The following is a 140284-nucleotide window of genomic DNA, read 5'->3' as shown; positions in this document are numbered from 1 at the left end:
GGGAGATGAGTTGTTTCTTTCATTTTAGCAATGCAGTGATAGTAAGGCAGATTTGGAAGGGCTTCACTACAAACTCCTGAACGCCACAGATACATTGCCCGGTGGCATGCCAAATCATGCCAGTTTCATGAATTTCATTTCTTTACGTGGGGGCCACGAGCAGGTTAAACAGCCTTGACCTTTGTTTTTACTGCAGACCTTTTGATTTGTCATTGCAGAAAAAATAGAGGTGGAAGTAATAACATTATCAATGATTCAGTTAGATGTAAGTGTCCCAGAAGGGCCATAATGACTTGCTCATGCAATGTGCCATGGAAAACCCACGCTAAATGTAACTGGGGCATTATTAATGATATTAATTACACCTGTGCCGCCCAATAACCAGTGAATTACAAGCATGAATGCCTTTGCCACCAGCACCTTTTACATAACAGTTCAAAAGGAAAACAGAGGACTGCTCAGAGTTATCGGGGTTGATGTTTTTTGGATAATATCTTTAATTTTCTTTAACAACAACAACAACAAAAAAAGCTGGGCAGCATGCTAGTGCAGCGGTTAGCACCACAAGAAGGTCAAATTCAGCCTGGGACCTTTCTCTAAGGAGTTCGTGTGTTTCCCCTGTGCATCTGTGGGTTCTCTCTGAGCACTCAGGGTTCCTCCCACAGTTCAAAGACATGCATGGGGTTAGGTTAACTGGTGATTCTAAATTGACTGTAAGCACAAGCAATGACAGACATGAAAAAGCAAACTCCTCTAAAATAAAACATGGAAAAATAAAACATGGAAAAAAAAAGAACACCGGTTCAAATACTGCATGGTTGAGATAAAGTCCAAGTTATTTACAAAGTCGAGAATGTTCCCAAACCTTTTTAAATATTTTTGTTTGGTTAATTTTATTCTGTTGTTTTGGTTCTAACAAAGCAAAGCTCTTATCTTTTTAGCACTCAGTAAACTGACAATGATTTGTTTTTGTTCATTTCTATTATGATTATTTCCTTTTGGAAACAAACCAAGTAAAAACAAATTAGCTGGATCTGAAATACTCTTCTCACATCACCTACTGTTTTCTAAAATATTTTAATGTCTCTCTACACTTCCAAACACAGTGAAACAGCATTACAGTGAATTGTATGTCTGGCATGTTTTTATCATATGATTTGACCTGGGAGGAGTTACATATGTTTAAAGGAGCCAGTAACAGTTTGTAAATCAGAGGTGTATATTCACCATGCCAGTCTGAACTCCATGCATGCTGATTTCCAATCCTATGCTGAGATTTAAGTTTCCACATATTTGTCTGACATTTTGTGAACTCCCTGATGAACAGGATGTCAGCACTGTGATATGATGCCCTTTTTAAAAAGTACTCCATCATCATTATTACGACAAATATATTTAGGGGGAGGTCTAATACATGAATTATGATGTTTTAATCACATTTTCAACCGAATTTTTTCAGAGAAAAAACAGATGGGAGGAGGAAGCTGCCTTGTGAAAGTATTGTCAATCATATCAAATAATACTAATAAGAATTTTTAAAGGGTTGAATGGTATGAAATGTAATCCAATTTTGATAGGATTGGTTGAATGTGTTGCTCAAATTCAAAATGGTGGTGAATGTCTGGAGTCAATGGTTAGACCACATATGTCAAATAAAAAATGCTTTTTCTACATTTCGATGTTAAAGAATTAGAGTAGAAGACGTTGCATGTAAAATAAGTTTAATTACTAAAAGGCCAAGCCTTCCACCAATTTATTTTTTAACTAAAATATGATATCATTTAATTGTAAATCCTGGTGCCTATTGAGAAACAAAGAAAGTAGACCGAATTCATATTTTTGGCAGCCGTAAAGGATGTGGATTTATTTATTTATTTATTTATTTATTTATTCTGTGAGAAGACACATAAGGGGGGGAAGTGATTTGATGAATCAATATAATATGTCGGGTTATCAACAGAGATGACGTAATGTGTATACTAATGGAGTATTCCTTTAGGGGGAGGTTGCTGTCGAACCTCGACAAATTACCATTTACATCAATTGTCAGGTGAGCCCCCAGTCTCCCCGCTCCACGATCATAGATGGTACAGTCCGCATGCAGTTCGGAGTTGTTGCTGAGGAGGTTCCACTGTTCCGCACATACTGTTAGATTGGCATGCATCCTACGCTTTGGTCCTGTGGTAGAAGGCTCCGCGGCTTTTGAAAATGTTACCGTCTTCTCAAAGGAGTTACTTCAGACAGCAGAGGAAGGTTGCATTATTCCTCCTTTTGTTCAGTATTACAGGTGAGTGCTGATTTTGTGTGTGTGGTGATTTTTGGGGGGTCCTACCAACGTTACAGAGAAGTTTTGTGAGGAGCCTGCGTGAGTGTCTCGCGCATCACGGATAAATTTCAGTCGGCAAAACTAGCTGCCGCCGCGTGCTTATTTGAAGCCGCAAGTCTAGCAAGTTTAGCCGGTGGCATTTAAAGCCCCAAACTTGGTTACAAGTTCACTCCGACGCCTCGGGAGTAGTAGCTAGCCAGCGCCACCACAGCGGATGCTGGTGCGAACCCGGGCTGCCATAGAAACAGTCCGGAGAAACCGCCGAGGAGCGCGAGCGGTGATAGTCAGTCAGATATACCGTCCGCTACACAGCCTACACTTAGGTCACTGCAGACTCAGTGGCAGCCATATTAGCTCCCGAAACAGTTTCTGTTAAAGTAACATGATGCAGTGAAGTATGTCACGCCAGCTGCTCGTGCAGAAATGTTGAGGAACTTCAAGTCGTGTCACCAGAGAGGACAATGCTAGCGCAGCACTCCCCCCGCCCCCCTCATCATCAGGTCGGGATGAGGGTCAGCCACCATGTGCCTGCAGAGGAGCCTGAGCTCATTATGGTTTAATCAGGGAGTGGGGAGTTTCCTGACTCCACCCTGAAGCACGCCAACTTTGTGCTAAGTGTTGACTCAAAAGCACGAATATGACAGTGTAGCTCTAACCCTGCCTCTAAACTGCTTTAATCAAGTATGATGCTAAAACTATCTGAACAAAATATACTTTTTTTTTTCCAGTTGAACATCTATAATTAAATCTTTGTCATGCCCAAGAATAATGATGAGCTGCAGCCAGGTATCCCGAGCTAGAGTGAATCAGAGCAAGCACTTTACTTCACTCAGCAATCTTTCCATATCTAAAGGGCCATGAGACTGACTAAACGCATCAACAAAGTAGATGTATACACTGCTTAGAGGGGGGAACAAAAAAGCAGGTACACATGCCACTGTAGGCTACCTGTGTGGACACACCAGCACCATATCCCTGTTTTGATAGCAGAGGGACTCTCTTGTAGTTTTGCAAGCAGACCAAAGAAAGCTCTGGTCTCCTACACTACACCAAAACACAGTGAAGCTCCATAACTCTCTAAAGACCTGACATGAGTTTACTGACTCACTCTAAGACTGCGGTACATTTCAATGAGAAGGTTGACCTTGTCTTTGTTGAATGCAAAATAGATGCATATACATTTATGGCTAATAATGTTTAGGCCTTAAAGGGAAATAAACATAAAATATGATGAATAAAAATAAAAAGTAACCAGACCTATCATAGATGTCATAACAACATGTGGAGCAGAAGTGTTAAGTACAAGTTCAGCAACAGGTCTGGTGCTATGTGTTTGAAAAAATACACCAAGAGTCATGTATGGAAATCAGGCTTTCTCTTGTAGTTTTGTAGAAAAATAATGTTTTTGTGACTGGAATATGGATTGGGCATATACTGATTTCAGTAAAACAGACTCTTTGCCTTTACTGTGGGCTAGTCACACCTCTGAAGGCACATTCCGAGGTAGGACCCCACAATCAAGATAATTTGTGCTTGAGCTTCAGATAATCGGGTTCAACAGCCAAAATCATCATGCCAACTATTCTGCAAAGCTTCCAGAACAAACAGGAGGCCTCAAACTTAGCTTAGCACCTCAGAGAGAGGCATGTGGGCATATCACAGAGTGGTCACATAAATTTTAAACTTGTAACAATGTGCTGTCATCAACATGTTGTGATTCTGAAACAGTTACTTTTATTGTGTGGGAACTGCGGCTGTAGCCATCAGTTGCAGCAATGCTCTGCACAGTTTTCACCATGACTAATGATGTGTCCCATTTGACTTGGATATCAGAGATGGGAGTGACACCACTCCAGAGTTGAACATGTTCCTGTAGTAAAAAGCAAGGGAAAACGGCAACATAGAGCCATTCATGCATCACTAGCCATACCCAGTGGGTTGATGCCATAAGGCAAATGCAGAAACCCGGGTTCAAAGTCAACCTTGAGATTATGTACTGCCCATCTTCTGCTGGGTGTTTCTTTCCTGCCTTCTCTTCACTGGCCTATCACAATAAAGGCTCAAAGCACAAAAAATGTATATCAAAAATAAAATTCTAACTGGAAATTCAGAAATTTTGACTTCAAATGGCACACACAATAGGTTTATCTGTGCTTTGTTTATTTATCTTTTATTTATTTTTTTTAGGGTGAGCAAAGTGCTTCTCATAATTATTAGGCAACTGCCATTATTATGTGTATGTGTTTGAATATGGTGTTTATGGCAGCATTTTCAAGTTTAATATTCAAGGTTTCAGTTTAATATGAAACATTCAATATTCATTCATTGTTTTATTTTCAATTGTGGTGTTGGATTTGTACAGGCAACATAAAAATGTAACTTTACAAGACATTCTCCAAACGTTCTCCTGGAGTTAAAAGAAAAACACTGCAACATGCACACAAAGATTAGCTCAGTGTTGAACTTGAATAGCTCCTGCTGATTCACCACTGATGGACAGCCATTTTAAGACGGAGTCATTTGAAGTAAGAAGTTGATGTGACTATGGGTTAAGATCAGCTTATTAAACAGGTGTTTAATGCACTCATGTCCCTCTCTACAAAACTGGATTTCCATCTTCAGTTCTATAACCATCACCTATTATATTGTGATTTCCACTTTTAACAAGACATGGTGTCCTGTACCAAGATATTGCTGCCACACATGTAATGCCCAATAAAGTGAGAATGAGTAGCAGAATGTCCCACGGGAGCAGTGTGTCCTTGATGCCAGGATATCTATAATCTGTTTTCTGCTCTGTGTCAATGAGAGACTGTGTTGAATTTGCAAAGCAAACTGAAAGTGTCTGAAGATTCTGCTCTTTCTGAGGATTTAAGGATTGCAAGATCAAAAAAAAAACACTTTCTTTTGGCTGTCTGAGAGCATCAAAAGGAGAGGGAAGGAATCGCTATTATGTGAAGATAGACTTCACATAAGATTTGATAGACTTTCTCTTCACTTTTTTTTTCTTTTTTTACTCCGAGTTGGAGAAAACGAGGGCACGCTTATGTAAGGTTGTCGTCATGTCACGAATAAAAATTTAATGCAGTCGCTATACCTCTCCATTACACATTCAGTGCAGGAAAAGTGCTGCTTTCTTCCTTCACTATGCCTTCACTCATGCAATTTAGTCAAGTCATTCAAAAGCTTGTACAACGAGCTTTCTTTTAACTCCAGGAAAAGGTTTGTTTACAGTGTGCTGTACTGTAGTTACAGTCTGGCATTTCACACAATGTATTAATCAATATTGATATTTATTTCTAAACCTTGTTGTGGTGACATGCATCTCGTGTCAAATTAAATGGCTTTCCCTTGTTTCGAAGATGCTCTGTTTGGGGGAACTTTCTAATTAATTTGAGCATCTGAACGAATAGCAAACATTTGCTGTGGGGTATTCTTTTATGTTCTGAACAGCTTTTCCTCCCTTGAGGAAGTTGTTAACTGTGTGTTAGGCGAAATAGGGCATACGCCTGTTTTAGAGTAGCTCGACTGCTGATGGTTGGTTTGCAGTCATCCTTATCCATCTTGTATTTGTAATTTTTTCTTATTTGCATAAACATGTGGTGCCTTCCATTTGTGAATAAGCTCAGTATGCTTGTAGAAAGGAATAGACATAGCTTACAGTCACGCTTTTAATAAATCATTTTACTCTCTCCAGAGTAGTGTAGCATTGTTTGACAGAAAACTGGCTTCAGATGGCAGCAAACCTCCATGTAATGAGCTTAATGGTAATGATTAAATCATAGTAATATTTGAAAGCAATATGAAAATGTTGTTAGTTTCTTAATACGAGTAGATAAATAATTCACAAATGTTTGAGCTTCGATGAGATAATGTCATTTTGTATCCGTCAGCCATAAAAGGCTGATGGGGTATTGTCGTCACCCAAGTTTGTGAATGCAATAACTCGAATGTGGCGACGTAGAATTTTCAAATTGATGCCATAGGTCTTTCTAATAAAAATCTCAGATGAGTTTAAACCTCAGTGACATCGATCTCAAGGTTAACGGTCAAGATTTCTGAAATTCTTGTGAATACATTAACTCAAGAACAAAGTCATGTAGGATTTTCAAATTGATACAGTAAGTGCATCTATTAAAGATCTTGGACAATTTTAAATCTCAGTGAAATCTTGTGGATGTGATAACTTGAGAAAAACGTAGAACTTTGAGACTGATAACATAGGAGACTGAGGGGTAGCGCTGGCAGTCACCAGTATTTTTCCATTATATTTATCCTGAGTATTGATGCACCAGTTCCAGCAGGTTTTCTTGGTCTATTACATACACAGACACACACACACACCATGCTGCCCTCTCACTGACTCTTGGTGCGATTCTTTTCAAGTGACTTGTTCCATTCTCTCCAGTCAACTAGCAGTATGTTAAACAGATGGCAAACAGAGTCTCTCCAAATGGTTTTGATTGATAAATAAAACAGAAGGAGCGCTGTTTGGAAAATTTTGGACTTTGAGGGAAATAAACACAGGGAGACAAACGAGCCGTTACACAAATGTTGCTACAGAGCAGTGCTCGCCAGAAGGTTTCAGAACCCATTATTTTAGCGCCTGAAGAACCAACACGTGGACCTGATTGCAACCGAGGGTCAGTGACATAGGCCCTAAATTATATCAGGATATTTCTGATGACAAGGAAAAGTGTAAGCAAATTCATTTTCCATTTTGTTTCCAAAGCGAAACTCTCATTGATGACACACTTCCTAGTTTAAAGTGTTCATAGCATATTAAAGTTCTTAAATTGCCTGTCAGTTCCCCTACTTTACATGTCATCCTGTTTCTCGAATATAGCTACATATCTATGTTTTCAGCCAAAAGTGCAAACAAAGAAACGCTAAGGGCACAACAATCTATACTGCAGTTTGTAAGGTAGATTATTCTATGTCATAATGACAAAGTCACATTATAAGCAACTTAACTTTGATTACAAGAGTCGTCTGTCATCTGGAAGTCCTAATGATTAACTTGTAATTAAATGAATCTTAAATTTTAGTGAAAACTAGAAAAACTGATAAATAAGTACAGTGTTGTTACACAACTCAAAGGGCTCCAGTGACGGTAACATTAGAAAACAGATATTTGCTTCTCATATTGTAGGGGTAGGAAAAATTCCTTGGGCTGTGCCAGTATTTGCGGACATGGCCTTTTTGAGGGAGATTGGTCAGAGACGGAGCTATTTTTTGGCAAAACAACAATAGAATATTTGAAGTCTGTTGCCAAGCAGCGCAGCAGGTTTTGATTTATGATGATGTCTTCCTGCTGGCAGCTTGTTGCAATTAGCGTAGTTGAAGGCATTGGCAGTCCTGCAGTGTTGTGTTTATTTATTTTTTATTTTTAAACCAGTAATTCCTCTTTTTTGTACAGGAATCCTGATGGTGCATTTCCTTCCCCTGTGTTTTATATGACTTCTCTCTTGCTTTTCCTCACGCTCAGCTTTCTCTTCTCTCATCGATGATGTCATCATGTTAGCATATCTCTTCCCTTCACCGTTTCCTTTTTTTTTCCTTTCCATTTCCTCCTTCTCTCCCTGCCCGGTCGCAGTCTGTTGTCTTCATATTTCTTTGACCTTCCACAACACTGAGCTCCTGCTTTCAAGACATGCCACATTTCTGACAAGCGCAGGTGACAGAGTGCATGGGTTAGTTATATTTGGACAAAACGCATACAGGCAGCCTGCTTTGAAGTCCTGAATTCAGGTCAGGAGGAGGAACACTGTAGAGACAAAACAAACTCATCAATGGGAACACTGAATCACACAGTAAACTGTATTATTTGTTGAAGATCCGAGTGTCTGCTGTGGTAGGATCAAGTTTGGATTCTAGTCTGATACCCACAGATGTCAGATAGTTCTGTATAGATATTAAATTGATTTTTTTTTTTAACTAGTAAAGCCAGAAGTAACACCAGAAATACCCTCTTCTCAATGGAGGTATGATAGTATTTTTGAATTCCCACATAGTTTGAGCACAATGGCTCTGGATTCTGTACTCATTTGTTTTTCCGTCTTTAGTTGCTTGAAGTTTCGCCAGTTAAGAATTCAAAAACAACACAAAAATAGTTATTAATAGCTAGTACCATTGGGTTCATCAAATAGCTGCACCTCTGACTGGCCAAAAAGGTTGGACTCCCAGGACACTTCAGCAGGTGTCCTTAAACCCTTGTTTACAAATTAACAAGGTGATTTGTATATCAGTGTTATTGTGTGTGTCTCTTTGGCAGGTGTGTGGTGCAGCCAGGTGGTGGTGCCTAAAAGAGTGAGTGCCGTGCTGGGGAAGAATGTGACATTAGAATGCAGGGTGGAGGTTGGCACAAACCTTACTCTTACTCAGAGTTCCTGGGAGCGCCGTCTGCCTTCAGGCTCTGTCACAGTGGCTGTGTACAACCCGGAGTTTGGCACCTCCATCCCTCCAGAATTCATCCATCGTTTGTATTTCCGCTCACCCTCCTCCCATGATGCCACCATCGTACTGGAAAACGTGGGCTTTGCTGATGTCGGGATCTATACCTGTAAGGTAGCCACATTTCCTCTGGGAAATACTCAAGCATCCACCACAGTCAGTGTACTTGGTAAGTGTGTGTCTTCATTTGATATACTTTTCTTGAGAAAACACTGGCTTTCCTTTAGGCGGTTTTTGGTAGAGATAAAATAATTAGATCAATTATTCAGTTTTTATGTTTCTGTCCAAATCTTTTTGGGAGGAAAGTTTGTTTTTTGATCTTTAATATTTATGCTCTTTTGTGTTCAAATGTTCAATGTAGGTAATGTGTCCTCCCTCGTGCGTGAACAAATGCTGTACTCTACAAAATGTGCCATCATGCATTGAATACACTGAAAAGGTCCAGAAAAAGACAGAAAAAACGAATTTAGTCAGCATCTACTCCTGATGCTTGCATAGAAAGCTTTTATGTGCAGGTTAAATCTTGTGTTTCTAGTTTTGTGTTGCATTTATAAAACAAATTGTCATGTCTTGTGATATTATTTAACAGAATAGTACTTTATGTATGTTTGCTGTTGCCATTATTATAGTGAAGTGAATAGAAGCCAACAAACGTAAAACAGAAATCCACAGGATCATCATAGATCGTCCTCCAATATATCACACATTGCAGAATTGCGGTCTTTTGAGAGTCATTTAATTAGTTACTCTGCGTTCTCAATGCCTAGAGTGTTCTTTGTTTTCACAGAACAGATCACAGGTCTAGCTGCTAACATTAACTTGGACAAAAAGGAATAAAATGCAATTAATTAAGCAGGAAAAATATCAGTGTACTGTAAACATTTGAAACTCAGTAAAGCAACCTCAAAGTCTTTACTGTTGTCTCTGTTGATTCTGTTTTCACTCTTGTTAATAACAGTGGAGCCGAAGGTTTACGTGTCTGCTGGTTCAACTGCACTGATTGATGGTGGCAATGAAACTGTGGTCGCTACTTGCATCGCTGAGCGAGCCAGACCACCTGCTGAAGTGTCCTGGGAGTCCAACCTTTTTGGCCAGTCAGAGGTGCAGCTATTTGATGAACCCAATGGTACTACCAACACACAAGTGCGTTACATCTGGCAGCCTACACGTCATGTTCAGGGCAACACACTCACTTGCGTGGTCCGCCACCCAGCTCTGCAGAATGACTTCAGGATCCCCTACCAGCTCAATGTGCAGTGTAAGTGCCTTGTGAGTGATTGGTGTGGGCTAACAAATTAAAAACTGAAAGAATAATAAATATGTGAAGAATGTGTTTAATAATTCTGTTCCTGCCAGAGTTAGTAAGTTAGTAAGAGAAGATTTTGTGCTGTAAGATTGCGATAATCATTAAACCAGTTACCCATTGCACTTGTGGTGTCACAGCTTCACTAAATTTAAAAAAAAAAAAAACACAAACTCCAAAAAGCTGATTATGTTTTAATATTCGTTGTCTAGAAAGTGTTCTCTTCCAGTCAAATCCCATAGATGCCACAGTAAATGTACTCAGCGTAGTACAGCTATTTCGCTACGTAACATGTGCTACCAACTTAGGAAAAGAGTAAAGTGACCACCTCCAAAGTCTTTGTTTGACAGATACTTTTTTTTTTCTTTGCTCTGATTTACTGCTTTGTGACATATGGTAACTATAAAGGATTTTCTGCTCATTCACTGAATGCAACAGTGGAAAAAATGTGGCAACAATTTTTGCATGTAACAAAATCTTTTACTTTGTAATAGTATATTTGTGTGAAACAAATGCATACCAGCAGAAGAGCCAGGGTGGTGCAGATGACTTCTCAGAAACCTTGTGAGCACCTTAATGAATATATTTGTGCAATGTCAACACAATATTTCAGTTACATTATTTTCATAATGAATGTGCAAATGAAAACGGTAAACCGGTAAAAATGGGGGGGACACTGTTTCATGGTTGCAGTTGTGTAGTGTTGATGGTTCTTTTAGGATTGTGAAAAACGTTGCAATATACAAGCACTCATGAATGTTTGCTTCTCTCTGCAGATTATGTTTATAGATTATCTAGCATCTTAGTGCATATTTGCAAGCTTATGTCTTTAGCCCATTACTGACCTCAGACTCTCTATAATGCTTCAGACAAACCAGGAAAATGGTTGTACTTGGAGCACTGTTCTCTAAGGCCATTTACTGTGTCTGGCCATTTTGTGGTCATGTCACATAATTGCTTTTCTCTCTCTTCAGTTGCTCCTGATATCTCCGTCGTTGGGTATGATGGAGACTGGTACGTAGGCCGGGAAAATGTTCAAATGACGTGCAAAGCCAACGCTAACCCGCCAGCTCATCACTTCAGATGGATCAGGTATGAGTATCCGTATGTCTGTGTGTAACGTTTACGGTTTGTCTGGGATTGAAATTGACCCAGCGGGCCAATTGCTGATCGAGCTAGGTTGTATTATACTCTGATATTTTAGTAAGAGAGCTTTACATTTGATATAAAATAAACAGTAAAATGAAGGTTTTCACATCCTTGAAATAATTTTCAAATGATAATTTATTATGCTTTCCTCATGAAATGTCCCAATCAATTGTGTGTCCCTCTGCGTGTCTTAAGGTTTCTGTCTCTTGTGTGTCACAGGTTGGACAGAGAGATGCCTGAAGGGGTGGAAATGATAAACAGCACTTTGCTTTTCCTGCGTCCCCTCCAGCGGAATGACTCTGGCGTTTACAGGTGTGAGGTTGCCAATGACATCAACCTCCGCAGTCGGGATGTGCGTATTCTCATACAAGGTGAGCAGAGTATACACACCGGAACAAAGCTGACTCCTAGTGCCTTCTCTTCCCTTAGGAAGCATTGTGCATGTTTGCACGTCATAGAGGGTATCGGTGCCTGTGTCGTTGTCCTTCAAACTGAAATGTGACACTATCACTCTCGCTCGTTCTGTACATACTGACAGTTTATCAAGTAATCACCCATGGTACACTGTGTTCATACTGATATTAATACATTTGGTCTTAATTGCATGCTTATTAGGCTTGATTAACATTACGCCTCCAGATGTTCAAAAGAGAGTTCCTGGGCCAAACAGCTGCAAATAATTTTGGCCTCTTCAGACCACAGTGCGCTGCCTCTGCTCTGTCCTGCTGGCTTGGCATCTGAGTGCGTCGTGTCTCTCTGTTGTGAATGATGAGCATGTTCCTTTGGTTTCACAAAATCTGTCTTGCCAGTGGAAGCTCTCTTTCTGAATGAAGTTCTGATTATGATGTGATTTCCTTTTTCATCACTCTCTCGCCTCCTTTCTGTGTTTCTTTTATTCCTGCATGTGTCATGCAGTGAGAGGCAAAAGCCTGCAGCCTCACTGTGAGATGATGTCCCAGATTCATAAAACATTAACTAGTTCTTTTCAACTCCTATTTATTATTTATCATTCATATTTCATTTTCCTTTGAGAGACCTGTACGGGTGTTCACAAGCTTATGCATGTTGGTGTACCCTCCATTGTGCATGCGTGCGTGTGTGTGTGTGTGTGTGTCGTGTTGTGGGTGTACTCATCAGTTCACTCTTCATGGAGTTGTACATTTCACATACTTGGAGACCACAGACCTCCGGGTTCATGTGTTTGCTCTTTCAGATGTGAATCTTTGCCTCACATCTGGCCTGGCACCAGGGTTAAAGTGGCAGAGCAATTTTGCAGCACCATTAAAGCTTTTAGACTCAGATTTTTTCCATTACTCTAGCTTCTTATAATTATAGCCTTTGGCTTGTCTGTTTGTGGATAAAAACCACTAATCCATTACATTTTAAGGTTGGTGTTCTATTCGTGGAATAGTGAAAGTTTATACTTGAAAAGTGGGGTCTTAAATGTATGTTCTTGATCATTTAAAACATATACCCAAAATAATCTGCTTATACCATTGATAACCCCTACAGACTGCAGAATTTTAAGGACATCACTGGTACTGTTTGGTGTTTCTTATCATGTAGTCAAGTCACTTGTTTCTCTCTGCATGTAGAAAATGTGCTGAGCTGCCATCAGCATGTGCAAATACTTTGAAGTTACAAATTGATTGAGGGGACAACAGGGACAAAGCCTGTTGTCATATTTTATTTTATTTTTTAGTTTAAATTAATACAGAAGTAGCTGAAAACATGACCTGATTCTTTTAGACAGTTTCTAAAGACTTTGATTTATGATAGAGATAAATCCATAAAAGTGTTTTCAATGGGTTTTTTAATTTAGCAAAAATACCCAAAGTTGTAGCCTATGAAAAACAAAGTGTTGAACACATGGCATGGCCTGATTTGCCCAAAGTAAAAGAATGCACATTAACTTAAAGATTTTAAGTAACAGTTTGAGCCATGTCAGGTCTGCTATCGCTGTCACCTGCTTTTTTCCTTTTTTGATCACAAGAGAATAGCTGTTATGTTGTGGTGTCTCGTTGAACTTTACAGAGATCTAGTGCTATGATTTTTGGGTACATACAAACTAACTCTTAGGTACAGTAAACTCAATCCCAATAAACTCCATTTCAAGTGGAATGGAGTATGTAAGCACAGCATACTACACCACATAGAAACACAGTGCAGTGTGGTGGTGACATTGCTGGACATCTGTGTGCATTCCTGTTTTTCTGCGGTCAAAGAAACAAAGCAAACTCAATCATGCAGAATTTACTCTACAATGCACTCATTTTTCAAATAAGCATTGTAAGAATGAGAATTCGGCTGTCCATGTTGGCAGAGAGTATGCTTTTATTGTTAAGAGCATCTGAAAAGACATTACTGAAAATCAGAGTATGCTTAACAATACACATAGTGAGGATATAGTGATTAGGACAGGTTTTTAGATCCAACTTTTCTCATTAATCCATCATCTAATAGGTGAGGCCATTGTTCTCTGTGATACAATTTTATATTTACTTACTAATCTGTAACAGTGGGAATATGCAAACCTGATTCTGCTATAGTTTTAGATGTTTTAGTCAACCTCTTCCTTCTTAGCAAAATGTAGTTGGCATTGACATTCTGCTTCTGTCTTTCACTCTTTATCCCCCCCTCACCCTCCTTCCTTCCATTAGATCCTCCCACCATGCCTTCCACCATTACCACTCCTGTCCTAACTGGCTTCTCCTCCACTTTTGTGGATGATAAGGGCCACGTCCTTCTGAGCTCCCCCACACTTGAAGCCCTTCCCGAAAGTAATCTTGGTTCCATAGTGGGTGGGGCCGTGGGAGGGGCCTTATTCCTCTTGCTGCTGCTGTCTCTGGTTGGTGTGTGTTACCTACGGAAGCAGCAGACCTTTCATGGGAACTACTACACCAAGCAGTACCTGGGCCCAAATGATCTCCAGAAAGCTCCCACTCAGCACGAACTCCATCCTACCAAAGCTGGCAGCAGATCTCAGCATCGGGACCATGATCGAGAGGAGTGGGGCGACCGCCAGCTGAAGCAGGAGCGGGACCGCCGCCACCATAGTGACTATAACGGAGAAGAGTATCCTGTTAATGGGTACACTAGGGCAATGAGGGAGAGCAGGCGCCACAGTCATCAACAGAATCACCATCATGAACACACACAGTATTCTAGTCCACAGCAGGCCAGATGTGTCAGATACCCTCATTCACCCAAACTACAGGGAAACGGCTCCCCCTACATGTCAGACGACTGCTACGATAGCGGGCCCGACGGTGATTATGTATCTCATAAAGATGGCTCAGTCATTTCACGCAGGGAGTGGTATGTTTGACAAGGTACCTAGTTCTGCAGGAACGAAAAAATGCAACATGAGTTGGAAAGTTTTGTTTATCAAATTAGGGGAAAACACATTATTTTCTTCTGTATGCACACATACAGTGTGTTTTGTAGTTAACATGTTTTTTTTGTTTGTTTTTTTGTTTTTTTTCTTTTCAAGCGTCCTGGATGACACTTGAGATGTAATGTATACATTTCTGTTTTGAGTGTGGGCAGCCTGTGGACGGTGCGTGTGCGGACTAACAAAAGAGCCGATGTATGTGTTGTCTCAGCCTTACAACATGGACTGCTACAGCTGATTGAGTATAACTAATGTGTTACTGAGCAGAAGCCCCGGTGGCTTTAAGATCACGCACGATTGTCTGAGAGAAGAGTTTTTTTTCACAAACTCTGCCTTTTGTGTTCATGTTGCTTGTACTCATTTGTTTAAATGAACTCTGGCCTCTTAGTGCAATTAGATGATGTCATGTAGTTATTGCAGGTAAATCCATAAAATTCAGATGGTCATTTTTCTTCAGTAAGACACAGCTGAGCCGCCGTACATCAGTTTATTTAAAACAGGATTTGTCTTCCTGAGAAATCTGAATTCCATTTTGACTAATTACCTAAACACACTCTTGGTCATAAGATTTATTGAACTGCTGTTTTTGCAGGATTTTGTAATGGATTGCTGAGTCATCAGACCTTTTTTGTTTTGTACTAAAATCTTAGGTAAATCGCAATGGAAGAACTGAGCTTGAGGAGTTGACCAGTAAGGTTTTGGCACATTTTGTGTAAACCTTGTGAGCGTTTCTCCTGCTTGTCCTCAGCTCGTCTTTTATCCCAGTGATGAGAGAGCAGGCAGGAGGGCTACATGAATGGGGCACAGTCTGCTGTGCCAGCACACTGGGTTTGTCATATCGGTCAAGCCTTGAAGCCTGGAAAAATATTTCTCTAGTTTATCATTTTTATTAGAACTTATGTAAGCTGCTGGTTTTTGGGAAGAGTTTCAGGTTAAACATTCCCTTTAGTTAACCACATTATCCTGTTGTCTATCGGATGATAATGGATCTCTTTGAGAAGTTTAAGCCTGGCACTAAACCAGGACTCTTGGAATTTCAAGAGCGCCATCAGCAGGGGCATTGTTTAAAGAGGCTACTGTATGGGAGCCACCGTAAGCTGGCCTCTTAGTATTTTGTAGCACAGAGAAACCATGCAGCCAGTACACACTACCACACTCAACCACGTTGGACTGTTTGTCTACTGTGAGTAATCTATAGAAACAAGACATGACTGTGTCACAGATCTGTGACATGTATTGTTTGGAGTGTGCGGCCGCATGCTCAGATATTCACCATTTCATTTACGATTTAAACATTTGGTACTCAAAAAAATTTTTTTTTAAAAGTGTTATGTAGTTTTTGTAATGGCTGTGTTGTCACTTTCACCTGTGATTATCAGCACTTTTGACTAAACTCCACAGCACAGGAGTTGGAGACAATATTTTGTTGCCATCATCATTAAATCTTTAACACAGTTATCCTTTGAGTAGCTATTAAATGATAATGACACACCCTATGATTTTTCTTTTCCCCAAAAACATGTTTTATTCATTTAGAACCAGTCACCTTTTATTGCCAATCAGGACTCTCAAAAATCACATGCCATACCAAGAACTGTGATTAAACTGCGGAGAAAGCATTGTACGTGTTAGTGTCATTGGGCTCTGCAGCCCCAGTAGTTCAGGAATCAAACAAAGCTATAATGGATTTAAAGGTAAACTTAGGTTTTTGTAGAAACGTAAAAATTAGAGTATTTTGGCACATGTTCACCAGACTGCATGGAAGAGATCTGACTTTTCTTTCATATACACTAGATGTGAATACTTGCCAACTTTAGTAGTATGGTTACTTATACAGTATTTTCTGCCAGATGCCAAATCGTTGTTTAACTTGTGTATATATATGACGATGACAGTGTCTCACATTCGTATTACCGACTAGATAACAACTGATAATTAGCTTACTTAAATGACTAATGCATCACTGTTGTAAACGGGGGTTTTGTAGCCCGAAATAGGGGGGGGGGGGGAGGAAGATGCTTTAACATTAGAGTAACAGTTGTCAAAATCGAAGCTAGTTAGGTTATAATGAACCTTCACAAATTCTGTCAGGGTGTGAATTTTGTGCAGTGGATCGGCTGCAGTTGTCGTCATGAGATTTGATAATGCGCCACTGTAACTATCAGTCTGAGACTCTGGCCCCTGACTGTGTTTCATGTTGTTTTTGAATGCTGTACAGTAGAAGTAATTTATAGACTGAAGGTGCACATTTCTATGACTTCCTGAAGGTTGAATCATGTTCACACTTCTGAAAACTGAGCATGTTTTCTTTTCGCGAAAGGTTTTAATTTGCACTAATTTCCTTGGTAGAAAGTAGTTGAAATGAAAAAGCATTTATAGGGGGGGTCTGCACAGCTAGGTTGTAATTGAGAATGTGAGTCTTTGTAAATTGGATGACTCTTTAATGGAGGTGTCACGGAAATGTACAGTTGGTCATTTGTTAGCCCTGTAGCCTCATTTTGACTGAATAATTACATGTATTGGTCCGCTGCTGACACCTATTCAGTCTGCCCTTCTGGTCACTTTCACATAAATGCAGAAACTAACAGGAAGCACGGTAGCCTAAACCCTTGTTGTGTTTGCTCCTATGCACTAAAACGGAAATTCCTCTGATCGATAGACTTTTTTTGCTTGGCTCGTCAGTTTGAAGCCCTGCACTTGGATTAATGAAGTACAGTTTTACTGTGACATTTTGTATAGAGATCAGTCATCAATATCCTTACCTTGAGAAATGCCCTTCACTTTCTGTTGAGAAATACACACCTAGTGCCTTAGATATCTAGCAGAAATGTGTTTATCGTTTACCTGCGTATGTAATGACCTGATGTGTCACCTCTGGGTTTTGATTTTCATTGCATTCTGTATTTTAGGAGGAATTCGTAGTGCCAAATTCACTCTTTCTGCCCTTTTGTGGCAGTGAAACGCAGTATGTTTCCGAACCTAAAGGCATTAAGAAACAAAAAAAAAAACAAAGCTTGAATACATCTGGATGTAAAATGACTTGCATCCTCTGTACTGTTCTGTCAGGGGTTTTGGTTTCTGTATAGCCACTGTTTTTTTTTTTTTTGTTTTTTTTATTCAGAGAAATGTATAATTACCTTCAGTCTCAAATTGTCAATGAAAAGCACCTTGCAGTCATGTTGTTTGGTTTGGTTTTTCAGGGGGTTTTTCTTTTTTTTGTGGGTTGTTTTTTGTATATACAGAAAATGTACATTTCTTGAACGAGGGAAAATATTTATGTCATCAAAAGCAGTCAAACATTATTTTGTCAATCTCTTTGAGATACTTTAGTTCAATAAAGCACCTTAGCACCTGTGAATTCTTTTTCTTTCTTTTATTCTCTGGAGGTTTTTGAGCTTCCTATTACTCAGACTGCTCAGTCTCAGCCTCTTTGTTCATCTATAAATGACATCATCTCTAGCGCCGTAACGCGTAATGCTGCATAACCTCCCCCCCCCTACACACACACACATACCTCAAATCCAGTATGCATATGTGGGACACCACAAATGATGTAATTCCCTTTTTTTTTTTTTTTTTCCTTCCCCTCCTTCACTTCAACTGATCCTCATTACACTTTAATAACAAAGATTTCTTTCGGATGTTACCCTATTACGTTTGCCATCTGGTTAAATACTGATCAGTTGATCTCCAGTGGTATTCCTGTGGTCGGGGGAGACCCAGCACCTCATGTGCTCGAGGTTCCCTCATTAATAGTCCTAGTTTGCTTTGTTTCAGGACAGAAAGGCCCTGCGCTCCCCTGCAGCACCTCTCCTTTGTAAATCCACCACCTTCCCACCCCCATGTCTTTCTCCCACTGTCTACCAGCTGGTAAAATTAAACGCTGAGTGTTTCTGACTGGCCCAAAGTCCCTGCTCTCCAGCCCGTTGACTGTCCCCATGGCAACAAGCTCATCTGGAGCTGCTGATGGAGGCTGTCGTCCTACGAGCTCTACCTGGCCACACAAAGTAGGGGCCTGCATGGAGCTCAGAGCTGGGCTGTGCTGTTGTGACAGCTCGTGCAGACAGACTGAAAATGGCCCATTACTCCCTGCAGCACTACACAGAGCTCTTCTGGCTTATAAGGACATATACAAGTGTGACTCAGTGTTGCGCTGGCACTCTAGGTCCTCAAGACGTACTTGCCATAAAAGTCTTCATCAGCTGACCTGTCTTGTCTCTTACAGATCTTATCATGGTCACAGCAGTTTCTCATCCTGACCTTGAAACAGGGCAGTGTGAAAACGCATGGGGAAGCAGCTCGGTGGCAGTAATGATGTCACCCCCCAATGCTTGAATTTGTTTGAGACACTCGTGCAGAAGATCAGCGGATTCGCTGCCTGCGACACAACAGTTTCCAAGGATACTTTTCACAAGACACAAAGGAGTGAGCGAACGTCTCAGGCAGCGCAGAGGGATGCAGCTCTGACAACTGTGAGTGAGGGGAGAGACTTTGATATTAACTCCCCAGCAGAGGTGGCATCACATTGTAACTATCACAAAAACTCAAAATATTGAAATGCTGCTCTAACCTCCCCCCCCCCCCCCCAATCGTTATTACACCAGCATCTGCTTCCCAGGGGGGTCTGTTGTCTAGGCAATAGTGTGACCCCTGAGCCTTAAGTATCGGTGGGAAGGGGGGCGGTGTTTGGCCAACTCGCTCTGTCTTACTTCTGTTTTGGCCAGAAAGGGTCCGTCTGAAACTGACCTCACTGATCAGCATGTGCTTCTGCTGGATTCACAGCAGCATTGTTTGTGTGATGAAGTGCTGAAGCGGGAGAGACTCGAGAAGGGACGGTAAAAAGCCGGATCCCAGTGTGGGGCAGTTGATCCACCACTAACACCAGTAATCCGAGGCCCACCACCCCTCCCCAGAATACATGGTATTTAAAACAATGAGGAGAAAATGTCAGGGCGGAACATGCAGGATTGTTTCTGAGTACAATTTGTCTCGATATTTCTTAGCTAGAAGCATGCACGAAACACTACCTCCGTTAATGAACTCCTACAGCTGCTCCATGCGTTGTGGCTTTAAAGCAGCCACCCTGTGCAGGTCCCCTGAAAATGTCTGTCACAAGGCATTAAAGCAGCCGGCTTGATGAACTACATTTTTAAAGGCGTTTTGATCAACTCAAGAGGCTCTTGACATAGTTCAGCAGCCATCAAAGGTAATCGAATGGTTATTAACCGTTAGAGGACGGCAGGAATGGAGGAGGCGGAAGAAGTGACTTTCGGGGGTGAGCTCAGAAATCCCAGCTTGTTCAATATGCATCATAATTGAACTGTTATTTAGATTTCTCATCTCAGCACATTGATTTTTTTTTTCTTCCCCTCTCAAGAGCTAAATCAAGGGGAATTGACCATTATGCTTATGCCTCCTCTGTCACCTTTTGTCCTTCAGTTCCTTTAGTGTCCTACATTTGGTTTTATACATTACTGCTGATTTGCCAAAGCTTGCTGTTTTGCGAGTTTAATGCATCCTAATCACGATTAATCCTTAATCCCCTCTGTGGACAGCATGGAGCATATGTTCTAACAAAGCTAATTCAACACTTTGATAATACTGTTACACACTGAGGTAAAGCAACGGATGGATTCAGTGTTTTAACCCTGACAGTGAATTTTTAGTGAGTAACAGAGTTTTTAAATGGCATTTTTATACCTCAGTTAAATTGCAAAAGCCCTTTCATGAATACCAATAATACAGGGCTGTCCAGTACAGACTCGGACACAGTAAAAGGCTACTGGGAGCAAAGTATCAGCACTTTTTTTTCATGGCCAGTAGTGTTTGTTATTTTCTTTTTTCTTTTGAAAAGAGAAACTGTCTTTGTAGCTGCTGGGAAATATACAGATGAGAAAACCATTATTAGTTTCCCTATGAAAACTAAACTAAAACGTATTTCCCAAGTGTTGCTAAACACCTAATTCCAACATGCCACTAACACGCATGGGTCCTGAGCATTCCCACCCCATTCTTCTTTGGTGAATCTCTCAACCTCCTCCAGATTTGATTGTCTAACGGCATGGACCTTGGTTTTCAGTTCACCCCACAGATTTTCAATTTAAGTCAGGGCTTTGTGCAGGCCAATCAGTACCATTTATTTTGGTCCTCTGGAGGTAGTTCTTCACCAGGAGTGACATGTTTTAGGCCACTGTGTTAGAAGACAAACTAATTAGCCAGATCCAGTTTTGCTGCTGACTGCTTGAGGTTTTCTTTTGAAATTGTCACACATCCATGTTTATTTAATCTTTCCACATCTTTCCAAAATCTTTCCACCTTGATGAGATTCCCAATTCCCGGCGCACTGACATGTCCCCCACAGTGTAATACTCCCACCACCGTGTTTAACTGTGGGAACGGCGATCTTTGAGTTGTACCCTTCTCCTCCTCTATTCATGTTTCAACTGACCAAAGATCATGCTTCCAGTATGCATAATCTTTCTCCAAGTAGTCCTTTAGCATACTTCAGTCTGGACTGAACAATAAAGGGTTAAAACCCTCAGTTTTAACTTGATTTTACAAAGTAAAATCAGATCATTGCACAGCTGTGGTTTGTGCAATGGCTCAATAAAAAGCTCAGTTTTGGGGAGCTTGTTATTGTGTGCAAATCTAAAAGTAGTAAAGGAGTGTGTCACAGATTTATGAAATGTATTTGTTTAACAAGACAAGTTGTAAGAAGTGCAATAATGCATTATGGTGGGCTTAACTGTTCCCATACTAGCCTACTAGCTTAATATTCAGCATGTAGAAATGACAGTGGTACCCATGTTAAAAATTCAAGGATGCTTGTTTCAGTTTGGAAGTGAATAAATAAAGAAATAAGCATATAATGAATACAAATTTGCAAGGCAGAGTTGGGAATCACAAAATTTCAACTTTCCGACTCAGATTTCAGAGTAAGTTGTCACCAACAGCCCAAACCTAACATATCTGAATTACTGAAATGACAAACAGCAAACAGCCATATTTAAAAGGCAGAAAGCATCAAAAGTTGTTATTTCAGTCTTTACTTCAAAGACAACTTCAACCTTCACAGCTGTTGAGATGGCTGGTAGTGTTTTAAACAAGAATTTGCTGGGTGGCTAAATAAAGGCTAATCAGGTAGGCTTCTCCAAACATTTTGCATGCGCGTGACTTAGAGCTCAATCAAATATAGTGAAGTAAAAACAAACAAAAAGGGGTGCCGACCTGCAAAGTGTAGGTCGGAGGGGTTTTGTTTTGTTTTGATTTCCTTTTTGAGCAGTGACATTTTTCTCCTGACTCTTTTTCTTTTTCTACAACTGTTTGATAATTGAGTTGATGCATGTGACAACCAATCACAGCTGAGCAGTCCTCTGGCTGACCCAATGTAGCACCAACCAAAGTGACAGCAGCAGTTTGGACTCTCATACTGTAGAGAAGTAGTGCTTCTAATTATAGTCAGATCTTTAATGTGGGCAGAATATTATCTCCATAAGATAAGTAAAATAAACTGGAACAACTTAGTTTACTCTCCTTACCTCTAGGTCTAAACTGCTGTTGCTCTACTCTAATTGTCTTTATGGGTTAAATGTTGTAAATTGGGACTATGAATGAGAATCTTTGAATCGACGCCTGACTGTGTGTACACTTTGATTCATTCACTGCCAGGATGTTAGTGGTCTGTCATCGTTGTGTTGTTGGTGGTATCCTGGACTGTTCTCTGTCCTCTCTGTCTCAGACCAGTCTCAAGCAGAGAGGTCAAACTCCATCACCGTGGCAGGAGCTGTGATGGGCGCAGTCCTCGCTCTCTTCCTCATCGTGGTCTTCATCATTGTGATCCACACCGCTCACAAAGCCCAACCACCGGCCTTCACAGACAAAGTGTAAGTGGACCGAATTACTCATGTCGCATGCAGAACATGCTCAGCTGGTTAATTAATTGCATGATACAGTGTGAGGTGATGGGAGCCCACCGGTGGGTTCAGGGAGTAGCTCCTTCCTGCTGTGGAGAATGCTGCAGCGGTGCGCGCCCTGGAGCAGGGAGTCTGCGGGACAAGGTTGAGGGGTGGCGGATAATTGCTGTCTTGGCAGCAAGCCCTTGTCCTATTTTGTACAGTGCACCAGCACTCATGTTAATGTTAGAGCAAAGAAGAATAACTCTGAGGTTAAATTATTTACAGGAGGAGCTGGGTCACCCTCTGCCAGAGTCCCATGACCAACATTAAAATCTTTGTGTGTGTGCCTTCTTTGTTTTTTATACTCTAAGAAAACAGATCTGAGCAGCATCTTATACATGTTTTTTGCAGACAGAGATGAAGCCTGGGAGGTTTTGATTAACACTATTTTTGACTTTGAAGTTCATGTAGCATCTCAAAAGGTATGTTTAATGTGTCCAGCAGTGCTCACAAGCCTAATACCCCTTATATAAGAAACATTGTCGTGTACCTGTGGAGCATATCTGCAAGGTTGCATGCAGGCTGATCCTCTCATCCATCCCTGTTAGTGTATGATTCAGCATGAACACTCCACTCCAAGTATTTCTCAAGTTAGGCAGCTATAAGGGCTAAACGCAGTCCTGCAGTCTCTTTAATACTAGTGGTTTTATAGCCACTGCAAATATGTCAGTGACACACGGAAAAAGTGGCAGTAATTCAACAGGTTTGACCAGCCCACAACCCCCCACTCTCCTACCTCCGCTCCCCCCCCCCCCCCCCCCCCTCCTGACACTATGACACCCCCCTTCTCCAACCCCTCTCTCAACAGCAGGACATCCTCCCCCCTCCTTCCAATCATCTCCCAGTATCACAGTGGATCAGGTCAGGAGGCAACTGAGGAAGCTTCGCCCCAGGAAGGCAGCAGGCCCAGACAAGGTGTGTCCGAGGATGCTAAAGGCGTGTGCTGCTGAACTTGGAGAGCCGCTACAACAAGTCTTCAATCTCAGTCTGTGACTGGGGAGAGTGCCCGTCCTATGGAAGACATCCTGCATCGACCCGGGCCCCAAAAGGAACCGGCCCAATGAGCTGAATGACTTCCGACCGGTGGCACTGACGTCACATCTTATGAAGACTCTAGAGCGGCTCTTCCTCAACCTCCTCCGACCACAGGTACAACATCCCAGGACCCACTACAGTTCACATACAAGGCGGATGTCGGAGTGGAGGATGCCATCCTGTACCTCCTACATAGAGCCCACTCACACCTGGACAAGGGAAAAGGCGCGGTCAGGATCCTGTTTCTTGACTTTTCCAGTGCCTTTAATACCATCCGGCTCTGTATGCTCCATGAAAAACTGAACAGGATGGAGGTGGACCCCTGCCTGGTCGCTTGAATCTCTGACTACCTCACTGACAGACCACAGTACGTCAGGCTGAAGGACATCACGTTTGACACTGTGGTCAGCAGCACAGGAGCACCACAGGGAACTGTGCTGTCCCCTCTTCTCTTCACCCTGTACACCTCTGACTTCTGCTACAACTCTGAATTATGCCACATTCAGAAGTTTGCAGATGACACAGCCATCATGGGGTGTATCTGGGATGATCAGGAAGAGGAGTACAGAAGTCTGGTGAGGAACTTCGTCACATGGAGTCACACAAACCACCTGCAACTCAACACCTCAAAGACCAAGGAACTGGTTGTGGACTTCGGGAGGTCCAGAGAAGGTCCACTGCCGGTTCAGATAGAGGGGGAGGAGGTGGAGGTGGTCAACAAGTACCTCGGGCTGTGGGTGGACAACAAACTGGACTGGTCATGCAACACAGAGCACCTGTATAAAAAAGCCCAAAGCCGACTGTACTTCGTCAGGAGGCTGAGGTCTTTTAACATCTGCAGGAAGCTCCTGAGGATATTTTACCAGTCAGTGGTTGCTGGAGTACTTTTCTATGCTGTGGTGTGCTGGGGGAGCAGCACAGCAAAGAAGGACTCATCCAGGCTGGAAAAACTGATCAGGAAGGCTGGCTCTGTGGTCGGCATGAAGCTGGACACTCTGGTGACAGTGGTAGAGAAAAGGACACTAAAAAAACTGCTGGACATTATGGACAATGCTGGGCGTCCTCTGCACACGGCCATAAACAACCAGAGGAGTCTGTTCAGTGACAGGTTGCTTCTCCCAAAGACAAGAACCAACAGACTTAAAAACCTCCTTTGTCCCACACGCCATCAGACTGTTTAACTCCTCTCTGGAGGGGAGAGGGAGGGGAAACAGGAGGACAAAGGAGGGAACAACTAAGCTGTAGTGCCTCTTCAGTTCACTGTGCAATGCTTTTTATTAATAGTCAACGGTGCAATAGACTTCAATACTTGAAATGTGCAATTCCCTTGTATTCTTATTCCTATTTATTCTATTTATCCCTTTCGTATATTTTATTTATATATGTCTCTGTATTTATAGATGTGTATATATATAATATTCTGCTCACGTTCTGTAACTTCTGTCGGTGCTGTGCTTTTGGAAACCGAATTTCCCAGAGGAACCCACCCGAGGGATTAATGAAGTTTTATCTTATCTTATCTTAATTACCAGGACACAAGTATGTGTTCTGTCATCGTCCTAAATAAGAACACTCAGTCATTTGTTCCCTCAATCCAATTTTATTCTCCCATGTAAACATTTACATCCTAATTTCAGCGACTGCGTCGTCAGAAGAAATCTAGTGTACATGCTCCCAACTGCGCCTCAAAGGTGCGGCTTGAATAACGAACAACCCATCAGCCTCTGGGTGCAGGTTCAATGTATGTAGCCCGTGTGTCAGGCTGGTCAATGCCACGACAAACTTAGCATCTTAAGTGTGACCGTGGCTGGAAGTCCCAGTGGAACAAGGCGTGGGTAGGGGGAGGAGGAGGCTTCATCACCTCCTTCATCACACGCAGACGTGAGAGTAAGACGGCGGGTCAATGAGAAGCTCTGACTGTAATCGGTCACTTCGAATCCCAAATATGAAAGAGAGACTCGGCATTAAGTGACACACAGTGTTAGAAAATCGATGCCTGTCATGACGCTGTGTTGTGAATGGCTGAGGTTTGTTCTTAGGCTTCAGTTTAGCAGGCAGGGGGATTTCAGCCAGCGAGGGAGCGAGTCTGACTTCAGCGTCTTGCAGGGGTTTAGAGGAACAGCTGTCAGAAAATGTTCTAATTTACTCGTCCGCGTGGAAGTCCGTCACTTTCATACACCTGCTGTCATGTACACTGAGCCATCTTCATTTAATCATCTGTAATAATGGATTCCAGGGCTTCGAGGAATACCCTGTCTAGGACTATTAAACTGCAGGACTTGCAAGATGCATTTAAAAATAAAAAGAGAGGCAAAATTTCATCAAGTTTCAGACATGCAGTATCTGTACGGTGGCCCTCAGGTGCAAATAATAAAAACTATTTGACGAAACACACAAGACAAACACAACCACAGCAAAAGGCGAAAAAGTGCATCATCATTTTGTGATTTTTGTTTGTTTGTTTTTGTTGTTGTTGTTGTTTTCTGCCATGTTTTCTGAAATCTTATGCCTTTGTGTTGTTGTGTTTTGCACCTCAGGGCCTCTGTAGGCTCCGATGTTTTCCACAGAGCGTCTGTTTTTCATCGTCTCCGCCTAAAAAAATTCTCACATCTTTAAAGCTCTGCACATCAAGTTGATTTTGCTGCCTCTTCTGTTGTGAATCCATCTCAAAGTTTATCGCAGGATACCATAAACAACATCAATATGCCTCAGAAGGAACTCGTTATAGTGGCTGCCCTTCAAATTTGATCCAGTAAATTGATTTTGTACCGATTTTATCTATCGCTGATCGTTTTATTCTGTTTCTTTGCGAGTACAGTGTTTTTCCACTCTGAAATTTGTCTCCATTGACATTTCTTCTTCCCCTTTTTCTTCCTCTGAAGGATTGACCTTCCTCCGACACACAAGCCGCCTCCTCCCTACTCTGAGAGAGCACCGGCTGTTCCTCTGGGAGTCCACGCATCACAAGTGGCCTGGCTGTGTCAGGTAAAACCCCACTTTCTTTTTACAACCAGCTGAAAGTCACGTATGTGAATCATGACAGCTCTACACCACAATTATTAACACTGAATGAAGCGCACTGAGTCACAACAAGCAGCAGTAACAACGAGCTAACTCATGTCATAATCTGTTTATATTAAGCAGGAGGCTCTTTGGCTTTATTAATTTAATATGTTGGAGAGTTTAATTTTTTATTTCCCTGTCCTTTTTTGGAGTCTCACACATTATAGAGGCCTAAAGGGTGACGATGATAGAAGATGATTTAGGTGATGATTTGGGGTTTTTTGCTTTTAATATACAGACTCGCAGGGCAGAGCACAGGCACGCGGTCACGGAGAGGCAGCACCCACCCACAGCAAGGCGGGGAGCCCAAAGCCCCACCCATCAGCGCTCCCGTCTGGAGTGGGTGTGTCATCAGAGTGGGACAGACCAGGTGTACATCAACCACCGTGAACACTACGTGTGAGGAACAGTTCCAATCGCAGTCCACCAATCACCCGGCAGTCACTCTGCCTGAGCAGCAGCGAGCTTATAGGCTTCACCTGATTCACAGAGCCATCAGTCCACAGAAGGAAGCGGTTGGTAGTGTATGAGGAAAGTGTCTCTCTATATGCAGGCTTTTTTTTCTCCTTAAAACATAAATCCTTTCTGCTGTACGCTGGCTGTCACCCGTAGACTGTACAAAGAAGGTGGACATTGTCATGTTAGCTCCTTTAAACCAAATCTCACAGTTGCAGGCAGATCTGAATATAAAGCTGAGGGACACTGCAAGCTCATACAGTAGAAACCTGTCAGTCACAAAGTAGGCTCACATTAAAGCGTTTATTTTTCATACAAATGGGGACTAAAATTTACACAAACAACGTTATTTAGTATCATCATAGATTGAAAAGTAGAGCCTAAAAACTCATCAGATAAGTGTTCACTGAGGGCTCAGCAGCTGCTTTCCCATAGACTTTTATGAAACCGGATTTCTTTTGAAATCACAGGCTTTCTTGCTGGCTGTTAAAAAGCATTTTTAACCCTGGCGTCCACATATGTGGACATCACATTTTGGGTTATTTAGACCAAAATACTACATTTTGCTTTACAAGGGCCTGATATCCACTTACGAGGACATTATACTGCTACTGTTCGATCGAAATTTTAAAGGAATATCCTCATATGTGGCTCTCATTTTTCTTAGAAACAAAAATAAGGCACTCCTAAAGACACTCCTCCAACGCAAAAGCTACATCCATCTTTCATATACAGTCTATGGTGACACACTCTTGTCTATACAGTAAATATGTAGCTATAGCCAGCAATCTGTTAGCTTAGCTTAGCACAAAATTAGAGATACTAGGGGGAAAAGGGCATTTCACAAAAGGTCCAACTATTCATTTAATTACCTTTTGTTATAAGTTCTCAGTGTGTATTACTTAGGGTACCGAAGTGCTTTAGAAGAACTAACTGCATCAGTTTATATGCCTATACATGAGTAAAAGTGGTTAGAGACTAGATTAATGTCAGAGTTAGCCTGCAAAAATAAAGTTTTCTTTTTTTTCTTTGTTGGAGAGCATAAATCCATATTCTCAGTCACATCACCAGACCAAACTGTGAGGTCCAGTGAGACTAAATATTCTAGCTGGCAACACAGACATAAAGGGATTAAAGTACTTCTATCGCAGCCCTGTGATGTGCGGTTGTAATGTTATGATGCTGTTCTTTTTTTAGGAACAAAACATGTAGATTTGTAATCCTGTGGAGACTTAACCTACCACAAATCAGGGAAACGACAATATGCAACAGTACAGATTACTGTTTTTTGGTTTCATGTGCACTGAAGAAAGATGCTTGCATTGTTTTTGTTAAACTAAAATAGATTACATAGTTCATAATCCTGTAGGATATACAGTGTCTGATTATTATTGTGAGGAGCCAGAGAAAGAATATTTTTAAAGTGCCATTATAACATTTGGCAGGGGGGAGGGGATTCCCTGCTGATACGTGTATGCTGTAGTGCTCACATTCCTCCACTGTGACTAGATGGTTTTGAGCTATTTTTTTTGACTGGCGTATGTATTAAAAGTGCATATTGTTGCCAAGTGTGTTCTCAGTTGGAAACATATCAAAACCACTTGAAAAGCTATAGGAATAGAAGAAAGAGTCTACTGAATTGCTGTGTGAAGACAGAACGCTCCAGATGAGGGTGTTCAGTGACCTTTTTAAAGTAAACACTCTGAGAGATGGAAGCTCTGAGTCACGACACGGGGAAACAAGAGAAGAAGTCCTTGAAGATTTGAAAAAGAGTTTGTAGTGACGAAAAGAGTTTGGTTTTATTTATTTTTTTTAAGGGAAATAAAAATCATCTCAAGGTCACAGTCACATTGCAATTACTGTGACGCCCACATCAAAGAGAAAAGCTCTTATTATTACCGTGAGTCAATGATGTGGTGTTTGTGCTGTGGAAAGCCAGAGCTCACGTTGTAATGACACCACAGTGAGGGTGGAGATGTTTGAAAGAAATCAGTGATTTGTTTAGATCAGTCCTCGTGTTACGGGCTCCTGCGAAGACTTTCCTAGGGTAACACCTAGTGGACAAATGGGTCAGCGCAACCCCCGATAGAGCGTGTGCATCACTGAATACATAATGCGACCCTTGGCTGCTCCTTGTCAGAGAGAATTAAAACTTGGGTGGCTGCAGTCTTACTGTCAAGCCTGTTTACACAGTGGAAAACTGCTAACCCTTTGGCACAGACGTCGTTTTCACAGCACAAAACTACAAGCGATGGAATAAATGATGCATTAATTCCATTTAGATGTTTCTCTATCAGAGTCCTGGTGCTGTGATTGCTCCCGCCGTCATGTCTCACTGAGTGTTGTTACATTCTTTATAACACCAGCTGAAATATACACTATGAAAGAAGTTAGCTTAGGCAGTGGAGGAAAATTGATTAATTAAACACTACTGTGCAAAAGTGAAGAGTCACCCCTCCTTTCTTTATGTTTTGCTTCCTAGGAGCCAGACTTTCTTTTCATTTAAAAGTGATATTTAACAATGGATCTGATTTCAGAAGTTTTTCTCTGCTTCAGCTGATCCATCTGCTGTTCACTGAAGTCTCATCAGAAATGGTCTCAGTGGGGTGGGGTGTGGGGGGAGGCTGTCAAAAAGCCATTCTTAAGGAAGGGAAACAAGGAGAAAATGCTGACATATGGACTAAAAATCAGCTGCAACAGGTCTCTTGGACTGATCGATACTGAATAAAGTTTGTTTTACCAAATATTGACTTTCACGTTCAATGGAATTGTACAAACTGTTTTTGCCTTATATACTGTATTTTCATGTATACTTACTTAAACAAATAAACGAGGGGTTGAGCTCAAGAGTTTTGCATGGTACTGTTTGTGAAGGCACAGAGGAAACTCGTCTTTATTTGTAGTAAACAAGATTTTATTTGGGAGCAAAATTACAATAGAACATCACAATAAAAAAAAATCCATTACAAATACAGAGTAGACCTAAAACATGGGCTAGCAGATGATGCCTGACTTTAGGCAGCTGTTATTTAAGACCATGTGTTTATACTGATGATTGTTATTACAGTGACTAAGAGAAAAAAGTCTGCTAATTTCACACGCAAAGTGCGCAGTACCACTGATACTACACTAATTCTGATATTGCACTAATGCATCATTTATGCAATCAACAGTTTTTGTTTAGAATATCCACGTTTTACTGTTCTCTGTATACTGCAGAGGTGGGTAAATATGGTTGAAGATTAGAAAAAATACTCTTTCTAAAAATAAGACTTTTGAAAATAAATCGACAGAATATTGTTGGTAAATAAAAGCATAACTATCCAACATGAGTTTTACACGCTCATTAAGACACATTAGTATGAGCAGCAGCTTCTTTTTTATGGTCTAAAACACGGAGCGTTAGAGGCTTAAACGACACTGCTGACTACTGGCTCAGGCTTGGCTGCTGGTTGCTACAATAACGAAAGAGTTCACCCAAACTCTTCTTTCCCATTCGCCCACATGTCATGTTGTTTTCTGTGCTCATGTTTGTACAAAGTCACCTAATTTCTATGTTTACAGCATGTGGTAGCAACTACTTCTAGATAAGTGGTAAAAGTGTAAAAAGCATGTTTTATACTTCACAAACTGTAATGCTGTGGGGATATATTCATTATTTTGGGGGGAAAGAATGAAATTAAAGTCCACTATTTTGCCATCAGTGCTGATAATTCCATGAAATTCCTGAAACTGCACCAAATTTGACTATAACTGATTTAATGGCTTCCTCAAATGTTCCCTGAAAGCAGTTTAAGCATCTGGTTCCTGCAGTTATGGACATGTGATAATTGATTAGCTAGTTAGTGATGGCTTAGCAAGTCGTAACTCAAAACAATGGAAGATTAGTGAATACAGCCATAATACTAAATTACTCTACACAGCGCTGTACTCATATTTATATGCACAGCGAATCACAGAAGGACAGAAGGACAATAAAGCAAGGAATGCTTTACCATTTGATTGACAAGTCATTAGCCAGGGAGAGTGTGGTGTCACCCAGTTACACAACGAAAACCGTCCCACACTCATGTCGTGTGGTTTAAAAAAACATGGCAATTTTTTTTTAAAAACATTGGGTGATTTCATGGTTGCTATGTCTATCTTTTGTATACAGTCTAAGATGTTATCTAGAAAGTGCCTTTTTGTGTTTTGATCAATCAAAATGAACTGCATTTACTACAAGAGTCAATATTCCTCCCACTTGTTAAGAGTTGTACTTTTTTTATTAGCAAACTGCTTTCCCCACAAATATGAGGTCACTGTTTGTTTCTAATTAAAAGTGATTAGCACTAAGATTAAAGGAGAACACTCTCATTATTTCTCATGTAAGTCTTTTAAAGGTTGTGGGGCTGGCTGCTTACCAAGCTTTTTCCTCGACTTAGCAAGTGCAGCACTATTAATGCTGATTAATAGCAGGCGATGTTCATGTCTTTTTATTCTATGAAGCTAACAATGAATGATGCTTCATAATAAAGGCAGCAATAATGCTGCAGGGCTTCATTATAAATACTTCCACAGTTTGACAGGAACACAGCGGACTAGTTATGTAAAAATACACTTGTTATTAAAGAAAAAAAAAAGCTGTGATGTTCTGTGCCATCCATAGCCCACTCGAAGAGTATGACTGTGTGAACTGGTTCTATTAGACGCTGCCCACAGAGAGCATCACAGTAACTAAAATTCCCCTCCTCATACACCTCCTCATCCTCTCCCTCCTTCAGTGAATGGCAGCTTTGTTTAAGCTGTCAGGATCAATTATATCTTGCTCCCATAAACAAACATCATGGTGGAGAAGTGGAAACGAGCAGCCCCTCCAGCCGCCCCCCAGAGGATGTGCCCTTCCAGTCTTTCCCCAAATCCCAAATGCTGGGTGTTTTCAATACGTGACCAACACAGTTACTTTGACTTGGCTTTCTGTTTGGGCACATTCACAGCTGAAATTGCAGGTTTTGGTGCAGGGGCTGGAGGGGGCCTCACCGAATCGTACACACTGGAGAACCTACAACAAAACGGGGGCATCACAATGAAGAAAATACCAGCACCGAAGAAAAAGCCACAATTTTGCTAGCATGACATGACCAAGAACAGAAAACAATATCACATAAATGGGTAGCTCACTTACAGGCTTTTGACTCTCTTTAGAAAAGCTCTGACGGCTCTAGCAATCCTTCTTATCCGCACCTGTCACCAAAATATCACAAAGGTCAGTGCAAACCAGCAATTTCTGCATCTTACATAGAATTACATGCGATTTTTACTAAGATATGTTTCTGTTTTGTTTGGTTTTAACTATTAATCAACTTTGCTGAATCATTTTCATTGAAATTTTTTTTAACATAAAATAAACTCACCTGCTGCTTTTTGTACAGCAAAGGAAGGGAGAAAACAGCGATCACAGCTGGACAGACAAATTATTCATGTAAATGACTGGACTGCTACTTTTAGAGCACTCTAGCTGAGCACTCTAAACACTTTCTACTACCAGCCACATTCATCCATTCACACACACATTTAGGCTCCACTTTCAATCTTTGTTTTTGAGAGCTTTGTCTAACATTCACACACACACACTTCAGTAGATGCATCAGAGGCAGCTCAGGGCTCAGTATCATGCTCAAGCATGCTTTAATATGCAGTGTTGAGGAGCCAAGGATCCATCTACCAACCTTCCAATCAGTAGATGACCCACTCTACCTCCTGGGCTTTATGTCACTTTAGCATTGCACAAAAATAATCTAATTGGTTCTAATGAAAACATTCTTCTACTTAAATAATTGGTGCAAACCAGTCATCTGAGGCGACTGATGGAGGCATGACTTCAAAAGGAACTTGAGGTTTGCAGTAAAAGTTATTCCTTAAATCTTAACCGTCATGTGCAAAGTGCTTTTTTCTGCCTAAACCCAGTCACACTTTAACTACTGAGATGATAGATCACTCATGAGTCTTACAAAGAGGAAGATACATTTGAAGGTGCTGGGAGCTTAATATATGTAGGTGGAGGAAAGAGACATGGAGGAAATTAGATACGTGTGTTAGCACAAAGCATAAGTATACAGCGGGTGCAACTTACCACTTATTACCAGGGTCAGTCCATTAGTTTGGATGCCAACATAGGTCAGCAGATACAGAAGCACAACAAACTGAGAGAAAGAGCACAGAAAAAGATTACTGAACAGTTTAATAGTTTAGTTTATTAACTGTAATTTGATTTGTGAATGATGCTGCTTTAATAAATGTCTCGCTGAGATTTAAAGCTGCTGAATGTAGTCTTGATCCCATGAGAAAATGAACACTGCATGGTGGCTCTGTTTAATTTTTAGCTGCTTTTAAGCAATATAGCCTGGATTAAAACAGTACAGCTGCTCAGAGCCCCACACGAGCGTGTGTGGTGTGTAGCTGCCACCAGGTGGCACCAAAGTCTAAAAGTATTTTAATCTTGGCTTTGTGACATCTATACTATTGCTTTACCATCACACTCATACCTTAATAGAGTCAAATATGTTTTCAATGAAAATGAGCCGTTTGATTTCTGTGACAGCAAATGCGATCAGCAGCACCGTCTCCTCCACCAGCATCACCGTCTCCTTATTTGTCAGAGAGCTGTCGTAATCCAGACATGACCTAAGCACAGGATAACACATTTGTGAGAAAGTTCAACATGCTTCCAGAAAGCAGAGGAGCAGCATATTTAGCTGGAAAAGAAAAACCTGTGTGTGAACACTGATGGACTCACTGAAAGGGGTGAACCCCGGGGTTCCAGCGCAGGAGCTCCAGGAGCTTATAATAAAAACGGAGGGGGAAGGTGATGCACATGACACCCAGAAAGACGTTGGAGACCACAGTCACGGCACTAAGCTGGAACAAGCTGGCCAGACCGATTACCAGCCCTGTAAACACCACACCAGTCCTCCACATGTGGCGCCAGTACACCAGATCCACAACTGCAAAGCAATTAAGCACAAGACATCATCTTAAATGAGTGATGCACAGAGAGCGCGGTATATCTGAGTGAATATGCAACTGAAATGGGAAGTTGTTAAGCTTAAATTAGATACAGGCTAATGTTTCTTATACTTCATGACCTGACTGTGAAGCAGGGTTACCAAGAGTGGTAACATGACAGAAGGGTGTAGAGAAGTCGATAAAACTGGAGTGGAGATAAAACTAGCAACGAGGCAGTAAGTAGTTCAAAATGAGGAAAGTACTGAAAACCCAGGAAAAGAACTTATCTATCTCTACTTATTTTAATCCCACAGAGGTCAGTTATGTTGTTGATAATTTTACTTCTTCACTGTGTAGGACTCTGGATATTGTAGCTCCTCTGAAAAAGACCTCCTACTATAACTCTCAAATCAAATATGCACCTTAAAGCAGATAACTCCAAAGCTGGAGAGTAAATAGGATCTCAGTAATTTAGAAGATTGTCATTTAGTCTGGAGAAATACTGCTGCTTTGTAAAAAAAAAAAAAAAAAAAAAAAGCCCTTCGTAAAGCTAGAAAACCTTACTGTTCATCACTGATTGAAGAACGTAAGAACAGCCCTAGGTTTCTCTTCATTAGTGTAGCCTGACTGACAAAAAGTCAGAGCACTGTTAAGCTAACCATTCCTTTAACATTAACATTAACATTATTTGAAGAATGTCAGTCAGGTTTCAGAGCTCATCACAGCACAGAAACAGCTTTAGTGAAGGTTACAAATGATCTTCTTATGGCCTCTGACAGTGGACTCATCTCTGTGCTTGTCCTGCTAGACCTTAGTGCAGCATTCGATACTGTCGACCATAATATCCTATTAGAGTGATTAGAACATGCTGTAGGTATTACAGGTACTGCACTGCAGTTGTTTGTATCATATCTATCTATTAGACTCCAATTTGTGCATGTAAGTGGAGAGTCCTCTTCACACACTAAGGTCAATTATGGTGTTCCACAGGGTTCAGTGCTAGGACCAATTCTGTTTACATTATACATGCTTCCCCTAGGCAGCATCATTAGAAGACATAGCATACATTTTCACTGCTATGCAGATGACACCCAGCTCTATCTGTCCATGAAGCCAGATAACACACACCAATTACTTAAACTGCAGGAATGTCTTAAAGACATAAAGACCTGGATGGCCGCTAACTTTCTGCTTCTTAATTCAGATAAAACTGAGGTTATTGTACTCGGCCCAGAAAATCTTATACATATGGTATCTAACCAGATTCTTACTCTGGATGGCATTACCTTGGCCTCCAGTAACGCTGTGAGGAACCTTGGAGTCATTTTTGACCAACACATGTCCTTCAATGCATATATTAAACAAATATGTAAGACTGCGTTCTTCCATTTGTGCAACATCTCTAAAATTAGAAATATCCTGTCTCAGAGTGATGCTGAAAAACTAGTTCATGCATTTATTACTTCCAGGCTGGACTACTGTAATTCATTATTATCAGGATGTCCAAAAAACTCACTGAAAAGCCTCCAGCTAATCCAAAATGCTGCAGCAAGAGTCCTGACAGGGACTAGAAAGAGAGAGCATATTTCTCCTGTTTTGGCTTCCCTTCATTGGCTTCCTGTTAAATCCAGAATTGAATTCAAAATCCTGCTCCTCACATACAAGGTCTTAAATAATCAGGCCCCATCTTATCTTAAGGACCTTGTAGTACCATATCACCCTATTAGAGCACTTCGCTCTCACACTGCAGGCCTACTTGTTGTTCCTAGAGTATTTAAAAGTAGAATGGGAGGGAGAGCCTTCAGTTTTCAGGCCCCTCTTCTGTGGAACCAGCTTCCAGTTTGGATTCGGGAGACAGACACTATCTCTATTTTCAAGATTAGGCTTAAAACTTTCCTTTTTGCTAAAGCATATAGTTAGGGCTGGACCAGGTGACCCTGGATCCTCCCTTAGTTATGCTGCAATAGACGTAGGCTGCCGGGGGATTCCCATGATGCATTGAGTTTTTCCTTTCCAGTCACCTTTCTCACTCACTATGTGTTAATAGACCTCTCTGCATTGAATCATATCTGTTGTTAACCTCTGTCTCTCTTCCACAGCATGTCTTTTATCCTGTCTTCCTTCTCTCACCCCAACCGGTCGCAGCAGATGGCCGCCCCTCCCTGAGCCTGGTTCTGCCGGAGGTTTCTTCCTGTTAAAAGGGAGTTTTTCCTTCCCACTATCGCCAAAGTGCTTGCTCATAGGGGGTCATATGATTGTTGGGTTTCTCTCTGTATCTATTATTGTATGATCTACTGTACAATATAAAGCGCCTTGAGGCGACTGTTGTTGCGATTTGGCGCTATATAAATAAAATTGAAATGAAATAAAAATGAAATACAAGATCTTGAATAATCAGGCCGTATCACCCCATTAGCTCTCAGACTGTGTGCTTACTTGTGGTTCCTACAGTATTTAGAAGTAGACGGAGAGACAGACGCCATCTCCACTTTTAAGATTGGGCTTAAAACTTTCCTTTTTGCTAAAGCACATAGTCAGTGCTGGATCAGTTGAACCTGAATCCTCCCGTAGTTATGCTGCAGTAGGTGTAGTCTGCTGGCGGATTCCCATGATGCATTGAGTATTTCTCCTTCAATCACAATTCTTACTCTCTTTTTGTTTATACATCTCTCTGCATTTAATCATTACTTATTGTTAATCTCTGGCTCTCTTCCACAGCGTGTGTTTTGTCCTGTCTTCCTCCAGTCGCAGCAGATCGCTGCCCCTCCCTGAGCCTGGTTCTGCTGGAGGTTTCTTCTTGTTAAAAGGGAGTTTTTTGCTTCCCACTGTTGTCAAAGCGCTTGCTCACCGGGGCTATATGATTGTTGGGGTTTTCCCTGTTTTCTTGGTATTACTGCAGGGTTACATTAGGGTTACCTTACAATATAAAGCGCCCTGAGGCTGTTGTTGTGATTTGGTGCCGTGTAAATAAAAATTAATTCATTCGGTTTTGAAAACATATGAGGTATACAAAAGATGCCATGTGCTACTTTTGCTAGTACAGTGAATGTTTTAAACTAAAGTTAAACAGATGCTATGAGTTGCTGTATCATATTCTCCCTTTTCTCTCTGATAAGTCCCACTGTGGATATTTGAACTGTTTTGAGCCATAAATAGAGACTGAGACTTTTTCACATGGTCTCATAAAAGTCATCTAAAATTCTCTCTACCACAACGACCACAGCCAGCGGGTGTTTGAAAAATGGACACATTGTTATTTAAAGTGTGGATAAGAAAGAGAAAAGGGTAACGAAGACAAATGACAAAACAATTTTACAGAAAATGAAGGACACCCTCACCTCGTTTCATGCCATGCCATGCTCCTTTATTAAAGGAGAAAATCTTTCTGAATGAATGCTGTTTTTAATGGGATCTGTACATGTCTGAAAGTAAATCATAAATCCTTAGATTAGACACTAGATCCTTACCCACCAACATTACACGAGCATCCTAACTGCAGCACAAATTTAAGATCATTTTATGATTAAAACAGATTATTTAAAAGCAGCAGAGTATTGCTGGTTTTCATAGTTGGGTTTCCTGAGAATTATAAAAGTAGATGTATTCTTATTCATTTATAAAAACAGAAACATTAATGCTGTCACACCAGTGAAGTCACTTCAAAGCTGGGCACAAGTACGCCCTCTCATTCTTATCCGAATAACTGGAGTTATGTGTTATCAGAAGTAAAACAGCCCTGACAAGACAGCATTTCTTATCTCCTATAACAATTTAAGCCTTTACAAATAAAACAAACTACATTCAGTCAGCAGTGGGCTCTCATTTAGCTCAATCCCATTCAGCCCATCTGTCGACCAAATGAAAGACACACTGGATTCAGTGTTTAACTTGCCATCCTGCCTGCATTCACACCTGCACAGCAGAGGGAAAGTAAATAAATTCCCTTCTTCTCCACCTGACATCTGCACTCTGACCCCGTCTGCTCTCCTTCACTTTACTTAAAGCTGTCAATATTGATTTCCTTACGTTTGGTGGCCATTTCAGCGGCGGTCCTGCTTGCTCTCCTCTCTTTCTTGTGCTTCCACCGTTGGCTTGCACTCCAGGCTTTTTTTGGCCACCCCAGCTCCGTCAGCAATATAAGGCCCGGCTGGCCTAATTTTATCCTGTATTGGATTCACACACACTCAAATTGGGAACTTGAGACTTGAGCATGTACATGCCCCACAGCTTGTAGAGGCTAATGCTTCCTCAACCAGTTGGTGGCTGATTTGCACACAGAGGCCTTTCCATGCACGACAGACCATGACAGTTTTTTTTAACGTAAAATGATCATCAATCCAAACTGATAAGAAAACAACTAATGTTAGCAGGAAGCTAATGCCAAAAGCTGCGTGCTACAGCACTGACATCAAGCTGAATACATACAGTCACTGCAGTCACTTGCCACGTTTTACAGATAAGCAAGAAAGATGAGTTTCTCTATAGATTTATTATTCACTCTGCACAAATATCCCTCATGACACCTTCTGTGTGTCAGACCAAAACACGGAGCCAAACTCGCCTCGCCATCTGTATATTTAACACTTTCACTCACACCTTTAAAGCTCTAAAGATAACATAAGAACAACCTTATAAAAGAGGAAATCCATGTTAGAAAAGCACAGGCTCAGATGTATACTATAAAAGGGAGCTGTACTAACATTTGTATTTTAAAAAGCCATGATGTGTTTGCTGTACGGTATTTAGTACGAATTAAGGGTGTTATATAACTGTTATTCAACAACTGATATATTGCTAATTAATAGTGTCTAATACACATATGAAAATAAAAGTATGTACTTTTTTTTGTATGCTCCTCTACATTTATGGTTGTAGAGGGCTATACTGACGTGTCCTATCCTAGCACTGTGGCTTCATATCAAAAGGATTCTTGCTGGACCCTTCTGAGTTGCATTAGGATGTTCTTCCTGTGCTTGTATGGCTCTCGACAGTTACTCTAGAGAGCCATGTAAGCAGAATAAGGGCATGTATGTTAGATTAACTGGTGATTCTACACTGATCATACATTCAATTCAGATTTATTTATATAATATAACTCCAAACCACAACAGCAGTCACCTCAAGGTGCTTTATACTGTAAAGTAAAGACCCAACAGCATCAAAGCGAAAACCCTAATGATCCGACGATCCCCTATGAGTGCAAGCACAATGGCAATGTTGTTCATGAAAACGAGATCTCTGCAGTGAAAATCTGACATTAGCGTGAAAAAAAGGATGGAGAGATAAAAACTGTTGATCAAGCCGAGGAACATCTAACACATCTATTCTGCCTCCTCTTGGCAGGTGGTGACAAAACAAACTAAGATGTTTATTTTTATGGCGTGTATCACTTTGACAAGTGGTTTTTACACCATCATGACTTATTAGGTGTTAAAAAAAAAATCCTCCCTTCTTGTCTGATTGCAGCTTTACTAATATCTGTACCCAAGTCAGAGTAATGTGGAGAATTACACAGTGGTGATGTCACTGATGTTCACTGCACAGATGTAAGCTGTTGTTTGGGGAACGGGGCCAAACAAAAACAGCTGTAAGTCCTGTTATGGTGATTAATCATGAAAATAAAAATTGCAGTTTAAATGGCGAAGACACGCATATTTCTGCCTCTGTGATTATAAAACGCAGGAATTTTAAAAGTTTAAACAGTTTCAGTTTCTAAATAACATCAGAAAAAATAAGTAATAAAATAAACATTTCATTACTGAGCAGATATTGCAAAAAAATACAGTCTATCTCCCGCCTAAAGAATGAACGCAGCTTTGATTTCAGGAAAAAACACCTGTGGTTTGAAGTGTATGTACTATTATTGTGTTTAATAAACAAAAAGATAAGGACAATGTACGATCAGTTTAACAGGATCAACCTCCAACCTCTGTGTGTCTTCTTCAAACCATCTCACACTTTGTGCTGCGTGTCCGACAGTACTGTAATCCACAAGCCTATAATCCCGACCGATCAAAGGTTGAGATTAGGAAAGATGTGGGAGGGGCAGAGAGCTGCAGACAGGAGGATGGTGAGTGAGAGTGAGCGCAAACATGACAGTGGCAAAGCAAGCCAGGCAATGATTGGTGCGCACAAATAGCCAGCCAATCACAGCACGGGCAGGGAAAATAACAAGGCAAGGGAGAAGCTGGTGAAAGAGGGAAGAGCTATGAAAAAGCGAGGGAGAAGGTGAAATCTCAGCAGCACAGAGAAGAGGCCAAACAAGCAGGAGCGGAAGGATGATCGGAGGTGAAAGCGCTGATCAGTGAGGTCTCCAGAGAGGGAGAGGAGAAGAAAGAGATGAGCAGCAAGAGGGGGGTAAGCAGCCAGCACACACAACATCCATCAGCTCAGGCAGCCATGCTCTGAGCCCTGGAGCAGCAGGGCTACGCAGACACTGCACAGGCCCCACATCAGGCCTATAGCTCAGCCCTCCATCCCGGCCAGCAACACCGGGGCAGGGACAAGACAAGATTCCCTTCACAACACCTGTGCATAAAAGCCATGAGGACAGCCAGGAAGGGCAGTGTAGAGATGCCTGCGTTTGTGCGCCAGCTGGTGAAAGAAACAGAAAAGAGGGTCAGCTCTTTCTTCAAAGGGGGCCGTGGAGGAACAGCAGAAGGAGAGCAGCAAGGGGAGGGGGAGAAGGAGGAGGTCATCCCCAGCCCCTACCTAGACCGGCCAGTCCTGGACAAGCTCACAGAGGAGGGCTGCGCCCGCTGGGGCCTCACCTATGCCCTAGGAAGTATGCAGGGCTGGAGGGCCAACATGGAGGACTTCCACAACTGTGTGCCACAGCTGGGTGGAGAGCTAGCTGACTGGAGCTTCTTTGCAGTGTTCGATGGCCATGCAGGCAGCACGGTGGCTCAGTACTGCTCCCAACACCTTCTGGGTCACATCCTGGCTACGGGTGAGAGATCTGTTCAGTGACACCTGACAGTGTGTGTGTGTGTGTGTGTGTGTGTGTGTGTGGGTGTGTGTGTGGGTGTTATCTTATAAGGATATTATTTTATGAGATATTCAGAATTTTAAACAGGCTGGTGATTTTCCTTTGTTATTAGTCATCAATATGATGACTGCTATAGCTGCTGGGTTCAGAAAATACTGTTTGTGCTCACAGATGGAATAGGACCAGAAGATGACCCGCCAAAAGTGAAAGGGGCCATCGAAGAGGGCTTCCTCCAGACAGACAAGCACCTGCACTCTGTGGCCCGTCGAGAGGGCTGGGAGAGGGGCGGCACCACTGTGGTGGCCACTCTCATTTCGCCATATTACATCTACTTTGCCAACTGCGGTGACTCAAGGGCCATGCTGTGCCGGTCTGGGCAGGTCTGCTTCTCCACTGAGGACCACAAACCTTACAGCCCTCTGGAGAAAGAACGTATTGAGAGCGCTGGTGGCTCCGTGTCCCTCCAACGGATCAACGGCTCCTTGGCAGTGTCACGCGCTCTGGGAGACTTCGGCTACAAGGGGGCAGAGAACCGGACCCCGAGCCAGCAGATGGTTTCACCTGAGCCAGAAGTGTGTGTGGTGGAGCGCTCGCCGGCAGATGAATTCCTGGTGCTCGCCTGTGATGGCGTGTGGGACACCATCAGCAACGAGGAGCTGTGCGCCTTCATCCACAACCGGCTGCGTGTCTGCACCGACCTGAGGGACGTCTGCACTCAGGTCATTGACCTCTGCCTCTATAAGGTCAGCACTGTTACACATACTTACTGCATGCACTTGTGTTGCTGTTCAGTAGTCTGAATAACAAATCCTTTCAACTGATTAAAAACACAATTTCAGTTTCAAGCTGAGTTACATAATTTTTAATCAGCTTTGAATTTTATGGCTTCTAATCAAGTAAAGTAATCTACTACAAGACTGACTGTGTTTTTAAACAAAGACATAATGGACTGGATATTCATTTTGATATAAGGTAATGGGCTCTGCTTCCTCTTTTAAAGATAACCCTTTAAAAGTTCTGAGGTTGTAAAGGGTGCAGAGTCACACGTGGAAATATTTTCCTACTACATAAATTTTCATCTCTGCAACTAAAAACTTATCTTGAGGTAAAACTGTTTTAAATCAAAAATAAGCACGAAGTCACCATTAAAGTTTGGCCCATGTTGGTCCTGAGAACCCACTGAGTTTTAGGAAAAAACACGAGATAAAACAGAAGCAGACTAAGTGAACTTCCTCACTAATTCTATAGCACATGCAGCATATTTGTGAAAGGTGCTCCAAAGTCAATAAACACATCCATATATGGAAGCTTAGAATATAAAAGTTTTTTTTTAAATCCATAGATAAGTAATGTTCTTCTTAGAGTGTGCTAATGTAAGCTCTCAGGGTCACTTTCTCATGGAGCTGAGGGGAGCTGCAGAGTGAGATGACAACTGAGGCCCGAGCAGAGGCACATACAAGACGTGCGCCTTTTGTTAAATGTCTTGTTTTCTTCTTAGTTTAAAATGTCATGCCAGTCCTGTGTGGTTAAATGTGGCTTTTCCTGATCCTTTTCAGCAAGTTCTGCCATACGTATCAATCCATTTACAGCCTACAATTTAAAATGAACAGGATCTTTGGCTGAAATGGCAAAAGTTAAAAATTTAAAAAGCAAGACTGACCTCAGCTTAAGCTTTGGTTTAGTCTCACTGAGACTGCCGCTGCTGTTCATGGTACAACAGACTATCAGACAGCCTTAAAATAGACTGCAGGGGTGTCGGAACAGGTTACATCGCATTATTCAGGGTTCCCATGAGGCCTAATTACCGACACTCTCGCTCAGAGATTTTACAGAATGTTACAGGAATGTAACGAAAGAAAGTAGATATTGGATTAAAATTACTTGGCAGATTACAAGCACAGAAACACATTAAGATAAACTTGAGCCACATGTGCACTCTGTTGGGTCCTCATATCACGCTTATGTAACAGTGCTTCAGCTTGGATGTGCACAATGACCTCAAAATGTCATGCCTTCTTCCGCACTCCATTTCCATTTTGCAGCTCCCCTGAGTCTGTGTGACATTGGAGTGCAAACGCTGATGTGAAAAAAAAAAAAAGATCTATTTGTAAAACTGCTCAAGTGGGATGTTTCGTGAGTTGACATTTGTAAGGTCAGCCATCATTACTCACCTCTGCTGATGCCGTTTTGTTCCACAGGGCAGCTTGGACAACATCAGCATCATCTTGCTGTGCTTCCCTGGAGCCCCCCAGCTGTCAACAGAGGCATTACACCAGGAGGCTGAGCTGGAGGACCTGCTAGAGTCCAAGGTGGCAGGTGTGTGGGTAAAGATGCTTTGCAAAGGACAGTGACAACCTTCATATTAGCAACCTGGAGTCTGTTTTTGCCATGGTGTAATGTTTCAATTCTCTTTGGTGTTTCAATGGTTTGCAAAAAAAAAAGTTTGAACGATTTGTTAATCAATGTTGTTTTTCCAAGATAATTATTTAAATGATTTCTGACATCACGTGTCTTGGGTAAAAAACAAAAGCAAAACACCAAATCTGTGATTCTTGCCATGAACCTATTTACTTGTGAACACGGGCACTATCATTTATTCTGAGTAAGTCCCACATTTACCCTAGTGTGGTAAATACTCATTAGAAATCCTGATGTGTATTGATCCACAGCTGAAAATAGTCCTAAAAACTCTGCTCTTTACAGACTTTTGCCTAAATCTAAAGTGTCCAGTGTATATTAGAAAGAAACTCTCTAAAAATGCATCTTTCTTTTTAATCAGAGATTTATGATGAGCTGTGTGTCAGAGGGGAAGAGCCTGAGCTGCTGTCCGTCCTCACAGTTCTTGCATCCACTGTCATCCCTGGATTACCACCAGGTGGAGGCATACAGAGCAAGTAAGACACAAATGAGCATCTATGTGCATTTGTGCATGTAAACCACGTTCTGCTGGATGCAATAGTGATTACATTGTGTTACTTCTGTGTGTTACAGGAGGAACTGCATTATCTCTGCTTACTATCAACAACGTGATGCGCACAAGCCCATGATACCAAATGTGAGTGACAGTTACAATTAGGTCCATACGTTTTTGGACAATGAGACTTTTTTTTTGATAGTTTTTCCTCTCTGCACCAACGCAGTGGATTTTAAATCAAACAGTAGAGATATGATTGTAATGTTTCTTCAGCTTTAATTAAAGAGGCTTTACAACAGGATTTACAATAATGTGCAAACCACTGGTTACAGTCAAAAACAAGAATGCAGGATTAGACTTTGCCCAAAAAACACGGTTCTGTAAAAAAAAGAAATGTGTTATGGCATGGGCCTGTAAGGCTGCCAGTGGAACTGGGTTATTAGTGTTTATTGATGATGTGACTGCTGATAGAAGCAGCGGGATGAACTGTGAGAGTACAAAGCTGTACTCTCAGCTCAGGTTCAGCCAAATGCTGCAAATCTGATCAGGCAGCACTTCACAGTGCAAAAAGATAAGGACCTAAAGCATTGTGCAAAGGCAACCCAAGAGTTTCCTAAAGCACAGAAAAGGAATATTTTTCAATGGCCAATTCAGTCAACTGATCTCACTGGGACAGAGCATGCTTTTACTAAAGTGACTGAAGACAATAGTGATGGCAGAAAGACCCACAGTCAAGCTGCAAGTGAAGGCAACTGCAGTAAAGGTTTGGAAGAGCATCTCAAGGGAGGAAAGAGCATTTATTGGTGTCAGGGGCCTCTCTGTCTACAACCAAGCAAAGGATTTTTACCTGAGTCATAAAAACAATCCTCATATGCACATTTATGGTAAAACCATGTCTGCACAGTCAATGCAAACTTTTTTGATAAACCCCTTGAATTAAAGCTGAAAGGCTGCACTGTAATTATATCTTGATTGGTTGATGTAAATATCCACTGTCATGATGTAGAAAGGCAAAAAAACAACTAATGGACCTAACAATACAAGTAAAAAGACATTGTTATTACACAGTGAGCTCACTCTTTGTTACTTTATCTGTCTGTCTGTTCAGGGTCTGGGAGGCTCTTGAGAAGGCCAAGGGATTTAGATTTTGTCTCCAAAGTTCCTCAAAGGAAAGGGACTGTAATAAATGTGAATATTAAACCTGTTTTTTTTTTTCATGTGTGCAGTTTCACAACAAGACAATGGTGTTTGTTAGCAGCACCATCTTGTCATGACAAAAAAAATGCAAAAACAGATCTAGTAAAGCCTGATACTTTATATTTATACAAGAAAGATATTTTGTAAAAATGACTCAGAGACACTGACCCAGCAACCAAACCTCAACCTCAATAAACAGAAAGTGCAGATGACAAATTGAACTGAATAACAACCAACTGTGGCATAGTTCGTTTTCATTGGATAAAATAAGAAAGATTAGTACATGCAGGGTTGCATTTTGAAAATTATGATTTAAGACTGTACATATGTGTGTGTGTGCATGTGTGTGTGCGTATTAAAGAATGAACAGGTTTACCTTTCCTCTTCAGGAAACATTGTCACCATTAAATAAAACCTAGCATGCAGCTAACATGTGTCCATTTGTTGTGACAGGAAATGCTAGTAGTTCATGAGACAGCTCGTGGGGATGCGCACAATCTTTTTCCCTCGTTGCTGTGAGTGAAAGGCAAATAAACTCATTAGATATCTGACTACTCACAATTCATGTCACGGGATCTAAAAACGTTTTTGACAAAGTGTTTTACATTTTCAAAAACAAGAACAAAATATGTCAAATTTGAAATACCTTACAAATGGAACTAAAAGTCTCCCCCCTAAAATGCATCCCGCTGTGATTACTGTCTAAATTTACATGAATGCGTTCAGCATGTACACAATTTGCAATTCTTTCTAAACATATATTATTTCTAAACACATTCAAAGGTAAAGTTTACATGAAATGGGATTTTCTCCATGAACTGATGCCTTATTCCCCTTTTTTACAGCTGACAAAACAAACAGCACCAGAGCGGGTCAGTTTCTGGATGAGTTATTTTACTGCTTACTGCATTGTAACATTACGTCAGCGAGTCATTTTCTGTGTTACATTAAGGAAATTACATTAAGTGTCACTATTGTTTTAAATCTAAATAAAGAATATTTGTCTGATGACTTGCTGTGCTCGTTTCTTAAATAATTCATTTTGAACACAGTGAAGACAAAGTATGAGCGGCGACTGCCGAAAATGGGTGATTATGATTTCTATGGAAGTTTTTAACCTCACACTCATCATCTACTCACAAAAACCCTCCTTATAAATGAATGAATTACAAACGGCTTTTGTTGCATAGTAAAGGATTTCATCTAGTTACCTAAATCTTTCTCTCTGCTCTGCTGACGTGATCCTGTGACTATCTGCAAAGCCCTCGTTGACATAAGGACGTCCTCTAAGAGTCATGTTTCATTAGATCTCAATTGAAAACCCTGGATCTCTTTCATGATTACTCTGAATTTCAATGACGTCCAATTGAAAAATGTCTTTCTTGGTGCTTCTGAGCTCCTGCAGTTTGTTTGAGAAGCTCTGTTTAAATACAAATCATATTTGAACTGTTTTATATATGCAGCTAGTTATCTAAGAGGAGATATTTTGGTTTCTACGTTCACTAACCACCTTATGTACAACGTTGTCTTCTGAGGAGCTCAGGGAGGGGGACATGTGCAGTGTCCTTAAATCAGCAGTCCTCTTTAAGTGCTCCTTCAAAGCTTCTCTCATCTGATTGCGTTTCTGTGAGTCAGTCACTTCAGGACATCAAACCCCTCTTCAAATGATGCTGAAGTCTTTAACACATATTTGTCCTTTAACTTCCTCTTTCACCTCACCAAACAGCGTATGAACAATTATTTGCTGTCTACGGTCTGCTTTTCAGAATATTCTATTCTTGGATATTTTTTAATACAGAACAAATTACTCATAATAAAAAAACAATCCTAAGGAAATGTAAGGCTTAAATATAGAGAACCCAAAGAACAATTGAGGTGTTGTTATGATGCTATCTATCCACACTGGTTTCCTGTAAGCGATTATTCATAATCCCCAGTGCTCCCACACCACCAGAGAAACCATTCTGATGGCTGTAGCTCTGCCGCGGGCCCTGGTGAGCTGTTTCACTCAGCTGTTTCTGCAGCAGTGCCAGAGACACCTTGTTGGACACCATGAACTCATTCACTGAGATCATCTCCCCTGACAAACGACGCCCCACTTGTACTTCAGCCAACGCGCCCGCATCCGTCTCGCTGTCGCACACAGTCTCAACCGAGCCGTCTGTGTAGCGGTGGTGGGATGAGATGGGCTGCACGGCGTTGCGTTTGATGCGTTTTGGCCTAAAGTGTGCCAGTTGACGCAGTTGACGCCTCTGTTTGTGATTTTTGTTGTGGAGACAGGGGCAGCAGAGCCACCAGCAGCCAGGGGTGGAGCAGGAACAGAGCTGATGCTTCCCTGAGCAGACCAGCTTTCCCAGGATCCAGTTGAGAGTCTGCTTGATGACGATAGAAATGACGTTGAAAAGTGAGTAGATGCAACAAACCCCCATTAAGATGAAAAGGCAGTTTCCAAACCGGTAGGCCTCCTGAGATTCGTACTGCTGCCTCTGGCTGCTCACCAGGTCCCCGAAGCCAATGGTGCTGAAGGCCACGAAGCAAAAGTACAGAGAGTCCACGTAGCTCCAGTTCTCCATGGAGCTGTACAGAGTGGAGGCACTGCAAGCAATCACAACAGATGCTATCCCTAAGATCAGCATCACGTAATAGACGGATGGCTTCCATCCTTCCAGACTGTCCTCTTCACCAGATGACTCCTCCCTGCTCGACACCACCCCAACTCCAGCACACCTCAGCCGACGCTCATGACACCAGCGCATGATGTAAGCTAACATGGTGATGATCCTCTCCAGGAAGAGGTTAAAAAAGAGGATAGTGGCAGCACAGCCAATGAGACCATAGAAGATTAGGAATATTTTTCCTGCTATGGTTGCTGGTGTGGTCATGCCAAAACCTTAGAGAGAAAACACAAAATACAAGGTTAAATAAATGATCACAGCCGTGAGCAACATTCCAAAACTGAAGAAAAATCTGGAAAAAAAGTTAAGTGGAGACTTACCAATAGTGGAGACCACTGTGCCCACAAAGTAGAAAGCTCCAGAAAAGTCCCAGCGTGGCCTTAATGCGTCCACCCTGATGCCAGCTCCGTTTGCCTCCTCATACTGCCTCAGCAGAGTGTGCAGGGCGCCCAGGTTGACCCTGTATCTCCTGGTGAAGTTGTCCAGCTGCTGTTTCCACAGGAGGCGTGCGCGGAGCTCAAATGGGTGTTCCAAGGCTGAGAAGATGGCAGCTCCGCACAATAAGTAGAGCAGGATGAGTCCGGCCAGCAGGCAAAAACGAGCATTGTCCTCTTTCATGGGCGCTCTGGGGCAGCAGCAGCAGCTACCTGCAGCCCTCCTCTTAGCCATGAGCACAGCAGCAGCAGCAGCGGCACAGAGACACCACTGATACAACATGCACCGCCTCTGCCGGCGCTGCCAAGTCACAGACTCACCGTGCGTGTTACATGCATCAACAGGCACAAATATACATGCACTAGCAGAATGAAACTTCTGGTTTAAACACGCATGCATACATTTGGCTCTAACATCTCACAGGCAAGCTTTCTGAAGAAGTTTTTGAGGACAGGTTGATCGTTTTGTTGAAAAAATTTCACATCAGACGAAATATCTGTAATAAAATGAGCAAAAAAATAACAATGCAGATGCAGATTAGTCAGATGCGGTTGCAAAATCTTAAGTTTAATAGGTTCCTTTAACATGACAAATTGTCAGAAAACACTTCTTGTAAGTAGCAGTTTATGTCTTATAATCCACATAACATAAAATACTGAATGTTTAAAGTAAATAAAAACCACAGTACCTGGTCTCGCTGGCAGCACCGTTCACTTAAGCGCTGCAGATCTGCGTGTGCTCATTCCATGGATGTTCTGAACAATGACCAGCCAAAGGAAGCCTCTTGATTTTGTATCTGTGTGTGTGTGTGTGTGTGTGTGTGTGTGTGTGTGTGTGTGTGTGTGTGTGTGTGTGTGTGTGTGTGTGTGTGTGTGTGTGTGTGTGTGCAGAGACACTGTCTGATGTTTCATCTGTCAAACACTCACATCATCATCCCTCTTCTCACCGCCTCCTCCTCCGAGCACACCCTGATTGGTGCAGTCAACTCTTCATTTGTAAAAGTGCTTTTTTTTCTTTTCTGTCATCAAACACCAGTTTAACATTAAAAAAAACCTCACGTTTGCGTCAAATAACTGATCGTGTGGTCATTTCCTTTCATCAAAGCATGGGACAAGAATTTCTTCTGATAAAGTAAAACTAACATTAACCTCTTAAGCCCCAAGCCTAACTGATCTCCGGCCTTTTGCCCCTGCATCAGGGGGCGTTGGGGCTTAAGAGGTTAAAAAAAACATTGTAGTAACAGGATTAGAAGCTTGCAAGTTCTGCTGAATTAATCAAAGTGGGCAAATTTTAGTTTCCCCTGCTTTCTTGTTGCCAGTGCTCAGGTGCCATTTCCACACCCACTTAGAGTGCTTTTTTGTTATCGCTGCAGACTGTGTGGGAGGATTTGTTGAGCATGGCTATCGGTTCCTCTGTCTGTTCGTTCCTTTAATCTTGTCTGGTGCTGCAGGTAAGGGCATGGGGTTCCCCGCGCCTGCCGACTAATGGCTGAATGTCAGCAGCAGGCAGGTGTGGAAAACAGACAGTCCATCTGCCTTGTCACGCAGAAAAGCAGCAAAGCAGCAAACCAACAATTTCTCTTGATGCTGGTGTTTCAAACGATAAAAAGCAAGATTTAAGGCAATCAGCTTTCACAAGCAAACAAGACGTAAAAGATCACATTTGTGGAAACTTGATCATTTTTTATTGATGTGAAATACTTAAAAGTGCATAAAATACTAACTACTTGCTTAGCTTTAAAAAGATAGAAGTGAAAAACGAAACATAGTGCTGACAACAATGCAACAAATAATCATCTACAGAAACAGTGACCATGCTAACACAGTGATTTTCAGCTGGGGTAAGGTTGACTGTGTTCTCTCTTGGCTTTTCTTGTCTCTGTCCTCTCTCCTCCTGCCTTGTTGAAGTAGATTTCCAATTCCTAAACTATAATAAACCTCCTCTGGTCTCTGTCCATCGGGACAGCAGGCCTGCTAGAGAGGCTATCATTGAGGATGCACAGATGTATCTTTTGCATTAGTATTTTTACCTGAAACATATAGAAGGAACACTGTATACAGCTGAAATTTACAAACTGTGGAGGGCAGATGGGGTCTTCAATCAGCTAGTCTTTTGTATGCACACATTCATTCGGGTATTTTAGATGATTTATTATGTGATCAAACATTCTGACCTTCACTGTCTGTGTGTGTTTTACTCTTGTTGTGATTATGACTAATTAATGTAACTGTTACTTATAATATGTATGTAACTTTGTAATTTTAACATGTTGTCGCCTCTTGGCCAGGACTCCCTTGAAAAAGAGGTTTTTAATCTCAATGGGACTTTTCCTGGTTAAATAAAGGTTAATAATAATAATAATTCTTTTTTTTTTTTAAAGTCTAACACTGTTGTACCTCATAAATCAGATCTGAAAATGCAGCTGGTTAAATTCATGACGCGATCGTGACACACACATCAAACTGAGGATGTCTCATCTTTCTAACTGCTTGTTGTGTTGACTCCTCTCTCTTCATGTCGCTACCTCAGCAGAGTGAAGCTGACCCCCCACCCACTTGAAACGTAAAGGCAAATAGGCGGAGCGGTTAGTGCTACGTTTGTGCAGATTTGTGCAGGTAAAATTAGCGTTTGTGCTGCTACGGTTTCCGAGATATTAAACTTTATTTTATAGGTCATTCAAAGGTCACCATCCCCCCAGACTGCTCCAAAACGGGCCAAAATGGTCTACTTTTTTAGTGCTACGTTTGTGCTGGTTTGTGCAGGTAAAATTAGCGTTTGTGCTGCTTCTGTTTTAAAGATATTAATGAAAATGTAAAGGTCAACCAGCCCCCCCACATTACCCAAATCCAACAAAAGTGGTATCAAACGTTTGTGCTACGTTTGTGCTGGTTTGTGCTGCAAAGATTTTCGTTTGTGCTGCTATCATTTTAAAGATATTAATAACAATTTCTAGAGGTCATCAGAGGTCAACCAGCCCCCCCACATTAATTAAATCAAACAAAATGGGTGTCAATCAACTGTGCTACGTTTGTGCTGGTTTGTGCTGCTAAAATTTTCGTTTGTGCTGCTTCTGTTTTAAAGATATTAATGAAAATGTAAAGGTCAAAAGGTCAACCAGCCCCCCCACATTACCCAAATCCAACAAAAGTGGTATCAAACGTTTGTGCTACGTTTGTGCTGGTTTGTGCTGCAGAAATTTTTGTTTGTGCCGTTATTATTTTAAAGATATTAACAAAAATTTCTAGAGGTCAACCAGCCCCCCCATATTAATGGAATCAAACAAAATGGATGTCAAACGTTTGTGCTGTTTGTGCTGCAAAAATGTTTGTTTGTGCTGCTAACATTTTAAAATGTTTAATAAAATAACGTCTTGATGCGTGCTTAATCATCCAGGTAAGTAAATCCCAAAAGGTTGATTCTGTTCATCTGGACATTTTCAGTTGGAGAAACGTTTCGTCACTCATCCAAGTGACTTCTTCAGTCTCAGCTGACTGCAGGTTTCCCCAACCTTATAAACACCCGTGAGTGAAGTTGCCCCCCCCTACCTTCTTCAAATCGAACAAAATTGATGTCAAACATTTGTCCTGCAAATTATTTTGTTTGTGCAGGTTATGTTTCCCTAATTTTATAAACAGTACATGTACAGTGAGAGAGAGATGTTACATCTGTCTTCACTTGCATCCCAGTCATAGAAGCGTTGGAGGTCGTTCATAAGAGATTACAGGATCATCCCAACCTCAGCAACAGGACCACTCTCAGCACTGATCAGTTGTGTTTGCTTTTGGAACTGTCTTAATTCCACCTATTTTGCATAAGGGTCAGTACAGGCAGAAATCTAGGTGTGCCATGGGTTCCCACAGGCCCCTGGTCAAAGTCACCAAACCAGTTCGTAAGCAGGTACAGGTGTGGCCAGAAGGGTCCTCAGAGGCACTGCTTTTCCACCACAGGCCGCCACACACGACAACACCACAGACTTTCAGGAATATACAGAAACTGTCACTGCCTACATCCCAAAATGCATCGATGATGTCACAGAGACCAGGACTATCACTGTCTGGGCCAATCAGAAACCATGGCTCACAGGTCAGGTTTAAATGCTCCTAAAGTTGAAAAATGCAAGCCTTCAGAGCCGGGAATTAGGTGAGTCTAAGAACAGCAAGGGCAAACCTGTCACGTGGCATCAGCTACAGCAAAGCTTCAGCGACAGCAGAGATACTTGGAGGCAGTGGCAAGGAATACAAACCATCACAGACTACAAGCCCACTCTACAGACCGTGGTGACACAATCCCCAGACAGTGTGTGGAGATCCCTCCACCATCATTACTGAACCCAAGAAGTCATCTATCTCCTGCTTTAAGGACTACCGTCCTGTCAAACTCACCTCCATCATTATTAAGTTAAGTGCTTTGAACGGTTAGTCATGCATCAAATCAAATTATTGCTTTCCCCCAACCTGGATCCATTTCAGTTCGCATACCGGTCAAAACGCTCAACCGATGATGGAATTTCAACTGCCCCTCACTCAGCCCTCACACATCTGAACACTAGAGACTCATATGTCAGAGTGCTGTTCATAGACTTCAGTTCAGCATTCAACACCATCATTCCCCAGCAACTCATTCACAAACTGGATCTGCTGGGGATCAGCACCTTGCTGTATAACGGGCTGCTAGATTTCTTGACAGGAAGACAGCAGACAGTACGGGTCAACAGCAACACCTCCAGCCCAAGAACACGGAATACGGGGGCTCCCCAAGGATGTGTGTTGAGCTCCCTTCTCTTCACTCTGCTGACCCACGACGAGATCTACTACAGGGGTGAAGTTAACCATCTGCCAGAGTGGTACAGCAACAACAACCTGTCCCTGAATGTGGAGAAGACCAACAGTGACTCTACTTCCTCTGCAAACTGAGAAGCACAAGAGATTCAACCCCCATTATGAGCACCTTTTACAGAGGCACAGTTGAGAGTATCCTCACCAGCTGCATCACTGTGTGGTATGACTCCTGCATTGGGTTCTGCAGGAAAAAATGACAACGGGTAGTGAGAGCAGCCGAGAGCATTGTGGGGACCTCTCTTGCCTCCCTCCCCAGGAGATCTACTGCACCTGCCTCATCTGGAAGGTCGTCTCCATTACAGGTGACTCCACTCATCCCTTCAACAGCGTCTTCAGTTTGCTGCCATCAGGAAGGATACTGAAGAGCCTCCGGGGCAGAACCAGCAGACTGAGAGACAGCTTCGTCCATCGGGCTGTCAGGATGCTGACCATCTCTGGATCGAGAAGGGGGGCCCAAGGGTACATCTTTCGCCATCCTACAATGCTGTGATTGTAGCCATTCCCCACTTTCTGTGAATGGTACTCATGGCCATTGATCAATAGGCTTTGATTAGTTGTCATTGATCAATGGTCATAAGAATTTGCATACTAACAATCATGGAATTAACCCCCCGGCACATTGTTCATTCAGTGGCGCTAGTTTCCTTCACTATGCAAATGTACTGTTTATATGGTTGGGGAAACCTACAGTCAGCTGAGACTGAAGAAGTCACTTGGATGAGTGACGAAACGTTTCTCCAACTGAAAATGTCCAGATGAACAGAATCAACCTTTTGGGATTTACTTACCTGGATGATTAAGCACGCATCAAGACGTTATTTTATTAAACATTTTAAAATGTTAGCAGCACAAACAAACATTTTTGCAGCACAAACCAGCACAAACGTTTGACATCCATTTTGTTTGATTCCATTAATATGGGGGGGCTGGTTGACCTCTAGAAATTTTTGTTAATATCTTTAAAATAATAACGGCACAAACAAAAATTTCTGCAGCACAAACCAGCACAAACGTAGCACAAACGTTTGATACCACTTTTGTTGGATTTGGGTAATGTGGGGGGGCTGGTTGACCTTTACATTTTCATTAATATCTTTAAAACAGAAGCAGCACAAACGCTAATTTTACCTGCACAAACCAGCACAAACGTAGCACTAAAAAAGTAGACCATTTTGGCCCGTTTTGGAGCAGTCTGGGGGGATGGTGACCTTTGAATGACCTATAAAATAAAGTTTAATATCTCGGAAACCGTAGCAGCACAAACGCTAATTTTACCTGCACAAATCTGCACAAACGTAGCACTAACCGCTCCGCCTATTTGCCTTTACGTTTCAAGTGGGTGGGGGGTCAGCTTCACTCTGCTCTCTACCTCTCCTCCTCCACTCTTACCACTAATGGGAGGGACTAAGATGCCAGGGGAGGAGTCTAGGAGAGGAATCAAAGACGTCCAACTGCCAGCAGGATTTAATGTTACAGTAATGTAATGCGCAAGTTTGGCTGGCACTGGCACACCATCCAGATTTACTTTACAGGTTTACACACAACCAAGTCAGTAGTACAGTGGGAACATTTTCCAGCATGTAGCCAATCAAAAGAAATAAATGTCAATAAAAATATTGAACTTTAAAAAAAAAGTGCAAAAAATGCAGCTAAAGCTATCTTGCTGGATCTTAAGGGCCATCCTTCTCTGTACTGACCATAACTGTCAATCTTAATCTGTTATCCGGAGTTAATGAAACAGTCGCACATAATGTCACTAAGGGCTTAGTGTGAATTTGTCAAAACCTTAAATTGCTGATATCAGTATGAGATAAGCTATAATGGTTAATATGAAGCATTATTCATTCCATTAATGCTTCATATTAACCATTATTACCATCCATCTATTTGCTTCTGCTTCTCCAGTTCAAGGTCACATGGGTGCTGAAACCTAACCCAGCTGTTACTGTACGAGAGGCAGGATACACTCTGGACAGGTCACCAATCTGTCACACCATCATTACCAAATAAACAATTAAATTAAATTAATGGGATAAATATTTTGAAAATTTAACAAACAGTTAATAACTGATGTATAAAACATTATATTAGTGGCTATTATAATGTTACAACTGATGTTTCTGAATCTTTGTAAATGCTCATTATCAACTATTAATAATGACAATATCAAAGCAGAAAGAATATATCCACTTTTCATATACTTTGTACCATTTTAGTGATACAATGTCACTTTTAAACTGATCAACCCAGAGGGGATGTCCATATTTTTAGCTTGTAATTGGTAGAGGCATGTGTTTCCTGAAATAGTGAGCAGGTCAGCTCAAGACAGAAATGTCAGACATCTCTGGCTGAGGCTGGAGAAAACTGCATTTGTGTTTGGCTCTGCAGTGCAGGTGGGGATAATGTGTAATGCTGGATTTACACTGCATGCCATTATGAAGCTGAGGCCATCATCAAACTATTAACAAAATATGGTATGTGCAGCAAACAGTAGTGACTTATTTAGTGTAGCATAGTGTTTACACTACTTTAAATTTCCATTCATGTAAACTCATTCTGCCTGACCACTTGCTGATGTTTCATCTAAGTCATAACAAGTTCCCAAAAGTTCTCTGAGTTTAGTTCTTCTTGGAAGGACTAAACATCTTCAGCCATCCTTTAGTACGCATACAATCCACGCCACACTGCGCTGATCCCAGTGTGTGTGTTTTATGTCCTTTCAGACAGACAGCGAGCACCTCACACTTCAGACTCAATCACTCAACTTATGGGTGAACACTGTCTCCATGGTAACAGTTCCTCACCCAGATTGAGTGAAGGCAAGCAGAGGTCAGGTTGTCCAAACGTTTAGGGGGAGGCACTTGTTTCTGACAACTAATATTAACCACTTAACCAACCAGTGGAAAGTAAACACACACTTGAGACAATGTCAACACGGTTGTTTTCCTTTCTTGAAACACTGAGGTGACAAAATGATGTATTAATTTAAAAAAAAAAAAACTGGTAGCAGCTTCAGAAACACGAGGAGATCCTTGGTACTGTCTGATCATTGCACAATATAAATATAGTCTAGCAGCACTGTTTGGAATTACTTATCTAGATAAGAGAAACATGTCACACAAGAACTAAAACTTTTCAGTAAAACATTAATTTTATTCTACTAATAAGTGATTTTACTATTATACTAATAATAATACTACATCATTCTAATACAATATATTATAGAATTATATTATCATAATGTAGACAAGAAACAGTTTTTTGCTTGTTTTTTCAGCATGACAATGATCCCAAACATGCTAACAATCCAGCAAAAGCATACCTGGATAGAAAAACACACAATGCACACAACACGCAATGCAGTATCAGTCATGGATTGGCCTCCCCAGAGACCAAACCTCAGAATTACTGAAACATTGTGGGAATCTTGTTGCACCTATTTCCCATTTTCCAGCAAAATATGAAGAAATGAGGGCTCATATTTTTTCACATTACTTTATATTGTATTGGATGCTTTTAGCAAATTTTAATAAAGCTAATATTATCATTACTCGTTATTATTACTGTTACATTGTCGCCGTTACACTGCTGCATCGTTACTTGATTAGCCTATCTGACATTTTCGTGCACCGTGAACATTCACCGTATTCCATTTCGTGTGGTTGTAAGAGCAATGTCTAATCGGTACCTGTGGAGGGCGCCCACACGCCTGCGAGGCATCGAGCCTTCATCTAATCGAGACAGAGGAAGAGGCGGCAGCGGCAGAGGCAGAGAGAGATAAAGAAGAAGAATTTAACGGTTCCCGGTTGTTGAACCGCTCCGGTCTCCACGGTGCCCTGCGGCTTATGAACAGTTTGGGGCTTGGGGTGACGGTCATTTAGTCGACTAGCAGTTATAGTCACTTCAATTAGATAGGTCACCACCATGTTTTTACTAAAGGTAGCAATGTTTTGACAGCTTACCACCCTAAAGAGCATCACTGCACGCAGAGGTAACGTTCATTTGTTTGATTGCACATCTAATAACGCTGTGTGGTTGATGTACAGAGTTAGCGCTCTGTGAATCCACTAAAATAATACTTGTGTTAACTAACCATAGTGTCCGTGCTAGATAACCCTAGCTAGCGCTGGTCAGTTGACCAAAGATGTAACTCTCGCTAGCTGACGGAGAAGTCGGAGGAAATGTTGCACCGTAGTTTAGAACAATGCAATTATCTCTTCCAACGAAACCGTGCTTAAATTTAACGTTGTTTCACTCGAACTAAATCTTTTTTCCCCATGCGATGTGATAAAATGTTGCACATATCTTATTAGCAGTACCGGAGAAAGTGAAGTCGAGCGCGAAATCTTTCAGCGTTTTAACGCCACAAAAGAGACGCAGTTAATGACGTACTTTATTAAACAGTGGCTTAAGATCATCGTCAAATCCCTCAAGTCCCATGCTGTTTGACTGAAGCCAGCAATCAGAACTTTTACTGTAACAATGTTGACACCTTTTAAAATGAACTATGTCCGCTGCCGCCCCTTGCGGCTTACTTGTGTAATAACAGGCTGTGCGAGAGGAGCAGAAAAAACAAGAGAGAGAAATGGTTATTGAAGATATCTATTTGAAGATAAGAAATGCATATGTTGTGAATAATATTTTATGCTTTTAAAATTAGGTTCTTAAGGAGGGTATGCCTTGTTTCACTAACCTGTAAAAATATCAACCCTGTGCAATCAATAATGCTACAAGCACACATGTTTTTATACACACTAATATATTTATATTGTTTTATTTATTCGAAATTGTGTTATTAGTCTTTGTACATATGAAAACTATTTAATTAGATATATTGCTCACTTTCTACTGAATGGGACTGCGTACCTTTTTTATTTTTTGTTTAATGACAATAAAAATTCTGATTCTGGCTGTGATGCTGAAAAAAATCTTAATGTCACTGTAATAAGACCGAGAATTGCAAACATTCCCAAAATGTTGGGATATTTTTGTGAGATACATGGAATGATACAATATATTTTTCACAACACATCATTTAATTCCCATTTTATTGTTGAGTATGCATGTCTCCTTGCAGATTTTCCCTGTTATCCTTCGAACAATACAGTGTTGAGATTTATCAGTCGCTCAACATGATCTTAAAGGCTCTGCTGTGTGTGAAGAAGCGTGGGTCAGCTCAGATTACGATTATGCTTTATATTTTGGCTCAGGTGTCAGATGTACGCATACATCTGTCTCTGTTTTAACAGGAAAGGAGTTGGTTGATTCAGTTGCTTCTAATCGATTGGAATAATTTGTTTCTCCGATTTAGAGCCAGAGCAATGGAGGGAGGCTCTGAGCTGATGGAGGATATTGTATTTCGGGGGGTGGAGTTTTCCGTGAAGATGGAGGTGGACAAGGGTTTGCTCATTGTCGAAATTTCTGATTCAATGACAGCGGATCAGTGGACGGGGGAGTTTGATCCAGCATGTAAGTGGCGTATACATCTCAGTTTACATATCACTATAGCCAGTCATTCATGCTGTTTAACTTTAACTGCTTTTTCATTTATTTAGATATTGAAGACCTCACTCGCAAAACTGGAAACTTCAAGCAGTTTCCTATTTTCTGTAGCATGCTGGAATCTGCAGTGAGAAAGGTGTGTGTGTGGGGGGGGGGGGGATTAGAGGCAGAACGAATGTAAACACAGTTAATAGATGAATATAAGGAGACAGATTTCCCTGAGGCTGTGTGAGCCGAAGAAGAGACTCGGTTGTGTTCATTGTCTCCACTTAAGCGAAAAATGCCCAGTTATCCCAGGATGTCCTACTCCCTTTTTCCTTTTAATTAACGTGTAGTAGCAGGGGGGAAAAGAAGGAGCCTGGAGGAAATTAGGAGAGACAAACTGAATTTTTGGCACATTTTTAAGTCTGCTGCAACTAAATTGTCATGAAAGCAAGGTATACACGCACACTGTAAATGTTAAAGCAAGACAGAAAAACATGCTTTCTGATATATCTGAAGATGCATTATTAGAAAATTAGATCCATGATCATTAGAAGAGATGGCTGATATTTTTTTGCCATTAAATTGCTGTAAATTGGGGGGGTAAATATAAAATCAGGAGCCTACGATCATAAGACTGTTCCCTAAGGTGATAATGGCATGTTTTATTATTCTGATTGTTGAAAGAGATGCTTCTTTGCAGACGAGTGACTCTGTTACGCTTGACCTCCTGACCTATGCTGACCTGGAGCTACTGCGAAACAGAAAAGCAGGGGTGGTCAGTCGTCCTCGCAGCCATCAGCAGCCATCTGCTCTCACCGCCAAAAGATATCTCATTCTCATATACACAGTGGAGTTTGACAGGTTTGCTCACAGCTTTGCTGCTTTATGCCCTCTGCGTCTGTAGTAGAAGCTGTGCTGATGTTCTGATTTTCTGTCCATGTGTAGAATTCACTACCCTCTACCTCTGCCCTATGTGGGAAAGCCTGACCCAGCTGTCCTGCAGAAGGAAATCAGAGCGCTCAGGGCTGAGCTCAGTGCTCTCACCTCTCACGGAGTTAACAAATCTGCAGATCTAGAAATACAGCGGCTACGAGCAGAGTAGGTTTAATCTCTACCAGTGTTACCAATATTAGCAGATGCTGGAAGTTTTCTTCTTCTCTTTTTTAAATGTCTCCTGCTGTTTTCAAGGCTGGCTCTGGTTAAAGAGGAAAAGGAGAGCATGGCGAAGGTTCTGGAGCGACTGCAGTTGAGTGGAAATGATCCCACGTCTGGACGAGAGGACTGGAGAATGAGAGATGTGGTGAGGACGCTGGAGGAGCAACTTGTCAAGGAAAGGGCCAAAAGTCAGCGCTCGATGAGCAAGAGATGTCAGGAGCAGCAAGTGCTAGTGGAGCAGGTGATGCTTCTTTGTTTTTTTTTAACCTGTGTAACGCCCCCTTTTTAAAATAAATCAGTAGGTTTTAACTTTTTCCTTTTTCCATTCCAGTTAGAGGAGCTGAGAGCATCAGAGTGTGCTCTCCGTGTTCGTGTCAAGAGTCTCACCAATGAACTGGCGTTACTACGGAGAGGGTTAGACAATCTAAGCGTGTACTATATCTTTACTTTCTCTCTTTCATACATTCGCTTACACGCTTAAAATTTCAAAACCCAAATCAGTCACCCACTGAACACTCGTGCTGTTTTTCTTGTGTATGCAGCAGAGTGACTCCTGTGTCGGGTCGTATCAGCTCACGGGTAGATGGAGAAATTTATCGCTCACTTTCTCGGGAGAGAAGGTCTGGGTACGGGACAATCAGGGCTCGCTCGGGATCTAGAGAACGTACAGAGGATAGAGGACAGAGGTTGGTAGAAAGAGGAAGACGTGCAGACTCCTCGGGACCGCGTGCTCACATACCCAGGCCATCACCTTCCCCCACAGGTACTACCTCTGCTCCTGATGTTGTTTCTGTGAATGAATTCTCAGTAATTAATCGCACTGATAAAGATTTGTACTTGATAAGCACTTCTGTTTTTGCAGGGTCACGGGTTCCACGCTTTGATCCAACAGCATATATCCAGGACAGGCAGCGCAGACAGAAGGAGGCAGAAATCAAAAAGTTGGTTTCCTCACTTTGTGAGTATACGCCAGTACTCCGTGTAGTAGCTGCTCAAGCATGTTTTTCTGTGTCAGACAAAGGAAGGTGCGAAGGGACATGCTGGCATCACCCGTGCTCCCCGAGAGAGGCCGTTCACGTTCCAGAGAAGCCTATCCTCAGCTGACCCGGTCAGGCAGCAGAGGCAGGAGTTTATCTATGGAGCGGCGAGGGAGCAGGAACTCCTCTGAAAGCTCGTTAGTGGACATGGATGAAATGACCAAAACTCTGTACAGGTGATAGTACTTTGGATGGATTTGTGAAGGCCCTGTGGGTGTAGCTGGCTATTTTAATGTCTGGGTTGTTTTTTTGTTTTTTTTCTTTCATGTTTTCAGAGGAAGAAAACAGACTTACAATGGACCCAATGTGGTGAGTAATGACTTTCCTGTTATTTATTTGTTGTCCTCTCCTGTATGTATTTGAAAAGGGCTGATACCAGCCTTTTTTGGGTATGAAAGCAGTGTAGGTAGTAGATGTTAGTGGAATTAAATCACTGAGAGTTATAGTTTTTAATGGTTTTGTAGCCACTAAGTACAGAATATTACAGGCCTTAACATTTACAGTGCAATTTATCTGTCTCTAGTCCAGGGGAGGCCTTCTGTCCAGGAAGCCATTATGCAGCACACCAACACTCAGAGTCAAAGACAAAGGTAACTTGTACTTGTAACTTTTTTTTTTTTTTGTCCCCATCAGTTTACATGCATTTTTGGTTTTTTAAAGTCTAATTTGTCATTTGTTGTCCCAAACCCCAGAAAGCTCTGTAGATACAGGTACAGAGCTATCAGAGATTGATGCAAGGCTGCAGGCACTGCAGGAGTACATGAGAGACTTGGATACAGGACATTGACCTGCTGCACAGGATTGTCTGATTTCATCATCTGCATAAAACTGAGGAAGAAATCCTGATTTGGACCCGAGCTTCGGGTTTAGCAGAGTATGCACTAACATCAGAGACTAAAACTCCCTCTGGAAGCTCAGACTTCTGGAAACTACAGCCATCAATATGAAGGTCATTGGACTACCTTTTTGTGGACTAATTTCTTATGTTTTTATAAATTAACTTAAAATATGACTGTCTGTGTGTTGCCAGCTTTTCCCCCCCTTTTTTAAGCCCAAACAAACTGATACATGTGTGTAAAATTTGGCATTGCCTGGTAAATGTTGATCTTTCAAAGGCTTGTTTAATAGTGTGGGCAGAGTTGAGTCCTTTTATATTCAGTCCATGATGCAGAAAGGCATTTCGTCACTGGGTTTGCAGGTAGATCATTTATCTATCTATCAGCACGCCAACATCCATGTCTGATCCTTGCTTTCATCATCAGTTTAAAATGCAGAACATTTTTTTACGATTTCTCCGTTAATGAGTTGGTGTTAAAAAAGTGATCCATACATCTTTTGATACATTACAGAAATGTCCATGAGTATGAGTATACCAAAATGTTATAGTACATCCACACATTTAAACATGTAATGGGCTGTTGTTTCTACCACCCAGTGCTTGCTGGGATACCTTACAGCTCCTGTGCTCTGAATCAGTGGATGACATAAGTGATACATGGTGGTCAGTTTTCCACTTTTTTTTTTTTTTTTTTAATTATTATTATTATTATTATTTTACCTTGTCTTCCCACTTTGAAGTAAGGATTATCAGTGCATCTCAAGTATTTTGTTACCACTATACAGTCTAATTGTTCCACACAGTGCAATACAATACAGCCTTTTCTGCCCTTTAAATTCAGCATTATTTTGATGGTATCACAAACTGATTCCAAACTTGTTAGACATCTCTATAAGGGAACAATATTTACCATAAAAACAATGTTTTAATAGACTATGCTGATGGTGCATGTAACGTGTGTAAAAACTTGGCACATTTTTCATAAGAAAGTGCCAAATATTTTCTGAAACTGTTGTCTGCAGACTGTTACTAGAACTTTATCCATTGTTTTTATACCACCTAAAATATAATTTATAAGAAAGATATGCTGTGTGTAAGGAGTCTTTTTATAGTTTTATACATACTGCTTTCCTTTGGATTAGTGTTCGCTGACAAGAAGCTTGAGGGGTACCTTGAAGATCTTCCAGCACTGCAGCTGGTCTGCTTTCACTAATTAACAAGTCCTCTTCTCAGGCAAACCAGACAGTGTCTGAACAGCTGCCGTGTGCCTAGCAGGATACTCAGGAGGGGAAACATGAACACCTTATGTTGGTTTATGCCATGCAGAAATTTGGCACTCACTCACATCCACAATGTGTTGCAAGCGTCACCTTTTTTACACAAGAATGCAGACACAGATTAAAAAAAGATTAGTGTAAGCCATATATTTGTTTTGTTTTTTATGGCAGGTCAAACCTTTATGTGCCATACAAGTAGCTTCTTCTGTCTGTTTGATTTGGCAGATTTTTTTTTTTAAACATGGGACGCCCTGACACAACACCAAAGGGATTTGTGTCTCCTGGGACTGAACAGGGGATCTTTCACTTGTTAGCCAAATGTATAACCACTAGACTATGGACTATCTACTACTGTCAACAAATCTAGAACAATTTCCCTTGTGGGATCAAAAACATAGCCATCTGGTACAGCTTTATATGATTCAAAGTTCAATACTGGGCCTTGGTTCCATCATTTTACATTCATCTTTTGAAACAAACCCTTTAGCTCTTTTTCAGCTTACATTGTAAACAGAAGATTTGTATGTTTGACCCTAATAGGAACACTTATGTCATACATATTAAATAGTTGGGGAAAAAATCCTCTTGACACAAAACATTCAAAGTAGCCTGAAGCCTGGATTAGATGTACAAACACTGACCTCGTTATTTGAAAAGTCATATTTAATGATCAATACCATCAACATGTGACAGGAGATAAGGAAAATATAAAAGGTGCACTTTAAAGCATGAAAAAAGTAAGTGTCTACTTTATGACTTTAATTTAATATAGAAAAATATTAGAGTTAATCAACAGGTCAAGGATTAAGGCACATTCACCAGTTAGCTTTTGGTAGCAGCGAAACAGCCAAGCAACTGAACAACTACAACTACATACATGATAATGTTTCCTGTGAAAAGGCTGAAAAAGTGCTAAACCAAAGTGACACCGCTGGCCTGTTGTTTACGTTTAAACAACTTTGGAAGCTCAGTGCAAACTACTCTTGTAAAACATTCAATCTTCTGGAGGAAATAAGTAATAAAACAAAAATTACAACTTTCTCCTCCTACAAAGATAATTTTCTTGCTCAGGTCTGTCCAGGCTGCTTCACAGTCATCTGAGTCGCATCATTTCTTCGACTGTTCAGTATGCTTTGTATTCTGAATGTGAGCTAAGAAGGGGAATGATAGAAAAAAATGTATATTAGTACAATAGTACGTACACACAGGTGCACTCACAGGTCTACAAATTACTTACTGTTTGTTGCTGTCCAAGAGCGTCTCGATAAAAACCATATAAATGTTCCTGCTTCTTCAGATCGTATTGTCTCCAGACCTCAGCTTTGCTCTTTACCTCGGCCTCAGGCAGCTGGGCGTACTGCTGCCGCTGTAACAGAATATTTTGAACTCAACTTACATAAGTTTGCATTGTGAGTCGTCTGAATTTTGTTATCTGCCACTGCCTTGTGAAAACGCTGGTTTTAAGTTGATCCAGGATTAGCTGATCTTGTTAATGCAAATCCTATTTATTCAGTGACTCAAAGCCACAGAGTATGAACAGCCAAGATAAAATTATTGACCAGAGAACACAATCCACCATCAGAAACACTGTGGAGCTGGAGGACAAAGAAGTGTTTACTGACATTAATGACACAAAACAGTGCCAAAAACTGACCGACATTCATAAAAGGCCCAGCATGGCACTGAATGAATTTTTTTACAAGTACAGCTATGCAAAAGATTTTGCAAAATATGTTTCAATTTTAAAGTGAATTAAATACTTTTTAAAACTAACATAAATCAACATTTAAAGAACTTTATTTTCCTTAAAAAAATGCCCATCGCCACAGGATATGAGGGTCACTCACCATTAGAAACATGTATTCCTCAACAGTGTGAATCCTCATTTTCTGCAGTGCCGTGAAGGTCACTGAAACAGTTGTTCTGCTTTTGTTAAGCAGTTCCTGTAGAGACATTTTTACTTAATATATAATATAAAACACAAATGTTACTAAACAGTGAGGCGATAAAATGACATATTTATACCAATAGCTGCTCATTGGTTTTTAAATCCAAATCATCTTGGTGAGAGGTCTCTGGAACACTGGCTGGGTGTGACTGAGTAAAGACAGACAGTTTTACTCATATGCATATGATGTAAAAGGTGGGGATAATCAGTGCTTTGCAGTGAGCAGTCCTGTACCTCAGCTTCATACTCATCCCAAGCAGCTTTCCGTTCTGCCTCACTGAGCTCCTCGTCTTGTTTATGGTCCAGCAGGGATTCGTGCTCATGGTAAGTCACTATGTGGTCTTTGCAGTCTTCTAACAGCTGTGCCAGAACCGTATCCTGAGAAACATACAAGAAGTTATCTAGTGCTGCAAAATCTTAGTCAAACACCTGCGTGGTGTTTGACTAAGATTAAGACTGTAAGATTGAGACTGAAAATTAAGACTGTCGTTACCATTGGCAACACAGAAGCCGGTCTTTTGCTTTTCTTAGAGTTTGGATCGTTGAGCAGGTCTGGCTCGAATGTGTAAAGTTCAGTCAGCTCATGAAAGGTGAAGTGTCTCTCAATCTGCTGCTGATCTACTACTCGGAAGGACAGCGACTGCTTGGTCACCTGCCGATCGTAGATTTTCTCCTCCATGGTGCCCTGAAGATGACAACAATCACAATAACTAAATAAAAGAGTTGCAGCTGCAAGAATTAGTCCATATAAATTTTTGCATCGCTTTTCAGTTTACGTCTGATGTTGTTTTAATTTGAAAAGGACTATTTAGTGACCAATCTTAAACATTTCATCTGTTGATGTAACATGTGCAGAACATACAACAGTGGCACAGTAGAAAAGAAGCACATATGACTTTTAAACAGTGCCGTTTCTTCTAAACTACTAGAGAGGCCACAACTGACTTAAGGTCAAGACTTTGTGGAGCTCAATTTTCTAAATAAAAAAGCAAGCTTACCTGGGCCAAGAAGCGGTACACAAACACTTGTTTCAGCTGACCAAAGCGGTACACTCTGTAAATGCTCTGGATGTCATATGAGGGATTCCATGAGGCATCAAAGATGATCACCCTGTTAGCAGCCACCAGGTTGATGCCAAGTGAGCCAGCTTTTGTTGAGATGAGGAACAATCGGCCGCTAGAATAAAGATTATTCAAATTCAATCCGAACCTTCTGTTATATCAGTGTAGTTCATATAAAAGATATGACAGAGAGAGACATTCTTTACCGGACATTTACAGGATTGTTAAACTCATCTGCCCACTTCTTCCTCAGTGTGGCACTGGTGGAACCATCGAAGCGGTAATAATCAACATTTTTAACCCAGCTGCCCGCTGTTAAAATTTAAACACAAGGAGGAAAAAAAAGCATAAAAATATAAACAGGCATTTCCTCTTAACTCATTATTTTCCTCTCCCATTAATAGAATACTACCTTTGAATGCTGATGGGTCTCTGGCACGGTGAGAATCCGCAAGAAAATCCTCAATCAGGTGTAATGAGATCAGTGACTGACTGAACACAATCCTACAAACGCATTTATGACATTAGACGCTGGCAGATCACTTGTTTAAATCTGCTTCATATCAGAAAACAAACATACACTTTATCCTCCAGTTCTTCAGCCATTCTCAGGATCTCAAACAAGAGCACCATCTTCCCTGAGTGCTCCAGGATTTTGGCATCTCTTTCAGAGAGAAGATCCTTGTACCAGCGCTCATCGGGACTCGGAGGCTTCAAGCTGATGGGTGCGTTCTCTACTGCTAAAGACATAAAATGGGAAAAACTGTAGCACATTTCACAAGCTATATTTGTTGGAGTATTAGTGGCATGTGGAGCTTTTATACCTTCCACTGCACAGACAACTTTGACATCATCAATAATTGGTGTGCTGTTGTGAGTGTTATTCCCTTCTTGTCCTTCGTTCTCTTTCATTCCTTCACACCAGCTAAAAATGAAGAAATAAACATAACCATTGTAGCATATGTATGCATGCTCCACATCTCTTCCTGGACGAGTGGACTAACCTTGATGAAACTTTGCATAAACATTGCCTTAGGGTACTTTGACTACCAAAATCTATATGGCGTATACAAATATTCTATACAAACTCCACAATCACATTTATTAGTGACACTTCCAGAGTTTATACACTTCCTGTCTACACAACATCCATTTTTCAATCTAGATTTATGCATCATGTTTCCTTGGATAGCCAGTTGGTCTACAATCTGTATTTGTTCCACCACTGCTTGAGAATACATCTTAAAGGAAAGGTCTTTAGTATTCCCATAACCCACCAGAATTGTTTTAGGGGTGCTTTAGGCTTTAATGAATAACAAATGAAGAGGTCTTACCTCTCAGCCTCAGTCATAGGGGTCTCTGCATCCTTGGGCAGATCTGCTGCTTTACCTTTACTCTTCTTTGCAAAAGAAAAAGAAAAACATGTTATTTCAGACTAATGAGTAATCAACATGCAGTTACGGAGATCTTTCTACCTTTTTTAATTTGCTCAGGTAGCTGAGCTGAAGGCACCATGGATGAGTCCAAATTCGGCCAAGGACCTGAAAGTCCTTGAACAGGTTTGCTCCAGGCCTCATCTTTTTGCTGTTATGTAAGGAGCTTACACCTGGGAAAAAGCACAACCATCTATAAACTCTTCAAGTAAAAAAAAAGACATCTATTTTAGGTTTATTTTAGGGCACAATACAGATCCGCACCTGTGAAATGGTCAAGGTAGTATCGGTATAGATTATACTGAAGTGGGGAAACCCTCACTGCCAGCACGTACTCATACTTCGGAGGCAGAAACTGTCGAAGCTCCGAGTAATCTCTTCTCTAAGGAAAAGACAAACACAGTATTGTGAGCTGGAATATAAATGCAATGAAGAGAGCATTCAGATGTTCTATTATTTTTACCTGTATGCATCCGCCTAGCACTGAATGCAGTACATGTGCTCGCTTCTTCATGATTCGGACATCTTTCGGGGTGGAGTCAGCACACTGGCCGTTCTCTATGGGGTTGATGAAGCGGTTCCTGAATTCGCCCAGTGAGCCCAGAAGGTTCTTCTTGATGAAATTGACCATGCAGTGGTCTGGGAACAAAATATGTATTCGCAATAAGATTTCTAAACAAAACAACTAATAGATTAGGCTAAAAGCCTTTAAAAACTGAGCACATTGTGAAAAACAAATCAAAATTCAGAGTTTTTTTGGATGCAAATTTGTCACGTAACGTAAATAAACACTAAAAGTGTCCCAATTTTGCAGAAGATTTGTCCTTAAAAACACACTATGGAAAAAAGGAGTCAGCATCAAGCGATGATGAGCTGATCCTGATGTTTCTAAACACGAAAAGGAAGAAACAGAGATTCTGGGTGTGTTCAGTATTCAAGAGGAGGCAGTAGCAGGGAGAATTTCATGGTTTGGTATGACGACCGCTTTCAGGATGTTGGCGGAGTGGTCATTTGAGGAGGCAGAGAAATCATTTCAGAAATCATGCCAATATATTCAGTACCGTGGTACGTTTTTGAGCAAGTACACTTTTTGCCAAATGTAGTGGCCTGATTGGTCAGAAAAAAAGAGGGAAAAATCAAGCCTGATCTGAACTTTTGTAGTGCCAACACTATGTTATACTTTGACTTGAATCCACATAACGAAATGAAACAAATAAAATAAGTCAAAGCAGAAAATCAGTAGCTTGGCATCACCAGACAGATCTACAAAGGCAGGAAATTCTGGATGTTCTCATGTCTGTTGTCGATGTTCTGAAGCGAACAGAACTACAACCAGAATTTCAAAGGTGTGATATAGTACTGAGCAACAAAATAAATCAAACAAACCACAGCATTCAGGGATGTTAGCAGTAGGTCACACCTGCTGCATAATGAAAGAAGTGGCTGTGGAAGAGCAAACAGACACTTTGCAGCATAGCAAATTAAGAGCTCTCAAACTAGCTTTGTATCCTGGTCAGAAAAAAAGGTTAAAAGCATCGAAACCAAACTACACAACTGGCTTCTGAACACAAATAAAGGAAACAAAATTTGATGACTACAATTACTGCAAATCCTGTTTAAATGGGGACACTTGAGAGAGTAACTCCACCATCATGCACTTATTTAAACTAATTATAATCCCCATGTTTCTCTGTAATCACTTTAGGACTTCATGGCCACAGTTATGATGACCTAGTGCTGCAGACTTACACTCAACGAGGTTGTTCTGCAGTGGCGTGCCAGTCAGCACCACTCTTCTTTGAGTTTTGATGGCATTCATAGCTTTGGAGATATTAGAGCCATCATTACGCAGGATGTGCCCCTCGTCACAAACCACAAAGTCGGGACCTGAAAGGAAAAACAACATCAGATTCCATGAGCAAAGGCACGACACCTAAAATAGAAAGTCTTTTAATAGTAGCATGCCATAACAAAGTCACTGGACCTGGATCCACAAGTGTGCGATAAAACTCCTCCTTCCACTCGTCGTTGTTGATTTTACAGTCTAATGACAGGATGCGGTACATGTCATACCCCATTATCATCACACCTCCGTCTCTCTGCCACCTCTGCAGAGCTCTGAGTCGACCCAAGTTATGCTTCATTGTAGCCAGTTCTATCACCTGTGACCAATAAGGACATGTTGCTGACACCATATGAGGCAAACCAAAGATTTCTGGCCTTGTTTTTTTATATATATATAATTTTAACACTTTTAAATTTCTTTGGTTACCTTGACTTTATCTTCCCCCATGTTGTTTTGCCATTTCCTGAACTCACTGACCCAGTTGAGGATGGTATTAAGCGGACACACAACCAAAGCAGTTCTAAATTTCAGTTCTGTGGACAGCAACACTGTGTGGAGGAACGTCACCACCTGTCAAATGAGACAACTATGAATATGACACATCCAGAAGTGCTGTCCCCTTCTAATGGACAAGTTCATTTAAAACAGACTGAGATTAAGTGAAAAACTTCCCTGTAGTATGACTGATCACATCTTTCATTTCTGTTTTCCGAAATCAACGACTCTGCATTCACTAGGCTAAAGAAGAGAGGGACCATAAAGCCCACAGTGTGTCAACAGTACACAATTCATAAGTCAGCATTCGTGATGCTATAGGGGTGTAAAAGTGAACATAGAATGCATAAGTCACCATAATGCTGAACAAGACAGACAGGTTTTAGAGCAACATTTACTGGCATCCACTTGAAATCTTTTTCAGGGAAGTTCTTACTTATTTCAGTAAGATGACATCAAACCACATTCTACATCTATTACAAGATCATGACTGAAAGCAAAAAAGAGTCAGGCTGCTAAACTAGCCCGAAACAGTCCAGGCCTGTCACCCATTGACCCAACAGAACTGCTCAGAAAAATAGGAAACAGCAATTTGCTAAAAGAAAAGAAAAACATCTCACTGTCTCAAGGCATAAAATGAGCAGATATTTTTATATTTTCAATAAAACAAATACTCAATTTCAGCATTTGATATGTTCAGTAAATGAACCTAAATAAATGTTCAAATACATAAATAAAAATGCAATCTACTTTTCCTGACGTTTCACACAGTATCACAACTTTCTGAAAAGACCGGGCTGTATCAAAAATGAAAGCACAGACAGAAAATAATCTTTGGTTCAGGGAGTGCGATTTGTGATTCTGTGCAACTAGCATATCAAGGGTGGACATGTGTGTGTCTTTACCTGCAGAGTCTTTCCGAGGCCCATGCAGTGTGCCAGTACACAGCCTGATCCAGGAGAGGAGTTGGCCTTCTTCACAGACTCACAACAACTATCCCAAATAAACTGGACGCCTTGGGGAATGACATTGTGATTAGGTTTTTGGGGTGTTTTTAAATACATTTTAACAAGCTAAATACAATTAGCTCATATTAGACAAGTTTTAGGAGAGACGTGGATTTCAAACACAAAGTCTTAATGAACACAAAATTAAAAATGTATAATTAATCTAACTGCCCTAAGCATCAACATGATTGCAAAGCAAAACACAAAAGACAGAAACTAACCGTCCACCTGGTGAGGCTTCAATATTGTGACCAGGTTCCTGTGCACCTGAACGAGAGGCTTCTTGGTCTCCTCATCCTGATCCAGGATCAGCTTGGTTGTGACGGGACACGCCACTTGAGACAGCTCATCCTCTATGACAATGATCTGCAACACAAACAAATATGTCCTAAAAAGTTTCACTGCGTTGCATGTGCTGTGCTCGGTGTCCTTGATCTACAGGTACAAGGCATCTTATCAGCATTTCCTGCTCTAAACACTGATTTCTATTGCTATGGTGAAGTTTAGCGCAGTACCTCTCTCCTGTCTTCCATCTGTTGTTCCCTATTTGCCAAACGTTTGCATCTCTCCTCCTCCTCTCTCAGGGCTTCCTGAGTCTCAGCACGAAGGTTTTCATCTTCAATTATTCTGCGAATCCTTTTGCGTCCTTTCGGGGTGACTTTATTTTCGCGGGCCTCCTCAGGTGCATCCTCTTGATCGGTCTGTCCAGAGAACAATCCAACAGTCAGTATGTCAATCAGGCACGAGAGTTGTCTGTTGTTGTTTTTTGGACAAGGTTTATGGTATCACACATAAACAGGCCGAGATAAGAAGAATAACACATAAATTCATAAAGAGATAAAAGAGGATAATTCGATACCTTTTCACTGCTGGAGTCTGACAACAAAATGTAAGCCACTTGCGTTTTCTTTTCGTAACCATGAAGCTCATCATTCACCTTTGTGTTTGCTCTGGAGTTAAAAATAAGAAAGTATGTTTTCAAAAAAAGAAGGAAAAAAAAAAGAAATTGTGCCGATCAGGTTATCCAGTAAATCTAAAACTACTAAGCTGCTTGCTCAAATCTAACCTTTGCGTTCTTCTTTATATTATTTTCAGGTCTTTACAATTTGTGCATTGGCACGGTATAAATTTAACTGAATTGAACGCTGATTCTTATCAGTGGAAGTTGAAATAAACATACTTTTTGAGCTTGTCTTCACCAGCCTCGTCACCCGACTCGCTCAGCTCCTCACTCATCCCAGCATCTTCATCCAGCTCATCGCTGTCGGCCTCACTTTCACTGTCGGCTTCACAGAAAACAAGTTAGACGAGATACTCATCTCCTGTTCCATCTGATCACTGTCTAAGTTATTCTTACAGCTCTGATTTTCTTTCCTGGCTCCTCTTTTGCGCTCCCGTTTTCCATCTTTGCTCTTTGGTGCATCCTTGTTACTTGATGTTCCCTCATCTAAGATAAGTTTGTGACGGAGGAGGTGGTGCCTGGAGATGGGCCCATCAGAGTAGTAGTCAGATGAATCTTCGGTAAAGTCTTCCCCTGTATCAGAGACATATTCTATCATTATTATTATTTATGCTCTTTAACCACCCCAAGTGATATAACAGCCCTCTGCCACTGGGATAGCTTCGCAATTTTGTATTAATCTCATAACTGAGATACTGGTTAAATAAAATCTGGAAAATCTATTCATAAGGAAATGCACAAGATTAAAACTTGTAATACCAAGAAAAAAACTTACCATCTTCATCTGTTCCACTACCATCATTGCCTCGTTTGATCTCCTTGTCACTCAGTGAATCAGATTCATCCTCCTGTGTTTCTTCATCTGAAGAGATATCATCACCCGAGGAGTAGTTGGATTTAATTTGGGCCAATAGCAATTTCTTAGCGATTCTTTCAAAAGTAGAAGAGAAGGAAAAGGCACCTGAAGTTCATTTCATGATCAGTTTCATTGTCTTCAGCTGGATATTTTTACACATTACAACAAAATATGGTAATATTTGGGCTATATTACACAGAAATGATCATTTAAGTGCTCAGCTGCCAATATTCCAAAAGCTGGTGGCATTAAAAAGAAATCAGCTATATATGGTGAGTCGCTTCTAGTGGATCCGCATTATGTCTTTAAGTGATGAGCCCAGTTTGAAGCTCTTGTAGTTGCTTCACAGACCAATTAAAAAGAACTGCCACAACACTGAAAGACATATTCAAAACATTAGTATAGAAAGCAAAAGAAAAACGAGACAGAGGCATTTTTAAGAGTAAGAATTTATTACGACAAACAAGGATTCTTCACACACAAAAACAATAGTCTCAAACTCTCAATAGTTTGTTCGCCCTTGGGAAATCGCGAGTAACACTTTTCTTTCTTTTTCCCTCTTTTTTTTTTTCTTGCTCGAGTCTGACAGACATATGTTTGCAAAAATGACATTATGTTCATGTATTCCGCTCATCCTTTAAACTGTGACAGCTCTGATTTGAAGATCTACAATCTTTCGAGGCGACCAAAAGGCAATATAATCATGATTCTCCCAATTTTCTTGAAAAGGGGGACAAATTACACGTGGGACACAAAAACAGAAAATTACTGTACATAAAGATTTACTTAGAATGAAACATTAACTTTTTTTTCCCTACCCCAGGGGGTATCACATTTCAAAAATGGCTGAAGTATATTCAAACTGCAGTAAAATTCACGTAAAAAAAAAAAAAACATGTAAAAAGTTCATTGTTTTAATACCATGTGGTGTTTTGAAGAATATATACAATAAATAACCCCTTTAAACTCCATTTACGTGGACCCAACACTGCATGAGTCGTATCTGGCTCGGGTTTGTCTACTGCATCCTACTTCAGCCATTTCTCCCACAGGGTTGACCCTGTTTTCAAGTAGGCTATAATCCAGGTCAGTGGACATCAGATAAGCACCACTTTCACTGATACCAAATCCAACGTCCGGTGAGAACTTATTGTTAAAGTACACACAGTACAGAAATGTTAGACGACAGCAGCAGGAACAGATGAGAGTCTTGAATCTCATTTGATATGTTTCAAGTTAGAAGAAAGACGCAGCAGAAAGCGCAAAGACACTGAAATGAAAATGAACACAGCCACATGCTACGTTTTAGCCCAGTAACTACAAACAATGTAAACTTTACATTTCTGCTGACCATTTTCCCCATGATAAAGTTGCACTACAACTACACACAGACGTCATGTGATGCTATTCATGTTGATAGGAGGCTACAATATCCCAGATTTAAGTGACTGTCGCCTAACAGCACTGCATTCACTGCTGTGCTGTCAGAAAATCCGCCCTGAAAAAAACATGAGAAAACAAACAAGTCACATCAATAAAGACATAGTGTAAACTTGGTTGCTTGTTTTTTGCACTCTAACAACTGTTTCACAGCCCACTCTCATTTCAGATAAGGTAGAAATGATCACGATTATAATCACTGTTCTGAAATAAATGTTTTCATCTGCTTTACGTGAGTAAAAGCACAAGCTGGGTCTCCTGTTAAGCAGGATTTAACCGGCTGCAAGTTTCAGTCATTACGTTTAATGGTCAGCAGTAATGTATAGTCTGTGTATAGAAAGTGGGCCAAAACACTAGAAAAAGCATAGGTGTTTCTAAAGAACACTGCATAGCACGTACATCATTTGGGAGAAGAGTAGGCCAAATGAAGAAATTTAGATGCGAGGTGTTAAATTAGAGGGGAAAAAAGGAGATTAGGATTCATCTCTGATTGCACTTTACGGTAAATCTTAGCTACTTCAATGGTATTGCACAAATGCTGTGCTATTACTCTGGGCTTAGCCTCCAAGAGCAGTAATCAAATTTCACTCACTTCCATTGGAAAGGGTTGGTATCAGAAAGCTCGACAGAAAGATATTAACAGAGGTAAAGAGGTGGAAAATGAGTGTGAGACGTAAGATAATCTCAGTCAGAAAACAAAAGTAATACTCAAAGTATTCAACTTCTTCGAACTCAGCTTCTACTCCCTACCAATATGTAATAGTTTTCAGAGCTCAAGTGAACTGACTGGATTTCTAGCTTTTATTTGAGACTCCTGACAAACTGAAGCAAGTAATACCTGCATGTCGACACGCTTTGACTTAAGTCATTGGAATGAGCACACAGGAAAGCAAGTGAGTGTCAGGCTGACACAAAGCCTGCTCCAAAGTGCATTAGCTGTGACTGTGGGTGTCAGCGGTGCAGCAGGATTTCAACTTGTTTCCAGAGATGAAGTAAAAACTTGCTCAAAGACAATTGTTGGGAGTCTCCTAACTTTCAAAGAAGGCTGACTACATACCAGATTACAGAGGTATTTTATCAAATTAGATTGTACTAGATTATACATCGTGATGGCCGAGTGTAAACACCAGAGCCTTGAAGGTGCATCAAACAAACACTTAACTATCAAACATGTTAATGAAAAAAAAGCACATTACTTCTACTGCAGCTGGTGGTTAACTTACCACAACTTGCATAAAACCCAATAGCTGGTTTGGAAGGCTGGGTGCGTATCCTCAGCTCATGATACTGTTTTGAGGTGAGGGCTGTGGGAGACTTTGAGAACTGTTTTGAGAGCTGCTAAACTAACAAAAGTTTGCATTTTTTGTTTGTTGGACTGTGAGAGGAGCCATGTAACAAATCGTGAGACTTACAGACACTCACAATACCATAAAGGTAATTACACTTTGGCACTTCTTTCAAAGTGCAGCAATAAAGTAAACACTTTTATAATGCAACAACTCTGTGGTGTCAAATAAAAACCCATTTGTGTGTGACGTTCGGGTCCTGTGCTGTAGAAAAATTACAAAAAGGGACTGCACGCATCAAACTTTTGGGCCTAAAATTATTCAAAAGCTGAATAAATTGAATCTAAACACATGTACAGAGCCAGGTACATTGTCTCAGATCAGTTTATTCAAAAACCAATCTTTTTACCATCTAGCCCACAATTGAATGCTCACACCACAACTGTGACCATTAAAGCTAGGAGCAGGTATTCAAAAAAAAAAAAAAAAAAAGGTGAAGCATAAAATTTTTAAACATGTTTTGCAACTCTGCAAGCATCGCTCCCCATTTGTAATATAAAACAGAAAAAGGTTTTGATTAAATTATATTGTTTTTAAAGTCATAATATGTGCAGATAATGTTGCTGGCAGGTTTCAAACTTTATCCTTCACCTGGAAAATAACAACACTCCATTTACTTCAGTCAACAGTGCCACTCCATGTTGTTTTTGTGTAGTTTGTAAAAACACAGAATGAACAGTACATCGAAGCTCACTTTTATACTCACAATGAAACCACACCTGTACTCGTGGTGCTCAGGTTAAGCTGTACGCCAAAACAAGCTTCACTGTTCAAATGTATACTTTGACCTCCTTCATTCAAGTGGGTCTCTTAACATCAGCCAAGTGTCCCAGGGAGAATACGCAGGTATGATATAAGAAATAATACTAAAATGTCCTTGTATTTCTAAATGTAAAAAATAAAACAAAGACGAGCAGATTACGTTGCTTATCAATAACAAAAACCACGTCACGATTTTATCTCTAGAATGTGTATTTGATCGCTGGGGCCCTACTGCAGCTACGTTTGGGTCGTGTTTGAATTGGCTGTAACTGAGTCCTAATGACATGGGTGTTGCTAGACTTTGCGCAGACGTCAGGATTTGAAGTTGCAGCTTTTCTTCTACACCTAACTTGCTTTACAAACTCTACATCCGGGCTTTTTGAACCGTACCTATTTTCTGGATCATCGTCATCTTCTGCTGCCCATGAGGGCCCAGACTGCTCCTCATCTCCTATAAGAACAAACATCAGAAACATGAATTTCAAAATGAAATTAAGCTGCTACGTTTTGAAAACATATATATTGCCAGAAAAAGTGAATGCTGGATTGTGTGGACATTGAAAGAAAATATTCATATTTATTTTTGTCACAGTTCTTACTTCATGATTCATGACGAACCACTAATGACACAAAGTTCTGTTAAAACTTCTTGAGCCATCACTTATTTCTTTATATTTTGCTATGAAAATGGAAAATAGGTTAAACAATTTACTGAAACATGTAAACATACATGGTGACACAATATAAAAGCAAAACAAATGACCACTTTTATTCTTCAACACCATCTTCAGTAGTTGTGCAGGCTTCTTAAAGGACATTCAAACAAATCTTTGGATGTTGGCTGCCTTTTGTTCTTTTCTCTATCAATATAATCTCACACTGCTTCAACAATTTTGAAATCCTCTCTCTGGGGCGGCCAATCAATGACTGACAGTGTTCCACTGTGTGTTTTTCTATCCAGATATGCTTTTATTGCATTGGCAGCACCACTGTCTAAAATGCAGTTTCACACCATTAAGAGCTTCCACCATGTTTTTAAAAAGGGCCATTTCTCAAAGTTTCCCTTCCTTCTTGACAGTCACTGGTGCTTTTTCAGGTCTTTACTAGATTTTTTTTCATGCTTCCTAATCTCTTGACCCAGATACTGTTCATCTGCTGTAGATAGTTTATTTTAGGCCTGCCACTTCTTGTTCTGTCCTTACACTTGCCCTGTTTCCTCAAATTTTCTACTGACATGCTGGATGCCATGTTGAGATACATTGTTCTTGCTCAATAGCTCTTTGGGCATCACTTTGTTGGTGCGAAAATACTATTTTATGCCTGCCAAACTGTGTTAACTTTGGCATTTTTTGTGCAAAAGAAATGGGAACAAGCTGCTACTAACAAAGTGCCTAAAGATACAATTTAAAATTGGTTCTTTGCTAAGTTCTCTGTTATGTGACTGGTTAGTTGACTTTTTTAAGCTTAAATGATTCATAGATCAGTGGTAAGTAGCTCTGGTCAGGTACAAGGACTGGGCTAAAAATGAAAAAGTGCAAAGGCAGCCAATGACCTTCAATAAGCCTGAAGAATTATTGCAGTCTTACTTGTTGGAAGTAAAATATGAAGAATTAAGGGGTGGCTCAAGACTTTTGCACAATGGATCTAGACACCTGTAAAACTCACCTGACGATTGGTGGAATGCAGCTGCTCCTAATAAGGCCACATCTTCTGTGATTGGCTTCATCTTCTGATCACTTCCATCGCTCCCAGAGTCATCGTCATGTTCTTCTTCACTTGATGAGGTCGATGAATCCATTGCTTCCTGACGAGATTTAGTCTTAGCGTCCTCACCTTGTATCCTACTCCGCTTTCTAGCCACACCCTCCTCTCCTCTCTTGACAAGATGAGGCTTCCCTATTGACCTCAGCGTATTTAAGTGTTTTATTTTCTTTTGCGAGTCTTGCTCGTCGCTAGAGGAGTCCGTCCCACTTTCACCGCGAGCTTTGACTCTTCTGTTAGTTGAGTCGGCCTCAGGGGTGCGATCCAGTATCTTGCGTTTCCGCCTAATATTCTCTGGTGAGATTGGAGTGTTCTTATTAAGCCAGAAGAGACATTTTTTCGCCACTTTATTTGGCGACGCTTTACCACCATCTTCATCACTCTGGGGTTCATCAGAACTTTGTGTCATCGCTGCTCGCTCAAGCAGAGCAGCAGGGACTTCATCTGAATCAGAGTCGTCTCTTGTCCTGCTCAGACTCTGCTCTTCAGTTGTTTTAGCAGGCACCGTGTTGGGGGCCTCTTCAGTGTCAGAGTCGCTGTCACTGTCTCCTACTGAGAGAGATGTTTTGGTTTTCACATCACTTGGTCGGCGCAAAGGGGTTGTCTTCACCCGAGGAGAACGTCTATTGCCCTGTTCTTCTTCTAGATACAGAGATGCACTGGAGTTGTCATTGCTCATCTTGCTACCACTTGTTTCTTCATCTTCTGATACATGTTTTTCCTTTGACTTCTTATCTTTCTTTCCCTCCTCGGTTTTGGGGGGCGCAGATGACGGCTCCTGCTCCATAGCTACAGGTGTAAGTTGTACTACTAGTTTTTTAGTCATGTCAACGCCGCTTTCAGTAGATTTCAGGCCAATCTTTTGTGCTCTCTGTCTGGCTTTATGTGAACCTGAAACCATCTCCTTGCCCGGACAGTCTTGTAGACTCCCATCTGCAAAGCCCTTGGAGTCAGAGTCGTTATCTTCTAAATGTTCAGCTGCCAATTTCTGCAAGTCACTCAAGCACCTGTCATCAGGTATGTCTATCTCCATTTCTGCTTCTGTTACAAGTCCATCAAAGTGGTCACTAAGCAGTTTTTCCCAATTGCTCGATACATCCAAATCACTGAATTCTTCCTTAAGGCTATCCTCCAGTCCTGCTAGCGATTTTCTCAAGCCTTTAACTACTTCCAAAAATGACTTCAGGTACCTAGTGCGAACACCAGGTGTTGGTTTGTTTTGTGTCACACTATGAATGAAATTGACAAAAGTTTGGTTTAAGGTATTTGTTGAGTCCACTAAATGTTTGGCCTTTTTGGTAATGTCCTTGGAAACCTGCAGCATGCTGTAGTTGAACATCACATTTCCATCCATACCAGTGTGATCCCATTTATCCAGAGAAATGTTTTGAGGTGAGTGTGGTAAAATGTTGAAAATCTCAGATTTCCCCGGATCGACTCGATTCCTCTTGCGCTGCTGTTGCCACAAACGTTCCATGTTCTCAAGGACACTGTCACAAGCCATGACCAGGTCAAAAAGAGGTTCTGGGCTACACACATAGCAGTACCATTTGCTCTCCAAGATGCCCGACAGTTCCTTCCTTCCCAAATTTCTTAAAATGCACTTCTTACAGAAAGCATTGCTACAGAAATCGCAGCAGATCAAGTTGCCTCCTTCAGCACACCACCTGCACGAGGGGAAAAGAGAGATGATAAATGTGGCTGACAAAAGTGAGTTAATGGAAATGTTAATATTTCAGTTAAATGACTGAATGCTACTAAATCGTGCCTGCACTGCTCATCCATCCCGTCACAATCCTTGCTGATGTCATCACTTGAGTAATAGTTGTAGCAAGACTGTCAAAACAAAACATTTAATTAGAAACAGCTCTGAGCAATGTATTATAAACACTAACAAGGTGAAAAATATAATTCTGTTGATGATATCAATATACTTGAGGTCAGGTTTTTTTAATGCATCTTTTTTCAGTTTTGCTATTGTTTTCAATCAGGCATCAAACCCAGTGCTGACAAATCAGTCTGGCTCAATATTGTGCATGACAGTAGTTTTATTTTTGTTTTACTGGTATTCATGACAAGAAGCCACCCACACAAGGCCAACAGAATAAACACACATCACCAAGACAAATTATGAGCCGCACCACAAATAAGGACCGAGGTTTAAAAGAATTAAAAACACCTGATATTAGGGCTGCTCGATTATGGCAAAAATGATAATCACCATTATTTTCACTGAAATTGAGATCACGATTATTTGACAATATTTATTTAACCCTTTAAGACCTACCATAGAACCAAGTCCGCCAGAGCTTATATTATTTTTTTTGCATGTTGTAGTGCCATTTGTGGGAGCATTTCAAGTTGCTATACATCAATACAACTGTTATAGCCCATATTTTAATAATATGTATGTATTAAGTCCATAGTAACTACATTAATTGCAAAAAAGTGCAATAAACTACAAAAAAATTGAAAATCGTTTTTGTTTTTTTTTTACATATATTTCTACTTGGAGAAATTTAAGAGGTTTATCTCTCAAAACTTTAAATACAAAAAAGTTGCAAAAAATAGTTTACAACAACAGGAAATTTATTTTGAGTGTCTTCATAGTTTTATTTTGGAGATACAGCAATTTTTATATACTGCAGGAAAAACAAAAAAACAATCCTATGATGCAAATTTGCAAAGAAAACAGCATGTGCATCAAAATAAACTAGTTCTAGCAGTGCAATTTGAGTTCTAAGCATCCCAGAAACTATTCAGAAAAGTCAAACATGACTTATAAAAACACCAGTATAGGCTTTTAAGGCCTACAAGGTTCTACAGGGATTTAAAAATAGTTACACAAAACGGAGCGTGCTGCTCTGACCGGCTTTAAAGGGTTAACAATAACAATGTATTGAATAATGACTTTTAAAAAGTAATATAAAATAGTGTGCAAATACTGGTAACAGTGCAAATGTTTGCAATATAAGAAATAAATGAAAAATGTAAACATCTATGTTTAGTGAACTTTGCAGTGTTGCTCTGTGGTGCAGCTACGACACCGTAGCAAAGTTTACACACTATGTCTACTTGATCCACGTCTGACTCCGCGAACCCATAATGTTTCCACACCACTGAAGTTTTTTTTTACCTCTTTTCAACCAACGGCAGTCACTCTCCTCTCCAAATAACTTCTGCTTAGCTTTCCGAGCTTCCCTCGGGTCCTCTTAATTGTTGTGACACGTGTTCGAAATGCAGAGCGGTGCGCTTGATTTACCACACGGAGCAGCGCGAGAGTAAAGCACGAGGGAGGGGCTAATAATCGGCTCAGTCATTTTTAATGATCGTTGAAAGCCCAGATCGTAATCGTGATTAAAATTCGATTAATTGAGCAGCCCTACCTGATATGCCTGATGATGTTCATGATTAACAATCAAAAAACCCAAAGAATATAAATGTAGTATTTAACAGCACAAAGTTATGTATTCTTTTCTGTGCTTTGGACTTACTGACTATATTGTTCTGATAACGTTCAAAAAGTGGGTGAAATAAAAAATTCTAGTATATCAATAAGCAGACTCACCTTGCATATAAGGACTTTCAGAACTGGGTGGCGATACAAGGAATCCCTCCGGAAGTGGTTAACTTGTCGGCCACACGCAGTGCAACTCACAATTCCAATGTGTTCAACTCCTGGGAAACAAAAGCTCCATTATTAGCAATTACATGGTTATAAAGAATGGGTTGCAGGACAGCTTCTCTTGTTGCATCTTTACGTACACCCAGTACATTTTCCTGGTAAAATCTAAAAGAGCGAGATCCCTTACCGGACTCAGGCAGTGGAGATTAAAAGTGAGGCACTGCAATCTCCAAAGTGGATTGTCAGAAGGCTCTCTTCCAAAATAATGACTATTTAGATACTAAGTGAAGTGATATTTTTTTCATATTACTTTAAATACTTGAGCATTTGTGCCTAAACCATTAATAGAACTAATAGAATAAACATTCTCTTTTTGATGTGTTGCAGATTTGATTCTTTATACTAAAATTCCTGCCTGAGCATTAGCTAGTGAGCAATTTCATAGGAGTAGTAACTGACCTCCACGTCTTCTTGAAAACTCTTTCCGCATTACGCTTGATTTCCGGCTGCGAAACTCCGGGCCCCTGAAATCATCTCTGCCATTGTCGACTGCTTCAGGCCTGACCAGCACAGTGCCTGTGCAAACAAAAAGTAATCATACAGTTCCATCATTATTAAATATGAAATTAGAAAGCCAAAGCCAGTTACAGACTTGAAGATCCTGCATACCCTATAGGCACTCCAGCACATTTACAATGACTTAATTTTGTTAACTTCATCATAAAGTAAAAAAAAAACAAAAACAACAACAACAACATGCAGATATAAACGTGAAGTCTATCAACGATATACTCTGAATGAAACACTAGCCCACTTTCTAGGAAAATGTTATGATGGTGTATAAATAATTATGTTTAGTGTCAAAGTAGCAGTGTGTGTGCAGTCAACAACCTTACGACCTACCTTTAGGCAATCTAGTGATATCAAGGTGACCATTTGCATTAACTGGTCCAAGAACCAAGTCCTCACTTGCATTTGAGTCCCCGGATTCATCCAATCCAGAGTGCTTCATGACAACTGAGGGTTTTCTGTAACATCAGTTAAAGAGAAATGAGCTATATTTAACAAAGTTTAAAAACCTACATGGACAGCAAAAAAGGAGATGATGCACACCACAAATTTTGTGGTTGAAATACTTTTAAACACACAATAAACTCACCGCCTCGAGTACTTGCCATCAGCACCAGCCTGCAAAACGAGACGGTTTGTTTATTTAGGCTGATGGTCATCATGGCTTTGTGTTGAAAAGTATCCCAAAGGGAAATGCATTAAAACATTTTTCTGAGTCTGTGAGTCATTTGAATAGAGCATAAGGACATGACATAATTTTCATAATACTGAGCAAATATGTTTTACAGATACCTCCAACCTCCATACAGTTAGACTACTGCTCAGATGACAAAAATAACTGAGTTTTTGAGAGAAATTGTGACACAAATTGTTAAGACTATCGCTATTCCTAATAAAACAGCAACAAAAACATGTAAGTGGATGAACCGGCTCTATGATTCTTTGATACAGACAATGTGTGTGAGGTGTACAAGAACAGAATTTAATCTACTTGACATTTTATACGCATTAGTTATCCACTTGACAAATATTTGTTATTTGTCTCTCTAGATTAGGTTGTAGATCGAGTCTGTGTTAATACATTTTGGAGAAGGGCTGTTGTTTTTACTAAATCCAGATAAAACCGTTAATGGCACCATTAGTGCCATCAGTGTTACGCAACATGACGAAACACTACAAACACACATACTACACTGACATGTGTTTATTATGCATGTTCACTTACCTCTGTCAAAGTAGAACAGCACCTGTTTGTCAAACCTGTGAACAAAAGATCAGTAAAAAATAAATTGGTAATGCATGTAAACGTGTTTCCATTAGTCATGGTTAGAGTGATTAAAAGATGTACCATCAGCATCCTCAACTTTTGCTGTGCCACTGCTGTCCTCAGTGGAATTAGCCAAGTATTCATGAAGTTTGTTGACCAATACATTTAGCTTGCTGGTAGAGTTGCTGGACAGGAGAGGAAAAAAAGCAGGGCAGTGTTTATTTGATTAAACAAAACAATTCGGATTATACAGTGCTGTGGAAAAGTATTTGTCTGCTTTCTTAGCTCAGACAAAGATAACCAGAGTAAATACTAAATGTAGTTATTTAAATGATTATTTCATTTATTGAGGGGAAAAAAGCTATCCGAACCTACTTTGACCTACATGAAAAAAAAAACTGCCCTTTAAACCTAGTAACTGCTTTTGCCACTGTTGGCATCAAGAACTGAAATAAAGCATTTGTGATAACTGGTAAATAGTTTTCCACATCGCTTTGGAGGAAATTTGGCTCAGGTTTCCTTGCAGAGTTGCTTTAATTCCGTGACATTGGCGGTTTTTTGAGCATGAATGACTGGTTTATGGTGATGCCTGTCTCAATCAAATGAACTAGGCCACTCCAAAACCTTCATTTTGGTCTTCTTGAAGCATTCACTGGAGGATGTTGCAAAACATTAGAAGTGGCTTTGTAACAACTTTTTCTACACGGGACCAGGTAGCTTTGTTCGCTTAATAACTGAAATCATTTAAAAACTGCATTTCGTATTATCCCCACAAATCTGGCTAAACTATATAGAGGTACTTACTTCCGTTTTAGATAATCATAACCTATGTTTTGTCCAAAACTTGTTCGTTTATACCAGCTAAAAAGTTTACACTCACCTGATCAACATTAGAATTAGAAATAACTCACTTTCCTGATCGATGTAAATACCTCTCACATGAGACAAAGGCCCAACCTCAAATCTACAAGTAGAGCTAACTAGGTTAACATGGTATGAAGACTACTTTCTGATGCCCCCTTATTTACAAGTGGTCAGCACGGCTTGTTTGGATTGGACAGACTTTTAAGCAACCACAAAGAGATCAGATTCTGCTCCCGGGAGTGTACTATAAATCACTGCACTCCTTTGAGTTCAAATTATGAGCCAGCTTATGTATGCTACGTTCAGCTCCTCCAAAGTTAGCTAAGAAAAGGCTTCTAGAACTGTTTACGAAAAGCCACGTTTTTCGATTTATATAGCCTAATGTGCTGTCCTACCTCCATTACTATTATGTTACTACTAAACTAAACTTGAACTGGCCCGAGTATTATTACCTATGCGGTCATTCTGGTTTAAATAACAGTTAGCTAACTCTGTTAGCAAGTGGCTAAGCTAGCTTGCCGTTATATTTGCTAGCAACGCTAAACAAGCGCACTGTAAACCGCCGGTTTTACCTCAGCGTCACTGCAGACATGTTGCGAAGCAGCTGAACAACCGAAGTCGTTCAAGTTTTTACACTTTCATAGCACAAAATAATGTGGCGCTTAATCTATGATCCACATCACATCCCACACATCCGTTATTGATAACAACTAAACCGCCCGTCAATGGATCTATTTCGCCTCTTTTTTTTCCCCTCTTTTTTAATGCGTACGAGTGAGCTGTCGCTCATTATCGCCATCTGCTGCCATGGCGTGTGCATGCTCAGTTGTGTTGTTTTCTACGGTTGTATTGCATGGCTTCTCCCTTTGGGATCAGGTTCCAGCCCCCCTTCCCTCCAAAACCACCTCAGAGAACCTGAATTGGATGAGCGTAAGAAAATGGATGAATGGATGGAAGGATTTAGGTGAATTTGAGTGAGTAATGCTCATTTTCAGCCATTTTTAAATTACTCTCCAGCTCATGTTTTTCAGTTTTCTAACAAAAAGTTATTAAATCTTCCCATAGGGAGTAGTCTGTCTGTCTATCTGTCTGTCTGTGGCTGACAGACAGACAGCCACACACACACACACACACACACACACACACACACACACACACACACACACACACACACACACACAAAAATGCCAAAGAATGTATTTTAGCTTTAAGTTAGAACAATTGTATGTTTTAATTTTACTTTCCTGAAAATAGTTCAATAGTTCCCGCAATTTCTGTTAGTCATTTGTTGGACAACTCTGTAATAGACATCAAAGCCAGATCATATATATGATAATATGTTTTAAGGGACAACAACAGCACTAACCCTGAAGGTCATTTTTCTGTACTCCAAACTTTATAAAAGGAGTAACTTAATTTATGACTTTGCTGAAAGTTGCTGAAAGCATGCCTTATATTTTTTAACGCAGCTGTAAATGTCTTTTAAAAAACATGATGGGATTCCAGAGCTGTAAACTTTGTGTGAACCTTCTGGTTTTTATGTACTTGTTTGCTTCAACAACAGATCTTTCTTGTTATTTAAGACATAAATTACATGTTATCTTCCCTGTTAGTATTCTGAGTAGTCTATGTAGTCTGTAAAATACCAGTAAAATGCCTAGTGCCCACACAGTCCCATTTTATAACACTGTCTGTCCCACATACTTTTCAAGTTACAGATCACATCTGCTTCTGATCCACTCACATCATTCCCTTCCACCTGAAGACAATAGGTAAAATAAAGCGTGGAAGATATTTAAATTTCATATTACTTGTTATTTTTCTGAAAAAAATCAGCCATTGTTAAATCTGTTTTCACTGTTATCTTAAAGATTACATTTGACAACCTCCAAATGATGAGTTTTGATACCTCAGCATTTATCAATAAAGGTTTTGGTTTAAAGACCATCAGAACAGGGTTTTTTGAAGGTTATCCCTTGTAATCTATGCAGGAAGAGAATGAGATCTCTAACTTCTGATCCTCAATTCAGAAAAGAGAAATAAGGTTTACCCCTAGGTCCAAGGGGAAAACAGTTAAATGTGCAGCACAACTGAAGGTTTTCACCTGTCATATAATGTTGTTTTGTATTCATTGTGAAAACCTCACCTTAAAGAGCGACAATGACTTGGAAAACCACGCTGGTGGCAGTGGTTTAGACAGCAGACCAAATGTTTTTTTTAATTATAAGGTCAACAGTTTTATTTGTCTTCTATGAATTAAGGATTCAGCTTGTAAATTTATCAGTGTTGTATAATAACTGTAGAGTTTTTAAGTCCTATTAGGAGTGTCCCTTAAGAGTGTTGTTGACCCACTATTGATCATCTGCCTAATCACACGAGCCAAGGTGTGAAAACAGGTGTGGGTCACTATCAACCGAGGTTTCAGGTGAACCCATTGTGAGACCTTGCCCAACCCTATCGTGTGACTTACTGCAATCAAATGACCTAAGATGTGAGTAGGCGATAAGGAGTCTGGGAGGGGGTGAAAGAAAATCTGGTACTCTCCACCATTTGCTCTTAGAACTGAAGAAGATTCTCAGATGAGAGGTGAGTACAGATGCTTTTCTTTCCAAGCTCCTAAGAAAGTGTAGGTAAATCAAAATACAAGAAAAACTCCCCACAATTTAAATATAAAGGGAAAACATAGTTAGATATACTTTGAAAACATTTTATGAGAATTTAAAAATACTACATTTTCAACTGAAAATATTGCTGAATACATACATATATTTGTGCACTTGAGATATGACATGCCTATAAAGAATGTAATTGATTTATTATTTCTATAATTGTTCTAATAAATCAAATTAAGTAAAAAAATGTTTAATACAAAAAGACTTTTCACTGATGTATTTTATTTCAGTTTACATTTTTGGCATGGATAACCCTCCATATAACGCACCGCCTGTTTGGTGACGTCACGAAGGGCGGGCGAGCATTCCTGCCGTCTACTTTTGTCTCTACGTGGAGGAGGTAGGACTGCAAACTGGACAGTGTCTGGAATTTAAGGCGCACTAACAGTAAGTACCAATTTCCTGACAAGTTCTAGACCAGCACCTACTTATAGATAGAGTTTATATCAGTTTTGCTTATCAAAACAACATCCTTTGTCCCAAGCTTTCCTCCCTGTTATCCTCTGTTTGTAGGGATGGGTTTGCTGGAGTAAGCAGGGGTAGTTTCCTGCCTATGAAACTTACATGTCTGTCGCTAGCCGGCTAGCTCTAGCTACACCTTGAATGTAGCTCGTTCATCCTCTCGGAGCTGAACGAGTCTGAAAATGTTGAAATATTGCACTCTTTCACTCCTTAGTTATGACCACATAACTTTTGGAAAAAGTAACTACTGCTCAAAGACGTAGTATACATATACTAGTTTCATTGTTTAACTATGTATCACATTTATACACGAGGTTCACATTTCTAGTTATTTTTTATTTTTGTAGATGCGGGCTGTTTAGAAATTTTTGAATATGTAAAATCCTACAGGAAAAGTCAAGTTAGACAGAACCAGGTTTGTTCCTTCATCACGCCGCCTCTCACCGGAGGAAGTATAGGTGGAGCCTGCACTATTTCTTTTAAGTAATTCTTTTTAATCTTCCCGCTCCACCAAGTTAGCATATAAAAACCACATACCAGAATACAATATCACAGTCTGTAAATAAATCTTGTGTAACACATCTCTCTGCTCAATGCTCTTTACTTTGCTGAGTGTTTCTCCTCTGTGTGTGTGTGTGTGTGTGTGTGTGTGTTTGTGGGTTATTTTCTGCAAAGGTCTGACTCTCCCACTTTTTGCCAATGAACTGTAAACGTCTATGACGCCTTTGCACTCAATGTGCAAGAGTTAGCGTAGCTGATCCTTGAAAAAGCATTGTTCTCATGTGGTCTGTGCTGGTAAGCCTGACAAATGTTTCCCAACCAAAATAAGGCAGCTTGCTTATGCACAAAGTGACTTTTTGTCTGTGTCTGTGTGTGTTGAACAGTGGTCTATGTAAACTTGTTTACTGCCTAGAGCGATTTACCAGATTTTTCCTGGAGCCCATCTGGAGCTGCAGCGCTCACTTACATCTGGGATTCCAATCCTGGATCGTTCTTAGGACACGGCTGATCAGCAAGGTCGGCTGATAATGTCAGAGAAGCCCGTATTTTAACTTCATAAATGTTGTGACTTTGAACATAAAGCGTGTTGTGAATACAGGGTCTGGCCTTCTCTAAAATCTTGTTTCACTTGTATGGCAGGATACGAGGATGCAGGAGACGAGGTGTTTAATTCATAAACATGATTAATACATTGTTAGCTGTTCTCGTAGTGTCAGCGCTAGTGAATGTGATGATTGCATTTCCTTTGTGGGGAATGAAAAATGCTGGACGACATTTTAACTGTAACCTGACTGGCGTGGTTAGATTGCCCATGAATGTACTGGTATGTAGACTATGCTCCACAAAATAGCTGAGGTAAAGTGTAATTTTCCCTTGCTCATGCTGTGGAAGTATAAGAGCGCCTACTGTATGTGTTATTTAAAAGCACAGACATTACATGTGCACGCTGCTGTCTCTCCAACCAGACCTTGGAGACTGTGGATGGGTGGTGTATTTTTAAAAAACCTTGTGCTTCCAGCCGGGCTCACACCTGTGCGAGTGAACAGGTTTTCCCACTTTTTTCCACCATCAGGATCTATGGGAACGGTCACTTGTTCTGCAAGTCAGTAAAAGTGATCAGGTTACTCTTTAGTTGCACTTCTTTCTTTATTCAGAAACTCCTTTTTTTTTTTTTTTTTTTTTTTTTTTTTTTTTTTTTTTTTTTTTAAATTGCGTGTGCTGATGGATGTTTCTGAACATTAAAACAATGCATTGCTATGCTAGAATGCCAAGTCATTTTAAATAAATCATGTGCCAACTTTAATTAATACTACACATCAAATGCACCAGAGAATATTAATGCAATGAGTCACTAATGTTTTCCATTTTTTTAAAGGCCCCAGCTTATTAACGTGGTTTTTGAAGCAATCGGATACAATGTCAGTGGTATTTTTTACGGTTGCTGTGCCTTTTGTAGTACTGTGAGTGTGCCATGCCTATAAAGGATAATGGTATGCAAGGTTTTTGTTGAGTAATAGCATAGGTGTAGGTGTGGCTGCTTACCTGTAGGAGTAACAAGCTGATTCAGCAGCACCTCTGTCTGTATGGACTCCCGTACTAGCCCCTTTTAGACTTCCTTCATCATTTAGTAAAGCTACATGCTTTCATTTGGCCAACAATGGTAGGCTATAGAGAGCAGATTGTAAAGGCTAGGTGGTTGCTGTCATTTCATTTGAATGTTTCCATGATGATTCACCACATGGCCTGGCTTTTAAGGCTTTTATAATATCACTTTAACCCAGCCCAGGGTGTTGCACTCGCAGCTGTACATGATGTCAAAGTAGAGTAAACTCCGCAAACAATTTGTTGTCATCACCTCCCTCCTTACCTGTCAGTACTGCCCTGCTGATCTTATCCCAACAGCCTGAACAGGAAATAAAGGGCTGGCCCTACAGACTGTCTTTCTGCTCATGAGTCATTTTCACATCTGCACAAGATTGTGAGTGTAAAAAAAAACAAACAAACAAAAAAAAACGTCCCATGTTCTTGCAGACCGTGTTGGGTGTGTGCTTATTGAACTTAACCACATTTGGGAAGGGTGCCCAATCTATTTGTGTGCCTCACATTTCCCACATAACTGGATGAAACACTGGCGGGGCGGGGTGTGTCGCCTCAGCTCTGCACATTTAATTCAGCCATCTGGGAGCAGCCCTCGGCTTTAAATTGAGTGAAAGATTCATCAAAGGCGATTGTAAATGGCGTCAATGTGCTGTTTTTGGCTCAACAATTAAAGCCGCTGCTGGTAAAGAAGTGTGTGTGTGTGTGTGTGTGTGTGTGTGTGTGTGCGTTTGTGTTTGTGTGTGTGTGTGTGTGTGTGTGTGTGTGTGTGTGTGTGTGTGTGCGTTTGTGTTTGTGTGTGTGTGTGTGTGTGTGTGTGTGTGCGTTTGTGTTTGTGCGTATTTGTGATATCCAGTTGTAAAATGAGCTAGGAACCGAGAGAGCTTCTTGAACGGAGGGGGGGTTAGATGTCTTAAAGCCTACAAAACAAGTCCAGTTATGCTTGTTTTGCTGCTGCTGGGTATCACATGACTAGGATGACTGCACATCTATACAGATGAGCATTTGTTTCAGTCCAGCTTAATTTCAGCTGGAGCTACCAAATCTTGTATTTTAGGATATTTACAATATTTTTCTGTTTTTGCTTGGTTGTTTGTTTGTTTTTAATTAGTGAAAAGTATATAGCTATGGCACTCCTGAATCATCCTCTTTGTACTATAGCCAAAGACTGACCTCTTAATAATGTGCTCTATCAGAGGTATTGATGTGCTTTTAGGCAGACATCCATTTAGGAGGTTGATGTTGTTTTCAATGTTAAAGCACAGAATTTTTACAACACACACACACACACGCAAACACATGTGCAGCTGTCAAAGAAAACAACTGTCTTTGGAAACCAGCCGCTCTGAACTCTACTCTCTAGTGTAACACAAGATTTATGGCCACAGCTTTGCTACGGTGATTACAAACGCTCTATTCTTCCGTGCATCTCACATTTGTCCATTGCCATCTGTGCTCTTGCTCCACGTACTTGTGCCCTTCTTCTGTTGTCACTCCGCCTCCTGTTGAGGGTGTGACAAGTGAGCGAGTGAGGTAATGTTTGTGGGCCCTTCTTGCAGCAGGCCCAACTCAACCGGCCACATTTCACATCCTTTTTGGAGAAAAGTTAAATATAGCAGTGCTGAAATTGGCATTTTCCTAATAGTTGAGTGGGGAGTTTGTGCTTGGCCTGATTTGGGGTTGCTTTGTTGAAGGAAAACACACTTCTCTCTGATTTATAGTAAGTCTTTTAAAATGATTTGTGCTTTGATGTGGCTCATTAAAGTGACAAATCCCTTACCGTCACCTAGTTTTCGAAATTATGTAATTTTGTCTGAAGGACGTTTTTGGGCAAGTCTTTCTTGTTTTTGCAGGGCCGTGTGTTTTTAATTTGTCACTTTGTTTTATATTTATAGCTTTATGGGAACTGCATCACGTCTCTGATGCCTTGTGGCTACTGATGAGTCACCTTTCGTGACTATTAATAGTTCATTAAAGCAGATGCAAACTTTGGTTCACTGTCTGCTCAGCTGTCTGGGATGCTGCTGAGGGTAGAAAGATAATAGATGGCTCAGTTCACTCAGAGACGTTCAGGCACAAATTCCACTATTCGTTCTGTTATTTTTATATGTTTTGTTGGGGAAACCAGGCGTTGCCCAGGATTTCTGACAAATGTGACGATCGCACATCTGTAGCTTAAAGTCTGGCAAGAAAAAGGGAACGCGTTTCTATCTGGTAAAATCTTTGCTCTTTTGCTAACCGCTTTTTGTTTTCTCAACCCTCGTGTTGGAGAGGAATGCCATCATACCAGTTTAGCCTTGGAGAGCGAGGGAGCTCACCTCTCTGTAAGTGGAGCTCACTCAGTCCAGGCCTCCTGCATTCCTTTGCAGCTACTGAACAGGAAGGGGGTGCTGACAGAAATTCCTTATTTTCAGTGCCTTTTTTTCTCAATAGTTCCTTTGCCTCGGAGGAGAATGGGAAGCAGTGGTTTTTGTCAAGCAAAGTAGCTCTCGAGACAGATTCTCACTGACTCGTGGTCGATCCGTGACTTGAGTAGTTAACCTTTGAACCAGATGAACCCGACGGGTCATGTTTCATTTGCTCTGGCTGTTTAAACAGATTTCCATCTGGTCTTGCCCATGGCATGCCACTCGCCAGCGTTGATCTAATATTCAATGGGTTTGAGCTAACCTATCAGCACACTGCAGTCTCTTTGCACTGATCTGTCACTCAGTGCTGTCTTTTTTTTTTATCTCTATGAAACAGCCATGGGTTTGAATATGCAGGAACTGTAGACAAGGGTTAAGCGTTTGGTGTTCCTGTTCCAAGTTCCACTCTTTGCCCAAATAATATTGACCAGTGCTATTGAATGGGATTTGGGTGCATGCAGGTAAACAGAAATGGGTGGTTAGAACCACCAGCTTTCCCCTGACAATAATTCATATTTATAATTATTAGTAAATTTGAATGGGATATCTGATGACCTACCACAGAACATAGACCAGGGGTGGGCAACTCCAGGCCTTGAGGGCCGGTGTCCCTGCAGGTTTTAGATGTGTCCTTGAACCAACACAGCTTATTTAAATGGCTAAATTAGCTCCTCAACATGTCCAGAGTCGTGGTAATGAACTAATCATGTCATTCAGGTGTGTTGACCCAAAGTGCAATCTAAAACCTGCAGGACACCGGCCCTCGAGGCCAGAAATTCCCCACCCCTGCCATAGACCCAAGAGACTTTATGGTCTTCCTTAAAGTTAGCTACACAATTCAAATGCCTTGTGTAGCTGTTTGGCTACACAGAAAGAGGAGATTGCAGGGATTAAGCCAATGTGGGGGTCATAGAAACATACTAAAAAAGCAAACGGTGTGTAGCTTGACAGCCACTGTGCTATCTGTTAATCAAATGTTGATTGGTTGAAAAGTCACCTTGAACAGGAATGGGAACGATAGAGTTCACCACAAAGAGGAAGAGATTAAAAATGAATAAATAAATAGGAGAAAAGCAGACACAGGACAGTTCGCCCTCTTGTTTTCACTTTACTACAAACAGCTCTTTGTGTGTTTTGACTCATGTGTGCACTGTAGCAGGTACTAAGGTCAACTGTCCCTGTCATGGTCACTGTTATGTGTGATTGTCCATGATGTGTGCAAAGCTCATCACAGGTGCTTAAGTCATGTAGTGATTGGCACTGGAATCCCAGATTGCACATTTTGTTGATTGTTTGTAGGTCAATCCATTTAATTTCAGATGCATTTTGGTGATAACACCCCACAAATGTTTCACATTTGCACGTTTGTCTAGAGATCCCTGGCTTTTGAGTCTTTCCAACTGCTTGAGTCTTTTGAGTCTATTTGAAACTGCATGCACAGTCTTAACCACTTTTTAATTGCAGCCGTCAGTAAAAAGATTTAACTTGCTTTGTCGATTTGATTTGTAGTATAGGCACACAGTAAAAATAAAACATTGTAGTTAAAAAAATCTATATTTTACAAGATTTACTGTATAGTATACTAACTGAAGAGTAATCATTTAGTCAACCAAAGGCTGATGACATCTTGACTCATCTAGTAGTTTCATTGGAAAATGAGCTTGCTGCTATACAATAAAACTAACAGGACGTGACTTTGATTAAGGAAAAGGAAAAGCGATAGGTAAATGAAGCTATTTTAGGCCTGACAGAAAATAAAAGGTTCACTTATCTGCTGCGTGTCGATGCCACTCCCTTTGCTGGTTGAATGCATAGAAAGTGACAGCAGTGTGGGTGAGTTTGCAGGAGTGATAAAGATGCTGTTTTCCTCCCAAACTATTTTTAAGATGTTGTGACTCTGCTCTCTTCACAGTCACACCTTTCTTTGACTGACCAGCTCAGGTCAATCTCAGAAAAATGTCTGCAAAGCTAACACAAGAAGAAAGGGAGGAGATAAGACAGATATTTGAAAGTTACGGTAAGTAAAAGTCGTGTTTCTTTTTATTGCCGTCATTGTTACTGTTGGTTTAACCATATCTGATGATTCTTTCTGTGTTCTTATAGATAAGAACGGAGATGGGAATATCTCTAAACAAGAGCTTGGTGATCTTCTTAAAGACATCGGCCATCCGCTGCCAGGATTCAGGCTTCGAGAGCTCATCCAGAAGCTCGATACAGACAATGATGAAAAGCTAAACTTTAACGAGTTTACCTCGGTACGTTCTAAGCAGAGCCGAAAAGCATCCACATGCCACAAATGCATACAAGCATACTGCAGGAACGTGAAAGTGATAAACTGAAGAAGTGATTAATCCTTCACAGTAGCAGCTTCTTGTACAGTCTGCATTCTTTATCAGTCAAAACTTGGGATCACAAACAGCACCCCAAAATGTTATCACCCTTGGTCCAAACATCTACTGACTAATTATGTATGTATTTATTTAATAATTAAAATTTTATTGAATTAGACATTAGAAACATCAACATATAAAAAGGCAGTTCAAAGACACTGATGTAGTGTGATGTATACAAGGGAATTTGTACAATAAGTACAAAAAGATGTTTTCACTTTTTCTTTGGATATGAACTCACAGAAGAGGCCCTGTTGCTCCTTGGCTATCACATTTTTTTACAATTGAGACTTCCCAACATCTTGTCTGGCACGAGTCTGATTGATTAGGTATTTTTTATGGCACTGCAAAGCTGGGATCTGCAATCCAGCATGGTCCATGTATAGATAATAATGACATGTATAGACATACATGTGCCATTATGCAAGAAAGATGAATCAAAATGAGCAGAAGTGGCTGAAAGTATTAATAACCTCCACAAGGCTGCTATTGTGTTGTTGCGGTTGCTTCTTTCACCTACACTGGGTAGGAAGTGCAAGCTAGCATCCTGTGGCCTTCTGCATGTAAAGAGTGCTGTGCTAGTTTGCCCAGCAGCTCATTGTGGTCACACCGACAGCTGTGGAGGCGAGGCCACTGATGAAGCTCTGATAACTCCGGCTGCAGGAAGTATCACATACATTCCTACTGAATACATATTGTCAAACCAGCTTGGTTTCAATTCTCTCCCATGTTGCGATTTACTGATAAGATACGCTGCATATCAAGAACTGTCACCACATATTGCTCCCATTATTATTGTTAAATGACGTTTAAATATGTGGGTGTTTAATTTGGAGGATAAGTGCTGTAGCTGTTTCTGTCATAATCTCATCAACCCGAGGCCATCCTGGACCTTTAAAGCTCGTTGATGCCGTCAAAACCTCAGCTACTAGCCTAGATACTCACCATATCTTCTTAACCCAACCTGCTGGCTACAGGGCTATGTTTTCGTGCCACTGAGGAGAAATTCCAGCAGATCTCCTGTGTCTGCCGAGCAACCTGAGCTGCCACGGTGGCTCGCAGGAGACCACAGTAACAGGAGAGAAGATGGTTGAGGCTTTTTGCACAGAAGTATGACTTAATAAAGATTGTTTGCTTCACTGATTCTGATTCATTGATTAGTCTGCTGATTGCATTGAAAAAAAAAAAGTCAAAAAATTCAAAAATGGTCCAAACGCTTCCAAATGATTTCCGATTTAAAAAAAATAGAAAAAATAATATTAAAATACTGAATTACAAATGAAATTGCCGGAATAATCATATTATAAATAACATGCAGCTGATCTGAACGTGATCTTTAGTAAATTTGCTCAGATACTCATACAGTAGTTTGACACATACCTGTTTAATCAAATGTAATTCAAAGGAAGTGTCTGTCATTGGTCTGTTATGCTGAGTCAGTCATTGTAGGTACTGGTAAATGATGGTGTCTTATCTAATCCAATTCTCGTAAATTAGGATTATTTCCACCACTTTTTTTGAGATTACTACGACATAATCCCAAATCAGTGTCTTTAAATGCAACACAAACACGCCATAGCCTTCAGCCTTCGCCATTTCTAACCATTCTTTGCTGTTATTTTAGATTGTTGATGAACTGAAGGCCGGCCAGATATCCAAGTCTTTCCGCAAGGCCATCAACAGAAAGGAAGGCATCCTGGCTATTGGAGGGACGTCTGAGCTGTCAAGTGAAGGCACACAACATTCGTTCTCTGGTACGTCAGAGATTCCCAACCTCATTGGCACTGTTTGCTGCCAGTGTTTGTCATGAGCTGTTGACTTTGTACCCTCTGCAGTTCAGGTGCAGGCGCTTCATTTAACACTGAAGTAATCTATATTAGACAATGTGACCTAGTGAAATTAGGTGATATAAGCAGCCCACTCACGTTACCTTGTTGGTGTTTGGATTTTAACTAACCTGTGTCTGTTTGTCCTCATAGAGGAGGAGCGATACGCCTTTGTGAACTGGATCAACACCGCTCTGGAAAAAGACCCTGACTGCCAACATGTTCTGCCCATGGATCCCAACACAAACGCCCTCTTCACGTGTGTTGGAGACGGTATCGTACTCTGGTGGGTGCTCCTGTTACTGTCCCTCACTGAGCTCTAACACTGCTCTAAAGGTTGTTCATATTAAAAAATATGAGTTTTTATATCAACATATAGAGGTCTAAAGAGATCGCGTTGTCTGTGCCTGAATTGCAGCTGGACTGGTCAAAGCTCAAAATGATGCTTCACTGTTTGAATTGGCTACTTTTAAAAATCTGTTTGAGGTGCCGGTGTGGCTCCCTGGGTTGAGCAGGCGACCCTATCACCATGAGGCTAATGCAGCATGCCTGGGCTTGAAGCCACTGGGCCTCGGAGTGCTGCTTTATCCCTGTAATGCCTCAAAATCCCAAAACATATATTTAAAAAAAACAAAAAAACAATACACACACACACATTTGCTTCTGAGTTGGAGTTCAAATTAATATCCACCTTTCACACCCTTCATTTGCATTTTTGTGACCTGGCAAACAAAAGCTATGATTTTGTTTATTACATGCTGAATTATGTTTTGTGATACTGTACAACTGTTTAAACATACATCAGTTTTACATTAACTCAAGCTCAGTTTATAAGACTGAGAAAATATATGATTACTTTTACTTAAGTGTTTTTGACACCAATGGCTCTGAAGTAGTAAAGTAACAGTCCTTCATGTTAAACATATTTCTGATACAGCTAATTAAGTTGCAACATAAAAGGATATTGTTAGTTTGTCTAAGGTTATGTTGCTACAATATAAAAGCAAGAATCAGTTAAACATCACATGTTTGAATTTATGTTAAAGTTTAAAAAAGTGCCACAAATTTACTTAAACTGTGAATGCAAATCTTTCCAACCATGATGCCCTAAAAGTTAGATATTTACGCCCAAGTTGCTTAATATTCACAAACACAGATGCTTTAGAGACAATAAACATTTGGATTTCTGTCTCCTTAACAACATGCATCAGACATGTTAATGTTTGTGGGGTTTTTTTACTCTTTGCACAGCAAAATGATCAACCTGTCAGTGCCCGACACGATTGATGAGAGGACCATAAATAAGAAGAAGTTGACTCCTTTCACAATACAGGTCAGTCAGTTTTTTCTTATGGTGCTTTTTTCCCCCTCACATTTTTTAGCAAATGTTTTTGTTGTTGTTGTTGTTGTTTTGTTAACTGTTAATTTGTGCCTTACAGGAGAATCTAAACCTGGCCCTGAACTCTGCTTCAGCCATCGGGTGCCATGTGGTGAACATCGGTGCTTTAGACCTGAGAGAAGGGAAGCCCCATCTGGTGTTGGGCCTGCTGTGGCAGATCATCAAGATCGGTCTCTTTGCTGACATTGAGCTCAGCAGAAATGAAGGTACAGGGCATTAAACAACATGCGCTTCAGTCCTGTTGTTCCCCCAGTCTGTTTTCAAGCAGTTTAAGTGATGATTAATGCTCCTGAACAGCACTGGCGGCATTGCTGAGGGATGGGGAAACTCTCGAGGACCTGATGAAGCTGTCACCAGAAGAACTGCTGTTACGCTGGGCAAACTTTCACCTGGAAAATGCTGGACAGAAGAAGATCAACAACTTCAGCTCTGACATTAAAGTGAGTATACTCACTGGCACTGAATCCAGGTGGTGCATCTAAATAGTAGATGCAGAGAGAGGGACACTAAACAAAACTTTAGAACATAATATTACAGGTTTAATGTGGCTTTTAAGGTTCTTCACGGGGCTTTTTAAATCCATTTTTGACTTGTTTTTCACTCCGGTAATAACTACGTCTACCAACACAGGCGTCTGTCAGCCCACCTGGACAGGTAGCACATGTTTGTACAAACTTACCCAAATATCCACTTATCTTTTCCAAAAATAGGAATGAGTGGGTAGTGTCTCAGGCTTAGCTGTGTATGTAGGGATTAAGACAAAGACACAGTCTTTCTGTGGCAACATGCATTTTAGTGAGTTAGTTCAGGTGAAAGGTGCCACTACGTCAGATGTACAGCATTTTGTATACAGTTATGCACCTGTATGTGTATGTATTTTTCTCAAGCTCTGCATTTGTTTTTTTGTTTCTGATTAATTCTCATTATTATAACATTTAGCGATGTGATCCTCTAAAAACTTCTAAAGTTCAGTTTTTGTCCCTGTTGAAGTTGTTCTCAAACTAAATCAAGTTTATCATCACCTTTCTCAGAGTGAAGCTGCCTTTAATAAGATAAAATGAGTGCAGGTTTTGTTGTTTGTCCAATAGCAGGAACCTACATTTTCTTTCTTTGTTTTCCTTTATTTAGGATTCAAGAGCCTATTTCCACCTTCTGAATCAAATCTCTCCAAAAGGCACAGATGAGGATAAGCCACGCATAGACATCAACATGGCAGGAATCAATGTAAGCACTCTGACAGTCAGCGCTCACAGCTGAGCATCTCCAACACATGCCAGCAGCTGTACAGGGCCTCTGACTCAAGTGTGTGTGTGTGTGTGTGTGTGTGTGTGTGTGTGTGTGTTGTTCAGGAGAAAGACGACATGAAGAGGGCAGATGCCATGCTGCAGCAGGCTGACAGACTCGGCTGTCGGCAGTTTGTCACTCCAGCTGACGTTGTCAGTGGAAACCCCAAACTCAACCTTGCTTTCGTGGCCAATCTGTTTAATAAATATCCAGCACTGACCAAACCTGAGAATGAGGATATTGACTGGGGACTGTTGGAAGGTGGGTTATCAAGACGTTCACAGGTGGTAATCAAATGAAAGCTAAATTGGAAGATACAAGAGGCCCCAGGGATCTGTAGTATTTCTCTGTTACATTATTTATGGGTGAATGAGTAAAACAAAAAGTTTGATGCAGTCAGGAACCATCTTTGATGGAAAAGCAGAAAATGAACATGAGAAATCTCCAAAATTAATTTTAAAAAATCTGCTTGAAAGAATCTAGCTGACAAAATGGTTGTATTTAGATTTCTCCAGATAGTCAGAGCATCTGCCTAACACAAACATAAACATGTAAGTTATAGCTAACAAACAACAACTAAGAGGTGTACTGTAGCATAGAGAAGTCTTAATATGACAACAAGTCCCTCCTGGCTTTGGCACCTACTGCATACGTTAGTCAGTACATTTGTATTTACAATAATCTTTACTGTTCACTTGTATAGTTGCATACATTCATCATTAAGTCCCTTAAGACTCACAATCCTGTACTGTCCAGGTGAGACGAGAGAAGAGAGGACGTTCCGAAACTGGATGAACTCCCTGGGAGTGAACCCACATGTGAATCATCTGTATGGGTAAGTAAACTTACTGGCATCTGAAACAAAAAAGTGGGATGCTAGCTTCTTCTTTTTGTCTTATTTAATGTTTATTATTAATTACAATGCTCACTATTCTTCCAGAGACCTACAGGATGCCCTGGTCATCCTTCAGCTCTATGATAAGATTAAAGTGCCGGTTGACTGGAACAACAAGGTCAACAAGCCACCATACCCTAAACTGGGAACCAACATGAAAAAGGTAGACCTAATGGCCTTATTCTTTTAGATTCAAGAAGAAACATGTTGGCTTTCTCCAACTATTTAATTTATATTTCCCAGCTGGAGAATTGTAACTATGCAGTGGAACTGGGCAAAACGGCCAAGTTCTCCCTCGTTGGCATCGGCGGGCAGGACCTGAATGATGGCAATGCTACCTTGACTCTAGCACTGGTGTGGCAGTTGATGAGAAGGTACAAAAAGTACAACACCGTGTGATTTCAGGAATAGAATCAAGTAGAAGTTCCTCCTTCCTTTTGTTTCTGTGTTTCTGCTTTTCTTGTAGTCAACAAGATAAGGAAAAGGTTTACAGCCTGGCGTGCTGAGCATGCATAGCACATTTCTGTGTCCAGCTGACTTATTTTTAAACACTTAAAAAATATAAAACAACTAATTTTCTGAATTGTTTACATTCTACAGTAACACAGATTGCAAACTTTGGTTTTTAAGCCTTAAGTGGCATCAGCAACCTTTATAAGTCATATGTAGTACACATAGTATATGTAGTACATTAAATAATAAAGTTATGCATCATTATATTTTAAAGGGACTTCTTATCCTCATTTACAGCATTTGGGAACAATTGGTCGCCAGGGAAAAATGAGTATTTAACTGGCTGCGAGTGGTTTCTGGAGGTTGCTGGAAGTCACTGTGAAATTGATCACTGTGCCCCAGTCATTGACCCCATGGTAGCCATTAATCACTAAGGAAAAATGCTCATCCCACAATCGGTTGCCAGTGTTTGCCAGGATGTTTTTGTCTTTGGTCTTTTAGTTAAAAACTGGAGTTCTCTGTTCAGTCCTGTAATAAATATTCTGCCTCTCTACTCTTTCAGATATACGCTGAATGTACTGGAGGACCTTGGTGATGGAGAGAAAGTAAATGATGACATCATTGTACGCTGGGTGAACAAAACATTGGCAGAGGCTGGAAAATCAGCCAAGATTTCAAGTTTTAAGGTAAAATGACATTGGAGAATCAGACATCTCTACATATGTAAACCAGCCCTCATCAGCATTGAGCAGCGTAAAAAGATGTAGTCATGTGATTCGGTTGGGGAGGGGTGGGGTCTCATTTTGCTGAGACGGCTCCATGTGTGGGTCGGAGCCCTAATCTGTGTGTTATGTGGCGATCAGGACAAGGAGATCAGCAGCAGTTTGGCAGTACTGGAACTCATAGACGCCATCCAGCCTGGCAGCATTGACTATGATCTGATCAAAACTGGCAGACTCTCTGAAGACGACAAGCTGGAGAATGCCAAGTAAGGACAAAAAGAAGGAGAAGCAGCTTTTTGACCATATACTGGTAAGTAGGGGTGACCAGCTTTTATATAACTTACCATGTCTGTATCCTCTCTAGATATGCCATTTCCATGGCGAGGAAGATTGGAGCCCGCGTCTACGCTCTCCCAGAAGACCTTGTGGAGGTCAAGCCCAAAATGGTGATGACTGTCTTTGCCTGCTTGATGGGTCGGGGGATGAAACGAGTCTAACTAGCTGGAATCATTGTGACAATTACTCATACCCACAGGCCATTAGCATTTTGAGAGAGCTGCCCCGTTCGAAGGAATTATGTTTTTTTTTCTTTTTCTTGTGTGTCAGAATCATACATTTGCATGTGTCCCTGCATCTTCTGATTAATAGAGGTGTTTTCTGAAGAATAATGTGCTTTCATCTTATTTAAAGTGAGGCTGCAAAACTAAAATTTCTAAAGACTTTGATCATCTTTACAGTTTCAGTATGCAGAACTCTTAACGTGTAAGAATGCTGTTTTGTTTTGTGTTTTTTAAGCGAGCGTGCCTGTTTGCAGCTGCAAGGTTGTTTACATATTTTTACTCAGCTCGATAAGTAAATTATAGCCTTGAGTAAGCAAAACACATTCCGAAATACCATAGTTATGAATAAATGCTTGGTAAATGTTTGGGAAGGGGGAGGGGGAATAAAAAGAGAAGAGGCATCAGACAACCATTTCCTCTCACTTGATGAAGTAAAACCATGGCCTAAACTGGCATCTTAACTGGCAACGTAAACGTCTACATATCCATATACAGAAGCCATAAGGTCTGATCATAGTAAAGACCATGATGTGCTATCTGTATTCTTGTACTCGTCATTTGTTTGTTTATTGGGATCATTATGCGATGTAAATGCTGTTCTTTGGGTGTTTCTGGTCTTAGTTGTTTGGGTTTTTGTTTTTTTGTTTGTTTTGTTTTTTAAAGTATCTGTTACGTTGGATGAAGAGCAGGCTGACTGGATTCTCCTGGCTTCTGCTGTGCCTTCTTGTCTCAAAGACAACTTGCACTCATGCGTTGAGTTTTTCCTTTCCTTTTGTATTCACCGTTACCAAATATAAATTGCAACTTCATTCCAGGTAGCTTTATGATACTCTATGACAATGGCCAGATTGTATTTGGTCTCGTGTTCATGTCTATTCCTAAGGGCTTTACATGCAACAATAAATATGCCTTGGAAAACCAGTCTTATGTTTGATCGTGGTTATTTCTGACCACAAGTTCATCTTTTAAGCTCTTCCACTTTTCTTTAAAAAATGAAATTTACTATTTTGTTTTCACTTTACAACATTATTTAGCCTGGCTAAATTAACCAGCCCAGAACACAGATTATCTTTGGGGTTCTTTTAATCTGAATGATAAAGTAAGTGCTCAGAAGAAAATAAAAAAGGTTGTAAAAATAAAGAAATAAAATTGTTACAGACAGTTCTTATCCAGTAACAGCTTTGTGCAGTGGTAACCCACTGCTACTGCAGGTTATTTCCCCAACTTTATCAGCATCTGGAACTCAAGGACGTCTAGCGTCATTTTGTGTGTGATATAAACCCATACATAAATAAAACAAACTTAGCAGTGCAAAAATAACTGTAGTGGCTTCTCCTGCTAAGATACAGAGCCAAGATTAAACAGTTAACAAGGTACATTTCCCTCTTACCCATAGAGATAGTATAATACAAGTGTGAACTCAAATACATACAGTGCATTAATTCAGCAGAAAACGGAATATAGATCCCTCTGAGATGAACGGCGAAGTTGGTTGCAGCCACTCCTGGTGCCTTAACTGTTGCACACTTTGCATTCAAAACAGATCACGCAGCGAAAAAAAAGGCATTGCACACCCACATAAAACCAATGCAAGCTAGCACTCCCGTCTCTGTAGATCCCCATGATCCCTTGCGCTCTCAGGGGTACCCCAAAAGAAACAGCGCCATCCAGTGGCATGTCCCATAATATCGAACTTCCACCTGGCTACAATACAAACAAAGTGGATGCTTTGGTTACTTGTAGATCAAAATAAACATTATGTTGTAATTATATAGCACTAATTCGGGGACTTTATATTGTAAGATAAAGTCTCTACAATATTAGAAGCAAACCTCACACACCTACCTCGCACATCTACACAACCCACTATGAGCAACAGACATTATGTCTCTAAGATTTTTAGGACAGATTGCAATAAATTCAGTTTTGTGGAGATTTTAAAGCATGAATTTAGAGGTCGTCCTGGCTTCAATGCCTATAAGACATGCCTGTAGTTTACCTAACTGACTTCATGGAAAAATAAAGCTGGGTATCATCTGCATAGCAACAAAGATGTAAGATGTCATATTCAGTTTCTTGTTAAACACAAATACCTGCATGTCTGAAAGCTAACATGTCTAACCTTTAAGCAGTTGGACTACAGCAGCAGAAGACCACACAAGGTGCCACTCCTTTCAGCAAAGAACACAAAAACTAAGCCATAATTCTCATCGGCTCACCAAAACTGGAAAATAGAACGATTGGAAAAATGTCGCCTGGTCTCATGAGTCTGGATTTCTGCTGCACCATTCAGAAGGTATAATCAGAATTTGGTGTAATCAGTATGAAAGTATGGATTATACCAACAATTTTTTACTTGACACACTTTGGGGCCCTTAGTGCCATCTGAGCATCATTTAAATGCACTGTTGGTGACCATGTCTGTGTCTTTTACATGGGTAATATATCAGTTTATCTGAATAAAGTGACGTATTAAGTATAATTAGTGATGCTGGATTCATCATGCAAGAAATGCATCATCTTGGCTCAACATCTTGAAGGGTATGAACAAACAGTGGTTGGTATGGTTACAAGTAACCATAGAAGAGGATACATACAAGTCTAAAAACACTTTAACATTTAATATGTTTAAACTGATGTTAAACATGACTTTTTTAAGCATTCTCCGAGTACTTTCAGTGTATTAGATCTTTTGTTTTGTGAATGATTGATCCCAAAATGTACTCAGGAGGAAGTTCTTTGTTTCCAAGCGCCTCTTACATCAGATACCTGTTGTTGTTTTTTTACTGCTTCTCCTTCCTCTTATCTGAGCTTCTGTTAATGTTACTACCTTTATGCTTTATGTTCTTCCTCTTTTTCACCATAAAATCCCCCACCTGTTTTTTTATTTGTTTTTTTTTTTTAAAAACCTCTGTAAAAGAAAAAAACAAAGCACTTACAGTTTCTGCTTTTACTCGTCTCTTCACAGTCCATCAACAATCTCGTTGCCCAACAGAGATAGTAATGGCAGATTGAAGTTTACTGTTCACTGGGCTGAATCTTATTCAGATGGAAAGTCCTCTGGGCTTCACTCCCACTAAGTTTTTGAGGATCTGATTAAAGCGGAAACTGCCAGGCTCTGTCGGAAAGCTGCATGATTATGAAGAAGTCTCGTGTGGTCCCCATCGCCTGGGTTTTCAAGCTCCATTTGCAGTGGAGAGTGGTGGCTGTGGTGAAAGTTTAGACTCCTAAACATCGCTGCTCTTGATACTTTTTGTCAACTAGAGAAGATTAAGCAAAATATTTCAAGTCAAACTCTCAGGATCAAACTGTCAATAATCATAAATATCCCACAGATCCTAATGTTCCCATCCTAGATCATAAAGAAAAGAGGCTAAGTTCGTGTTTTACCTTATATCTAAGGTACATCCTGGCTCCCCACCTCTCACTCTATAGTAGCTGGGATAGGCCCCAACCCCCCACGACCCTGATAAGGATAAGCAGAAGTGAATAAATGGATGGATAAAGTTTCACAGTAAGTCTACAAATATAAGTGTACAGCCCAAAAATCATATGTTAGTACAAAGGTACTGTGAGCAAAATATACTTAATTCCTCACATTTATTATATGCAATGTAATGAGATAGTTCATAGTAGGAATCAGCGCAGAAGCAGCAGCATATGCTTGACTACATTCATGTTTCTGTTTCTGCTAATCTTCCTTTTTTGTACTGCACACCTCTTTGAGCCAAACCGACTACTGTTAAAATGACCCATCTGCTCAGACATGAATGAGCTTAAGAAAAGTTATCATTGTGTTTATGAGAGGGCTCACAAGCGAACAAGGGTTATGATATGTCATTAAGCCGATATGTTACAAATGCTGATGAGCTGTCAAGCAAATATAAAAAATGTCAGACTAAGAAATGCTGAGAATATGAATCAGGCAGACTACATATATAAAGAAAATCAAATAAATCAGGTGAACTGGCTGCATTCTTTTGTTCTGTTTCTCACGATTCTCCTGAGTAATAAAAGTTAAAAGGAACAAGGTTTTCCTAGAATACTCTTCAGTCTGATGCTGACATCAAGGCTCTCAACTACTTGAAAGATTTCCACACCCTCCATCTCCCACCCCTACCTGCTTCCTCGGCACTCAGCCCATCTGAGGATGAGGTGGACCACGTGCTCACGCATGTGAGGAGAGCGCTCTTCGAGAGGAGGCTCACAACCGAGAATGGTGCAAGAGCAGGACTTGCATCCGGCGTGGGCACAAAGGATGGATTGGCTGGTGAAGACCAGCTCTTTTTTTTTTTTGGACTAATTCAAGGAAACCAGAGGTAGGCTGATATGTTTAAGCTGAGGCCAGTTTGGCATATACTTTATTATGATGCTAGTAATCTACATTTGCTGTGAAGCACTGTGGAAAAAAGTTGTGTTGCGTAACATATTCAATAAGCGGAATTAATAATTATTTGCAAAAGTAGAGGGAAAAAAGTCTCATCTCCACATTAGTAAAGTTACAGAGTGTGGACTGGCAGGCAGCTGGATGACTTTAGGGGTGAATTATCACTCTTTGTGGCCTCAGCAGCCATCGTGCTGTTATGTCATGCCACACTTTGCGCTCTCTCAGCAGCCTGGTTTCCTAAGCGATGTGGTTCCTGAGGGAAAGCAGCTGACTGGTTCACTGAGCCGCAGAGCTCCAGGATGGCTTTGTGTGTGTGTTTTCATTAATGACCCACCAATTAGTCACACAATGGTAACAGTCATCTAAGCACCTCATCATCTGTCTGTGCTGCAGGGAGAACAGCAGCCTTAATGTGACTTTTTGGGCTTTAACTGAACTTTGACTGTGTATCTAAAGTGCTGCTGCGTCCATAAAACTGAGCTTTTTATTTCTCATGAGTCGTCACAGCAACCACCTGCTGTATGATGGGCTAGGTTAGGGACTATCTACCACAGTCCCAGTTGTCCCCCACCGCCCCAGTCCCCTGACTATTATCTGAGACATGCACCATAAACACTTTTCTCTCCTGCCACAGTGTAACTGAAGCAGGAGAGCATGTCCAACACTCCACAATATGGATTAAATGGCTGTAAGTGGGTCTTTAATATTAGTGTTTGTCCGTACTGTCAGATCTAAAGATGACGGGCCAGCTGGCAGAGAGAGATCGGTCTCCCCACAATCTGTCAGTGAAGACCAGCTTGGAGGAGGAAATCGAGAGAGCAGAGAGCATTCTCAGCAGGTAACAAGAGCTTCCTCATGTTCATTATGTTTTTCTCAGAGGTTTCGTTCAGAGACACAAAACAGAGGCTCTCGTAATGGCTTAAAGAAGCCGGGCTGTCACTTTTTCCTACTAGGGTCCCATCGATCTGTGATGACACATCCTCGGAGCTGCAAAGAGTCGCTGCTCTCGACCCTCATGGAGGCAGTTCAAGAAATTCTTTTCAAAGGACCGGAGCCATCTCAAGGTAAACCTGTGATGACTCAGCTGTGGCACGTCAGTATGGTATGGCAATTTCAAATGGACTGATTCAAGGAGCTGAAAGATTATTGTGTAGCTCTTATTACATATTAAATAACTTTTTTCTTTTTTGTGGCAAAGGTCTGGCTTTGTAGAAATGGCTATAGAAGAGCTTTTTGTCTTTTTTCATGAAGGTCGTCGACTGCTACAAAATTCATTACATTTGTCCAGTGAAAATCCTTTGACCTCTGATGGGTTGCAGGAATTTAGAGTCCCTTTTTTCATTCAGACTTTTCAAGATTTTCCAGTCCTACAGATAGAAAAGGAAAGACAAAGTGAGGTCTCAAATCATGTGCTCTAATTTGCAGCTCTATGATGGTTTCGCACATTAACTGTGTTTGAACTGATGCATTTTGACATGATTTTAAGTTATAAAGCTGCCTAAAGATGCGGTGTTGTGTTCCTTTTGTGTGTCAGACTGGTGAGCCTGGTGGTGAGACTGCGGGAATGGGCACACAGGAGTCTTTTGGAGGAGGAGGAGAGGCCAGACTCTTTCCTGGAACGCTTTCGTGGCCCTGAGCTGAGAACGGCCCCCAGTCGCATCAGCAACACACAACTGGATGCCAATGGCAACAATGCCAAAGGGATCTTTAGGTATGCCCGGCTACCACCCTGAACCTTTACTATGTACACCTTCATGTACATGCATAAGGAGTACAGAGTTACACTTGTACAAATCACGACGGGACCTTCTGCTTCATGGCTAAAATAAATCCTTGAAAGGTCTTATTAAGTTGTAGAGACACCCAGAGTTACAGACAGTGTTTATTCCGCTCAGTGCTGAGGCTGTAATTTATGTTGTCCTTGCTGAAATATAGGTTTACTGCAAGGTGCTATGTAAGGAAAAGAAGATAGCTCAACTGAGCTTTAAATATTTTACATTTAGTAGAACGTCACAATATTTTAAAATGACCCGAAAGATGTCACATTTACAAAAAAAGTAGCTGTCTCATATGGCTGTTAACAAATAATTATATAGCTATTGTGTTGTGATGCATTATATTGCTGTTTTTCTCTCTGTTGTTGTGCACTAACAGTTTTTGCTGAGTGTCATAATCACAGTCTCCTTTTGCTTACAGGAAAAAGTGGGATCTGTTTGTGGTGTCTCCCTCCGATGACGTATACTACCGCTGGTTATTTGTTATTGCCTTGGCGGTGCTCTACAATTGGTTCCTTGTTGTCGCGAGGTAATAACATTACAGTATGTGCGTCAGTGGGGCCCTGCAGCCTCCAGAGGGTGTACAGTGTAGTGTTCACTTCTTAGACTAGAGAACTAAATCCTTTTTTAATGCATTTCCAGGGCATGCTTTGACGAACTACAAGTGAGCAACTACATCTGCTGGCTGGTGCTGGACTACCTCTCTGATGCTCTATACATAACAGACACCTGTGTTCGACTCCGGACAGGTAAGCCACCTAAAAATGCAGCTTCTGGCCTTCTTAAATTTTAGATTACTCTGATGACATAGTTTCCTCTCTGATGAATGAGTCAGTGTTTTGCGTTCATTTTATATTTTCTCAGCTTTCTAATTCAAACCTCGCTGCTTCCTTTTCAAATCAAATCAAATCAAATCAAATCAAATCACTTTTATTGTCACATCACATGTGCAGGTACATTGGTACAGCACATGTGAGTGAAATTCTTGTGTGCGAGCTTCACAAGCAACAGAGTTGTGCAAAATACAATAATGTAAACAAGCAAAATACAAGAATGGCTACATCTGAAACTAATAAATATATGTACAATATATAATAGTATATGCATTTCTGGATGTGTATACTAAATATTTTTCTACGTGTGTGTGTGTGTGTGTGTGTGTGTGTGTGTACACATATTTTACAAATTAAATAGAGTAAACAATAAATAAAATATATAAAAATATACAGAGTTGAATATGTGCAAAACAGTGGCATTACTGTACAGTATGGAGTGCATAATGTTAAAGTTCTAGTAGTGAAGCTGAGGTGTCTATGAAGTGTTCAGCAGTCTGATGGTCTGATGGAAAAAGCTGTCTCTCAGTCTGCTGGTACGGGACCGGATGCTGCAGAACCTCCTTCCTGATGGAAGCAGTCTGAACAGTTTATGGCTGGGGTGACTGGAGTCCTTGATGATCCTCCCCGCTTTCCTCAGGCAGCGCTTCCTGTAGATGTCTTGGAGGGAGGGAAGCTCACCTCTAATTATCCGTTCAGAGCACCGCACTACTTGCTGGAGAGCTTTGCAGTTGTAGGCGGTGCTGTTGCCATACCAGGTGGTGATGCATCCAGTGAGGATGCTCTCAATGGCACAGTGATAGAAGGTCCTGAGGATGCGGGGGCTCATGCCGAATCTTTTCAGTCTCCTGAGAAAGAAGAGGCGCTGCTGCGCCTTCTTCACTGTTTTGTTTGTGTGTACTGACCATGTAAGATCCTCAGCCAGATGTACACCAAGGAACCGGAAGCTGCTCACTCTCTCCACAGCAGCGCCGTTGATGGTGATGGGGGTGTGTACTTCTTTGCACCTCCGGAAGTCCACTATCAACTCCTTTGGCTTTGCGACGTTGAGGGTGAGATGGTTGTCTTGACACCAGTGGGTCAGGGTGCTGACCTCCTCCCTGTAAGCCGTCTCATCACCATTGGTGATAAGACCCACCACTGTAGTGTCGTCCGCAAACTTCACAATGATGTTGGAGTTGTTAGTGGCAGTGCAGTCGTAGGTGTAGAGTGAGTATAGGAGAGGGCTCAGTACACACCCCTGTGGAGCACCAGTGTTCAGTGTGATGAGGTGATGCTGCCCAGTCTGACCACTTGGCGTCTGTCAGACAGGAAGCTAAGGATCCAGCTGCAGAGGGAGCTACTCAGTCCTAGATCCTGCAGTTTCCTGTCCAGCTTCGAGGGAACGATGGTATTGAATGCTGAGCTGTAATCTACAAACAGCATTCTCACATACGTGTCTCTCTTCTCCAGGTGTGACAGGGCAGTGTGTAGTGTCAGGGCTATGGCATCATCAGTGGACCTGTTGTGGACCTGTTATTTACACATCAAATGCAAACTAACTTTACATTTTAGTTACAACATCCACTAAATAACAATATCACCATGTAGATGACCCTATGCTAAAATTGGCTTGTGAACACATCAGGGATGCATGATGAAATAAAACCATTAATGTGTGTGAAAATGTGTGTGTGTCTCCAGCACACACACAGCACCATGTACTGTTAAATTCCATTATTTTAGTGCCAAAAACTGATTGTCTGTCAAAAAGTGATTTACAGTGTTTACAGGTGTTTTTTTTTTTTTTTTATATGTAAAGTCTACACCTATATTGGTAAATAGACTTTAATGAACAAGATTTAGAAAGAGGTTATAAAATGTAAAAAGTACCCGTCTTTCAAGTATCTTTATGACTCTGGTTTATTGTACCTACATTATAAGCAGTCTAGTTTACAAAATTACTGATATACTTGTTGTAATGTCTGCTGCCCTCTTGGGCAGATCACCTTAAAAAAAGACATTTTTAATGTCAACAAGTTTTTTTAACTGGATATATAAAGTAATTTTGCCAAAAAGCGAGTGTGGCGTCTAACTTGTAACAGGAATGCTGATTAATGTTTGCTCTAGATGGCTTGATATGAGGCATGCATTTGACACATATTTCACATATTATAGGCCAACAAATTATTTACAGCAGTTTAAATACAGGCAATCACTTTTTTGCATGACATGTTGTCCACCAGCGCTTGAAGCGTGCTAAATGCTTCACTTAATGAGTTTTGACACCTAAGTCAAACAAGTCTAGCAAACATAGAGGTCCCAGGTGTTTCCAATGGTAGCCCTAGTTAGCTGTAAGCAGAGATCATTCTCTAACTTCTGATGTGGAAGCAGGCCTGAAATGTGGCAGAAGCCAACTGAGTTCATAAAAAAACAATAACAGTTACCCCTGGTCATGGTCCAAGAGAGAAAGAGTTAACCTAGTCACTAGCTTTATCTGCTTCTTGGTACTTTACATGGAGCACATGTAGAGGAAGAATGTTGCATGCTAATTTATAGCTAATGCTAGCTTGGTTAGCAAGGTGCATCAATAGACTCTGTCCTGTGCACTGATATCATTTTATTAGTGAAGAGGGGGGGGGAAAAACAATATCAGAGCATCTTGAATGGGCTTTTAATTATTTTTAACTGTGCAGAAAGCCATATCATTACTTCAGTGATATGAATATTTTTAGAGCTAGCCTCCTGTGGCCTTTGGAGGAAAATGCCGTTTGAGGCAATTAAAGCCCTTTCACATAGGAAGCAGCATGAGCTGCACTGGTATGATCACGAGAATGTATGTCACACTACACTACAAAGTATGTGGCACGTACAGTATTCCCTGGGTGCTTCCAGTTGTGCTGGGGTTTGCCTGATACAGTAAGAAACTGTTTTGGTGCAGTGTAGTAAAGAATGTGTCTGAGAGCACAATGTAGCACAACCCATGCCACTTCCTATGTGAAAGGGCCTTTAGGCATTAGCTTCAGACCCAGAGATTGCCACTTGGATTTATCAAATTATGCAGCTCAAAAAAACCGAACAATGTGCTTAAAGACTCTAAAATTAAAGCTGAGAGGATCTAATCTACCAGTTTAACTGTTAAATAAAAACTTGATTTGAGCCGCCCTCTACTTTTTTTCAGCCACCACCAAGCTAAACATGAGTTTTATTTATTTTTCTCAGGGTTCCTGGAGCAAGGTTTGCTGGTGAAGGACCACGCCAAGCTAAGAGACAGCTACATCCGTACATTACAGTTTAAGCTTGACTTGCTGTCCATCCTGCCCACTGACCTGGGGTACATCTCCACAGGCATCCATACACCACAGCTCAGGTTTAACCGTCTGCTGCGCTTCCCACGCATGTTTGAATTCTTTGACCGCACAGAGACACGCACCAACTACCCCAACATCTTTCGCATCTGCAATTTGGTTCTTTACATCCTGGTCATCATTCACTGGAATGCCTGCATCTTCTATGCTATATCTAAGTCTTTGGGATTTGGCTCAGATACGTGGGTGTTCCCAAACATCTCTAAACCCGGGTATTCCACCTTGACTCAGAGTTATGTCTACTGTCTCTACTGGTCGACTCTTACCCTTACCACCATTGGAGAGATGCCTCCCCCTGTGCGAGATGAAGAGTACCTGTTTGTGGTCTTTGACTTTCTTGTTGGGGTATTAATCTTTGCTACAATTGTGGGAAATGTTGGCTCTATGATTGCCAACATGAATGCCACCCGTGCCGAATTTCAAGCTCGTATTGATGCCATCAAACACTACATGCACTTCCGCAAAGTCAGCAGAGAACTGGAGACACGTGTCATCAAATGGTTTGACTACCTCTGGACCAACAAGAAAGCAGTAGATGAGCAGGAAGTGCTAAAGAATTTGCCAAACAAGCTGCGGGCTGAGATTGCTATTAATGTCCACCTGGAGACCCTGAAGAAAGTACGGATTTTTCAAGACTGTGAGGCAGGACTGCTGGTGGAGCTTGTGCTTAAACTACGCCCTCAGGTCTTCAGTCCAGGCGACTACATCTGCAGAAAGGGCGACATTGGTAAGGAGATGTATATCATTAAAGAAGGGAAGCTGGCTGTGGTGGCTGATGATGGGGTCACACAGTACGCTCTCCTCACCGCTGGTAGCTGCTTCGGTGAAATCAGCATTTTGAATATCAAAGGTAGTAAAATGGGAAATCGTCGGACAGCCAACATCCGCAGCTTAGGTTACTCTGACCTCTTCTGCCTCTCTAAGGACGACCTGATGGAGGCAGTGACTGAGTATCCAGATGCTAAGACCGTGCTAGAGGAAAGGGGCCGGGAGATTCTGATGAAAGAGGGTCTTCTGGATGAGAATGCTCAGAGTGGCGGGCTACAGAAAGAGGACACAGAGGAGAAGGTGGAACGGTTGGAGTCCTCTTTGGACACCCTTCAGACTCGGTTTGCCCGGCTACTCAGTGAATACACACACACTCAGCAAAGGCTAAAGCAGCGTGTCACTCTGCTGGAGCATTTCCTCAATCAAACAGACTGCTGTGCAGAGGCAAATGTGAATGACATGGATGAAGGTGCAGGGACAGTCACTGAAAATGACTCTGGGTTTGTTGCCCATACAGATGGATCACCAATAAGACTTTAGATCAATACCTAACGGAATAGGAATGACTCTTTAAGACTATAAGAAACCCATACGATGCATTTTCTCTGCTTTTACTTGTATTATGTGAAGGTTTTATCAGTTTAGCAATTGCAAAGAGAAGTTTGCATGTTAATAAACATAAGAAGAAAATTTACAACACTGCTATGACCATGCATTCTTTGAGTTCATAAACCAGTGACACTGAGATAAAGTTTTAAAGTTACTTCCTGAATCAAACCAAAACAAAAGATGGAATACATGAGAATATATTTTAAACTGTAAATTAAAGATGTATTTAAATGCTACCAAAATAAAGGGAGTGATTCTACACTAAACACCTGAGACCTGCTCCAGTTTACAGTTTCTAGTTCACCTGTAAACATCTTGTTTTTGCTTGCATCAGCAGGAGACTCAGTTCTCTCCATGTCCTGTATATTGCGCTCTGGGTGTGCACACATCGTCTCTTACCACTCCTTGAGGGGAAGGGGTCCACAGAGAAATGGTTTGCGGTGTTCAACTGCACAGGGATCTTTTTGTGCGTGTCCATATTTTGCAGGTTAGACTTACTTGGGCTCTTGAGGGACATCTATGGAACGATCCTATTTCTTGCATTTTAAGCAAAGTGACTTAAAATGGGCTAAGTGAATAACTGCTCAACTGAGTTATTATTAATCTCTGGTTCTCCTCCACAGCGACCTGTCTCCCTCCCCTCAACCCCAACAGGTTGTGGCAGATGGCCTGAGCCTGGTTCTGCCAGAGGCTTCTTCCTGTTAATAGGGAGTTTTTCTTCCAACTGTCGCCAAAGTGTTTTCTCACAGGGGGTCGTCTCATTGTTCAGGTTTTCTCTGTATTCTTGGCCTTACCTTCCATTATAAAGCACCTTGAGGCAACTACTGTTTTGATCTGGCGCTATATAAATAAAACTGAATTGAATTGAAACTGTAACAATAACGTCTTCTACTGGGAAACTTTTGGTGCCGTTATTCCAAATCAGTGTTGTATAAAACCACTGAATAGCCATTATAAGTGGTTACTAACCCATACATACACATTGTAAATATTAATGCTGTGATATTTACTTGGTAACAATCGAATACCGGCCAGTATTGCCAATATCAGTACTGATAACGATACCTTTAAAACATACACACAGCTTGTGTAGGGGAGAGTATCATAATTTGGGTTAAAATACACTAGGAGTCAACAACATTGTAAAAAGGCAATATTTGCAAGCTTACTAGGTATTTACTGGCAGAGATTCTATGTGCACTTCTTTGCAGGACCAAAAAATGTCTACGCAATTCTGTGCCTATTAGCAATATGAATGGGACTGATAACAACAAATACTCGCCATTCTGTAGTCTGATAACATCTAAATCCAGCATCCAGCCACCATGCAAGGCGAGGAAACAAGATGATCCATTACAGCAGGACCCAAAGGATCCACTGCCAGAATCCTAATGTCTGACACGACAGTACAACCCAGTGTCCTTGATCCTGTGGTTCAAAGCTGTTTTGGTGGCAACAAAGGGCACCTAAAGTATTTTATGCATGTATGGATTAGTGCATGTCTAACTTGTTATTGACCTTAAATTATTTATTTATTTATTTTTACAAAGTTTACTCACTGTCAACTTTCCCCAAAGTCTTACCTTCAAATAAACAATCTGCTACCACTATATGAAATAACTTACTCCCAGTTATTTCATGCAAAGTTACTCACTGCGGGGGGAGACTGGGGATTTTCCAGCTATTCAGCCTCTGCATTCCAGGATACAGCTCAACCGCATGAACACTGTAGATAAGCTCTACTGGAACAATGCCTCCGGATCAGATCTGGCTACAGTAAAGAGGCAAGGCATAATAGCCCATATCCCTTGCAGACCCTGAAGGAGTTGGTGGTATCAGGTACCATGACTAAATCTCAAGTTACTTTCCATGGACAACATGAATAAATACTGTTTCTCTCTGATAAGAAACAAATGACATGTAAACCACTCAAACCTTGAAACCAAACTTAAAAATAAATGAAAGGCTTATTCTGGGTACATACACAGGCCACTTTGTTAGGTACACCTGTTCAACTACTCATAAATGCATATAAATGATCAGAAAAACAGCACCACAGCAAATCAGTGTATTTAGACATGAGGAAGAAGGTAATTTAAGTGACTTTGCATGTGGTTGGTTGTCGGTGCTCGACAGGCTGGCCTGAGTATTTAAAAAAACTGATCTGCTGGGTTTTCCCGCACAGCAATCTCTAAGGATTACAGAGGATGATCTCAAAAAGAAAAAATACCCAGTGAGCGGCAGTCCTCTGGGAGAAAAGGTCTAGTTGATCCCAGTGATCAGAGGAGAGGGGTCAGGTTGCTTCAAGATGACAGGAAGACAACATTAACTCAAAAAACCACTGGTTACAACTGAGATATGCTGAAGAGCATCTCTTAATGCACAACATGCCAAACCTTGAAGCTGATGGGTATAGCAACAGAAGACAAAACATGGTGCAAGAACAGGAAACTAAGGCTGCAATTAAGACCAAAATTGGTCAAAAGATTGAAAAAAAAAAAAACATTGCCTGCGCTGATGAATCTGCTTTTCTGCTGCGACATTCAGATAGCAGGGTCAGAATTTTGTGTCAGAAAGCTGCTGCTGGTGGTGTAAGGAGAAAAATATTTTCTTGGCACACTTTGGGCCTCATCGTACTAACTGAGAATCATTTAAACACCACAGCCGACACCCAGCATTTTCATCTTCTGATGGCTCCATCTCACCAAACTCACATCTTCTTAGACTATTTTCTGAAACATGACAATGGGTTTACTGAATGCAAATGACCTCCACACTCACCACATCTCCAGACCAATAGATGTTGTAGAACTGGTTATTTGCATTATGGATGTGCAGCCGAAAAAGAAAGAAAGAAAGGGAGTCCACTCGAGTACTAGCAAAGTGTACCTAATAAAGTGAGTGTTTTATAGCCTTAAGAGGAGAATGGATTAGCTAGATTTGACTGAAAAGTTTAGTTTGGAGACTTTAATACTCTGCTTGTTTTGATCCCAATAAATATTATAATTTAAATGTGTTGAAATTGTGGTAACTGATCAGACATCAAAACTACAATAATGTTGAAATTCAGTTGGCCTGTGCTCCATTTAATTTTTTGATAGAAAAATAGGAGCAAAAGTGAGCATGAGAGCCACTTGTATCAATCTTGTATCACTGGTTCCCAGTGCTCAATTCCAGGTAGAAACATGTATTCTGGCACTTCTTTAGCATAATTTTGCATGATTCAAAATTTAAAAATTCTTTATTTTAGACCTGATCTTTAGCAGTCTCTAAGTTCCAGTCTAAAAAAAGGCCTTTTAGCTCATCCCTTTAAGGCAACGGTCTCAAAAATATCACTTTCTTCTGATTGGTCAGCTTCCAGACACAACCCCACTCCATCAGAATCCAATAAAAATATAGAGTTGGAAATGAGTTAAATGGAAATAGGTCTACTTTAACACACTCAGCAGCTGTTTGCCATATTAAATGAACAAAAATATGCCATTTGCGCTGTAACTTGCTGTCCATCCCCTGAAGTTGTCTCACTTAACTATTTGCTATGTGTACAAGACAACTGGTGCCACCTGTCAAGTTAGCCTGGTGAGACTACAATGAAGAAAAGGACCAATAAGAACGATCTCTGATCCATCTCTGTGTACATCTGTTTACAGCGCCTGTTTCTAAAAGCAGTTAGTATTGTCAAAGATTAAAAACAGAACCCCCCCCCCCCCGAAAAAAAACAAAACAAAAAACAAACCACCCCACACTTCAAATATTTTTCTGAATAGAACTATATTGTTTGTAACAGCTTACAAACGACATTTGAAAATCAAATCATACAATATCTGCTGCTTCTCATACAGAGAGACATCCCCAATCACTGGGATTCACTGCATGGAGTGAATGAATCTACTGAAATATGACAAAGTGTGACAGCAAATGTAGCCCTCCCCTCCCCCACCTCTGTAGTAAACAATACATTTCCCAACGAGTTGTTATCACTTCTCCCGTAAGAATTAGAGCAAAACAAAAACAAGGTGATTTCTCGCGTAATAACTGTGATTGAATATGAAGATATAGACGAAACGGTGCAGGGCTGCTCATGTGACACCAGGAGACCGCAACATGCTGTCTGTGAACTGATTGGCTGAGAGTATCCACTAGGACAAATGCACAGGCTAGCGCATCCGCATGTGCAGGCTATGCTTGGGTCCATCCACTCGCTCCAACTTCTCAAAGTGTTTCCTAGCATTACGGATATTGATGAGAGTGGCTGCAGATGCTGGAAAAAAAGGAGATGTGAGTTCTTATTATTGTCTGTGTAGGTTCTCAGTCATCTAGGACAAGGTAATCTAAGCAGCCTGGAAAGCAAACTGACTGACCTCTCATCTAAGAGATTATTCAGTTCTAAAACCAAATGGTTGAGAGTCCCATGTATTTAAACCCTAGTGAGGATTATTCTTTAAGAGGGTCGTTGACCCACTATTGATCATGTCCCTCATCGCATGAGCCATGGTGTGAAAAAAGGTGTGAGTCATTAGCAGCAGAGGTTTGGGTGAAACCATTAGTCCCTTTTCCATTACTACCTACTTTGATCGATCAGTCACTGATGGCCACAATTTTCAGGACTTTCCATTACCTCATAGTATCAAGTACTAAAAACAGTACCCGCTCAGCAGGTTTCCAAGTGATCTGAGCAGGTACTAAAATGTGACGTCATCAGACTGCATGCCACCGATTGGCTGGTCAGTGGCGTCACTCGATGAGTCACACGATGAGTGTGAGTGTCTCATTCACAAAAATCAAAACCACTATTTTTGAACCCAGCAACAAGTGAAACGGCTACAAAAAAAAAAAAAAAGTCTGACAAAAAGCCACAGACTGAGCAGCAGGTATATCATCGCCTCTACATCCACCTTTGTTGTAGCATTTTTGTCGGATATTAATTACATCATGGGACGCTCTGATGCATTGCTATGACAACGACCACGCACATTAGGTGGTACTCAATTGTAATGGAAAACCATTCAATCCGAGTCGAGGCGAGTTGATCGGAGCAGGTACTAATGGAAAAGCGGCTATTGTGAGACCCTGCCTCACCCAATCATGTGAGATCATCTGTTGCAAGATCTGAAATGCCTGGGAAGGGATCTCAACACTTCCTCATGTCATGAGGTACATGATCAATAGAGGGTCAATGACCCTCTTAAGGGACATTCCCACTAGGGATTTGGTTTTAGAACTGAAGAAGCTTTTTGGATGAAAGGTGAAATATCTTCAAGAAACTTCCAGTCGCTTTTCTTTCTAAGCTCCTTAGATGATGATGATGATGATTATTATGATTATTATTATTTTTTTATTTTTTCTCATAACTGTGAATCTGCTGCAGAGAAATGTTATCTTCACTACTTACGAATAGAAGGGTCCGACATGATGACCATGACATAAGTGTTGGAGGTGAAGACGTCAATGAAGGCTGCAAAATTTGAGTTCCTTACTTCCATGCTTTGGAAGGAAGCTGCAAGTTTACTGGAATGATAAAATAAATAAAATTAAAATCAACACACTCCAGCTGATGGCATCTGGAGAGGAGGCGGAGGACACTTACCTACAGCTGAGTTTGAACTGTTTGATAATGTTACTGATCTTCTCAAACCTGTGAGCGTCACGCTGCTCTTTGCACTGATAGTGGGAGATCACCTGCATTTACAAAACAACACGGGGAAACGACAAGATAAATGACTCATTTCTAAATTTGTATTTCCTGCCCAGACGCTGCAGAGGAAACGGACACTCTCACCAGGAAGGTCGCTCTCTCAAACAGAAGAACTTCATCTGCCTCTATGATCTGTGCAAAATTTCTCAGGTTTGTTTCCAGCTGCTGGACGTTTGGGATGAGCTGGTACACTATGCTGGACCAGGCCTGCAAAGAGAAAAAACCCAACAACGTTCAGCTAAATTTACCAACAAAAAAAAAAAAGCCTCAGCTTTATTAGCTGTGACAATAAATAAATAAATAAATAAATATATGGACAGTCAGGTTCAAGACCTTATATAGGGTTTCATCCCAGATTGATGTCCTGAAGCATGTGCAAGCTAAAGGCCTGGACAGTCTTCGCAGATCTTCTTCACGTTCTTTAAAGATCTGTAAAGACAGAAAGGTCACACCAAAAGGGAAGTGGGACCAGCTCAAGATCAAAATAGACACAAATAAGTAAAATACAAAGAAAAAGTATGAAAGGAGGTTATTATAGATATGATTAACATAACAGGCAGTAAAATTAAGAGGTGAACAATATGACCATTTACAAATATTATTGGTACCCTTAAGAGCCCTACGTTTAGGTTGTTCATATTCAGTTCATACTTAAATGGGTCATACTGTAGCTTACACATCAAAGTGATCCCTTTCACTTTTTCAGTGAAATGAAAGTTCAAGTTTCAATCAAGAAAAACTAGTGCAAAAGTCTAAAAAGGACCACTTTAATGAGTAAATATATACAACTCATTTCCTGTGCTGGTGCCAGAGTCACTTATGTCTTGGTAAGGTTTTATTTTAATTTTTTGAAGAACCAGCCAACAACTCAAGCAAACCTTAATAGTACATACTGTTATATTAACTTGTTTCCCACTTTAAAGGAGTTCACAGACTCAGCTAAATGAAGTTGGAGTGGGAGACTTTTGCTTTTTAAAGCTTTTTGGTGGAAACACATGGAACTGGTTCTACACTGGGCACTATGGCTGTGCTTGTGGAAAAGGCTGAACAGTACAATCTTAGAAAAGATGTAGTATGATCAATATTTTTTTCCTGTTTCTGTTCTGGATGGGCAGTGTCATGTCTGACTGAACCGGATCAGACTATTAATCAGCACTTGACTCGCAGATTAAATATCATTGTATAACACTGCAAATTCAAGACAGAGCAAAATAGTAACACGTGAGCGGGACAGCAGTACTAATGATGTATGAAATGTTACTTGAATCTCACCAAATCTCTCTGGTCTTCCTGCACAAGGTCCATTTTGTGCACAAGACAGAACACCTTGGCATCAGGGGAATTCTGCAGAATGGCTTCCAGACACGACTGGTAGTAGTGCATGTCTTTCTCTAGCTCACGGCTCTCAACGTCAAATACGTAAATAAGAACTTCTACATTTCTGAAAATGTTGTCCCTCTGGCTGGTGAAGTAGTTCTCCATGAATGTGTCCTGTCTGTTGGTTTAAAAGGCACAGATAAGTGATTAAAAATAAGGAATAACTTTGGCTTCTCAAAGCTGGTCCAGAAATGGCAAATAATTAGCAAATGTGTGTCTTACCCTCCACAGTCCCACAGGTTTAGAACCAGATTGCCAAGAAACCGTACATGGGAGTGTTCCACGTCAACTATGGTCAACCAATAAAAGCAGAAGAGTTAAATAAATGTAGATAATGAAACGCTCAGCATTAAAAATACATTTTCATATAAGACGGTGCTCTTACTTGTAGCTCCAAGGCGGCGTGTGTCTCGAGCTATGTAATTGGCAAAGATGATTGATCTCATACTGGTCTTTCCAGACCCACTTTTCCCCATCAGTAGCACCTGAAAAGCACACACACTCACTATTATAGTGGGAAGGGTAATTAGGTGGATTAATCTCTGATTTTAGAAGTACATGCTTGAAATCAAAGGACACTTCAAAAAGGATAAAACGAGTTCTCTGTAATGATCTAACAGATCTGCCCTTGCTTTACCTTTTTCTTCATTGCTGTGCTTGACATCCCCCTCAGCAAATACGAGTGTCGGGTATCTCAGTGAGCTGCGGGTCAGATGACTTCAGGCTGTGTCTGCAGCTGTCCTCCCCTTCCTCTCTTTGGGCTACGGAGAAAATCCCCCCCAGAAAAAACCCCCCAAAACGTGTTCATAACACGTGTGAACGCTTAAAACAGAAACAAATCAAACATATCCCGTCACTTTTGATCTTTAATAATCCTCAATAAGCTTGCTGGGCTTATTTACTTTTCTTTCTCTGTTATAAACACTTGAGCTAATGCTAACTTAGCTAGCCCGAAACAGTCCAGATATAAGGCTAGGTTAGCTTAGCTTAAATAAACGGCTGAATAGCTGCACTAAAATTCAACAGCGTATCATCAACCTACCCGAAAGAGTAGACCAGTTACCTAAACCGGTGCAGTTTTAAACAACAGTTTTCCTTTGTTTAAACGAGTACAGTTGATAAACATTACTTAGTGAAAGCAGCAATGAAGTCAGGATCAGCTGCTTCCTGTGTACGCCAAGAGTCACATGATGAGCAATTTGGGCTTTAAGCCCCGAGTTCTGTCTCACAGGCGACGTCATAGATTTAAACCTTACAGACGTTTTTAGATTAAAGTCTAAAAGAGAACAACAACCTTCAGTTTAACTCCGAAATAGTTTTAGTTGTAGTCCTTTTTGAAAAAAAAAAAAGAAGAGTTTATACTTCAATAGGCTAAAGGCAAACCTTATTTATGAGGCATAATTTAAACCTCCCATTTTGATTTGTATCGGAGATTCAACCAGAGTGGCTGCAATTCAATTTATAGATGTATTGTTAATTATTAAAGACCTAAACTTTAACACTTAACATCAAAACAGGTCGTGACTTGTGAATTTCTTTAAAATTATAGCTTTATTCAGTACAATAGCACACCACGTCATGCCTTACATCTTATTTTTTATATATTGTTTTTATTTATTTATTTGGTTATTTTTATACATATGGATAACCTTAATTTATTTTATTGTCTTTCAACCTGGTCCTGTTTTTATTGTAATTTGTATGTGTGTGTGTTTGTCTTTCTGTGCTCATAATTTTGTTCCGCAATGCTGAGTGGCAATAAAGGATATGAATTAAATAAAGACCCAAATAATGGTTTCATTGTTAACCCATGACTACATGACTCAGAGACCAAAGTAATGGCTGTAGGCGTGACTGGTTCTGGATTTTTGATTTATTTTGAAACCTATTACGTGAAGCATTACAACGCGCTTTTAATTTCGCTGTTTTGGAGCGTTTCTATCATGACATTGGGATCAAGGATTTCTCAGAAAAATTTGTGTCTATTATCATTCACACAATTATTTCCACTCACGCAAAAAGCGCTTCTTTAATTACATGATGCAGTTCCGCCTCTTGGCCACTAGAGGTCTGTTAGACACCCGTAGCCTCAATGTGCGTGAAGGAACAGATTTCAAAATAAAATATATCACGGCAAGCGTTTGAATATTCTTATGTTAAAATGTGATCTCAAAAACACTCACAGAGGTGTCACTTGTGTGTTTAAATGCTAGAATTCATTGTTGAGTATTTTGGCAAATGGCCTGTATTTGTATAGCACTTTACTTAGTCCCCAAGGACCCCAAAGCGCTTTACACAGTCATTCACCCATTCACACACTGGTGATGGCAGCTACACTGTAGCCACAGCTGCCCTGGGACGCACTGACAGAGGCGAGGCTGCCGGACACTGGCGCCACCGGGCCCTCTGACCACCACCAGTAGGTAACGGGTGAAGTGTCTTGCCCAAGGACACAACGACCGAAACTGTCGGAGCCGGGGCTCAAACCGGCAACCTTCCGATTACAAGACGAACTAACAATTCTTGAGCCACGATCGCCCCATTTTATCAGCTCTAATGGATAAACTGACACAAAGAAAAAACATTGTTGCCATTTTGATAGTTCAAAAACAAAACAATAGTAAATATAATAAATATAAAACTGCCCACATTGAGAATCCTGATTTACAGTTTTTTTATTGTGACTAACTAGAATAATGCCACTTTAAACTGTGGTAGTACATTTGTGATTTCTCAAACAGATTTGTTTATTTGCTCATTAGCCTTTGAATGTAAGACTTAAAGTATAGCGTCAGAAACACATCAGCCGCATAGCAATGACCGAATCTGTAAGAAGAAAGGATTAAATAAACTGGAACATTACATTTTTTGATCAGAAATTCATTATGCTCGTTCATGTAACACCACTGCACATAAATCTCTTGACATCTCTCAATAGCCATCTAAGGAGATTTTTCTTGTAGAGCCGTTTTAAAGTGGGGGGGTTTTCTGATCGTATCTGCATACAGTCCAAGTGAATATTCAAAAATAGAATGATTACTGAGGGGACAACAGACAGAGCAGCTAATTTGGACCACGTGTCTCTTTTAAGAGGAAAATTAAAGACTTGACTGGAAAGAAGAGGAAATCTGCATTTGGAAATCTCTCACAAAAGCAAGTCGAGACACTTTACCCACACCTGAGAAAACAGGTGTCATCCTTTACATATTCATAATGTGCTCAGTTTTTGTTTTTAATGGAAAAATAATTGGAAAGATTACCACTGGAAATTGCTTTTACGAGTATCTGCAGCAGCCCTAACCCTCAAAGCATGTGCGTACGTCTTAAAGTGGGCATTTCACTCCAAATGAAATATTCATAGTTAACAAAAGGAGGATGAATTGGTTTAATTAAAAAGCACAGAAATAAAAGTGTTATAAAATTTTATTGTTTGCTTACTGTTTATTTTCAGAACCCCTTTTCCAAATAATCAGCAAGATTATTGAAGACCAGAAAAACAAAACAAAAACAAAATCTCAGGCTAATCTTTCAGGAACCTCACACAAATAAAATAAAATAAATCAACAGAAGAAGTCAGTTCACCGATAACTGGGGAGGTCTTCCACTCTTTGATGTCAAGAAGACAGAAAGAAATGCATAAATGTTGTCTGCAATCATGGTATCACAAACAAAAATTGAATTCTATCCTCCAAAATTTTTTATCATTTCACCAAAACTATATGAAATTGGCCTATAATTTACAGGGTACTAACTGTCAAACTCCCACATCACATTTATGGACTTCTTAAATATACATATTTAACAATAATTATAAATTACTTCCTCTTTATTGGTAAATATATATATTCAAGAATTACATACAATTTCCATACCAAGTAAACCACTTTAATAACGTGATGTTATCATAAACATATCACCAACATGAGGAAAAGTGATACAATAGCCCCTCAAAGGAGACAGTAGATGTAAAAAGGAGAGAAGACATGATGGAAATAAAAAGGTGTTGGGGAGTTATATTCAGGTAGTGTACAGACGCTTTGGAGTCCTCTTCCAGCGCCATTCGACTGCAGTCATTCTTTACATCTGATCTCTAAGTTTAGCGAGCCTTTGAGACAGTTCGTCCTTTGGATATGAGAGTGAGAGAAAAGACAGCGATTAAATGAGGATGAAGACGAGACAGTTTTTGTTTGCTGGATCCACAAAGAACTTCTTCCTGTTTTGCTTCATCTATCTGAGTTTTGCAAATGTGTTAGTAACAACTATGATGTAATGTGTGTGTACCTGTTCTGCAGAGGCCACACTGGTACCCACTGATCCCGTCTGTCCTTGAGGGAGCTCCATGTTCAGATCCAACCTAAGCAAGAGGCGGACATGGGAAGTGTACATTTTTAAACCAAAATGAAATATCTACTCTTTCATAACGCCCTGTAACACATCCGATCATATCTATGTCTCTACGTCACACACTGGCCCACGTGATCAGATATTTCACAAACAGTGAAAATGTTACCCTGCTTCATCAGCCATTTCGTGCAGCAACGACTCCACTTGATTCTGAAACACACATGACACAGCAGGTTTCACCTTCGAGTCTTTAACGGCCTGACAGCGTGAAAGAATATAAGAATAAACCGGCACGGCGTGGGGTACCTGTGGTGTTGTGAGAGTTGTCGTGCTGCTCATCGTATCCTCCATCTGGGCTGTCTGAACATCCAGTGTCTCAAACTGGTGTTCAAATTTATCCATGAGAGCAGAAATCTTAAAACAAGCATTGACGATGTGTTTTAATCGGTTCTTTCTTACTAAAATCATCACATTATATCCACATGTAGACTGTTGTACCTTTTCCAGATTCATACTCTTCAATGTGGCGTCCATGCCTTTCACCACTCCAGCCATTGATTTTGTGACCTGAGATAGAAAAACACCACATCAGTCAAATAGCCACAAACAGAGCTCAAACTGAAATGTTGTCTTCAGCCTCTAACTGATCTTTCTAGGACTACAGCACCTGGTTCATTGTGACTGCAGTTTGGACCCTCGCTGCCACAGCATCTACCCGAGCGCTCATCCGCAGGAAGTTCACAGACTGGTTCTTCTGTCTGATGGCGTTTTCTGCATGAATTCTTGCCACTTCCATGTTTCCTTTCTGGATGGCCTGTGGGGTGGCAGACAAAAATAATGGTTCAGTAAAATCTTGAGCAGTCTTTCATGAACTGATGAATGGATTCTGAGTCATCGCTGCTTACCTTCTTGACTTTAGCCTTCTCTAATTTTTCCTCTTTGTCACATTTCTTGGAATTTCTTTGGAGTTCTTTGGCAGCAAACTTTAGATTGAAGAGATTTTCTGGTACAACAAGTTAAAGAAGAACAAAGCCCAAATACAAAGCCCAAAGACCAAAATCTGTACACCTCCGTCTTCTCACATAAGTTTGGCCTAAACTAAAACTCTGTAATAATTATTGGAAAAGGAGACAGTTCATAAAGAGACAAAGATTTTAAATCTGGTATCAGGTGATAGTTCTCATTATTTATTTATTTTTTAACCACGATCTGATGCATTTAAACCACTACAGGAAGATAAAAATTAAATGTATCTCCTTGAATTTCAAGCTAAATAAATGATCACAAAATGTGAAATAAACTTGAAGCTGGTGCTCTGATGTCATGGGAATACTGTGAAACTAAACACTCCAGCAAAAAATACACTCAAACATAGATGTGCAAGCAGAAATTTGATATCAAGGAGAATATGTCTTAAACACAAGTGTTGCCAGGGCGCGTTGTTATCCAGTTCTGAACCCTATACTTTAGTAGAAGATATAAATACAAACTTAGCATTTCAGTCAGTCTATTCTAGATAAGGATTGCGTAATTCTGACCCATATTAGTCAGACTCAGATAACAAAGGTCTGACATCATCACGTGACTTTTGGATGGAGAGACTTGCTACAAAAAAAATGTCTGTCACACCTTTGAGCCACACAACAATGGTTTGTGTATCTATTTTCTCAGCTTGAATAGAGTCATGTGGGCAAAAAGCAGAGTTGCACCAACAGACTGAAGAAACAGCATCACCACTGCATGATCTGTCCACAAGAGAGCACTGACAAGTTCATTTTCCATCCTGTTTACTACCCGTGTTAGTTACAATTCTTTTTAATCAAAGTCTATTCAAATGGATTATCTTTAAGATTTACTGTTTATTAAAAAAAATACTATTAGTCAGCTGGATTTTAAAACCCATAATAACAATGTCAATACAGCCCTTAAAATTCCAATGTCAGTCTGAATAACATTTACATTTAAAAAAGTCTGAGATTTGTTCTCATGAGTTATACTGTGACAGACACGGGTTACAAAACAGGCATTTTTTGGAGTTTTCTAATAATTTGCCTATGTTTGTATGGCTCCCGGAAACCACCGCCGCGCTGTGTTCAACAACACACATCCACCTTGTTCCTTTATTATGATTCGGAGTGCTAGCTAACACCCAAACTTCACGGGAAACTACCGAGCGCCAGCTGCTTTATTTACACCCATTAGCAGTGTAAGCTCTTAAGGCCTTCAGCCCAGCTCGGTCGCCGTGTTACGACGCCTATACAGACTATGAAAGGTTCAGGTTATTCGGTAAGGCGTTACCTGTGTCTCCGCTCAATATCAAACATGTTCCGCGACGCTTCAGACATCTGTCGCACATTAATCTCAGCAGTCTCGTCAAAAACCACCGTGTTGTGTTCGCCCGTTTAGCTCGGCGTTAACATTACACCAAGTGACTCTCTCTCACCGCTCTTTTTAAAAGGATACTTTCCATGCTGGGCATCTTGAGGCCGTTCTTTTAAAATCCAACAGTTACACAATAAAATCAACACACAAAAAAGTTGCTAAATATAACAAAACTTCCCAGTAAAACTTCACCTTTTCAGGTTTCGGTCCTCGTCTTCTTCCGCACTTCCTGATGTCTGATCAAAATATGGACGACGTCAGTGTCACGTGGTGACGGTATTCCATTCAGACGTCACGAAGGAGCGGCTAGCCCCCCTCCTCCACCCGAAATGTGAATGAGAATAAAAAAATAAAAAAAAGAAATAAATAAATAAAACTAACGTTAAAACACCGCAGTTTTTTCTACGAGTAAACTCCGGCTGAGCACAGTGACCGAGTGAGCACAGACTGATAAAAGTGGACGTGGCGTTGTACCCGGCGGAGTGCCGGTGGGAGGTAAAAGCGGTTGATTGATGATTAGATTTACGGTGTGGATCACGGCTGGGAGAGAGGATGACTCACTCCGTCTGATGTGATGTTCACCCCGCAACAGCTCGGCAGTGCGGTGGCACGCCGGTAGTTCAGCCTGACAGGTCGGTGTGCTCTGCCGTTACAAGCCAAACTTTACCAAACACTTCAGATGCGTTTGGAGGGCGCTCAGATACGTTCTTTGTTTCAAACTTGAGTGGTTGTCACTTGCAGTTAAGGAAGACACCGAGCGTCGTGATTTACCGTAAATTTCGTGACGCCTGATTGCCATGGAAACAGGGCTCCTGCGCTGAGAGGAAAGTGTCCGCGTTATAACTTCAGCTTCAGCATCAACCTTTCCAACGAGGTCGCATAAACCTGTTGGATACTTCACAGTTTTCATTTTTCTTGTCTCTGCCCTGGCTTTACTTTCCACCACGAAGCAGGTGAGTTTTTATTTGTATTTTGTAAACGCATAATTATCTCTTCTGCTGGCACAACGCAGTAAATGCACCCTTTTTTCTCCTTCCTTCAGCATATTGCTCAGTTTCAGCCAAAAAAAAGCAAACAAAGAAACAAAGATTGGCCTGTTTATTTACTTACACTGTCTGTCAACTTGTCAACTAGTAGCTTCTAAATGGAGCGGAAAATCCAGATGTTGGTCACATCTGGAACTAATCTGTGATACATTTTAAGTTCCGAGGACAACACGTTGCTCTGTGGTTGAAACATTAAAGAGCAAAATGTTGTTGATCCAAGCAGAAATGCCCACCACCAGCCTTTTGTGTGTCCCCACATCACGATCACCATCTGTGTGCTCAGTATTGTGGGGTGGACTATGCTTCAATCCATTCACAAGCTTCCCTGCCTAAATATTTCAAGAGTTTCACAGCCATAATGCCACCGCAAGTGGTGCATTTGGTGTCGTGGTGGTTTTGTTTTGTTTTTTTGCGCACAGAGAGACAATCCAGGAGAGCCAACGTGTGATGCTTCATTCAGTGGCTGTATGAGTCATATAGTCTTATCTATAAAGAAGCCAAGTGGCAGAGGAGCAGTCCTGCTGCAGGACCGAGTTGATATAACCCCTGAGATTCACTAGAGGCTGCTGTGGGCCATGCTTCCCTGTGCCCCGAGTTGCTGCCACTGACTGCATTTTGCATTGATGACCGTCAAATACTAACACAGGATAGAGGATGCAGAAGGCAGGTCACACGCTGTGCGCAGCACAGTTGATTGAGTGCTGTTTACAGTACGTCACAGGGCCGTGAAAACCATGTGAATGAAATCGGTACAATTTGCGTCTCAGTTTGCATTTTTAAAAATGGGGTTAAAACATTTTCACAGGTATTTTCATTAAGCTTTAGCCACTATGCTCATATTTGATGTAACACGTTAAAATTGAACCATTCCCTTTTCTTTGATCTTTATATAAACTATATATGATGAGCTATTATGGAGGAGTATCGCATGAAAAATATTCTTAGAACAGCACACTTTTGATTTTAATTGAATCTGACCTGAAAGTTGATGAAATTTATTTATCAAGTTATGCAGATTTAAACATTAGATTTCAAACACTGCTCGTTTCATTTTGATTACCAGCTTATGCTGGTAGTATATAATAAGCTAAATGCACCTATTTCTTAGGTACATTTACAGATACACACATAAGTGGAGCTCTTCTCTGTGGTGTGTGTTCGGTAACAGGCTAAAATCTGACATTTGTCTCTGTACAGAGTGAGTCAGCGTGCATTAATGATGACGTAGACCACCTTCCCCCCACTCTAACTCATTTCCCCTTTACCCCCTTCTTAATTTAAAGATTTTAACAAAAACTATGTCAGATACAATTTGTTGTGACATTAAAAGACCAGGAACATTTACGCCATGCTGTATATTTGCAGAAAGATGTAGTCTGGGGGTATTAACCGCAACCCTGTTTTTATTATGCATGACTCCCTCTGATACCTTTTGACATAGAGGTGCAAGCCAAACAGACAAATCCAGCTTGCCTTATACAGACCGACCAGGTTCTGTAGTTGCTAAGTTTAATTTCTTCCCTGATTACCTGTCAGCTGCTGAATGACAGACAGGTGAGTCACCTGTAACTAGGACATGTAATCATGGAAGAAATTCAACAAACTTGATTACTGAATATTTATCCAATGTGACCAACAAGTAAAATGGTGTGAAAGGCAGCTGGCAGTGTCCATGGCTGGCAGAGAAAAAGCCCCAGTTCAGTGTGGGAGGGGTCGTAAAGTAGAAACAATGTTACATATTTGGCCTGTGCATTTGATTAGCTGATGTACATGGTCTTAGTTTTATGGTCTGTGGCAGACATTCTGACGCGATCTTATAAGAACATATTTTTATTACATTTGTTGGATTACTGGGAAAATATAATTTGTTACTGTGCGTCATCAGTGGCTTATGTTTAAGCCCTTACTGTGCCACTTATTTGACTTTGCCATATGTTACGATTCTGTTGCCATCTAGTGGCAAAACACCAGGCAAGCTAATCACCGAGATATCCTCAATCCTCAGAGCTGCCCATTATTCCTAATGCTGAATTGCTGAATTTCAAATCCAACTAATAAACAATTGCAGTCAGAGAGGAATGAGGGTGGCAAAAGACTTTAGCTCATATATGCATTTTTGTTTGACTGCATTTTTGACACAATACTTTACAGAGGAGAGAAAAACAAAGGGGCAAAAGCCAAGTCTACAAAACCTTTCTTTTCGCACACTCTCTTGCAAAGGCTCAGCGCTAGTGGCTTATCCAGCTCTATGCAAAAGTGCATTTTTTCCACAGGATGTTATGCTTTCTGATCTCTTTTCCTGCTCCATGCGTTCCCTTGCCAGTGTAAGATGTTAGTCGTAATGTGATGCAAAACTCTGTTTCACAGGTGAAGACGATGGAGCTTCAAACAGAGAAGAGGTTCCACAACCTAACCCTGGAGCAAGTTCAGGCTCTTGACAAAGTTTTGACTGAGGTAATCCCCATCCATGGGCGAGGTAATTTTCCTACACTGCAAGTGAGAGCGAAAGACATCATTCGTGTAGTGAAGGACCGTCTGGTTGAAAGGAACATTCAGGTTAAAGATATACGCCTCAACGGCATGACTGCCAGCCACATCCTCGTTAAAGACAACGGGCTTGGCTACAAAGACTTAGACATCATTTTTGGAGTGGAGCTTCCGAGGCAGGAAGACTTCCATGTTATTAAGGAGGTGGTGCTGGGGAGCCTACGAGACCTTCTCCCTTCTGGGGTTAACCGACGTAAGATCACCTGTCTGACAATGAAGGAAGCCTATGTGCAAAAGATGGTGAAAGTTTTCAATGAGCATGATAGATGGAGCCTTATCTCGCTTTCTAACAACAGGGCTAAAACTGTGGGGCTCCGATTTGTTAGTTCCCTCAGACGACAGTTTGAGTTCAGTGTGGACTCCTTCCAGATTATATTAGATCGTATGCTCCAGTCTTACTGGGGGAACGAAAGGAAACAAGAATGGAAGTTGGCACTGACTGCTGGGCCTTCATCTAAAAAGGACGATGACGATGAAAGCAAAGGACAAGAGAAGCCGAGCATTCCTCAGGAGGTTGAACATGATATGAAAGAAGATTCTGCAGTGGTGACTAGCACAGAAAGTCCGTGCCAGGATGAAGGTGTTTCTCCACTCGAGGAAGAGCTTCGTCAAGAAGAGGTCGAGAGTGTAGACGAAAAGCCCGAGGTGCAGCAGGTGCTGGAACCGGAGAGCATAAGCTTACAACAGGAGAAAGAGGAAGTGGAGGGCATTGAGGATGTACAATCAGAGGAGGAAATTGTGTTTGAGATGTGTGAGAAAAAAGGAGAAGAGAAAGAACAGTTTGAAATCAATTATCCTGTAGTTGCATCGCCCAAAACTTTATTTTCAGATGTTGGGGATCCTCTGATGACACATGCATGTTTAACCCTACAGAGTAATGACGAAAAATACGAGGCACAAGCTTCCCAGCCTGTAGTGTGCACATCACATACAGAAAAACCAGCTCCACAGGATTTAAGTCATCGTGAAGAAAAGTTCAACGTAGACTCTGTAAGCTGCAGGACTGATTCTACCCCAAACCCGCAAGATTCAAATCTTGAGTTTTCCTTTCCTCCCCCAGCTAAAAAATCTTGCAGCACATCAGCGGACATTGTGCCGGATTACTGCCCCTCGCCGAAATTACAAAGAAAAATGTCACGGAAGTTGATTAGTAAGCCTGAAAAATGGTCTTTACTAACCGATCTGTCAGACCTCACCACACAGCTGTTTCCACCCATAGAGCTACCAAAACAACTTCAGCCGAAACCTGCTGTGCTGGAGAGTTCTCAAGTTCACAGTTCAAACATACCAAGCTGTCAGACGGAGAACTCGGAGGGTACAGATGTACTTACAGTTCCCACACACAGTACAGTCAGTACACCGCAGGATGGGACTTGCTCCAGAGAAACTTTAGAACAAACTGTTAAGCCAAAACACTCAAAGGAGCCTCCTGATTCAGAGCCTCAAAGCAACTCATGTGCAGCAGGTGTGGTCTCACAGCCTCAGGTATATGAGCATAAACCGGAGCTGGCAGACGCCGTCCCAAACAGCTGTGAGTCAAGCTCATGGCTTGGGGAAGCAGGAGAGCCCACCATCACTGTTGAAGCTGAGTGCATGTACGGAGACTTTGATCAGGCTATGGATCATCTTCGAAACCGCCTCATTGCCACCCACAACCCAGAGGAGATCCGCGGTGGGGGATTGCTAAAATACAGCGACCTGCTAGTGAGGAACTTCCGGCCAGCCAGCGAGACAGAGATAAAGTCCCTGGAGCGATACATGTGCTCCCGCTTCTTCATCGACTTTCCTGACGTAGGCGAGCAGCAGCGGAAGATTGAGGCCTACTTGCAGTGCCATTTCATCGGCAGCGAGGAGACTAGTAAGTATGACTATTTGATGACCCTGCGGCGCGTGATAGATGAGAGCACGGTGTGTTTGATGGGACATGAGAGGAGGCAGACCCTCAACATGATCACAGTGCTGGCTCTAAGGGTGCTGGGCGAGCAAAACGCCATCCCCAACACGGCCAACGTTACCTGCTTCTACCAGCCGGCTCCATACATGACAGAACCCATTTACAACAGCTACTTCATCACTCAGGCCCAGCCGCCTCTGGTCTACCACCCGTACCCTTTACATGTCCACATGCAGACTGGTCTGGTGTAGCAACGTTGATGTGCCAACAGGGAGGCATGCGAGCTGCTTTCAGCATGGTGCTCTGCAAGCAGAAGCACAAATGCAAGTTTTAGCAACAAAAAACAACCACGGGCGCAGTGGTGTTTAATGTTTTGAAATCCCTCCTGCTTATGACATGAAAGGCAATGAAAGGTCAGAACTGCAAGTGGTCTGGGATCAAAGCACGTCACCCTTTCAAGATGAACACTTTTGACAAAGGAAAGAAACGCAAGGAACCCACTTTTCAGAGAGCTTGTGATGAGGATCGTATTGAAGCCGAGGGACTTTATTTGTGGCAGCTTCAGCTGCGTTTCGGTGGAGCTCTGAACTGATCATCATCCCGTGATGAGAACATCGTAGTGTGATACTTTCCTTATGGTTCGATAAACCTCTCTAACAATTAAACAAAATACACCTGTTGGCAACAGAAATCCTAGTTTGAGTAAAGCTTGGGTCATGGTAATTTCTCAAGGGTTAAATCTCCCATATAGGTGTTTTGTAAGTCAACAGCCTTCGTAGAGTAAAGTCAAACGTGTGGTTATAACTCTGTATTCACTGTAGAGGAATAGGACTGCATTTACTAAAAGAAAACCTTAGACGAAATCTCTTGTGGTGTTTCCATAATCTTGGTGCCAAGTTCTGTGTTTTTGTGAGTGTAAACATCATTTCAGAGAGCTGAAAAGTTTAGTGCCATTAGGGACTGTGTGAACATTATTGGGTTGATAAGGGGGCCTTTGTAGAAATACACACAAAAAAAGACCTTCTACATCAAAGCCCTTGTAAGTGTAAATCATACTCTTAGAAAAACAAGAAAGCATCAGAGTTTTTGTTTGGAGAAGACTTCTCTTTAATTATGAAATGAAAACTTTCACGCTAGCTTCAGATTAAAGAGTTGGCACACAAAAAAAGACAAAATTGAGTTAATTAGGACATCCGTCAATAAATATCAGGCACAATAATGTGTCATAGTTGGCAAAAACTGAGAAAAAGACCAGCATATTTTTTGGGTGACAGATGGAATTTGGTTGGTAATTACCCTGTAGATTGTCATATGTTTTGGCCCGGTTATAGCTGGTCCATAATCTCCTAATGAAACACAGTGAACATCTTATCCGAGAAAAATATTGTTTCACTGAGGGTGTGTGGAATAGCAACAAAAAGGTCAAACAAACAGCTTTTGATGGCTGTGTTGCTAAATCCTGACAAGTAAACACACCATAACAACTTGCCAACCACTCCATACTTTACAGGAAGGTCAAAAAAGTACAACAAAGACTATATAATCTCTTAATATGTGGGTATTCATGTACAATCTCAATTTTGAAAAAGTTTAGACGCTGGGTAAAATGTGAATAAAAATAGAATGCAGTGATTTGCGAATCTCATAAAGCATTTGTTATTCACAAAAGAACAAAGAAAATGCATCAAATTCTTATACGTTTTACGTTTTCATGAAAAATATTAACTCCCTTTGAAATTGATGGCAGCAGCACATCTCAAAAAAGCTGAGATGGAGCCCACAAAAGACTGGAAAGTAAGTGGTGCTACAAAGGAAATCAGTATTGGATGCCTGTGATGTTCAGGCCCTCGGACAGCACTGCCTTAAACAACATGATTCTGCCATGGATATCACTGCATGAGCCCAGGAACAGTTCAGAAATCACTGTTCACTGTGCCAGAGGTTAAAGCTCTGTGATGCAAACAAGAAGCCATATGTGAACATGATCCAGAAATGCTGCCATCTTTAAAATGGACTGAAGTATAGTAGAAAATCTGGTGTGTAGAATTATGGATGCTGAATCCTCCAGACTAAAGAAGCTTGTTACAGCAGCGCTCGGTTTAAAAGCCTTTCATAAATTCAGTATGGGTAAGCTGGTGTGGGGGTGCATTAGTGCCTGAGGAACTGGCACCCAGTGCTAAAAGGTATATACAGCAACACGTTCTCCCATGCAGAAGACATTTTTCAGTGAAGGCCTTGCATATTTCAACAAGACAATGCTAAGCTACTTACTGCATCTATTGCAGCAGCATGACTTCCAATAGAAGAGTCCAAGTCTGGCAGTAGACCAAACCTTTCACCATTAAAAAAAATTTGATGCACCATAAAGTGAAAAATACGACAAAGAAGATCCCGGACTGTTGAGCAGCTAGAATCCAGTATCAGACAAGAATGGGGCAACGTTCCTCCCCCAAAAGTCCAGAAGTTACTCTCCTCAGTTCCAACAGGTTTACTGGCTGCTGTGATGCTACACAGTAGTAAATGTGTCCCTGTCCCAACATTTTTTGAGATGTGTTGCTGCAATCGAATTTAAAATGAGCTACGTTTCTCTTGAAATGCTACCTTTTTTTCAGTTTAAACATCTGATGTTTTCTGTGTTCTACTGTCAATAAAATATGGGTTTGTGAGACTTGCAGATCATTACATTTGAGCACCTCATCATCCACACTATAAAAGCTAATAGATAGCTAATAATAGATGCTTTCAAAGGCCTTTAATCTTTTATTTTAATACAGAGTATTTATATATAAGCCCATATTATTATTATTAATGATAACAACAAGGATGGAAGAAAAATAAATTATGAGGCTTCTTCACACCTAATATGTTTCCTACAGTCCCTTAAAATGTTAAGACACACCTCTGCTCACAATAAGTGACAGATGTCATGTTCCTAGGATTGTTGTTGTTGTGTGTTTCTGAGTGTGTTGATATTTATTATGACATAGTGTAAAATTCTGAGCTTAGATCTGTGCCCATATAAGATTCAAACTTACCTGCATTTTAGAACTAAATTCTCCTATTCCGTGTCAGGGAATTACCACGAACTTCTTATGCATTTGTGACCGAGGGTTTGACTGTCTTGTTTTTAATTTTGTTCACACAAAAGCTGAGAAATGACAGCATGTTGAATCCCTTTTCCCACAGTCGACAGGCTGAATAGACTTTGTGTTTGTATAATGTGTTGACAGCTGTTTGTTGTAGTGGACGAGGTAGATGTACGTTCTGTCGGGGTGGTGCCTGCTATTGTGTGCAAAAATGTTACTGCTCATTTTAAGTATTTCAGCTGTCTTCAGTGCAGCCAGCAGTTATTGCACTTCTGTCTTTGTGTGTTTGTTCACTGTGTATGCATAGTACATGTAATCAGTATTAAAAACAAAACAAAACAAAAAACCTAAATCATTTAAGCACAGGTTAGGATATGTGGACTATTCACACTGAGACTGAAGCACAATGTAAATGCACTTAGGTGTTGTCGAGTAATAAAGGTGTTGGACATGCTCGTGACTCTCCACATAAGTATCGAACACATCTAAAGTACTCTGTGGTGCAATATGTAGTGGTCGTATCTATCTTTAGACTCTGGGTTTGTTGTGTATCGTTAAGGAACTGTTATGCCAGTAGAGAAATGTCCCTGTTATGATATCTAGTTGCTCAGATTGTTGTGTTATTGTGATAATAAATCTAACACAACCTCTCTTTGTCTGGAGTCTTTTCCTTTGTGGTCAGACTTCCACTATATCATTTTTTAAAAGCTGCATTAAACCTTCAGAGTAATAACCTGTTTGACACTTATCATTCTGTACCAATATTAAACCGTGTGAACGCCTGTTTATTTCCCTTTAATTCCTTACATTTGTAAGGAAAATGCATTTTGGGGTTGAGCAGCAGAGTTGAGTATGTGGGTTGCACCCATTAAAACCTGGTAAATCTGCTTTGCCAATGCAAAACAACTGATTCATTGACCAAAACAACCACACTGACTGACAAATGATGGTTAAAGAATGGGACCCCATCCCACAGCAGTGTGTGACCAAGCGGTTGACCAGCATGATGGGGAGGTGCCAGGCGACTGTGGCTCTACATGCCAAGGCCCCTGTCGTTAAATGAATACATTTTTAAATTGCTGATATGTCTAGTTTCATTAGACCTCAATCATTCAATCCAATAAACGGCACCAAACAAGTGTCAATAGCAGAATATATTTTTCTTCAGCGCAACCTACATGCTCAACTCTGCTGCTCAACCCACAAATGCATTTTCCTTACAAATGTGCCACCATTTAAGGGGAAATAGACCTTCCAGTGGTTTAAGATTTCTTGCCAAGAAGTATTGTTACAACAAAGAAATGCAAAAAAAAACCCCACACTGTCCTTACTTTTTGTGCCACATTTAGAATAATAATATTCTTGTGCTTCATTATGAGTTATTAGTATAATTAGGCAGATTGGTGTATGGTGGTGAAGGTCCTGGGTTCAAATCCACCAGGTGGCTGTGGTCTTTCTGTGTAGAGTTTGGGTTTTCCATCAGGCCAACTATGCAGCTACTTTCATCTTCCCCCTTATTCACCAGGGGATGCCACAGTGGCAGCTCTGCATGTTTGATTGGGCAGATTTTTACGCCAGATACTCAGATTCCTCCAGGAATTGGAACTTCCCCTTGTTAGTAAAATGTGTAAACCACTACTCTATGGATCTTCTGCATGTGAGGTCAACTGGTAATTCTAAATTGAATGGCAACCCATCCCAGGACGCATCTCATTTGCCGAATGACATTTGGCTGGAGCCCCACACAACTTTAACCTGTGTAAATGTGGTTAAGAAAAAGGGTGGATGGATCATATAATTAGAAAAATGTCCTGAAGGATGCTACATCCTTACTCTAGGTTATGTTTTGGCACATTATTAAGATGAGGACCTATAATCAGTCTTGTGAGAGCTGATGGGTGTGTCTATAGGATTTACGTTTTATATGAATAATTCATACTTTTCCAGGAGCACATTACCAATTTTCACAGTATTTTGGTAAGACCACCCTCAATTATAATGCTGCATTTTAAAGGATGTAATTCTAATCATTACCTTATTAATGCTGAAGACACAAAACTGGCCAACACACTCTTTTCCTGCCGTGTGCTGCACTCACCCAGCAGCTATACATTACAAAGAAAAAGCCTTTAATCAGATTTTAATCACTTGATATAAGCATTTGAGGATTTAGCAGTTTAAGACTCAATTTAGATATAGAATGAAGGCGTTTTATATAACAAGTCACCTTTTCCTTTTTTTTGTTGCTGTTTGGCACACTTGTCACACTAAAAATGACCTTTATCTCTTTATGCACCGAATAGTTAGAAATCGTAAGATCCTCCAGCATCACTGCAGTTTCTAGGTGTGGTGGAGCACGGTGCGTCACAGCTCAACCTTGTTTGTTCCTTGTCTGACTCACCCCAGCTTTCAGTGCATTAATGCAGTTAGGCAGTTGCAAATGGTACAGTGAGGTTTATGACTGCCTACCATCACAGTCAGCAGCCCCAGTGTTCAGAAACTCTCGAATCTCTGCCTTCGGTGGCTGTTTACGACCCATTACTAAGACAACTGATGACTCAGTCCCTGTGTTGTGCGAGTAGCCCTTCAAGCTTATGCAGGCTTAGCGTGGACAGATATCAGACATGGAAAATTCTTTAAAAGAAAAAAAAAGGGGGGACAAAATTCTGAGAGAAGTTAATTTTCTTTTTTATTAAAAAAAACAAAACACAATTAAAACATTATAAAAAACACATTAAGCTTATTCAACCTATGGGAGAACGTTGTCTTTGTTGACTAATCTGATGCTTTGAGGCAAGACTAAGCGTCATCTACTGTATGAAAATACTGTATCAAAATAAGAATAGTCTTCCCACACTGAGCCATAGGAATTCCAAGACACCAGTTAATGCTGCTGCTCAGCACACCTGATTTTAGACGCCGATTTGTGTTTCGTCTCTCAGAATCTGTCACTAACCGAGCTTTACAATAACTTCAGAGGCCTGCCTCTCTCCTCAGTGACGGAGGGGTGAGAAGGTGTGTCTGAATCATAGCATCCAGTGTTGATATGAGAATGTAGGTCATGTAGGGGGGGGAGACAGTGATTGTATAGAGTGATGGAGAAAGCCATCATGTGTGCAGTTGATCTACTATCAAAGTTTGAAACCCATAAGGCTACAAAGAGAAGAAACGGTCATCCAAGGATGATACTTCTGCTGTTAACCAGAAGAAAGCGCAATCAGATGAGACCTTCAGTTTAATCATGCACAGGTTGAAAAAGATTTCTACTTATATTTATAAACCTAAACAAAAAAAAAAACAAAAAAAGGGGGGGGGGGGGGGGGGGGGGGGGGGGAGGCTGAATTGAAAGTGCCGCTGGCACAGTTCAAACATTCTTACACAAAAATGAGGTTTCATCTTATTTCTCTAATATCTTTATTACTCAGCTGCCACATGGAGGAGATAAATGTGCAAATATTTCCTTTTTCCTCATCACTAATAAAGTATGAAATAGATAAAGTAACCCGAGTATAATGCAATGGAAAAATAAATATTTCTGTGGAAGAGAGCTGGCCAGGGCATTCCTTTGCTTTTGCACAGGCTGGGTAGAGAAGGAGCTGCGGAAATAACCATGAATATTTGCAGGTCTGATCACTCAGAGTACAACAGCACTAAAAACAGTGGCTTTGTTACCCCCGAAAGAAAGAATACACCACCTTTACCCTTTAAAAACAGCACCCAACTCTATCTAAATAACAGTGCTGAAGAGAAGACCCAAGCAAGAAGAAGCTGGGGAAAGACATTTCCTTTCACATTCACAGACCAAGGACATTGAAAGGGATATTACTATGGTAATCTATTCTCCGTCTGCTCCCAGGGCGTCAAATACTGCTGTTGTGTCAAAACCACCAGTGTCTCAAAGAAATGCAAAGAGGTGGAGACAGTGTAGTGATTGGTTATAGAAACCAGTCTACCACTCAAATACAAAACAGTTTGGGTCTTATGGACCGCTTGGAGTCGCATTTAAACACAGCAGGTAAACTTTTCTTCTTCAACAAGCAGGTGTAAACAACAATCTTTTTCCTAACCAAGCAGTTTTTGGTGTTCAAATCTCACCAGCAAGTAAAAACTGAAAGAAAACAAAGTGAAATACAATGAAGCACCCAAATGTGACATAACCCCATCTCAAGACAACATCTGTACAAAGCCAAGAACAACAGCAGTATTTTATGCCCTGGGGTAAGAGCGTGTTGCCATTTTATTTTACCCACTTCTTCCTAATATTGCTAGTCCTCAGTTGAGGAGAGCACAATCAGATGGAAGTCTGTGCTGCAAACGAGAAAGGTTGACATCAGATACCTTAAGTGATTCTGCACCTGTGGCTGTGACCACTACCACAACAGTTTTGATTTACTAAGTGAAAAAGAAATAAAATTAAACAAAACAAAACTACAGATGAGCACCATTTTTTTGGCATCTCCACATCCTTCTTTGGCGACCAGGAGCAAGAAAGGTTGCTGGAGGGAAGAAGGGGAATTTATATAGTGTTTAAAGTTCTGGACGTGAAACCACAGGATGAGGAGGAAGAAGACCAGAGCCATGTCGTAAGGGCTCTTCCAGAGAAGCAGTAAGGCCGAGGTGAGTTAATCCAGTTGGAGAGGGTCCGTGTTGAACAGAAGCTCTGTTGACCAGGGAAGAAAAAAAATCCGTGGCAACATTTTATGAGCACCGGCTATCAGTTTGAGAGTCATAATCAGTCTTTAGATAAAAAGAGAAATCATATTTATATATTATATATACACACACACAAATTTGTATAAAAAGAAAAAGAATAATCCCTGATGTG

General features: G+C 40.8%; 12 protein-coding genes across 25 annotated transcripts in view; 6 read left to right on the top strand and 6 right to left on the bottom strand.

The window, feature by feature from the left end:
• The first annotated feature begins 2108 nt into the window (after positions 1-2108).
• nectin3b (nectin cell adhesion molecule 3b) lies at positions 2109-27357 on the top strand. 2 transcript variants are annotated; one of them, XM_085420260.1, is made up of 8 exons: positions 2109-2287; positions 8601-8948; positions 9738-10037; positions 11057-11174; positions 11451-11602; positions 22364-22508; positions 26498-26600; positions 26917-27357. In XM_085420260.1, exons 1-8 carry the CDS (start codon positions 2209-2211, stop codon positions 27079-27081), a joined length of 1410 nt encoding a protein of 469 aa, XP_085276386.1. In that variant the 5' UTR covers positions 2109-2208; the 3' UTR covers positions 27082-27357. The 2 variants fall into 2 exon arrangements, with proteins under 2 accessions (XP_085276386.1, XP_085276385.1); XM_085420259.1 differs by lacking the exons at positions 22364-22508; positions 26498-26600; positions 26917-27357 and adding an exon at positions 13892-17975 and having other exon boundaries at positions 2113-2287.
• Positions 27358-30042: 2685 nt separating this feature from the next.
• Positions 30043-38210, bottom strand: rtn2b (reticulon 2b). The gene is made up of 7 exons (XM_085420261.1): positions 38145-38210; positions 33910-34117; positions 33659-33797; positions 33247-33316; positions 32528-32574; positions 32299-32357; positions 30043-32175 (listed from the first exon to the last, which is right to left on the bottom strand). Exons 1-7 carry the CDS (start codon positions 38155-38157, stop codon positions 32073-32075), a joined length of 639 nt encoding a protein of 212 aa, XP_085276387.1. The 5' UTR covers positions 38158-38210; the 3' UTR covers positions 30043-32072.
• A 2101-nt stretch (positions 38211-40311) lies between these two features.
• Positions 40312-47584, top strand: ppm1nb (protein phosphatase, Mg2+/Mn2+ dependent, 1Nb (putative)). 3 transcript variants are annotated; one of them, XM_085420256.1, is made up of 6 exons: positions 40312-41067; positions 41278-41849; positions 43305-43422; positions 43886-44000; positions 44098-44161; positions 47498-47584. In XM_085420256.1, the coding sequence occupies exons 1-6, from the start codon at positions 40662-40664 to the stop codon at positions 47543-47545; spliced, it is 1323 nt and encodes a 440-aa protein (XP_085276382.1). In that variant the 5' UTR covers positions 40312-40661; the 3' UTR covers positions 47546-47584. The 3 variants fall into 3 exon arrangements, with proteins under 3 accessions (XP_085276382.1, XP_085276384.1, XP_085276383.1); XM_085420258.1 differs by lacking the exon at positions 47498-47584 and adding an exon at positions 45129-46212; XM_085420257.1 differs by lacking the exon at positions 47498-47584 and having other exon boundaries at positions 44098-46216.
• On the bottom strand, positions 47106-49311 carry kcnk12l (potassium channel, subfamily K, member 12 like). Of its 3 annotated transcripts, none has more exons than XM_085420254.1 (3): positions 48213-49311; positions 47513-48107; positions 47106-47437 (listed from the first exon to the last, which is right to left on the bottom strand). In XM_085420254.1, exons 1-3 carry the CDS (start codon positions 48724-48726, stop codon positions 47107-47109), a joined length of 1440 nt encoding a protein of 479 aa, XP_085276380.1. In that variant the 5' UTR covers positions 48727-49311; the 3' UTR covers position 47106. The 3 variants fall into 3 exon arrangements, with proteins under 3 accessions (XP_085276380.1, XP_085276381.1, XP_085276379.1); XM_085420255.1 differs by having other exon boundaries at positions 47106-47469; positions 47563-48107; XM_085420253.1 differs by having other exon boundaries at positions 47106-48107.
• A 7605-nt stretch (positions 49312-56916) lies between these two features.
• ccdc61 (coiled-coil domain containing 61) lies at positions 56917-62767 on the top strand. Of its 4 annotated transcripts, none has more exons than XM_085420252.1 (13): positions 56917-57156; positions 58477-58634; positions 58721-58803; positions 59353-59513; positions 59598-59750; positions 59841-60048; positions 60139-60221; positions 60353-60570; positions 60670-60748; positions 60823-61020; positions 61120-61153; positions 61368-61434; positions 61537-62767. In XM_085420252.1, the coding sequence occupies exons 2-13, from the start codon at positions 58487-58489 to the stop codon at positions 61629-61631; spliced, it is 1527 nt and encodes a 508-aa protein (XP_085276378.1). In that variant the 5' UTR covers positions 56917-57156; positions 58477-58486; the 3' UTR covers positions 61632-62767. The 4 variants fall into 4 exon arrangements, with proteins under 4 accessions (XP_085276378.1, XP_085276377.1, XP_085276375.1 ...); XM_085420251.1 differs by having other exon boundaries at positions 60350-60570; XM_085420249.1 differs by having other exon boundaries at positions 60139-60239.
• Positions 62768-63604: 837 nt separating this feature from the next.
• Positions 63605-84949, bottom strand: LOC146660405 (chromatin remodeler ATRX-like). Of its 3 annotated transcripts, none has more exons than XM_085420243.1 (35): positions 84774-84949; positions 83419-83522; positions 83296-83330; positions 82660-82688; positions 82404-82528; positions 81960-82076; positions 81444-81553; positions 79644-79711; positions 77780-79542; positions 76505-76565; positions 72486-72640; positions 72107-72283; positions 71930-72035; positions 71609-71699; positions 71265-71450; positions 70971-71115; positions 70648-70757; positions 69674-69817; positions 69386-69563; positions 69151-69288; positions 67865-68040; positions 67666-67783; positions 67444-67574; positions 67303-67367; positions 66793-66893; positions 66549-66708; positions 66381-66472; positions 66175-66280; positions 65906-66083; positions 65401-65592; positions 65142-65285; positions 64985-65056; positions 64807-64902; positions 64197-64325; positions 63605-64110 (listed from the first exon to the last, which is right to left on the bottom strand). In XM_085420243.1, the coding sequence occupies exons 1-35, from the start codon at positions 84791-84793 to the stop codon at positions 64027-64029; spliced, it is 5706 nt and encodes a 1901-aa protein (XP_085276369.1). In that variant the 5' UTR covers positions 84794-84949; the 3' UTR covers positions 63605-64026. The 3 variants fall into 3 exon arrangements, with proteins under 3 accessions (XP_085276369.1, XP_085276370.1, XP_085276371.1); XM_085420244.1 differs by having other exon boundaries at positions 66549-66705; XM_085420245.1 differs by having other exon boundaries at positions 67303-67364.
• A 2162-nt stretch (positions 84950-87111) lies between these two features.
• On the top strand, positions 87112-102290 carry pls3 (plastin 3 (T isoform)). Of its 2 annotated transcripts, none has more exons than XM_085420246.1 (16): positions 87112-87260; positions 93753-93857; positions 93944-94095; positions 95855-95984; positions 96210-96342; positions 97308-97389; positions 97496-97661; positions 97753-97895; positions 98584-98679; positions 98805-99000; positions 99496-99574; positions 99680-99797; positions 99878-100008; positions 100650-100773; positions 100951-101075; positions 101174-102290. In XM_085420246.1, exons 2-16 carry the CDS (start codon positions 93797-93799, stop codon positions 101304-101306), a joined length of 1869 nt encoding a protein of 622 aa, XP_085276372.1. In that variant the 5' UTR covers positions 87112-87260; positions 93753-93796; the 3' UTR covers positions 101307-102290. The 2 variants fall into 2 exon arrangements, with proteins under 2 accessions (XP_085276372.1, XP_085276373.1); XM_085420247.1 differs by lacking the exon at positions 87112-87260 and adding an exon at positions 91134-91152.
• A 4203-nt stretch (positions 102291-106493) lies between these two features.
• Positions 106494-114003, top strand: LOC146660403 (cyclic nucleotide-gated cation channel-like). The gene is made up of 6 exons (XM_085420240.1): positions 106494-106594; positions 106710-106820; positions 107291-107467; positions 107953-108060; positions 108174-108280; positions 111566-114003. Exons 1-6 carry the CDS (start codon positions 106494-106496, stop codon positions 113017-113019), a joined length of 2058 nt encoding a protein of 685 aa, XP_085276366.1. The 3' UTR covers positions 113020-114003.
• Positions 114004-116840: 2837 nt separating this feature from the next.
• On the bottom strand, positions 116841-121355 carry rraga (Ras-related GTP binding A). 2 transcript variants are annotated; one of them, XM_085420241.1, is made up of 10 exons: positions 121203-121355; positions 120798-120921; positions 120546-120645; positions 120383-120449; positions 120056-120278; positions 119117-119212; positions 118868-118990; positions 118676-118767; positions 118481-118596; positions 116841-117349 (listed from the first exon to the last, which is right to left on the bottom strand). In XM_085420241.1, the coding sequence occupies exons 2-10, from the start codon at positions 120822-120824 to the stop codon at positions 117246-117248; spliced, it is 948 nt and encodes a 315-aa protein (XP_085276367.1). In that variant the 5' UTR covers positions 120825-120921; positions 121203-121355; the 3' UTR covers positions 116841-117245. The 2 variants fall into 2 exon arrangements, with proteins under 2 accessions (XP_085276367.1, XP_085276368.1); XM_085420242.1 differs by having other exon boundaries at positions 121290-121346.
• A 2210-nt stretch (positions 121356-123565) lies between these two features.
• LOC146660401 (charged multivesicular body protein 1b) lies at positions 123566-127124 on the bottom strand. Its single transcript, XM_085420239.1, has 8 exons — positions 126968-127124; positions 125410-125507; positions 125172-125318; positions 125003-125071; positions 124811-124918; positions 124671-124714; positions 124442-124514; positions 123566-124282 (listed from the first exon to the last, which is right to left on the bottom strand). The coding sequence occupies exons 1-8, from the start codon at positions 126981-126983 to the stop codon at positions 124238-124240; spliced, it is 600 nt and encodes a 199-aa protein (XP_085276365.1). The 5' UTR covers positions 126984-127124; the 3' UTR covers positions 123566-124237.
• Positions 127125-127256: 132 nt separating this feature from the next.
• On the top strand, positions 127257-133770 carry LOC146660400 (terminal nucleotidyltransferase 5D-like). The gene is made up of 2 exons (XM_085420238.1): positions 127257-127839; positions 130300-133770. The coding sequence occupies exon 2, from the start codon at positions 130309-130311 to the stop codon at positions 132622-132624; it is 2316 nt and encodes a 771-aa protein (XP_085276364.1). The 5' UTR covers positions 127257-127839; positions 130300-130308; the 3' UTR covers positions 132625-133770.
• A 4353-nt stretch (positions 133771-138123) lies between these two features.
• brwd3 (bromodomain and WD repeat domain containing 3) overlaps positions 138124-140284 on the bottom strand; it is a 20683-nt gene continuing 18522 nt past the window's right edge. For both annotated transcript variants that reach the window (XM_085420235.1, XM_085420236.1), the window contains exon 40: positions 138124-140284. This exon is cut by the window's right edge and continues 913 nt beyond it. The gene's annotated coding sequence lies outside the window, so the exon portion shown is untranslated.

The sequence above is a fragment of the Rhamphochromis longiceps genome, linkage group LG10, assembly GCF_057381845.1.
Source record: "Rhamphochromis longiceps isolate RC_006_pf linkage group LG10, R_longiceps_female_GT1.1, whole genome shotgun sequence".
NCBI lineage: Eukaryota > Metazoa > Chordata > Actinopteri > Cichliformes > Cichlidae > Rhamphochromis > Rhamphochromis longiceps.
Note: the sequence above shows the minus strand (reverse complement) of the source record. Positions and strands in the feature narration are given on the sequence as shown.

Excerpts from the sequence above, each read along its gene's own strand:
- kcnk12l (XM_085420253.1), bottom strand. The coding sequence starts at position 48,726 with ATGCATGCGTGTTTAAACCAGAAGTTTCATTCTGCTAGTGCATGTATA. Across the intron at positions 48,108-48,212 it reads CACAGTGGTCTCCACTATTG|GTTTTGGCATGACCACACCA; the intron begins GTAAGTCTCCAC and ends TTTCTCTCTAAG.
- nectin3b (XM_085420259.1), top strand. The coding sequence starts at position 2,209 with ATGTTACCGTCTTCTCAAAGGAGTTACTTCAGACAGCAGAGGAAGGTT. Across the intron at positions 8,949-9,737 it reads CACCACAGTCAGTGTACTTG|TGGAGCCGAAGGTTTACGTG; the intron begins GTAAGTGTGTGT and ends TGTTAATAACAG. Across the intron at positions 11,175-11,450 it reads CATCACTTCAGATGGATCAG|GTTGGACAGAGAGATGCCTG; the intron begins GTATGAGTATCC and ends TGTGTGTCACAG.
- rtn2b (XM_085420261.1), bottom strand. Across the intron at positions 33,317-33,658 it reads ACATATTTGACTCTATTAAG|TTTGTTGTGCTTCTGTATCT; the intron begins GTATGAGTGTGA and ends TCTTTCTCTCAG. Across the intron at positions 32,176-32,298 it reads CTAAAGAGAGTCAAAAGCCT|GTTCTCCAGTGTGTACGATT; the intron begins GTAAGTGAGCTA and ends GTTTTGTTGTAG.
- ccdc61 (XM_085420248.1), top strand. The coding sequence starts at position 58,487 with ATGGAGGGAGGCTCTGAGCTGATGGAGGATATTGTATTTCGGGGGGTG. Across the intron at positions 60,049-60,138 it reads AGCAAGTGCTAGTGGAGCAG|TTAGAGGAGCTGAGAGCATC; the intron begins GTGATGCTTCTT and ends TTTCCATTCCAG. Across the intron at positions 61,154-61,367 it reads CTTACAATGGACCCAATGTG|TCCAGGGGAGGCCTTCTGTC; the intron begins GTGAGTAATGAC and ends ATCTGTCTCTAG.
- LOC146660405 (XM_085420243.1), bottom strand. The coding sequence starts at position 84,793 with ATGTCTGCAGTGACGCTGAG. Across the intron at positions 72,036-72,106 it reads CAGGAAAGAAAATCAGAGCT|CCGACAGTGAAAGTGAGGCC; the intron begins GTAAGAATAACT and ends TTTTCTGTGAAG. Across the intron at positions 67,575-67,665 it reads CTACCTTGACCATTTCACAG|GTGTAAGCTCCTTACATAAC; the intron begins GTGCGGATCTGT and ends GCTTTTTCCCAG.
- LOC146660403 (XM_085420240.1), top strand. The coding sequence starts at position 106,494 with ATGACGGGCCAGCTGGCAGAGAGAGATCGGTCTCCCCACAATCTGTCA. Across the intron at positions 106,595-106,709 it reads GCAGAGAGCATTCTCAGCAG|GGTCCCATCGATCTGTGATG; the intron begins GTAACAAGAGCT and ends TTTTCCTACTAG. Across the intron at positions 107,468-107,952 it reads AATGCCAAAGGGATCTTTAG|GAAAAAGTGGGATCTGTTTG; the intron begins GTATGCCCGGCT and ends TTTTGCTTACAG.
- pls3 (XM_085420246.1), top strand. The coding sequence starts at position 93,797 with ATGTCTGCAAAGCTAACACAAGAAGAAAGGGAGGAGATAAGACAGATA. Across the intron at positions 93,858-93,943 it reads ACAGATATTTGAAAGTTACG|ATAAGAACGGAGATGGGAAT; the intron begins GTAAGTAAAAGT and ends GTGTTCTTATAG. Across the intron at positions 94,096-95,854 it reads ACTTTAACGAGTTTACCTCG|ATTGTTGATGAACTGAAGGC; the intron begins GTACGTTCTAAG and ends CTGTTATTTTAG.
- LOC146660400 (XM_085420238.1), top strand. The coding sequence starts at position 130,309 with ATGGAGCTTCAAACAGAGAAGAGGTTCCACAACCTAACCCTGGAGCAA.
- ppm1nb (XM_085420256.1), top strand. The coding sequence starts at position 40,662 with ATGAGGACAGCCAGGAAGGGCAGTGTAGAGATGCCTGCGTTTGTGCGC. Across the intron at positions 43,423-43,885 it reads GCTAGAGTCCAAGGTGGCAG|AGATTTATGATGAGCTGTGT; the intron begins GTGTGTGGGTAA and ends CTTTTTAATCAG. Across the intron at positions 44,162-47,497 it reads ACAAGCCCATGATACCAAAT|GGGCAGCAGAGCCACCAGCA; the intron begins GTGAGTGACAGT and ends TTGTGGAGACAG.
- LOC146660401 (XM_085420239.1), bottom strand. Across the intron at positions 124,919-125,002 it reads AGAGTATGAATCTGGAAAAG|ATTTCTGCTCTCATGGATAA; the intron begins GTACAACAGTCT and ends GCTTGTTTTAAG. Across the intron at positions 124,515-124,670 it reads GAAATGGCTGATGAAGCAGG|GTTGGATCTGAACATGGAGC; the intron begins GTAACATTTTCA and ends CCTCTTGCTTAG.
- rraga (XM_085420241.1), bottom strand. The coding sequence starts at position 120,824 with ATGTCAAGCACAGCAATGAAGAAAAAG. Across the intron at positions 120,646-120,797 it reads GCACAGCAATGAAGAAAAAG|GTGCTACTGATGGGGAAAAG; the intron begins GTAAAGCAAGGG and ends TGTGCTTTTCAG. Across the intron at positions 119,213-120,055 it reads AGGAAGACCAGAGAGATTTG|ATCTTTAAAGAACGTGAAGA; the intron begins GTGAGATTCAAG and ends CTGTCTTTACAG.